Source organism: Dicentrarchus labrax, unplaced genomic scaffold, assembly GCF_905237075.1.
Source record: "Dicentrarchus labrax unplaced genomic scaffold, dlabrax2021, whole genome shotgun sequence".
Classification (NCBI taxonomy): Eukaryota; Metazoa; Chordata; class Actinopteri; family Moronidae; genus Dicentrarchus; species Dicentrarchus labrax.
The window spans coordinates 11274348-11402047 of record NW_026136702.1 but is presented as its reverse complement, the minus strand read 5'-3'; the positions used below and the strand labels follow the sequence as shown (position 1 = coordinate 11402047).

The 127700-nt window shown below is 41.5% G+C and overlaps 6 protein-coding genes and 1 long non-coding RNA gene across 13 annotated transcripts in view; 3 read left to right on the top strand and 4 right to left on the bottom strand.

Moving 5' to 3' along the window:
- efemp1 (EGF containing fibulin extracellular matrix protein 1) overlaps positions 1 to 2652 on the bottom strand; it is an 18756-nt gene extending 16104 nt beyond the window's left edge. The window contains exons 1-4 of the mRNA XM_051418780.1: positions 2431 to 2652; positions 1710 to 1815; positions 1462 to 1507; positions 1005 to 1271 (exon numbers count right to left, since the gene is read on the bottom strand). Of these exons, the coding sequence (XP_051274740.1) occupies positions 1005 to 1271; positions 1462 to 1507; positions 1710 to 1790 (394 nt within the window). The 5' untranslated portion in view covers positions 1791 to 1815; positions 2431 to 2652. The remainder of the gene's footprint in view (positions 1 to 1004; positions 1272 to 1461; positions 1508 to 1709; positions 1816 to 2430) is intronic.
- Positions 2653 to 6265: 3613 nt separating this feature from the next.
- On the bottom strand, positions 6266 to 15345 carry LOC127373901 (uncharacterized). Its single transcript, XR_007886948.1, has 3 exons — positions 15239 to 15345; positions 12124 to 12202; positions 6266 to 6425 (listed from the first exon to the last, which is right to left on the bottom strand). It is a non-coding gene; the product is annotated as an uncharacterized LOC127373901 (long non-coding RNA).
- A 3681-nt stretch (positions 15346 to 19026) lies between these two features.
- Positions 19027 to 23425, bottom strand: LOC127351320 (cystatin-like). Of its 4 annotated transcripts, XR_007880857.1 has the most exons (5): positions 23361 to 23425; positions 23145 to 23216; positions 19515 to 21511; positions 19326 to 19433; positions 19027 to 19175 (listed from the first exon to the last, which is right to left on the bottom strand). XR_007880857.1 is itself a non-coding variant. In XM_051378767.1 (4 exons), the coding sequence occupies exons 2-4, from the start codon at positions 19722 to 19724 to the stop codon at positions 19083 to 19085; spliced, it is 411 nt and encodes a 136-aa protein (XP_051234727.1). In that variant the 5' UTR covers positions 19725 to 21511; positions 23361 to 23422; the 3' UTR covers positions 19027 to 19082. The 4 variants fall into 4 exon arrangements, 3 of the variants coding, with proteins under 3 accessions (XP_051234727.1, XP_051234718.1, XP_051234708.1); XM_051378767.1 differs by lacking the exon at positions 23145 to 23216 and having other exon boundaries at positions 23361 to 23422; XM_051378758.1 differs by lacking the exon at positions 23361 to 23425 and having other exon boundaries at positions 19515 to 21548; positions 23145 to 23353.
- A 754-nt stretch (positions 23426 to 24179) lies between these two features.
- On the bottom strand, positions 24180 to 38242 carry LOC127379431 (exportin-5). The gene is made up of 33 exons (XM_051428990.1): positions 38017 to 38242; positions 37277 to 37398; positions 37109 to 37181; positions 36828 to 36965; positions 36276 to 36458; positions 36114 to 36140; positions 35818 to 36003; positions 34806 to 34882; positions 34665 to 34709; positions 34369 to 34459; positions 34150 to 34233; positions 33908 to 34033; positions 33732 to 33822; positions 33513 to 33641; positions 33077 to 33192; positions 32815 to 32970; positions 32649 to 32690; positions 32455 to 32544; positions 32101 to 32300; positions 31906 to 32008; positions 31397 to 31578; positions 31064 to 31164; positions 30881 to 30977; positions 30629 to 30764; positions 30348 to 30446; positions 30179 to 30225; positions 29693 to 29796; positions 28616 to 28675; positions 28432 to 28526; positions 28245 to 28352; positions 27278 to 27415; positions 26611 to 26775; positions 24180 to 26365 (listed from the first exon to the last, which is right to left on the bottom strand). Exons 1-33 carry the CDS (start codon positions 38116 to 38118, stop codon positions 26219 to 26221), a joined length of 3660 nt encoding a protein of 1219 aa, XP_051284950.1. The 5' UTR covers positions 38119 to 38242; the 3' UTR covers positions 24180 to 26218.
- A 1712-nt stretch (positions 38243 to 39954) lies between these two features.
- Positions 39955 to 69321, top strand: tp53bp2a (tumor protein p53 binding protein, 2a). 4 transcript variants are annotated; one of them, XM_051424981.1, is made up of 21 exons: positions 39955 to 40120; positions 40412 to 40577; positions 52049 to 52196; positions 53313 to 53426; positions 54917 to 54987; positions 55516 to 55617; positions 56767 to 56941; positions 57114 to 57295; positions 57421 to 57585; positions 57767 to 57799; positions 59355 to 59402; positions 60789 to 60972; positions 63556 to 63678; positions 63878 to 63999; positions 64123 to 64531; positions 65203 to 66059; positions 66846 to 66983; positions 67107 to 67240; positions 67422 to 67588; positions 67743 to 67942; positions 68057 to 69321. In XM_051424981.1, the coding sequence occupies exons 2-21, from the start codon at positions 40551 to 40553 to the stop codon at positions 68096 to 68098; spliced, it is 3441 nt and encodes a 1146-aa protein (XP_051280941.1). In that variant the 5' UTR covers positions 39955 to 40120; positions 40412 to 40550; the 3' UTR covers positions 68099 to 69321. The 4 variants fall into 4 exon arrangements, with proteins under 4 accessions (XP_051280941.1, XP_051280933.1, XP_051280950.1 ...); XM_051424973.1 differs by having other exon boundaries at positions 57761 to 57799; XM_051424990.1 differs by lacking the exon at positions 57767 to 57799.
- Positions 69322 to 73374: 4053 nt separating this feature from the next.
- sema4ga (sema domain, immunoglobulin domain (Ig), transmembrane domain (TM) and short cytoplasmic domain, (semaphorin) 4Ga) lies at positions 73375 to 95952 on the top strand. The gene is made up of 16 exons (XM_051428091.1): positions 73375 to 73730; positions 78893 to 79242; positions 83457 to 83605; positions 84900 to 84962; positions 85090 to 85188; positions 85348 to 85441; positions 85512 to 85625; positions 86137 to 86291; positions 87150 to 87325; positions 88372 to 88516; positions 89379 to 89601; positions 89816 to 89931; positions 90015 to 90169; positions 90592 to 90650; positions 91175 to 93686; positions 94970 to 95952. Exons 2-15 carry the CDS (start codon positions 79095 to 79097, stop codon positions 92170 to 92172), a joined length of 2694 nt encoding a protein of 897 aa, XP_051284051.1. The 5' UTR covers positions 73375 to 73730; positions 78893 to 79094; the 3' UTR covers positions 92173 to 93686; positions 94970 to 95952.
- Positions 95953 to 116570: 20618 nt separating this feature from the next.
- The window catches only part of lzts2a (leucine zipper, putative tumor suppressor 2a), a 44788-nt gene continuing 33658 nt past the window's right edge, over positions 116571 to 127700 (top strand). The window contains exon 1 of the mRNA XM_051426585.1: positions 116571 to 116864. The gene's annotated coding sequence lies outside the window, so the exon portion shown is untranslated. The remainder of the gene's footprint in view (positions 116865 to 127700) is intronic.

Below are 127700 nucleotides of genomic sequence, written 5' to 3'. Positions count from 1 at the left end.
CAGGTACAGCAATGAACATCTGGCGCAAAGCAGCAACGAAGGGCGCCAGTGTGTGTGTGAGTGTGGTGTGTGTGTGTGTGTGTGTGTTTCTGTGTGTGTTAGTGAGACAAAGAATGAATCTTGAAACCACTCCCCATTTGTAAAGATCAAAGAGTCTCGCTCAAACACAGGATCACACCCACACAGTCTTGCGCAGCTACCAAAATCACATGCTAGTCAAGGCCCAGGGAATATCTGTATGTGAGCACAGACGTTGCCACAATAGAATATAAAATCTCTTCAATGTGCCCCTGAAGCGGAGGACCTCAACACTGAAAAACAAGAACACTATTTTATATTATAGGAAGAAGCTGAACGCTGGCCAAAAACATCATGCTGTGAGCGACCAAAAGAGTTTAGAAAACATGTCATCACAGTGAGAAAAAAAAACGAGAAGCTTGCAACACATCTGGCAGCTACGCATGGTTTAGCTGTTGATGACTGTCAGACAGATGGACGGATGGATGAACAGTTCACCTTTCGAGCTCTGCTTATTGAGGCTCTAAAGTCGTTAGCAAGTAATTATCAAATACCGACATAGCTCTACTAGGGAGTCACATTCTTCTGCATCTGAACAACAACTGCACACTACTGATATTTAGGAGATAATAAACACTTTTAAATACTGATGTTTAATTCTACCAGTATACTGCAGTACACAGCCGTCAGTGCATTTGGATACACACATTTTTAGGGTGTAATCTGTCTCATGATGGACAAAAGTCAAATCTTTAATATTCTGTAAGATTTCATTGAGAGAGAGTGGCAGCAGTCCCTCTTGCATTTCTAGACCATATTTTGTGGTTACACCTCTGCTCATGCTGACAGAGTTCAATTTCTCTCCTCAGGACCTTGTCAACACCACTTGCTGAGATAAGAGGAACCATCTCCGTGTGTTGGTTTAAAGCGGTAAAAACATGAACGTTTTTCAAGGTACTTTGGGGTGGGGGTGAAGCTGATCTTACCTCTGCAGAGGTTCTGCTCATCTGCAGTGAATCCAGTTGCACAGCGGGTGGTCAACCTCTGGCTGTTTGAAAACAGACGTGGGACCTCAGGCTGGCTTGGTGGGACAGCAGGGACTGGAGCGACAGGGTCCGGCACTGGTACCTGCTCGCCCTCCTTACTGATATAGATGACAGCGCTCTTGGGGAGGCAGAGGTATCCACCAAAGTGGTTGATACACTGCATCCCTCCTTTGCAGGCATCGTCTAACAAGGCACATTCGTCGATGTCTGACACAGGGTAAACAGAGTGATAGAAAAAGAGACAGAAATAGTGAAAGACAGTGGATATGACATATTCTGTACTGGGTCATTTTAATTGGTTAAAAGGAGCTTAGATATATAAAAAAACAGATTTAAACTCATTAAGCATGAATAACTGCACAAATGTTTAACAACCAAGCAATTTGTAATTTCTCACCTCTGCATTGCTCTCTGACTCTGTCAAACTCATACCCCTCTGTGCACTGTAAAGGACAAACAATGATTACCATGAAATGATACATATCTTAGTGCCAATTCATGTAACATCATACAATAAACAAAATCATGGCGTTGTTCGTCTCCAAATGAAGGTATACACAGCACCTCAAACAGGCCAGCTTGTATCCACCCACGGACAAAACAATTATCTGGTTAAAAAAATGAAATAAAAAATCTCTCACTTACTGTGTAGAAGATGGGCTCCTCAACCTCCTGAGAGAGGACATGTGTGAAAACCGCACAGAGACACACGCAGATCCCCAGCATATCGACCAAACGTCGGAGCAGCTCACTGTAACGAGATGCAGTGCGACCAAATGGATAGAGCGTGCAAGATCATTTTTCGCTTGACAAGCCCTACATGTTTTAATACCAGTTATTACATCATTGATGGCATTGCTTAACGAGTCCCAACATCTCCCGCTGCTGGCGTGATGTTTATGTTGGCACCACTCCAGCTAAATCTGCGACTTCAACTAAGTGAAGTGTTTTTCTGCTGTTTTTTCTCCAAAAGGATTAGTGCGTAATACGCGTAAAGATCGTGCGTAAACATGCCCTTGTGTGTCAGTCAAGTGTCAAGGAAAATGAACTTGTTAATCAGCCGTGCAGAGCTCGTGTTGATTAAAATTCTGCATTTGCGCAAAAACATGTCCAACTTAACCAATCAAATAGTATCTACGTTTCCTTGTCTTCTTTAAAGATACTGACACTTGTTACCGGGCATTTCCCTGAAACAAGCGACCTACATCTGAAACAAGTGCTACGGCAGATTCTTTCTTTTTTTTTGTCTCACTTGTTTCAACATTCAGACTCCGTGAACAGCTCCTCGGTTTGTTGCTTTTATTGTTATCTGATCAGAGCGCTGTGTGCAATAGCTTTGTCATCCTGTGGCGCCTTGGGGACGTACCTGCAATTAACCTGCGGATCTCCAACTCTCCTGGCGTGCAGAATGAAACTCCCCCGGTTCGTGTTTTGTTGCAAAATCCCGAGCGTGTGCGCAGTAGCAGGCTGGTCTTTATTCTGCAAACGGTGCGGTGGATGTTAAATGCTTGTCTGAGTGCAGGCAGCACTTGTAATGAACATGCGGCTCGTACAGTATGACATGCTGGGGGCGGTGTACCGGGCAGGTTGAGCTCCGGGTTTGTCTCTCACCGGGGTGCAGTAAACTGTCAGCAGGCTACAGTGGCTCCCTCTATAGACTGATGAGTAGTGATAAAAAAGGTAATCACCAGAAGGAACGGCTATCAATTGAAAAAGCTTAGAAATAATATATTATTATAATACTTACTGATTATATTGCTGCACAAATAAACACCAAATTTCCATCAGGCTAATAAACCGAGTTAAGTTTCCATTGTATCGCTGCTTTGGGAAACATGCAGTTAAGCCTAGAATTTATTGATGTCATTACACAAATTATAGATTGATCAGTTAAGCTTCCATAAAATCTGTGTCCCCCTTTTTGTAGCACTGTTCTTTTAACACTCCCATAGAGAGTTTGAAGGGATATTGTCCTTATTTTTTTATAAATAAGATTTCAATTGTTGTGTTGGAGAAAGTCTGGAGCCATTTCATTTTTATAGGCCTGCACCATTTCTGTATGTTATTTTAAGGACGAGCCTCCATCATACAGACCCTGTCATGCTGTGAGGGACTTCAGAGTCTGTACATGTATGTACACTGTGTGTGTGTGTGTGTGTGTGTGTGTGTGTGTGCGCGCGCGCGCAGCAGGTGGTAAAATCAAATCACGTGTTGAAGACCTCTGTCAGCAAGCACTACATTAGCCTCTAATACATTTCATGGTGTTTACAAGATGCCTGCGCTTCAGGAACATCTGCTGAAATTGGCATAGCTTCCTGGATTTCCCATGGGTGAGGAGACAGCAAGTGATTGTGTGTTTTTGTGTTCATAAGCATGTGTGTGTGCCAACAGCTTGCTGATATGAGTGGATAGAGATGGACTTGGCACCAGCTCCTTTAATGCTGACCTTCTGACCTTTCACAGGATGAGAGGATTGCAGATAGATTCTGCATGGTGCCATATCCTGTAGGTGCAAAGTCAAACGCAAACTTTTCCTGGCAAGAGCAGATTATTCTCTTCCAACACACAAATCCAGCGTTTAATCTTTAATGTGAATATTTAACTTGTAATCAGTAAGAGTTTACCAGGTTAAACACATTAAAACTAGGAATTTCATAGAGTTCTGATCCTTCATTGTATTGATATTCACATCTGCTCACATAACTGAATCAACCAATACAGAATTCGGCACAGGAATAAACATTAGAAATATATGCAAATAAATAACTGTACAAACACAGATTACCTAAACAATAACTGCAGAAGGCTTGACTCTTTTCAAAAAGTTTATTTGACTTGGCAAGCTATTCAACAGATGCACAAAAAAAAGGCAGAGACGTTTAGATAAAGCGCTTGATTAATCAAAGCCGTTTTGAAACAGTTTGTAGAGATTAATAGAAGATTTTATCCAAGACTGATGAAAGAGGGGATGAGACAACATTCCCCCTGGTCTTATTCCTCGCTGGAACCAAATGAGACAGTCTGCTTGCAAATCACAGAGGCGAGGCAGAGGTGGGTGTGTCCCCCGGGGAGCACCTCTAGGTGTGAGAAAGTCTCTGCAGAAATTTTACCCTAGTCAAAGCAGATAATCCTTTTCAAACTGATGTTACAAGAGCCCTGGTCTGACTGATGCAGTACATTTGGATATCTGTGCAAAAATGCATTAGAATGCATTTAAACAGAAAAGCTGGCCTGCAAGAAAAACGCACTAATATATGACCTGAAAAGACCCAGGTGTCCCATTTGGACTTAAGTGAACAAGTGGGGAACATAATACACCAGATAGCATGGACATACATTTAAATGTAAAAGTGATAGATTGAGTCTTAGCTTAACTTAAGTACCGCTTTGAGTTTCACAACATCTCTGTGATCATTATTACCTAATCCCCCGGCCAACAATGCACGTGTACACAGTCACACATTCTAGGGTAACCACGTGGCAAATGTGTAAAGTATATTGCTGAGAATCTGGCCATTATCACTGTTTAACAATACAAATCCATAATGTATGCACAAAGGGCAAATAGACTAATAAAGCACATTTTTCTGAGCATTAAAAAAAAGAGCCAGCACTTTGTGACGTTTCTTTCGATGCTGAAGGCAATGCATCAGGTACTGTTGGCTATTGAGCATCAGCCAATCAGTTCCTGATGCAGTATCATCCACATCAGAAAGCTCTTCCTTCACCCCAATATCAGTGCAGGGGCAACCAAAGCTGAGTACTTTACAACACATTTGGTTCTTCTGCAATATGCCCTAATGGTGAGAGAAGTGATATAAAAATAACCAAAACAAGCCATTATTATTCTTTTCATCCTATGATAATACAATAGCCAATACTGTACAGTACACATCATTGTAAGTCAAGATGGCAGCAGAAGCATCTGGAAAGTGAATTCATGCTAATTCAAAATGGGCATGCATTATGAAAGAGCTGCAAGAGATGAGGCTGCACTTCAAAAGACTGTCGAAAAGAAATTTTTTAAAAGTGGGGAAGGGGGATGTGAGAGAAGGAAGAGCAGACAGAGAGGGTGTCTGTGAAACGCGTTTGTGTAATTGCAGTGACATCTTCATTGAGAGCCCTCCATCTCTTTCCTGTGTGCTCCAAAGGGCGTCGCTGACGCCGGTCGATGGGGAGAACAGCCGAGGCGCTGTGTTTAGCATAATCCCAGAGGCCATTGTGAGAGCAGCTAGTGAACGACTCACAGTTGCCAGCTGAGATTTCACCAAAACACAGCAGAACGCAAGGAGAAGGGGATGAGATAGGAAAATCAGAAGTGGAGGAGGGGTAAGAGTGGGGAAGGAGCTCAGGCGACAGGAGGACTGGTAGTAGTAATGAAGAAAAAAAATGCAGATGTGTCAGATATTATATTACAGGGAGTAATATATATATATATATATATATATATATATATATATATATATATATATATACATACATATACACACACAGTAGGCCTTGAGTTGTGGGGTGGGGGCTGACAGGAGGGTTGTAGGATCTCGGTGGTATTGGTTATCTGTGGCGAGTGAGCAGCTTGCACGGCATCAAAGAGGCAGAGTATAAAGTGTGAAACACGTTTTCTTCCAGGTGGACTGCACCTGTTGGCCCTTATTCAGGGCTGTAATTCAATAATCTCCCCCTTTTTCTTCTTTTAAACAGTCACTAACTGTTTTGACTTGTAACAGTGAGGCATAAAAAGATTAAGCAAAAGTGTCCCATGGCAACATTACCTCTATTGTGCAACGATCATTACCTTAAGCTAGAGTGTGAAATCCTCTTTGATCACCATTCCATATAGACTGACGTTTTTTGAGCCAACCTTTAGTAAACAATTTGGTCTCCTCCTAACATGTTGCAGAAAATGATGAATGATGATTTCTGTGGTTTTACGATACCGAGAACGGAGATTAAATAAAGACACAGTTTAGGGAGTTTTTTTTAAAGGCATATTAGACAAACTGCAGAATCTCTCCAGGTGATTGTGAGAATATAAAACACCATCACAGTTGCCTGCAGAGATTACCCAGTCAGCCCAACACACACACACAAACACACACACACGCATGCTGTTCTGTGGTGGGTATGTGTAATATCCGTAAGAGTCAATTGGCAGCAGACGGTTAACACTGATCGGGATAAAGACCCAGCTTTGACCCCCCCCCCAACCTTTCCAAAAAGGTCCTGTGTTACCATGGTGACAAGGCCAAGGCACGTGCCTCCCATTGTTGAGCTGTATCCTCCAGGGTCAGCCGCACACCCAGTCAGAGGTCAAATGTCACCCAGGCCTCTCACTTAGGTCACCACTCGCCAGCCTTCAGCCTTTGACCCCAACAAACAGAGAGATAGGGGGAGAGAGGGGAGGACAAGATGGCCGAATTAAACATATTTACTCAACAATTCTCCATGATAACAAGACTGTTTAGGATATTCTGATAAATGTGTGTATTTGTTGTGCTTCAGGCCTTTTGAGTGCAGAGTAGCAGTGCAGTCCTGTGTGGGCAATGTACAGTGTGGTGGAGAGAATCACTCTGCATGTTACAGTATGTCTCCCTCTTGTGGTGAAATATGATGCTTTGAAAATGTCACATTTTATGTGGAATTCAAAGTGGCGCACAAAAATGAAGAATATGGGACATCCTGGTGGCCCTGTGGTTAAGACTTATAATACATACAACCACAACAAGTCCGGTTTGATTCAAGTCCTTCAACTTTCTTAATCTTTCTTGTCTACATCTGAACTGTAATTTATAATAAAAAAGGACCAAATAACAAAACATAGGCCACATTTATACTGAGATTTGTTGCACTGATGGTCTAAAAGTAGTTTTCTCATGTTTTTGACATGTAACTTAATGCTGGATTTACACAAAAAACATACTTTTACATATAATAGGTCCACATATTCATCGTGCTCATGCGTACATCCAGCTGAAAAGACCTCTTAACCCAACCTGATTATACTTAATTAACAAAACAATATCAGCTATTGGAGTTTAACTGACCAAATCAGACATATGTCCACACATTTTGGAAAGTCTTTTGCCAGAGGTGCCATCTTTTCCATTGAGCCTCAATGCATTTCGGGATATTCAGGTCATCGAGTTGCAAAGTGTTGCTCAGGCGTTGACAAAAGAAAAATCTTAAGTTTATTAAACGGAACAGGCTGACAGTCCACACTTTGTTAGGCAGTGAATGAACAGAGTGGTTTTGACAGGCCTAACCTCTTAAGCTTCGGGTCCCACTGAGCTCGGCACAGCTAGAGCTAAATGCCATCTGTCCCAACATCATGAGGCCCCCCCAACCTGTCCCCCAACAGTTTAGCATAAAAATCATGCAATACTGCTATTAATGAAGAATAGAAGATAATTCTACTCATCTGATAGCAAGTCCCTAAACTAAAAATAATACTTCGTCTTCAGTAAAGGCTTACTTTCGAGTAAGATATTTTAAAGCTGACCAGATTAAATGCTATGCAAACAATAGCTGTGCTTGTAATCCACATCATTTGGTTTTCAAAAGGAAACATGCAAGGTGTGTGCACTATGGGTAATCAGAAAATCGCATTCTTTGAAGACTTTAATTGAAGTTGCTGTGAATGTTTATTTATTTTAGGTTTAATTACCTAAAAAAAAAAATAATTCTTATGTTGTACCTCTCTTTCTGCCTACACCTGTAACCTGGGTCTTGGGCGTTTACGGGCCCTGATGTATGGTTACACTTGAAAATAAAGAACAGTCAAAGCACTGAAAACGAAGTGAGAAAAAGCTGAGAAGGAAGAAAGATAATCTAAGCTGGTGACCCTTTAATAGAGTTATTTTTTTAATAATAATGCTAGTCAAACTCTTTTACCAATAGTGGCTTTAATAAAAAGGAGCTAGCACAGAGTTTCAGCCTTACGTTGGGAAAGTCAAGCTCCTGCTGCACACTAGTCTGACACTGACAACCTATTCAAACTACAAACATTGTTTTCTTCAGTTAGTCTCTCACTGTGACTCGTCAATGGCCATTTCAAATTCGTTTTTCAACCAATTCGTTTTTTACGCTTTACTGACTTCCACATACAGCACTGAACAATAAAATAATGATATCACCATATGAACTTTGGTCTCCATCTTTTCACAATGTTGTCTGCTCCGTTAGCTGTCATCTAATGTTAAGAGCAAAGAACGACCTCTGTGCCCAGTAGCCAATGTGTGTTCTTCAGCACTTAATTAAAGCTCTGGACCTTCAATGTACAAGCAATTGTCTTTCTCTAACAAAAAGACTGACGCATTGCATCAGTTGGAGGTAAATCTATCAAAGGCGGCCGATACAATGGCCAGAGCAGCCCAAATTATGAAACAGGTCTGTAAGGGGCCTCCTGGTGAGCCATATTGTATTGTTTGTTGATGGTCCAGTTTGGAGTGAATGACATGTGGTGAGATTCAGATAGCACAGTACAGAAATGCAGATGTACATGTTCAATGCATGACTCCATAATTGTGAGTGCATGTGCAGCATGGTGTGCAAGAGTTGTATGAAATGATGTGGGGTTACAGTAAACGAGGCCATGCTGAGAAACACAGGCAACCCCGTAGACCTCTCAGAGGTGCACACTGGCTAAAAACAATTGAGATCTCCATGAACTGATGTGACATGTGTATGTGTCCCAGCCTTTCCGTTAGGAGCCCTACTACAGAGGTGGAGGAAAAAAAACTGTACGAAGAAAGGGAGGGAAAGTAGGATGAGGAGGGGGCAACAAGGTCTGAGCACAGAATCTGAGCGTGGTTTCATCTAATGTGCAGCCTTTTAGGCCAAATATAAGGACGACAAGATGCACATAAAAACAGGTTGAATATTTTCAGTCTTTTTCTCAATGATTTTTGTCGGTGGTCGGGTGGATTTATACAGCAGGATTACCAATCTTTATAGCTGCAATGATTGGTTGATTAACTGATTAAAGATAACAGTCATTTTTTAAGTATAAACAAAAACATTCTCTGGTTCCAGCGTCTCCAATACACATATTTGCCGGTTTAACATATAAACTGTAAATCTTGCACTACTGGTCGAAAAAAAAACCCAAAGATATTTAAAGAGATCACCTCTGATGGACATTTCAGTATTTTCTAACATTTTATAGACCAAGCGATTAATCGAGAAAATAATCAGCAGATATAAAATAATTAGTTGCAGTCCTACTAATCTTACCTATACAAAACAATCTGCTTGCTAACACCCCTTTTATACTCGACACTTCTCTATGGTACTGTGGACACCAGTTTTAATTTGCCTTTTGTTCGGTGTGGGACTGGCTGCCATTTAGCTCCTGCACTGCAGTGTCAGATGAAATGGTCCGATGGCACATCAGACTACTGACTGTCCTGACCATATTTACATCCCATCTCAGTTATTGGACGCATAATTCCTCCACGCATCTCTTCAATCTTATATTACCCACACACACATGCGGCCGACTACAATTATAATTTCATATGCCCCAGTGTATCAGCCACCCGAGCAATTTTCTGCCATTTAAACGTGAATTTATGTCTCATGTAAATGAGTGGGGAGTCGATTTAGACCCATTGAAGGACTGGCCTTTTCCCAGGGAGCATTTCTGTTATAGGCCTCTGGTCATTTCAAGGTCCCCGTTCATCACTTTGATTTAACAGACAGCACCCAGCACTGAATGAGGCCTCCCCATCTTATCCACTTCTCTCCTAACCTTAATACAACATCGCCAAATCTTACAGAAAGTAGTAACTCATTTTTTACAAAGCTTACTAGAGGAACAATTGAATGGTGTATCCTTAAAATAATATCGCCCCTCTGCTTACAGTTTATAAAATAGTTTCTTGAATTAAACTTGAATGTCATCAGTTCCTGTGATGGGATTATTTTTGACTCATAAAAATACACAGAACAAAAGTCATAATGTAATATTACATTTCAGCTATCTTTATAATAAACTGGCACATTTCACTGTATAGAAAAGGTATCACCTCTGCTCCTCTCTGAGATTAAGGAAAGCCCGTAATAGTGTGGTAACCTGCATGTACCATTGTGTGGGTTAACTCCCGTCTGTCTATGAAGGTGTTGGCAATGTTAGCACATGGCTCACCTCGAGCTGCGGGGATATATACTTTTAAACCCAACATAAGCAGAAGGAACTTAATTTATATCTAGTTGTTTAATAACTACTCAATTATGGGTTTCTAGTTCAGTCTTCACTTAATAATAACTTTATTTATATAGGACCTTTCGACAGGCAAAGCAAAATGATAGTCGTGATACTCAAAATACTTAAGTTCGTATTTTCAGTTGCGAACGAGGTTGAAGGAGTATTTTATATTTCTTTAAATGGCATGTTTTCAATGCAGAGGATAACACCCTTGACAAAACATTCTAATTAGTGCATCTTTCACAGGGTCAGTTATTGGCTGTTTTATTGGCCACATCACAACATAGTGAGCAGTAATATGTGACCTTTACAAAGAGCATTTCTTGACAACCCGGACACCCCCTTCAGTACAACCCCATCAGAAGGGCACGTTTCTTTTCACATTCATCCGGGTAAAAAAACATCTGTAGGTGTCTTTATGGATACTGCCTGCACAATGCAGTCAAACATTTAATTCCTTTAATAAACTTTTCTCTATTTCCTTTATATTGCTCTGCACACTTGAGTGGCAGAAATAGAATTAAAAAATATTGTTTTCACACATGACAGGGAACGAATATATTGAACTTTTATGAATCACTTTAGGGTGGCAGGACAGTTTTTACCTTCTTTAAGCACTTGTGTGTGGTGGGCTTTTTTCACAATATGTTAGCCACCGTTACAGATCAGTAGATAAATTTGAAGTGAACCCTTCAGCTGATCAAACTATGTCTGAAAGACAAGACCTTGAACACATGATCGATCACCTGCTCTTATCACAACAATAACCAGTCCACCTGCTGCTTATCACACGCACTCTCCAAAACCGTCGGCAGTATTGCAAAATACACAGAGCCTGCGGCATACTCTACCTCGTGTCTTATCCAAAACCCAAGGTCTTTACAGTCATCCATCAAATACAGCTGGTCTTTGCCCATACCATAGAGCTATAGTTAATTTGGTGGTGTCCTGGCTTGGTTTAATAAAATAAGTTGTTAAATTTTATGTTTAAAATAATTGAGCATATGAAAGACGACCAAATAAAATAACAAACTGGATATATAACCGGGAAAGGGGAAAATACAGAAAGAATGTGCCTTTGGATGATATTGGTCAAATCCGAAGTTCATATGGTGGTGAGGCACACACAGAGCTCTTTAACAAGTGACATCAGGTACATGCAGGGAAACAAGATGTCAAGCGGGCATTGTTTTGAGGCTACTTAAGGGGTATAGTTGCAGGGAGGGAAGGGCCTTCAATAACACGTCGCACTCATACTGCTTACAGTATTTACAAAGGGGTGATGTTACCTTGCAATCTTAGGAAGCAGCCTCCTCATCCTTTTTATTTAGTATATTTTTATTTTTATGCATTACAGACTTCACCTTGTGTACGTTCTAATGCAACTAGAGAACCACGCCTGATAGAAACGGTGTTTCTAAATCAAACACACAGTGACTGTGTACTTTAAGTCATACCATAAAATTTCACCTCTCGTCATAGTTAAAAAAGACATGGCACCGCACAAATGTGTTGCTTGAGTTACGGTGCAGGGTTAAGACAAAGTCCAGAGAAATGCAGTGTTGCAGGTAAAGTGCTGTGTAATTCCAGCCCTGAGAAGGGACTTAAGGGACCCAGGAAAAGAGCAATGCGGCTCACCGTGCATTTGTGATTGATGGTCTCTGTCTGTGCAATAGCTGACTGAGCAACATGTACATCTCTCTTATTCACACACTTAATGGCATGCACACATCCTATAGCGTGCACAGTCTAACATAATATGAACCACAACCCATATATGTAATGTGCATGTGGAGCCTCCCTTAAATACACATCGGGCCCGTCATGGTGGCTCATTTGGTTGAAGGAACATACCATTTGGAGTCCAACCTGGGATCTTCGTCATGTGTCTTCTTTCATCCTCTCCAATTGGTTCTTTCTGACGTCACGCACACTGTTGAATCAAAAAGGAAAAAAAACACGGGAACAAAATCTTTAAAATCCTTCAGAAATGTGCATAATATACATATCATTGTACTTTGTTGATAATATGGATCAACAAACTGCACACTGTATGAGCATATCCCCCCCCCACCCCAATGCTTGATCCTGTCACGTCTCTGTTGTCTGGTGCCAAGACATGTCTGGTCTGGCTTATGGCCAAGCTGGGCTGGTCGCCACCACAGCCCCAACAGCCTAGCAGGCAGGCCTAGCTTAATGCTGACACATCGCTAACATCAGCCAGGGAGAAGAGACCTCTGGGGGATGCTGAAACATCAGCAAAGCACCATTTCAGATTTACAAGGAGGGATACACTTGCTCATCTGCAGTAGAATTTAAGAAAATGTCACACGATCATTGTGGCCCTTAAAGGCTTAATGATTACATACATTAAAAGATACCCGTGAGGCCGAGACGATGTATGCTGGGAGAAAATAGTGGAAATGCTCTAAAAAAAAGCCACGCCCCCCACAAATAAAGCTATTATTCACATAAAGCGATCATAAAACAACTTTTACCATTTTCCTCTAAAAAGAAAAACATACAATATTGATATTGTCCTCATTTGCAGCAGTTCACATTCAGTGCAGCGTGGTGTTAAGGGTGTAGCATGCAAGAGCTACAGACACATATAACCTGTCTACATATTGGATAAATTGGTATTTTAGTGGTTTAAATGGGTTACATTTCGATCAAATATTTTTTTGTATAAACAAACATAAGGCAGTAATAAAAAGAGAACAGAATACCTGATTCCTGCAAAGAGAATATATTTTGTTTACAGGGATTTTGGGGGTAAATTGACCGAGCAGCGTTACCATTTATAAGAGTGGATGACATTTGCAAACAATCAGGATGTCATTTAAATGCCTGCATGATGAAGTGAGTTAAAATTACACCAAGTAAAAGAAATAAATAAATATGACTCTATAAAATAGAACTAAAAACTGACAGTACAGCTTCTTCACAATCCAGATCTTATATTTGTTCAGATGTATATGATTATAATGGTTGCCCTTTGTGCTTAGCAAGCCATGCAAATGAGATTGGCAGAAACGTGTCATCGATATGCGCAGATCTAACCAGGAGTGCCACTGATTGATGATGCAAACCTTCTCCCTATAGCCTTTTTTGTGACCTCTGACTTCTCACCCCTCAAGGGGTTAAACTTATTACCCTTTGACTCGCTCGACCTCTACTGTGAAAGGAGGTAGATTGAAGGATGACCACAGCTTAGGTCCTATTGGCCGCTCTCTGACCAAACTGTGGCCAGAGGGCTGACCATCCAAACCCTACAGGGATGTGACCCTGGCCCTGCCACACGCTCTGTGGATAATACTATTAACAGGTCAATACAAGCCTTAAAAAAAAGAAGAAAAAAAAGGGGGGCGGGAGCGAGAACACTGCTTTTACCAAAAAGGATGAGCAGAAGAAAGGGACGAGGGGGAGATATTGTGGAAGGAACAGATTTGCAGGATGGACTTGGAGGTTATTTGTCAGGTCTGTTTGAACAAATGGCCAACAATTTCTCTTCCAAACAGGGTTGTAATGACCTGGAGAAATTCTGAATGCCACAGAGAGACAATAAGAGAAGGACTGTCCCGACAACTTCAACATTGTTAAAAAAAAAAATATGGTAATTTACAGAGTGTATGACCATTATTGTGCCCTGAGCAAACACGCAAAAAGCTAGGAAAGTGAGCCAAGTGCAAATTCAAGACATTCTCGGGGTAGACTAAACCCCACCAACATAATGCGATCATTTTAGCCTAGTCATCCCTGTAAAATCATGTTAAAGCTCAGTATGTCACATAAAATGAAGATGTTAAATGTAGAATTGAAAAGAAATGTAGAACTTACGATTCTGTTGCATATAGAAATAAAATGTCCATAATAAATATTCTTTTAAATATATTAGAGCAGTGTTGCTTTACACTGTACCTCCCATCTCTAGTATGAGCAGAAGAGGGGTGTACTGGGTGTTTGCCAATACAGCACATTACATGCATGCAAGACATGTGCTCGCTCTCACACACACACACACACACACACACACACACACACACACACACACACACACACACACACACACACACACACACACACACACACACACACACACACACACACACGATTATTAGCCATTTTTGCTGCTATTTCCCTTATTTCTCTCTAATAAATCACAATCTGATTCGGCCTCTGAATAATGAAGTTTTTAATAGGACGGATAAACCTACTTTTTTAAAGATGAAACGGCAAACAATATGCAGCATGGCCACAACTCAACTGACTAATCGTTTTTTTTTTTATTGTGTTACTGTTACTGTAACAAATGCTGGGCAATGTGACAATGATGAACCACCCAAAAAACTCCCAAAATTCACTCTGATCAGCTCCAACTCTTTCACATCCACCATCACTACTATCACACCCAAAAAACCAACAATACTCTTGCTGTTACTGTAAAAATGTTGCAATGTATTTCTACTAGAATTGATTTGACTGCACGCCTCTACCCAAACATCATGAATACGCATATAGAGGGTGTACACAGGGCATACATAATGCGCTTTGTCTCACTCCACCCTTAAGAGTTCAGCCCCAATAAAAATAATAATATGCAAGACTAAATAATGCAACAAGCAGCCAAAGCTAGGACTCCTACAAAATTAGTTTAGAAAAAGGCATTAAGGGATGATAAAATCGAGCTGTGACACATGTAGCCGATAGAATCCACTCTACTAAAGTTGTCAGACCTGCGGCTACAGTAGGGCTTGTAAACAACCCTGCAAGCATGCATTCAGTGTCACAGAAACGCACATGCAATCTCACACAAACGCATACACATTAGTGGCAAAGGTTCACAGATTACTCTGAACAATGAAGAGAGGAAATCTTCGAGTGAAGAAGGAAAACCAAAACCAAAAGAAAACTAAAGAAGATTTGGGTTAAATGGCAAAAAGGAGAAAGAAACAGATTGAAACAGTACCTTCTAAAGCATCCATGTGATGAGAGAAGGGTGGGACACCTGCAGAACCTTGCATGGTCTATCCAGAGCTCTTCAGCGACTGCTTCCTCACAGAGCACTGTGTGTGTATGAGCCAGAGAGAGAGTATGTGTGTGTGTGTGTGTATGTGTGTGTGTCGGTGGCTGAGGGAGGGGATCCTACCCCTCCTCCTTAGGACTGTGCCTCCTTAACAGGATGGAGGGGTAGGTGGGGCCACTGCAATAAAGCAAACACACACACACACACACACATTTTCTATGGTTGTTATGTCCTCGCTGCTCTCGCTCTTTCCCGCCTCCACACTTCCATCTTTCTGCCTCTTTCCAAGACTTGCTCTCAACCTCCTTCCCTCGCAGACTTGCTCTCATTCCTCTTGCCTCGTGCTTCCCTCTGAATCTCAGTCTGTCTGCAAGGCTCTTACACTCTCCCTCTACCTTTCATCTCCCACCCCTCCCTACCCCTTGCCCCAATCCCTTCCTCTCTGACTGTATGGTAATATTAACATGCTCCCATTAATCTGAAGAGGAGAGGGACATATGCTGTTTCTGGCTGGTGGTCCACAACCTGCTAAACTCCTGGGGTGTGTGTGCTGTGTGTGTGCGTCCCGTCGGTCTTTAGTCTCGTAATACTACAGCACTGAGATTAAGCGGGACAGTCAGAGAGCATGGTGTGGTTGAGATGAAAAGAGAGGAGAGAGACAGCGGAGAGAGGAGTGGTGCCACGATCAACAGCAGTGAAGCACACTTTTTTTTTAACCTTTTATAGTTCTTCTTGCTCTGGGTCGCTGTGCCGCCACCCCTCCTCCCCTGCACTCATCCGGCCACCGAACACATATCCCATCTGATTCGGGGAGTAGCCATCCCTACATAAATCATTCCCTTATTCCATTGGCCACACGTTACATTGAAAGTATTGATTTTTCTCCCCCCCGCCGCAGCACTGATTGCAAGGAAACCCTTCACAACGGTCACAAACAGGAAGTGGAAAAACAAACCACGGGTGTGTTTCGATTGACCACAATGGCGGATTTCAATGGCTTTGGTCACAACACTGAAGAAGGGAGATCTATGCTTTGCTGCACACGGCACACATGGTGGAAATCTAAAGACGGCATGTAAAATACAAAGAAAACCAAACAGGTACAACACAAAGAATGAATCAGTAAAATGTAACAAGCAGTTCAAAACGACACTTTCATAGCCATGCTCAAAACAACCCAGGAAGCATCAATACTACAATAGGAACTATTACATCTGTATTTCAGTATTTCCTAATCTAACATCAGTCCACAAAGATTAGGCTAATATTTTAAGCTTGGCTGTAGCAACATTAAAAACAGGCGTAGTTGTGGAGTAAACACCAAACCTTTCAAAAGGTGAGACAAAATAACAGCAGATGAAACTCTATGGTTTCAAATGAGCCACTGACCATCAGAAGAGCAAACGCTGCCGTTTCCATGACAGCACAGCTGAGGATACTTTGAACTCTGACCTTATACTCCTGCCTGTGCTCTGAAGCGGTGACCAAACCCAGGGTCAATCAAAAATTAGGTCAGCAGGGGTCAAATGGTAATCACCCCTCTCTGGTTACGCAACCACACCATATCAACCTCCTCCCAGGAGCATCTTAAGCATCGTTCATCCTAATCAGAGGAGTGCACCTTCCAGGAGTACAGGGTGATGCTGCCTGTGCATAATGAGATAGGTAAAAGTCTGTCATTATGCATGACAGAGGGAGAGGAAAATACAGAAAACTGAAATAAGACAGATTTCAGTCCATTCTTACCATACACTGATGCGTTAATACCTCAGTTTAAATGGTAGACATTTTGTATTGACTAAACACTTGAGGTATTCCTTTATAACTGGCCTACATTACTCCACAATGATCTACCATAACTTGGGATAGACAAAGAGGGCAGTGAGCAGCAAAATGCAATAATAGTTGGAGTTATCCATCTCAACACAAGGTACGCGGTGAAAAGCCTGCCTAGGTACTATAGATGAGTTAAGTTATAGAGAAGTTAGAGAGAAGAATGGTGAAATATTCAGGAGCAACATTTTTCCTGGAAGGTGCATTTGCAGGTTTACTGGAGGCCAGTGGTGACTCAGCACAAAATAGAGGATGGTTTAATAAGTGATAATAAATAAAATAAGTCACACTCATCAACAATGATGTAGGACAACTGCCGAAACTACTGGATTTGTCCAGTAAAGAATGTAGTTCAAAGACATCCAGAGAGGAAGAGGGGATGATCTTTAAGAAAGGATGACACTGTCTTGGGGTAGAGAAACTGGGTTGGAAGAGAAGGGGGAAGACAGATGAAGGGGTGGAGGGACTGATCAGAGGGGTGCCAGACACAAAGAGGCCAGGCCATGGCCGGTGGCACGCGATGGGCAGATTAACCAGCGTTTCCTCCCCTAACTGAAGCATTAGGACACCTGACTGAGTCCCGCCAATGGCAGCCAGCCAAGGATTTGGTGGGGGGGAGACAAGCTGGGGCTCGCCTTTCAACACTCAGGCTCTTCAACAACACAAAGAGGGGTGGGGTGGTGTTCGTAGGGGGAAAAAAAAAAAAAAATAGGGGGTGATGGGCTGGTGGCTTGGAGTGGGGAGGGGGGGCTACAAGCCTTACCCCTCACCATCTGCTGCCCAGGCTAAGTGAGGACAGGGGTAGGGCCAGAGTGCAGGGTGGAGTATGTGAGCGTGTGCACAGAAAACACACGTGTATCTGCGTGCACGCACCTGTTAGTGTGTCAGTGGGTGGCTGGGTGAGTGGAATGGCAGATGGACAGGGCATACTCCTGGCACCAGAGCTTCGATGTTAGTCATCCAACATTAAGGAGTATCCCCCCCTTCCCCCACATTCCTAACCCCTGCTACCTAATCCACAGTGCCAGCCAATTCTTTATGTTTTGCTCAGTTTGATTAAGACATCCATGATTAGAGACATTATGGGCTGGGTTAGAGGGTGTGTGTGCGCGCGCGTGTTTGTGTGAACCGCTTATCCATGTGGTTGTTTACTGTAACCAAAGCCAAACAGATGCAGCCCCTTTTGGCCCAATGCCACTTAGCATTATCTCCTTTTTAACAACTACTGTAAGGCGCAATTAATCCTAGTTCTCATTTCCTTCTCTTGGAAGTGTGTTGCAATATGTGGTTGAGAGAAGGAAAACCCCAAAAACCGTAGCGGACCAAATACCTATATATTACACCACTACTGTCCCAAACAAACTACACACACCCTCATATAGTAATTGACTGTTATTTCCCCCCACTCCCCCCACTCTGTGTGTTTATCCGCACATTATCAGTGAGCTGTATATTTCCCCCTGCATTTTAAAAAAAAAAAAAAAAAAAAAAGGGGGTCAGAGTAGCAGACAGTTCAGTCTTGCTGAGCAGTAATCTGAAAATGCCTGTAATCCTCCATACAGAGCCCTTCTGGAGACCGTGATTGTAGTGTGGAGAGGTGTAGCCTCGTCTCCGTTTAGCAGCCATGTGTCTGACCGAGCTTGACACGCAACCAGAGCCTTACAGCTGCCAGGACACACACTGAGAGATGAGGCACAGTAAAGCTGCCCCGGTCACTCACTGGAATAATTATGCCATTTTTCGCCCTATACAATGCACAGTGAGTGCAGGTCACTGAACTTATTCAACTCAGTGTTGGAACAAGTGGCATATCTGGGAGCCAATGAAAATCACTGGTTTATGAAGACTTCTGAAATTTGAGATGAACACAAACACACACGCGTACATACACACACCAATAATGCTCACAGATAAAAAGTTTACTTGGCAACACCAGCAGCAATCAGAGAATCAGTCAATTAGACCCATGATGGTGACATTTATTTTGAGTAAGTACACGTGAATCTTCCCAAGGAATTTCTGTAACGACGAAGTGGCACTTTAGTTCCTGAAATATATGGAAAATCAGAGCATTATTTGAACAATCTCCTTACAAATATGCATTGGAGCAGGGAAGGTGCACATTTACACTGTCCACTGTATTAATTGCCTCCTCCCCAGCAGGTGTGTTATGCACCAACTAAAACTGTGAACTTACTTTGGGTTCAGAGTGGTAGAGACATGGCTCAGTGTCAATAGTGTCGCTGGTCTTGCACATTGTACGACCAAGCTTCACTTCCAGGATGTAGTTTATTCCCGCGACCACCTAAATGAGACAGCATGAGTCATTAAAGGCATGTTTGTAGTTTAAAATCACGTGTAACGTGACTCCAGAATTAAGTTTTACCTGGATTTTGGCCGAGGTTATGTTGACAATTTTGTAGGCAAACAAGTCCTCCGCGTTGTCTCTGTTGAATTCAACCATAGCGAACCGTGCTGCCCGCAGAACCTTGGCGCTGTTTACGGGGACTTCGAGGGGCTGACCGGGCATCGTGTACTCGGCGGCTACAAGGCAACCAGCCGAGGCACAGACGAAAATACAAAACCAGGCGAACATCTTAAACCCGACAAGTTGCTCTGAAGTAACGGAGGGAGAGTCCCAACGTTGGCGTTCAAAACCAGGGTTATAATATAGCAGCTAGAAACGCTCACCTGTTTCCTATCTGCTGATTAAACTATGAAAGTCCGAACTGAAAATCACCACTAACCAGAAACTTCTGGGTTGCGCGGCAACCGCGTTGCTAAGCTGCCGTGAAGCTGGTGTTGCTGGTGGAAAACAGGCTAATTTATGTGAATATACAAAATAAAAGTATCGGAATAACATTTATTTATTAGGAGGAATACAGTAATGTTTCGGTCTTTTCTCAGGCTACATATATAACTCTACATGTTAAGCACATGTGCCATTTGATCATTAATTAAGACAGCATTATTGGCAGAGTCAACCTCTCAGGCCTCACACAGGCCTACATTTCATGGCTCATAATTCATAAAATTATTGAAAGATTTAAAGAAAATATCACATTAGGAACAGTATGGTCAAGTGTTATTGTTTTTTGACAGTGGAATATTTTTCCACATTATTCAACATAAAAAACCCTACTTTAAAATCAAAATATAAGAAGAAACAGAATTCACAGGTGTCCACTGTCTTTAAACAATCGGCAGTTGTTTTAGAAGTCATAATTAAGCTGAATGGAAGTCAGCTGTGTGTAACTAGTGTGTGACAGGTGATTATACTTTAATACTACCCTATATGGACTGTCCAAATGCTGGTTTAGTAAATATCCTGGCAAGAACTACATCATGCAATCAAAGGAATATTCTAAACCATTGCATGACAAGACCACTGGAAAGTAGCAGTCAAGGGAATTACATAACAAAATGCCCTTAAATAACTTGAAATAGGGATATCAAATAGCACTGCATTAAATCCTCAGAACATTTTGAGTCCGTGTCTGTGTGGTGGGCTGCCACTATACTGCAACTTTAAAGCTTATCACACTGAATGCAATATTTGGTGTAACACACCATCCCCTCCAGGTCCTGCAGAAAGACCTGCTTCAGCCTGTAAAACTTTTTTTTTTTTTTTTTTTAAGAAGACAGCTACCTCAAACCTCAAGTGATGAGAGTCCAGACAATCTATTTGAAAATGTGTGGCATGACTTGAGAATGGTTATTGACTCCCCATGCAACTTGATAGAGCTTGTGCAGTTTTCTGAACACGCACGGGGGAAACCACAGATCCATTTATATGCACTCAAGTCTGTAACTGCAGCCAAATGTGCCTCCACTTGTACATTTACTTTGTTTTGAACTATTTGTAAATATTTTCCTTGATCATTGCAAATAGATTGCGATTTAATATTACTGTAAACATTCAATAGGCAGTGAATGTTTAATTTCTTTCTTCTTTTTTTTTATATGATGTACAATCTGAATTTTACATCCTGAGCAGGGAATTTCTTACCAGTCACAGTAACACAAATAATAAATGTCCTTGCCTCACAAATTCATTATCTTTTATTCTGGATAAGCATCACAAAACATTAACAACTAAGACGTACTTGTTGTTTAGTGTTTGAATGTTTAGTGTTGAATTAAAATACTTATTGTATGTACGTATGATCAAGAAAAAGGCTCTGTTTTCATCCTCTCTTCTATTGTATCTTTGTAAATCTCATCATCTAATATACTGCGGGGTTGTGCGCTTGTTGCAGACAAATGTCAAGGAATGTCTTGAGCTCAGGTTTGCAGAGTCACACTGATGAGAGGATCTTGCAGCCAGGGAGCAGTGATGGCCAAAGCAGGAGGAGCATGGTGCTGCTGGATGGGCAGTGGGCCCTAGAAGACATGGGGCGGGTGGGGGGTATTGGGATTACTGGAAAGGAAGCAATTACAAGCTTTGTTCTTTGGATTTGAATTTAGAGATGCTGTAGTAAAAATGACATAACACAAAAGACATCCCTTTGTTGTACATTAAAGCATTATCCAGAATCCTGAGACACTGTGTAGTGTGGGTGGGAGACAGCATACTGAAGGTGGGTGCAGGGTTTTGTTTTGTTCTGTTTTGTGCGCTAGGAAAGGATATCTTTATAGCCAGTATGAACAGTAGGAAAAATTACAGTAGGGCTGCCACTAATCATAGTCTTCATTATGGATTCATCTAGAAATTATTTTCTCAATTAATCGATTAATAGTTAAAACAAATAGTTAAAGATTGTCGTTATAGCCCAGAGCCCAAGGTGGTATATTACAATGTTTTCCTTTATTTGTCCAAATCCAAAAGATATTCAGTTTACTGTCATATAAGGCAAAGAAAAACAGCAATTCCTCACATTTGAGCTGAAACCAGATGATGTTTGGCATTTTACTAAATAAATGATTCAAACAATTAATCGTCAAAGTGGAATAATTATCTGTCAAATGACTAATGGATTAATGGACCCATTGTTTCAGTTCCAGATTACAGCAGCTAATAACTCTTTCGATGTACATATGGGCATATAAATGTTGCAATAGGACAGACTTGAATATCTTAACTCATCCTTTAATAAACCTATTCTGTCTTGCAGAACCAACCATTACAAACATGTTATGCAGCTGAGATTTGTTAAAGCTTCTAAAACTTAGAAATTCTTAGAACTTAGAAAGTACAGTTTCCAGAGATACCAAACATGTCCTTTTGAGTCACAGCCAAACTAAAACTGATACACACTACAGTAGGCTACTGTGAGGTTAAGAATAAATACTCTGGGTTTTACTGTTTTACTAACCATGAGTCAGCATTAGTTAATTGCAGGAACAAGCAGGAACAAAATATACTGAATATCTATGTGATATTTGTGGACAAAGGTTTTTATATAACTTTGAAGCCAACTAAATTTAAGGTGGAATATCAGCCTTCTTAACAGTAAACAGCAATGACACTTTATTACGTAAGAGCAGTGGTTAAGAAAGAATTCATATAATTTATATAAGTAAAAGCAACAATACCACACACATTAAAAAAACAACTACATAACAAGTAAAGGTCTCTTAAAATGACAAAGTAAATCAGAGTCATCAGCGAAATGTATTTAAGGTATCAAAAGTACTAGAACCATGTCAGAGTTAAATTGGATCATTATTTTAATTTAATTTGAATTCATTTGAGTGTTGCATCTGGTGAAAGTGGAGCTTTTAAGTTTAAGTTTTTAGAACAATACATCATATTTTATAAACTGATTAAAGTCAGCAAATCTTAATTATTGAAGTAACTACAGCTGTGAAATAACGCAGCTGAGTAAAAAGTAGCAATACAGAAAGAACAATATTTGTCTCTGAATAAATAAATGAAATAATAATAATAGAATAATATAAAATAGGAGGGAAAGTGCCTCAAAAATGGTACAAAATAACGACAGTAGTAATAAATGAACTTTCAAAAGGCACAAACACCTGCAGAACTTTACAGTAACTTATAAATAAAGGTTACCTCTTTATTCGACGCCTCAGTCGTTATGAGGGTGTCTGCTTGCTCACAGAGTTACAGCTGACTTCTGTTTTCCTACCGACATTTAAACTTTTTAGGAGATTGGCTTCGTGACGCTTCGAGGCAACAACGACTTCCTGTTTGCCATTAATATGAAACCTTCATGCATTAGTTTATTCATTCTCAATATATTTAATAATAACAATATAAACAACATACAACCGGAATCCGGTAAGCAGCCATGGGAGAAACCCTGTTTGTCTTCATTGCGCTTATTTACAGCTCATTACAGCTATTTACAAATAGCGATATGATGCACTACCGCCCCCTACCGACTCGGAGTATGAACTGATTTTCAGAAAAAATGCTTTTATGGACATGCTTCAGAAAAAGGTCTCCCTCGTTCAGTAATTCAGTATTCCTTCATGATATAAGCACCAAAAGGCACTCTAATGATCAGTGATTGAGGTTAGTAATCATCACAAAACAATGGCTGAAACCAAATGAGCATAAATGCAGAAAAAAGCAATATGATCCAGGAACACAAAACTGTATTAACTGGCAGTGTTGTGTAGCCTCACTTGGAGAAAACTGAGATAAAGTAAAACAAGGGAGATAGATAGACATTTGTATTTAAGTGTGGACATTAAATAAGGGGGATCTTTAAACTCTGAAATCCTTATAGAGATTAAATATTATGTCATATGTTGTAAAGATTCGCTGACATATTATATACAGTAGGTACCAGAATGGAAAATGGTTCCAGGAGGAAAAGGCTTATGCTGCTCTGAAGGCATAATTGATAAAATATAAAATTATTTCCCACTTTGTAGTTTATTTCACCCAAATTTATATTTGCAACTACAGTATGTCCCCATGTCATTAAGCACGTGCATATGCAAAAGACAAGAAAATAATTATAAGAAAAAAAGACCCATATATGTCCATAAGAAGCAATTAAATAAGTATCTTTTTTTTTAAAATGTAAACTCCTTTTCTCTTTATTCTAAATAGTTAAAAGATGAATTATAGACAAACTGAAATTAAGTTTTTATTTTATTTAAAAACAACAAAATATAAACCACACTACACTTTTAAAAAGCCTATTTTCTTCATTGTACAGAATATTTTAGTGTTGAACAAGCATTGTTAAAAATGGCCACATGTGAACAATCATCACAAAGACAGGGAAAATGAATTCATTGGAAAACAAAGTTTCATAAATGTTCTATTCCTGGGAAAGTATGATGTGAACCTGTTTACAGTGGAACAGCATCTGAAATGCCGTCCTGTCTAATTGCATTTAAAAGTGGGGGGCACACTCCAGAATCATTTATTTTGGTCTGAATCTACACAACACATAATTTAAAAAACACATAACTCTCTACCACGATAGCTCCATAAGAGCTAAATACATCCAAACAAATTATGCTTAAAAACAATTCCTTGGACAATGAAGGAATGTAGTGCTGGTTCATCTTTTTTTCTCGTGGCTGGAAATACCAGTACAAACACAAAACAGAACATGTGAAAAAACAGAACAGCATTACTGACTGAACAGCTAGAAAACAACAGAAAGACTTGGATTAAGCTACACATTAGTTGGGGTTGAGTCCACCCTTAAATAATCTTTATGAAAGTTGTACAATGTTAGGTTTTGCTTCTCAGACACAATTATCTGGTCCCCAATATTTTATCATAGTTTTTCCCACATTATTTTACATGAATTATGGCATTCCTATCCCTGTTTTTATGTTCATGATGTCTTTTTTCATGTGAAGCACTCGGAGCATGTCATTTCTTTGTTGTAAAGCACTTTGAGCTGCATTTCTAGCATGAAAGATGCTATACAAATAAAGTTATCATTTACCAGTGTTTTGGCACAAAATGTGGCTGCATTATCTTAAGTATGATATGTGCTCTGAATTAAATACACAATTCAAAAACGTTCTGAATTGTCGTGCAGATATGAAAAACTGGCAAAATGCAAACAGTCATTACTTCATCCAACTACCGTCTAATATCTGCAAAATAGGAAACTGTTGTTCATACTTAAATTTACAATATTCATTTCATGAAAACACAATCCAGCTGCTTTTTTTTTTTTTTTTCCTTTGGGTATATTTCCATAAAATATCTTCACCCGATCATAGGGAACGTCACACCTGAGGTACCATTAGCACATGCTTCAGAATCAGAAACTGCATTGAAATTTGTCCCAACAAAATGAAGGTGAATAGAGAAATATGCACCAGGATTTGTCCTAGATTTTCCTTCCTTCCTTCCTTCCTTCCTTTTTGACCCAAGATAAAACAGCAGCGTGGTCACACAACATATCTGCCAACACTAACCTCTGAAATTAATAAAAAAAAAAAAAAAAAATGTTAAGTACAAAAGGTCTCTGCAAGTCACACACACACACACTCCTTCCTAACAAGCTACTCCTGCAGCTATCAGCAATACTGGCTTTGCTTGTTTGGACATCATTAGATGCCCGTTTCTATGTTGAATAACAAACCGCAGCTGGGCTCCCGGTTGGATTTCCTAGTTCCACAGAGCTACGACATGCTTAGTGTACATTATGCTGTGTGATGGGCAAATATTGCCCCTTAAAAATGAAAAAGGCCCAAGATAAAATGACAGAATGGTCCTATTTTAAGGTATTTTTTGTGGCTCAATAAAGCTCCTGCTGCAGAGCAAACAATAATGGTTAGTCTGCCATTTTAAGATTGTCTCTAAACACAATCTGACACAGGAGCCGACCATTCTTCTTCTGTCTGAAACATTTCCTACAAATTTTCATAGCGATTATACCTCCTTTATTGGTGTGACTGAAGGAATGGAGAAGAAGTGTGCAATGGGATTTAATGGGAACCCACTGAGTGATAATGACTAGTGTAGAGATATTAATAATGAATGTGAGTAGTGCTGTGGAGGTTCAAATAAAGGACTGATAAACAGGCGTTGACAGTTATGTTAGGTAGCGTCGCACTGCCCCTGCTGGAGGATGGTGAGGGGAAACCCTGGTTTGTACACACGACTCCATCTTCAGTTAGCATTGGAACCACTATGTGTTCCTACAGGGTGTTATTCTCTGGGGAGAAGAGAGCTGCCAGGCCCAATGCCTCACTGTTCTGTACATCCTTGTCTGGCTTCGGCTTTTTAAAGAGCGATGGAAGATTCCGGATATGAACCTCCTTCCTGAACTGCTGGCACAGAGCTTTCTGTTGGCAGGGGACAGAGAGGGGAGAGGTTAAACAGAGCTATCCAAAGATCTACCAGAAAGAATTTCATTAGATTGTACAGCCCCGCTGAGCTCCTGAAACATTTTTTTGATTTACAACACAGCCGGAATCACACTGCTGAGTAATGACTTGCACTATTAGGTCAGTGTCTCTGGTCACTTCTAACGCCTACAGTGAGCATGAATAGAGAAGCACTGCTCTCTAGTGGCTAAATGTGGCATTACCCCAACTGTTCCTGCAATGAGCTTCTTGAACTGGTCTTTCCTCTTCTTGTCTCCAACCTTCTGGGCATTGGGGTCCAAGAGCCTGTGATTATACTGGTCCAAGGCGTCCACACTAATGTTTGGGATCTGGGTCATCACTGCGCTCAGTTCCATGTAGCGAGGCAGCTAAAACAGATGGACAGACAGGTGTATGCACAAGTAAGGAGATTAAACGCGAGGCATTCTCAGGATGCATCTCCACGGGAATGGAAAATTTGCTTTTTGCTTTACCCCTATATGACTGTAGAGCTGAAATAATTAGTCAATCAACAGCAAGTAAATGAGAAACTACTACTGATAACCGATCAATTATTTGGAGTCACTTTCTCCGCCTTCACAAATGTGAGGATTTGCTGCTTTACTTTGTCATAGATGATAGTAAACTGAACATCTTTGGGTTTTGGACTAAGTTTGGGTAAAACACGCAATTTGAAGCAATTCATTTTTGGAATTTTTCACAGTTTCCTGACATTTTATTGACAAAAAAAAAAAAAAAAGAGATCTAGAAAATAAAGGGCAGATTAATCCATAATAAAAATAACCATGAGTTGGCTAGGTGACTTCTTGGACCAAACAAAGGGAAAAAAAAAAAAGCAGACATGGCAGACATTACTGCCATTAGCCTCACCAAGTTTTCATAGATGAGCATGGCCAGCTGAGAGAGGGTGGAGTTGCAGACCTCATGCTGCCCATGAACCTGAAGGCCTCGAAGAACACTGGTATATAACCATGTGACCGCCTCAGGAAGAAGATTACCCCCTATGACCTGAAGAGACATAGAGTGGACATGGGAAGAAAACTTTAGAAATATGCAGAAATTTAAGATGCTTTTTAAACACTCCATGAACTTCCAAGATGCTTTGAGTCACTCAAAACCGTTCAATAAAATTATTATACATCCACAAAAAGTCAGGTGATTATTAGGGGTGTTTGAAAATATCGTAAAACATTGTGTTGCAATATTTTGTTTTGTGATATTCTCAATTCTCAGATTCTCAAAAACACAGTATACATTTTATGTTTAAACCCCCCCCAACTGCTATATAGCAGTGTTGTAATCGTGATCCGGGGGCTATGCTGCTAGATGTTACAGTGACTCTGATAAATACCAAATGCAGATCACATTGTTCTGGTTATATACACAGATTCTATGCATATGGTGGTGGGTTCTTTATACTATAAATTGCAATATATCACAATATACTGAATCGTAACCCCTGTATTCTGATACGTATCATCTTGCCAAATTCTTGCCAATACATCAAACCACGTTACATGTATTTTCTGTGTATTTGAAACACATCAATGTTCCTTCGTTAGTGTTGTTTATTTCCCACATACATGTCCTCCGGCTGAGACTGAAATAATGCTAACAAATGCACCATTTACTCTTTGCTACAGCTATTTCGGGAAATTATTATTATTATTTTTTTTTTAAATGAAAGTACATATTTGTATATTTGAATGGGATTGGTACTGAGAGCCACAGACAGGATATGGAAGTAAGAGTTTTGAGAGACAGCCTTATCCTTTACAAAGGAAAAAGGATAAAGATACAGGCTTAAACTAAAGGTTTGTTGCATTGAGCATGCTACCTGTCGCAGAAGGGTCCAGCAGACCATGGAAGCAGTGCGGTGACAGTTAGTGGTGTCCTTCCATGACAGCGAGGTGAAGGAGAGGGTCAGTAAGGTCATATAGATGTTCTGGACAAAAGGAGAAACAAGTTTTAGTTTATATACAGCATTTAAAGAGTGAATGTTACGTGACGTGTTTTCGGCTGACCTCATGTTTCATCAGGCATTTTCCCAGCTCAGTCAGCTCCTCTGTGGGCTGGCCAGGAGACGTCGTCTGCACTGACTCCATCATCATGTCTTCCTCTAAGAGAGCACATTTCAAGCAAAAAGATGAGACTGTCAGAATAAAAAACAAACAGAATCTACCCATTGATTAAAAAAATAATAATTACCCTCTATTTCCTCTTTATTTGCTGCTGGTTCAGGCACTTTTCTGGAAATACAGCTCACAGCTAGAAGAAAAGAAAGAAGAGAAGTATGAAAGCCACACAATAATTTGACTCTGCAGTTTCAGACTTCGAGTAAAAAGCTGATCAGGCAGTTGTAGTGCTATATCCTAAAAATCCCACACACAAATTATGGCATACCTTCTCAACATGCAACATTAAAACTTTAGTTTGGGAATGCACAGTGAAAATAAATAAAGTTAAACGTGACAAGCAGAAACAATCCTTCAGCTGTTTACCAACACAGCAAGGGAAGCATAATGAACAGACGTCAAGACTCAAAGTCTACCAGCTGTTGAGTTGTGAGACACCTCTAACCTCAATCAGTAAGGTATTATATGTATATGCCAGACACAGAATGCAGCTGTGTGTTGGTGTTAGACTGCAGTGCAATATAATTAATTTAATGGTACTTAACAAAAACACTTTTCAACAATCAAATGAGTTATTGATATCAGTTTCAGAACTCCCCCAACCCTTTTTTAGGATAAAACTAGGCAAGAGGTTGTTAGTCACCCAACATAAACCCTACTGGAAGCAACACAATCTTATCAATATGTGAAGTCTCAGCTCTATCTAGGAATTATGGCTGATATTTGCACTTTCCTAAAGCGTACTCAAACCATTTTTAGCTCGTGTAGCTGGCAGAAACACAACCTTAGCACGTGACTAAAGTGCATTAGCAGTATTAAGGAATAAGCCCTGAGCTCCCCTTCACACTTTGCTTTACAGTTATTTTAGACAGGGACATTATATTGCCATCATAAAACAACTATAACATCAATGTAAAACCAATAACTCACTTTTGCAATAAATATTTTATTTTTATTCAATGCTTATGCCAACAAATGCAAAGTGGCTGGCACGTAGTACTCAGTGCAATGATAGTTAACACACTTATTTTACCTTCAAACACCTTCATGTGTTCTATAAGTCACTTTTATGTCTTTGTAACACAACAACTGTTCGCTATACTTGTATAGAACTGGGACCATTTAGATGTGTTGAGATGCTGAAACTTACAGAGGAGATCCAGCACCTCCCTGGTGAGCAGGCGCACCAGCTGCTCCTCCAACATCTCCTGCGTCACCTGGCTCTCTTGACACACCACCTCCTCCTCCTCGCCACTAAAAGCACCAACAGGTAACCAATAAGTCCACATATCCAATTTATAGCTTAGACACAGTGAGCTATCAAATAATTAAACATACAGTCTACTCAGTAGAGGCTTTAGAGCTCTTAGTTGCTTTTTCAAACTGCATTCAGGTCCAAAAGATCTTTTCTTTTACATTAAAATTATCTCTTGTTCTTCAGCCAGCTTAACCACATACTGTACTTATAGTGTTAATTGTGATTTGTATTTGCAGCATTCATGTTAAACTTAAGTGATCAATTAAGGCTTTACATCAGCCTCCGCCTGAGGGAACCACTTGCTTTTTTATAGAGTACATCATTTTCAGTTTCCTCTGCTTCACTGGTGTAATTTATAAGGAAATATGCACAACTTACTTGACAGAGGTCCTCTGGTTGATCACCTGCCACTTGATGTTTAGTCTCTGCAGAATGAACCGGGATCAAAGTCGTGAGAATAAGCAACAAAAGCAGCTATGACTGAGCAAATTAGTATCTAATGTGAGAATAATGTTATATACAGAATGGGGAGTATGCAGATACTGACCTGCTGCATGTAGGCGAACAGAGGGCCCAGCAGGGGGCAGAGTAGACTGTCGTAGTACTCCTGAGGACATGACAGCACCAGCTGCCTCAGAAACACCCGTAACACTTGTTAAGAAAAATGAATGTAAAATAACGCAATAGCTCAGCTTTGTGTTAATCTAGTAGTAGTAGAGTAGTAGTATCCACCAAAATAAGATAAGAAAAATATCTCTCTACAGATGTATATCTCCAAACCACCGACCGAATCATGGCAACAGGAAAAATGGTATATCAAAGGATATGAATCATTGGACGAAGCCTGTGATCAGGTACGTGGTCGAGGGACACAAAAGCAGAGCCTGCTATTTCTTCTGCCAACTTCTCTATGGTGTAGAATTCCTGCTGCAGGGACAGACCTGCATTTCCCAGGACATGGAAGCTAAAAAGGGTAAAGAGAGAAGAGAGATTATACTTTAATCAAACAGCATGTGAGGCATAAACAATACAAAAACAACATTTGCGGGGTAAGTGCAACTGCTACAACAGAAAGCTCACCAGTTGTCATACAACATGGTAAAAAATCCCTGCATGCGCTCCAGGCTGGATCTATACACAGGAGCATCATAGATATCCAAAAGATGCTGAGAGAGACCTGGAGAAAGCACATATAGAGAAGGTTTAACCACAGTATTTTTAGATGATGGCTCTCAAAAAGCATGCACAGAAAGCTCCTCTTACCAAGAACCACATTTTTCTCTGCATCCATCACCTCATGGGCCCTGGAGAAGGTCTCACTCAGACGAGCCATGTTCTCTGGCATGAACAGACTATTGTGAGTCCTGCAGTGAGAGATAAAGAAAAAGAGACTGGTCACATAATCAGTATAATAGAAGGCATTATTGTTGAGACACTGTTAGACACACTGATTAATCCCTTTTACACCACACATCTAAAAATCAAGGTCAGACTCATGTCTAGATCATGTGTAAATTGCTTAATATCCCACGAGTTCTCCACATGGGAAATAAAAGGATTAAAAAGGAGTAATGCAAAGTACAGTGTCCACCATACCTGATTAGAGCCAGCAGATTGGGCAGCAAGACTTGAAATTGAGTGGTGAAGGGGTTTCTGTAGATGGGAGCTCCAGCTGGGGTGTAGCCCACGACAAAGCCACCAGACTTGGCTTCTGCCAAGTCTGAAGGCCAGCGTGACCGCTTCACCACCCCCAACATGGCATACAAACAGAAACTCAACTAGAGGAAGAAACAGGAAACGAGAAACGATTAAATAAGTTTTGCACTGTTATAGTCGACCACAAGCAATTTTTGCACCGCTGCACCTAAATACAGCTGCTGGGATGGCTGTGGACTCCTAGTATCATCTATTAATAAAATATAGACTCCAAGGAAAAAGCAAAATAATTTCAAATGTAAGCTTTTGGGGTTAATGCAAAAGTGACTGACATCTGTATCTTGCGGTGTTGAAAACAGGTTTGTGATTTATTTACAGTAGTGTCTTGGCCATTAGTGAGAATGTTTTGCAGTCTTACTTGGAACCCTCAGTTACACCTATAGACTTACCCGCCCCCTATTAAGTCCTGCTGTGTCTGTATCTTTACTTTGCTCAGTGACCACCTGATCAGCTCCAACAAAGGACAAGAACACAGCAGGGTCCCCCAGCGCACTGAAACACAAAGAATAGAAAACAATTATCGGTCATGACATCAAAATACATCATGTACAATCTGAGGGTAAAAAGAAGGAATTCAAACGCACTGCCTCATCTCATCCGAAGTCCATTCTGCGACAACAGAAGCCATCAGTTCATCTAGAAAAGCCTTCTGCTTTGTAAAGTCTTTGAACTGGTTACTGATGAGCACCAGAGATTCCATCAGTGAACATTTCTCCATGTGAGTCAGCGTGGCGTCGCTTGAGAACAACTTCTTAACGTGATTGTAGAACATGTCAAAACAAGGCTGGAGAGGAAAAAAAAACAAATTATCCAAAAGTCACAAACATTTATGGCTATTCATTAGCAGTTAAATGTTTTGAGCATAACATTAATCAGCTGAACGCAAGTACAATCTATGTCATGCTATTCTACTTTTACTGGGATAGAGGAACATTTACCAAGATGAACTGTGGGTAATCTCGGCAAATTTTGATGATGGAAGAACAGGCGTGCCTCCTCACATTCTTTACAGCTCGGGTTCGAGGTCCCTGGAGTTGAAGAACATGACATCAGTTAGGGAATAGATTTTATGGCATTAGACATAAAGGATGAGGGAAAAGTGCTGATATTTGGTTCTGTGAAAGCAACTCACCTTATTTTCCTGACCAACCTCAAATGTGATGGCTTTAAACAGCTGCAGGGACACAAACATACAACACCGTAAAGTAATCGTAATGATAAATAGTTCACAGAAACACATTTTAAAAAACTGCTGGCGCACTAGCTGAAAACTATACAATGTAGTAACCTTAGCTGACCTTATAGAGGATCTGTGGCAGGAAGTGCGGTCTTCGTGTGGCAAAAGGGAAGAGGGCAGAGACGTTGGTGAGCACACAGGACAAGATGAGTGGGTCTTTGGTGTCGTAGTTCAGCACAGCCTGCAGCAACTCCATGCTCTGATCTATGGGCAACCTCTACAAAGTAAGAAGCAGAAGGAGGGGGCAAACCTTCACATCATTACAATCAACATTGTTTTTCCCCCAACAGTTTTGTTCTGTTACTTGAAATTGCTCCTGTTACCTCCTCATCCAGATTTTTGAAGATCTGTGCGACCATACACTCCATGAAGACAGTCATTGCATCCCACTGGACCACTGATGGAGACAGGAGGGAGCACAGGCCCTCAGCAGTCTTAGCTAATGAGGCGCAGAAAGAGAAGATAAGTTAATTTGTTACATTGATGACCACCACATGTGAATGTAACACAAATTACACATTTTGCTCATGCATACATGTTCCTATGTATGAGACTGTTGCACCTGAGTGGACTGTGGGGCTTGTTAGTTAAGTTAATTCCATACTGCTGCGTATTTTACATGTTAAATTACCCACATACACCACAAATGTACAAAAAAAATCTTCCCCAGCAGAGAACCAAAACCCATCTATGAGGAGTAATCAATCCCCCTTTCTTTGGTGCTGTGTCAGTGTGTTAAGAATGAGGACAAACACTTACATGTGGTATCTCCAGTATCAATAGGGCTGGCGATTTGATACTGTAACCACTCTGCTGCTATCTGGAAAGCCTCCAGAGGAACAATGCGACATGCACTCCTCACCACCTCTCCCTGCTGCGCTCGAAAAGCTGTTAAGCATGAACATACACCATATAAAAACAGCAACAGATACGATAGAGAGAACAGATCTTACGTGAAGTAAAGCTGAATCCACTTACAATTAAAGAACGAATTGAAGTCCTCGTCGCTGTCAAAGTCCACACGGGAGTACTCGCAACTGGGGTTATCGTCTCTCGATGGGAATCCGGTCTGGAGGAAAAGACAGAACCTTTAGTAAAACCCTGTTTGGCTTCAAAGTGCGCAAGGAATGGTAGCACTGATATCACTGTCTCACCTTGACTAGGTTGATCATAGACGCTCTGAGGTATTTTATAGTCATCTCCACAACAACCGGGTCCTTTGACAGAGTCTCATGTCTGAACAAAGATCCCCAAGTGGCCAAAGTGGACGACTTCAGAAACTGTAGAGGAAAAAAAATAAAAATCACAGGAGATCAAACACAGATGAAGGATTCATATTCATATACTACTCGTTCAAATGCAGTTTCAAACAAGATCTTTTGAGCGGTCTTCTCACCTGACTGGAATGTGTAGTGAAGGCTAAAAAGGCCTCCATGTACTTGCTGAGATTTGCAGGTACCTCGACCTCTACATCTGAACCCTGTGGAGAGAACATGACATTAGAAAGTGTAAACTGCTACAACATGCTTCTGTCATTTTACATAACGTGCGTGTGTGGACCAAGACAAAAGACTATGTGAACAAATGATGTGTGGCCAAATTAGGATAAACCCACCACTAATGAGCAGAGCTGGCTTCCCAGAGCACACAGGACCTGACACAGCCTCTTCAGGAAGATGTAACGCCGCTCCACCACCTCCACTGCTCTAAAAGAAAAAGAGAAAAAAAAAAAGGTACCACACACACACACACACACACACACACACACACACACACACACACACACACACACACACACACACACACACACACACACGGAAGGACTATAAGTCCTAGCCAGATGTACAGAACAAATGTGTTTTTATGACTGTCTATGTGCTCCACAGTGGGCAGGTATGTCACTTTACTTACTGTGATTCAGAAGATTTCTTACATATTGCCAGTCCATCTGCTGACCTGTAACCAGACCAACACAAACCATTCAATCACAGTGTGACAATGATTGGTTGAGGCCCGTAAACAGGGGTGATGGAGAGAAGCAGTTATACTTACTGGGCTGCAGAAAGGATGTAGTGGATGGCCACATCATCAAACAGCAGCATGAATGGCTTCCTATCCTCCAGCTTGCCCTGTGGCAGAGTAACAATGGATTACACAGGGATTATTATTGTTCATTTAATGTCAATATCCACTAACTGTCTAGGTTGTAACTGAGCATACTGTAGCATGATCTGATCTGCAGTTTCTACAACTCATGATAAGTCAGGTTCATATTCCAACTAGAAAGCACTCAGAGAGCACATACTACCACCAAGGTTATTTTATATTTTTAAAGATCTGCAATCCGTATCAGCATCTCATACACACAGTGAAAGACAGTTATGCTGATAATGATGGACATAATTTTTAGAGAATACCTAATTCCTTTTCCTGGAAATATTAGGGATTGTACAGGGATGATCAGCAACATTTTACAGTCAGACTCATGACTTATAGCCATTTAAATTATGACGAAGCAATCAATGAGTTTCTGTCAGACTTTGCAAGAACTCTCAGAGTTAATGTGGGCACACTTCATCTAAATGTGCTTACAACAGCACAATGCATTCAAGAGTCAAGCCAATTGATGTCAAATAAGCGAAGTACACACACACACACACATCTAAAACCATACAATATATCAGTACATTCAATATGCTGACTTTGTTGATGAATTGATGAAGTTTATAAGAGTAGTCGTGAAAAGAAAAAATGCTAAATTGATAGGTTTGTCTAGGAATTTACAGAAAAAGACTCTACACTCTTCTACTACTCTTCTACACCTCTCAGTTCGGGACTTAAGAGCCAAGATAAGTGTATTATAAATAGCCACATGGTAGCGCTATTGCTACAGCTCTGCACCACTTCTTTCCACGACCATGGCCTAGCTTTTCAACAAATTCCATTAAAGTCTGGTATGGTGTTTTGAAGTTATAATACATTAGTAACTATTGAACAAAAAAAATTAGACTGAAAGAATAATCTCTTTACAGCTACTGGGCTGTGTGTTTTCCCTCTGATTCACCTTTCGGCTGATAGCGATGAGGAGACACTCGGCTGCCTCCAGCTGCAGCTCCGGTTCACTTAGCAACAAACACAACATCTCCAGCAAGTGACAGTTTCCAGAGGTAATGTGCACGAGAGACACCCAGTCTATGTAGCCTGCAAGTGTATTCAAGGTAGCCACAGCGACTCGACAGTGAGCTTTGGCCTGTGGGTGGAAAAATGAAGGACAGAAAGGGGAAAAGGGAGGGAAGAGAATGATAAAGTAATCAAAGTAATTCAGTTCATAAGAGGTTCATTGCAGTGATGTTTTCTCACCTGTAGTTCATGTCCGGGTGACGCTTTCTGGATTAAAAAAAACAAATCAGACAAAGATTATAGTACCTTGACTGTCCAATAAATAAAATAACCATGATAATACTGAGAAATTAATATAAAAGCTTCTCATTTCTATAAAATAAAAGTTAAGACCCCACTGACCACTTTACGGTAGTCCTCGACATTAACGTGCAGAATGGCCATCATGAAGCTGAAGATGCTTTCCATGTTTTGAGTTAGGGTCTGCTGGATGTCTCTGCGTCGCTGGGTGGGCAGCGTCTGGAACGTGATCACATCCTCCGCCAGCCTCAACAGGATCAACATCACCAGCTCTGTCTGTGCTTCCTTTGAAAAGGCACAAGTGAATTTAGGTTAGATTTAATTTGTTTAAAAAGTTTATGACAACTGGATTAAAAGGGGCTGCATCTTTTGTTTGCTCAGAACGGTCAAGAATATAGTTTGCACCGATTAAAATAAACAAGTGGAAAAGATGTTGTCTAGGTTCACAGATGCTGACAAATGACGATATCTACCAGGAGCCAAGTTTACATGATGACGCCTTATGAAAATTAATATGACTCATCCTCGAATGGTACTCATTTGCATGCAAGTTATTACATAATCCTATTCAAATTGCATGCAAGCTATGGGAGGCGATGGAAACCACTGATATGCAGCAACAGACCCGTTTTCTGTACATTAAAAGTTACTCACCCCTTGGCTAGTGAGAGCCTCCATCTCTTTGAGCATATCTGGCCAATGTTGAGGCCATTCTCTCTTTATCATTTCCACTATGATTCGTGACAGGACATCTTTGATGTGGCTCTCCTCCTCCAGGATAGAATGAGTACCCTGACGAGACCCAAAAACAGGTATCAGATAAGTGTTTACAGCTATAACAGCAAGACAGACTTTAAAGTTTCATTTGAAGCGTAACACAGTCACTATGTTGTTAACAGCCTTTTTTTTTTTTTTTTTTTTACGATCACACTTACATTTGATAACAACTGCATGGCACACTCCTTCAACTGGACCTTCTCTTGTTGTTGCATATTGTTCCATCTGAACCTGCAAGAAAGAAACAAGTGTTCTTTCAAATATGCAGCTTTTTATGATGTAATTATTTCTTATGCTTGATTTATATGTAGTTATGTTGCACTCACTTGACGACCTGCTCCAGAATTTGCAACCCAAAGTGTCTCACTACAGCTGGCTGGGCTTTATCAGCCAACTGCAAGCCACATGGTACACAGAAGGAGCTGGTCTCTTTAAACTCCTCACAAAACTGAAAAGAAATTAAAAAATAGAGCTTGTTATATTAAAAGGCACACTACTACATAAACTCACATTTTAAAAAGGTTTAAAAACGCTACCTAAATTAACTTAACATTGCCGTATACATGTACTGTATCAGCTTCAGCAACAGCTGCTTCAGCAACATCACAAAACACACTCACATAGCACAAAGCTAACCTACCAACTAGCCCTTCAAGGTAGGTGCAACGCTTCAAACAGCAACAGCCCGAAATAAAGTCGAGCTCTGCCTCACACAGACACTCACAGCACCATCAGTACCAAACCAGAGGTTACCATTTCTATGAATGAATGAATGAATGACGCGTGAGTCGGCAGTGGATGTGGTGCTGAGGTGTGATCCATCATGCCATACCGGCTAGCTCGCAAGAGCATCTGGCTATCATCACTTTAGCTAACGTTAGCTAACGTAAACAAACGCTGCGAGGAGTGATGTCACTGCCAGCCCCAAACGCAGACAAACATAAACAATAAAAACTGACATTTTATTTCGCCACAACAGACAACTTGATTTCCACTTTCACAACAGCCCCAATAGATGACAAGCTCGGCTAACTAGCAGCTAGCTAGCAGCCCATAACGGTGCTACCTTCAGGGCCTCCAGTCGGTAAATCTGGTTTGTTTCTGCGTCCATCATCACGTTCACAGCTTTGATGAGCTGCTCACACATGGCAGCCACCTGGTCGGCCATGACTTCAGGTAGCGTCTGGCACACTGTGAAGGAGAAAGCGAGGGGCTCCCTTATGCAAAACACCTGCACCACAGTGAGCTGCGTATGCTTAGGGAGGCACCAACGTGCACAAAATGTGCTGCCTGCGCGTTTCAGCCTTCGGCTCGCCGTTGAATGGGAATTCTGGGAGTTGTAGTCGAGGCGCCATTTTTTTTTTTTTTTTAATGATCGTCTATGTGCTGAAAGAGAGATCACTTTTGAGATAAAAACATGTGTGACTTTTTTATTTTATGTCTTCTTTTATTATTATTGTTGTAGTCTCTGGGGTTTGGGGGGCTGTTTGTTTGTTTGTTTGTTTGTTTGTTTGTTTGTTTGTTGTTGTTTTTGGTTCATTAGTAATATGCATATTTAAGTTGTATTATTATTATTATTATTATTATTATTATTATTATTAAGTTCTGTATATTGAAACTGAATTGTAAAGTGAGCATCTGTCAATAAAAACAAATTTGAAACATGTCTGACTTAATTTTATTTATTTAATATTGAATGCTTTGGGTTTTTTTCCTAATTGTAGTCACTCCAGCCTGGATAAAGGTAAAACTAGTAACATTACTATCCATCTGCTGTGGCTCATCACAGAATGATGATTTTTTTTTGTCCTCTATCATTTGCTCTGAAATTACTTTAGAAAGGAATCTCTTCATGGCCAGTAAGATAAGATAAGATAAGATGTACCTTTATTGATCCCCCTTGGGAGAAATTCGAAGTGCAAGAAAGAGTACAGATGTGGAGGTACAACAAGATATCACAAAATAAAATAGTACAAAATATAATTGAAAATATAAATAAATGAAAGTATATACACTATGCAATATTGAAGTAAGAATGGTGTGCAAATATTTGAGCACCTTGACTAAAACTAAACTGTTAAAATTCAATATAAATAGTTATTAATAGTTGTGCAAAAAGTTTGTGCGAGTTGTGGAGTCTGATGGAAGATGGTACAAATGAGCCTCCATCATCTGTGATACAGTCGACAAAGGAAGAGTCATCAGAGAACTTTTGTAGGTGGCACGATCCAGAGTTAAAACAGAAATCTGAGGTGTAGAGGAGAGATATGGATGCTCTGCACCATTAAACTGAGCCATTAGGATATAATAGACATATATATATATATATATATATATATTACATATTTTATAATGGCTCTGCTTGTACAGAAACCCCTTCAAAATAATAACGGATGACATGTAATCAGGAAACAAACAAGGCAACTGTAATCCATTACAGGTAAAAAATGAGATTATTTAGCAGTATTACAATTTTAAAATATATATATGTATATTAAATATACTGAGCAGATGACCCACATTTGAATCTTTCCATTTTCCATTTTATTTGCAAAAGTTCAATTTATGTCTGCTATCTTATAAGAATATTTTGGTTTTACATATTTGGTATTGAGGTAATCCAAAAGTAACAGAACGTATGTCACTTGGATTAGGTTACGAGCTATATTTTCTTAACAAGTAATTAGTAAATGTATCGGATTACATTGTTAAAGTAACCCTCCCCAACCCTGGTTAATTGTTTGACAACTCATAATGAATGAATCCGTAACGTGAACCCTATCGAGCTGCTGCTCCCCATAACTCCGCCCACTTCAACTTTAGCTTTCAACTTGTCAAAAACGAGCGGAGTGAGACCTCTTACTTTTCTCCGCTTCACCTCACGGTTGGTCTCTATACTTTTAATGTGAGTTTAATTTGCTGCTTGTTGTCCAACTGAACAACCTGGCCGTAGATTTATTATTTTTTTTAATTACTTCTATTTCCTACAAGTTAGCGAAAAGGGTACGTTTGATTTTGGGGGTGTTTTCTGTTCCCAAAACGAGGCGGAGCTTAAATTCCAAAGTGGACTGTGAGTTTCCTCCCGATACGTCACTCTGGGATAGGCTGCGAGCTGTCGAGCAACACTGTCAGTCAGCGGGGTTTCGGGCTGGTTATCAACGCGTCCTCGGGTAAGAAAAACCTGGAAAATATCAGACAAAATGTCGTCCGTAGGTTTATAATTAATGTTAACGGTAGTTTGCTCAGGGAACGGTTAGAATTCATCCGTAGTTCCTAACCGTTACAAAGTTCTACGCGATGCTCACACAACTACAACGGAAACTTTTTGTCGTGAAGGCCTTGTTATTTGTTGCAACAGGTCCACGACACGGGATGAATAAACATTACTGTGTTTTAATTCTTGGTGGGAAAATGTTTATGTTTTATGAAACTACGACATGCTGTGTGTGTTTTTAATGCAGAACGGGACCCGCCAGGCAGGAGGAGAAAGTAGCCGTACCCAACCGCGGGTTGAGGCTCTGGGATTAAAGTGATCGCCAGTCCCGCAGCTTTTTTTCGTCGAAACTGCCTGTGGGGATTCATGCTGTGTTGGTTAGCTAAATGCGGTACGAAGCTAAAATGATGCCGGTGAGTTCGTTGTTTTTACTCATTTACCTAACAAGTTTCAACGCTGTCCTGTAGTTTTAATATATCTGTTTCCTGTTATTTTTAAAAGACATGTATCGTCGGCGCTAAGCCCTGCAATGTGTTACCTGGGCATTTAAATTGACGTGGCAAGTTGATGCGGTTGTTACTTTGTGCCATTACTATGGCAGCACAGGTTTTCTGTTGTGAAGTTTAATATCTGGGATAGCTATATATATATATATATGTGTGTGTGTGTGTGTGTGTGTGTGTGTGTGGTTATAAGTCACGTCATTTATTTGCTTTCTGGGATATTGTCCTCCCTGCACACACGGTTACATGGCGTGTAAACCAGTCAAGGTCCCCTGCGTCAAAATGCCTAGTTACATCTCTATGTTCAGTTATGAGTAAGCTGACATTTACCTGCCAAGATAGTCTTTTAACTTTTAACTGTAACTGCATGTATTTATTTATTAATTCTATACAATTGTTAGTATATGCACATCCATCCTGCAGAAGGCACATGCCAAGTCTGGCTGTCAAACTCCCTGCTTTGGACTCATGCCATATCAAAACCATCATTATCATCACCATCCTCATCATCATTATCATCATCAAAGGTCCATAGCTTCTGCTGCAGTGCAAGGCTCTATGTCTCAGCACTTCTTTGATATGTTGGTGAGGGCAGCAGCTCACTGTATATAAATAACCACCCAAACAAATAGAGATTAAGATGCTTTTAATTAAGTGATTTTTTTTTTTAAAATGATGCAGTGTTACTTCTCTGCACTAAAGGATCAAAGTTCGAAGAAGTGATGGCTGGATTTGTAGCTAGTAAGCCTTTAACCCAGCTAAAATCTGTGTCTAGAATTTATTTACCAGAGATTATCATGGCAAATGGGGGCAGCAATTAACAAATGTTTTCATTTGTGAGTCATCGTTATTTCAAGAAAATGTTACTTCAGTGCCTACAATTTCTCAGAGCTCAAGGTGACCTGGTAAAACTGCTCATTTTGTTGAACCATCATAAAGATATATTCATTTTAGAATATGAAATGGGGAAAAAAACTGCAAATCATCACATTTTAGAAGCTGGAACCTCATATTTTTACCACTCTGCATGGTAATTGACTTAAATTATGAATCCGTTATCAAAATAGTCGCAGCTTAATTATCTGTTGATCCTTGTTTAATAAACTAATCATTTGGGAATGAAGCCATTTCAGCACTAGTTGCCAGGACGTTTAGTTGTTGAGGAAAGCACAGTCACCATCGCAACATTAATACAGTAATATTCAGTGTTTTGCCTCAGCTTCTCAGGTTAAACTCTGGCCCCCGTTTGTCTTTGTTAAACAAAAATGTAAAATCACACAGTTACACTTTGTTTACAGCAACGTTAACAGCTAATGAATAATTTAGAGTAATCCTCTGCGGAAGTATGCTCATGTTCTGCTGCTTCCAGTAAATCAGCTTGATCAGTGAATTAATCATCTTAGCTGTGGAGACCGAGTCGTATTTGGACGACTCCTGTCTGGCGCATGACCTCAGTCTGCTACTGACATACTGTCATTTGTTATCACCAAGCCCCGTTCTTGTGGACACAGATATAAATTGTCACCCGTACATGTTTTCATACAAGATCTGTTTCTTCATAGGCCACGTGAGACCTTGGTAACTGCCCCCCTTACCTCGATTCTGTCACCCGAGAATATATATGTGTGTGTGTTTTGGTGTGTTTGAATGAGATACAGCTTCTGGCATTCGCCTGATAAACACAAAATGGCCTCTATATAGCCCGTCTGATGCAAGTTATTGTCTTAGGAATTACACCCGTAGCCCATGACCCTGCTTGTACAGGCCAGGGGCTCGGGGGTGGTGAGAATGTAGTGTCGTAATTGCTGGCTGGGATGGTAAATAGGGGGTCACTGTTTCCTGAACACAATGAGCTGTAGGGACTCTTTAACAGCGTGTTGTGGAGAGCACATTGTGTGTGTGCCTGTGCTGTGGCAGCACCCTGATAAGGGATGCTTACCCTTTTATTGAACCATAGCATGGTATAACTCATTTACCCCTGATTTATTGCTATCTCCACTTAAACCAGTCTTAATGCCACATGAATTCTCTGCTGTTTGTTTTAGCCCATATCTCGTTTTGGTGCTTTTTGCGAAGATAAATCATAGTCAATAAATAAGTAAAAAGGTGTTAACTGCTCTCGGGATGGGGGCGTAAAAGTTTTCGCATTGTTTTGGATTTTCAGTGTTGCAGGCTCAAATACCACATCACTTCCTCATTCCTCTCCCATGACACAAGCTGCTTGCTGTGTAGATTTTCAAGCAGATAAACTTTTATTTTTTGTGCCGGGTCTGCATTATTTAGCTTTTCATTCTCTGACCACACACATTTGTAGCAGGTCTCTGTTACACCGCAACAAATCTCACTGTTGCTAGACTTTGTGGCAGTGTTATGATGGTGGGAAAATGAGGTGATGCTCTGGGAAGCCTGATTTCGCTGTGTGTGTCAACAGAAACCTGAGTAGGCTTTCTCTGTGGCCACTACAGGCTTTGTGTTTTTACTCTGTGGGAGAGTGTGTGGTGGTTGCGTAAGCAGACAGTCACATCAGTGATAGACAAGGACATTCAAGGGTAATGTTTAGACTTTTATGTGAAGAAGAGTCAGCCGGATGACTGACTGTATTAACTAAAAAGAGTGGTGTGAAAAATGGAGCAGGCTTGTAATGACAAGCAAGCTGGCTGTCATTTATGTCTGTCTTCATAACACTGAAGAGTACTGTAATACTTTGTACACAAGGCGGAACAAAGAATTGAGACAATTGGTGATCGTTTAAAGAAGCTAAATAATTGTCTTATATGCATACAGTTAGATTGTTCGCCACAATACAAGCATCACATTAGCCTGCTTTCTGGGAGGAAGCACAACAGAATCACCTGAGCAGGTACTGATGCTAGGTAGCCAGATGAAAAGCAGAATCAGATTGAAATTTATTTAAACTCCAGAAAGGCCCCTTTCCAAGCAGCGAGGGCATTGTGACAGCACTGTCTTAAGGTTGAGGTCTATCTACAGCTGTGTCTATCAATAAAGCCAACAAAAGCCCCAAAAATAACTTAAAAAAATAAAAAAAACTATTGCCCAGGAACTAAATTTAGACCCTGCTTCCTCGGGTTAAAACGTGGCTAATGTTCCCCGGGTTCCTGCAAAAGGGCTTTGGTGCTCTGCCTCCTTCAATCACCCACTCTGCTGCTTCATCAAGGTCTCTTTTGGATATGACAGATTAAACATCACAAAGACTTTCTTTCAGTGTTCATATTTTTTGGGAAGCCAATTAGTGTGTCTGTCACATTTTGAATCGCTGCCACTTGGGTTTTTACTTTCTCTCAAGAGATAAGTGTTGATTAACGATAGATAGTAAAAGACAGTAAATTCCGATCCAACAGACTGTCAGCTGTCAGTTTTCAGTCATTTATTTATATTGCACTTTTTTAGGTAATTGAAGTCTGTATATTATCTGTTATAGCCTCCGGTTAGCTGTGGCCCTTTTGTAACTCTGAATGACTTCATCCAACTTAAAAAGAGCTTGGGAAAAAAAAAATACACATCCTCTCCCCTCTGCTTCATTTTGACTCCCATTTCCCATATCTCCCAGATAAGCAGAAAGTAGGAACTGTCATCACGTAGACCAGGAATGGAGGAGCATTGCGAGAGTGCAGATTATAATGTGATAGTCTAAGTACTGCAGTGCAGACGGAGAGAAGAGGTTGTACTGATCGAAGAGTCACAGCTCGCTGCAGCATCAGTGTGTTGTAAAAGCTGCTTGTTTTGTTTTTTTTCTAAATGTTGCAGCTGAATGAGGCTACTGTGCGTTCTGATTTCCCCCTCCCCTACGTTCTCCTACGTTTGTTACCCCTGACCTTTTCTCCCTCGCCCCCTCATCCCCCCCTAATGCAGCATAAAGAAAGCGAGAGAGAGTGAAAGAGAGACGAAGAGGAATAATGCATAAATCCATTAGGGAATTTTCTGCTGCCTCGCCTTTTTGAAGGACTGCTGGAACTGTGTCAACTCCTGAAGCTGTGGCAGGGAGAACCGAGACTCACACGCAGGAAGATGATGCTGCAGTGTCTTACAAACTTGCTGTAATCAGATTCAGAGGTGACTCCCTCCACGAGACCTAGTTGATTCATTCGCTTACCACAGCAATATCTGTAATTGAAAGTGTGTACGGACAGAAGGGCCTGCAGCCCTAAGGTGAGAGAGCCCTCAGGCATGGTCAAAGATATGGCCCCTGTTATCTTCTGCAGCTGTCACCCTGCCTCATATGGTTTACTTTCCCAGTTGTCCCACTTCTCCCGTAGGCATTTATCACATATTGTGTATACGTGGTAGTCAATCCCAGTGTATTATATCAAGCCTGTCCGACACTGTGCCTTATTTGATCTGACTGCATCCATCCTCCTCCAAGGCAGGGATATAGTCAGAACTTGCTTTGCTACTTAAAAAGCGTAGATACATAAAACTACTAACTTCATTGGTGTGTTTTTACTTAGTATTCATTAACACACACTCAGATATTGTGCTCTGTCATCTTTCAAGCATACTGCAGGTTTCCCAAATTGGTCTTAATATGAAGTTGTTGTGGAATCCAATACACACTACAGTGATTTAGCTTGTTTATAATATACTGCACTGTGACCTTCACTTCAACAAAGTTTTACCTAGTAAAGACTTAACATAATTCATTCCTATTTATGATTTTAATATTCCCTCTTTTATCAGCAGGAGGTTGTAATCAGGTCTACCTGGTACCATAGCAACACAGTATAATATATATGGTTTCTGTTTGAGATTAAACAGACTCTTGCAACACTATGACAATCTGAAAATAAGTTTTCTGCTACTTACTACAGAGGAGTAACCTGTTTTGGTTTCCCTTACACCCGAGAGTAAAGTATGAAGGGCCAACTGCTGACAACAGCAGGTATTTGAATAATGTTGGGCTCCTACAATTTGCAAGGTTACTTTATTTGTCATTTAACAGCTCAGAGTTGTATAATGGTGTGAACTTTTCACATCATTCATTAGTTTTTTGGTTAAATGTTTATAAATCAGTTAAAACATATTTTATAATCAAACATTATGGGCTAAAACATATTAGCATTGTAAGAACAAATTTGAATCAAAAATAATTACTTGAAGGAACTTGACGGATCTCTAATTCAACACCAAACTTAAGATAATGAATTTTCTCCGATGTTGCTGTGGGTGTTTTTAGTTGTATTGATGTGCATTTCCAGTGACAGGATGAGCTTTCATTTGCTAGTTATCCTGATATTGCAGAGTAATTCCATTACAGTACAATCCCTTGTGATTTGTTTATTCCTGGAAACTGGAAACTGCAGTGGCAGACAGTTTTGATCACTCTTAACTTAATATGCGACCAATTGCATTTGGACAATGATCTGGAGAGACTAATGCAGTAGAATTGACCCTGACAAGGAGAGAGTGGATTGTCAAGGTGGGACATAGAGATTGATATGCTACTAGGTCTGTTTTTGAAGTAACATCATCAGGATCATTCTTCTCACTTATTTTGAATTTTCCTTTAACAATTTCCTTCCAACGGCTCTGTTTGTGTGCACCACTCTATTGCTGCAGTGCACACTTTTATTATCTGAGCGATCAGTGGGAGTGACACGCACCAACACAGCGTTCCTTCTTATAATTGGCTACGGCGAGAGTGTTGATCTTTAAACTCAAGTCATCTCAAAGTCCTCTGCCGGAACTGGAGAGGCTTGAAAAGCCTGTTCCCCTCAGGCTTACAATCAATGCATCTGCTTCAGGACCCCTCTGGCTTTAATGGGAGAAGAAATTTCACGGTAAACGGCCAAATCAGCATCTTGTTGCTGTGGGCTTTATAACTAATATCTTCAGTATACTGTATATTGCAGAATAGCCCAGCACCTCCCTACTGGGACTGCAGCTTATTTAACTTAATACAGAACAGAATCATTGACAAAGAAGCCTGTTTCCTAGAACAACTATCGCAGCATATGTCTTTATTTTTTCACGTTTTTCTTTCTCAACCTCTCAGCCCTTTTCAACAGGACAGGTCAAGTACATACTTCCAGCTGCAGTCACTCTTTTTCTCTTAGCTGTGTTCTTATTACAGTGATCTTTTGTCTGAGGGTTTGATGTTACAGTCTTTCATCTCTGAGAGAGAGACACACACTCTCCTATCTGTTATTGTGTCTAGAGCAGATGTTCTCAAGCATGTGCCATTGACGCTCCAGACTGTGTAGTTTTTTGTTCTACCCAAGTCACTACAGTAGCTAATTTTAAGGATTTAAACACCTTAAACCAGGTACTGAACAGTGAAATTGCTTTGAGAACGAACACCTGCTCACTCCTGGGCCTTCTTTACCCAGAAGGATATGCTCTCTTAAACTTAAGGCATAGTGCCTAACTGCGGGCTATTGAATTTAAGCTTACTATTGTAATACCGAGGCAGTAGCCTGTTGAAAGGCTATATTTTTATATAGCGGATTAACTTAATCCCCGAGATATAGCCCCAATGACCTAGCCTTATAGCTGCTTTGCTTTGAGAATATCTACAGTGCAGGCTGCAGTGTTAACAGCCACATTTCTCTGCACTGGCTATAATTGTCAGTTTGCAATTCTGAGCTGTCATAGCAGCCCCAAACCCTGGGAGACAGCTTTGACTTAGCGGATGCTGTGATGGAATTAGAAATCTATTGCTATAATAGTGAAGCACAGCAGCAGAGGCAGCTCGTCCCCTCCTCCTTCCCCTGGGCGATCTTTGTGCCCCGTCTCAGGTAGGAAGGAAGTGCAATTCAGCAGTTGCTCCTGTCATCCACTCTGATAGACAGAAGGCAAGTGGAGCACATTTTTATCAAATGTTGTCATATACAATCCTAATAGGTACCCCTCAGTTACCTGGTTTTGTAAGGCGACTTAATGTAATGCTTTCTGGTAAGCTGTTGTGCTGCTGTTTTGTGTATTTTGAAATCAGCCTGTTTGTTATTGAGCTGTTTAATTCTAGTTGCTGTTGTATCTAGGAATATTTAATGAACTGTCAAGTTGTCTGGCTGAGTCTAAAGGCCCGGACACACCAACCCGATTATCGGCTGTCGGACGTCATCGGACATCAGTCAGACGAGGTCGGTGACTCGAGTCGGTTCGGTGTGGCCCTTGCCGTCGTCCGTCGGCGTCGGCGTTCATTTTGGCCGATTCGACATGTAGAATCGGCCAGAACGCGCAGAACGTACGCTCCAGTCGGCGTCGGTTTGGTGTGTTCGGAGTAGGGGTGGGCGATATGGGCAAAAAATAATATCTCAATATTTTTTGGGATTTTGGCGATAACGATGATCAGTCGATATCCTTTAAAATGTGATTAGAATTGTCTGAGCTGTACTTGTGTCCACCAAACGCGTTTACAGCGCTGAGAGAGCTCAAAAACTCATTTTCCGAGCGCCCAGCGGTGTTAAAAGTTGAACAGATTTCAACTTGAAGCGCTCTGAGCGCTGCGCTAAAAAAAAACCGTCTCCGCTGACATCTTTTTACTGCTGAAGGCGCTTAGCGCTCTGAACGCTGAAGCCCATAGGACCCACGTCTCGGCACTAAATCATCTGAAGTACCGGTAGCTTCAGGGACTGGAGGTATTTGCATTTTCTCTCTACCATCACAACGCGCTGCTAAACTGTTGCAAGGAGGATGCTAGCGAGAGGTCACGTGATCACGTCATGTGATCACGTAGGCCCACTAGTTGTGTGACTGAATCCTGCCATGCTGTAGAGAGCGCTGCTGCACCGTGTATTAATGGATATGAGGAGTTTCCGTGGGCGTTTCATTGTTTTTGTCGAAGTAATTTAAATACTCGATAATGGAAATTTGCACATCGTCAAAACAACAATGACGATATTATCGCAAACGATATATATCGCCCACCTCTAGTTCGGAGGCACTTTTTTGACCGACTCGGGGAGACGGGAGCCGACTGACCAGTCCGACTGCTTTTCTGCCGACGGTCGGCCATCGGGTTGGTGTGTCCTGGCCTTAAAGGGAGTCAGGGCACTCTTCTCACCTGTCGGTTTAGGTAGACCACTTAAAGCTGTCTTTTTTCCCCGTTAATAAAGCTAGCAGAGGCTCTGCAGTAGTGCTGGGCATTATGGGGTGAAACAAATATTATAATCACCCTTTTCTCATACTTATATACTGTATTTTATTTGTTTTTGCTTGAACACTTCTATGTGAAGTTGTCTAGTTTACACACACTGCTAATAATGAAGTCAAACTGGACCTGTCATTTTCAGACATCCTTCTGCTGTTTTAATTCAGGCAGCGATGTTGTGTATCATGATACAAACAGTGTTCCCAAAGTAATATGAATATGCAAACATGGATTCAAATTGGCTGGATTAGTTTAATTAATTATGTACATGTAGCATGTGTGCAGTATCCTAGCCCATAAGCAGTGACCGCATGCATTAGGTGGATGAAGGTCAGCAGCAAAGTGCTAACTCATCTAGATCGGGGCTAGGATTGGGTAGTGGAGCCCCTGGATCATTAACTTTAGTGCTGAAGAGAATTGGCTGTCACTGTAGGCTTTGCCACCCCCAAGACTCCCCTCCCCTCCCGTCAGTGTTTCTGTCTTCTCAATCTCTTTCAGTCCTGCGCTCTCCCACCCTCCACCCCTCCTCCCTCCACCCCTCCTCCCTCTGTTGTCTCTCTTACACTCTCCAAATATTAGCAGGGTCATTTGAATATCCTACATTGCTGGGAAGTTGTGATGATGTCAGCTGCCCTACGCTCATCTCTGAATGGCTTTTTTGTATAAGGCAGACTGATGGAATTGATACCAGTTAAAGGTTTCTTTTTAAATATCGGCTCGTACAGTGTAATTTATTATTTTATTATGTGAACCAGTTTAGTTCTCAACAACATACCACAAACAGTAAAGGTATTCTCATTAGTAAACAGGAAAGGAGAAGTCTTGGGTTTTGGCTTTGCTCTCCAAGGTGGTCTTCACCACAGAGCTATTAGGTCTTCTATGGCCAGTGGCAAACACAGGGGCAATGTCTGTTTACAGCTTTCTGTACTGTAGTTTACTGACAAGGGTGACTCACTGCTGCTCCATTGATGGGATCTTTCATTTACATCCCTGTGGAACAAACCTGTTGAATCAGGTCCTCTGAGTCAGCCTTCCACCATCAGCTCATCACTGGGGAAAAAAGCAAACCTTGTCTGATTGTGTGTGTTGCTAAGGAGATTTTCAGAGGAAATGTGTCACCTGCCCACTCACCCAGTAAGCTTCATTTGAAGAAGAAGGGGAATAAAGCCACTTATCTTGAGGCTGTTGTCCTTTTTGCTTGGTGCACCCCTCAGTTCAAAAGCAACCCAAATACTTTTGTTCCTGCACCACAGTTGCAGCTGCTCCGCATGGTTGCCCCCCGAACCCTTTGTGCTTGTGACCCAGCTGACCTGATGTTCCCACCATTGCCCCTGTAGACACGGCTGCTCACGGCTGCGTGCTGAGAATAGAAAAACCTGACCTAACCTGCAGGTTTAGGGCACAAACAACAATACTATCGTAACAATTATACACTTTTCAGGATGTTCTAGCTCTTGCGGTGCTCCTTTTGTATTGCACCACCATTGAAGTCACTTTGACGACAATGCTCTGTCAAGGCAAGACAAAGCTAAAACCGAAAGGTAAAATAGGTTCAAGTCGTGGCACGCCTCAGGACACCTATGTTATAATGTTGGTTTTATTACAACTTTATGAAAGCTCTTACTCCTGATGTGTGATCAGATTACAAATGGGAGCATATTCCAGCACGGCCCTAAAAGCCTCTTTAGCATGTATCTGTACATGATCACCTTTTTCACTTTCATACATTCTGTCATTGTTTGATTTTAGAGTACCACTCTACACTCTAAATTGACTGTCAAGGCTTTAGTTTGACAAAGGCTTACTTTATTTGATTAAATTGGGCTCCCAATGCCTATAATGCAGGTTATTATTTATCTATATAGTTATAAGTATTGATTTGAGAATTGTTTGTAAACATTTCAGTAGCTGTCATAGTTTCAGTCTGAAGTGCGGCAGGAATGCCGACATTTGGGACGCTTACTGTTAGACAGCTCAATTTTCTGCTCAGTTTCAATGTGTTTATTTTTTTGTTCTGCAGTCGCTGAAGGCTTTCATATTCCACTTCTATCTGTGACAGCTTCATTGAGACTGTCCATTTCTTTTTTTAGTCCTAAACCAGTCTCTACCATCTGTCAGTCACACACTGACATACAAGTCCAGCGTCTCCAGAGTCCTCAGTGGTCTACCCCTTCAGAGTGCCTGGCAGTGGTATTTAGTGTGTGTGTTGGTATAGAGGGATCTCTCACAGTGGTGACAGCAGTAGTTAGCAGTTAGATGGCGCGGGGTGAAATGGAATTCTGGGAGCTGGCCTCTGATTTCTCTGTTGACACAGATGAATGAGGGCTGGGAAAAAGATACTGCTGCCTGTAGCCCCTTTCAGACATGCACTCCTTTGTGTTAATCTGATTTAACATGATGGTCTCATGTCTGAATAAGCACCCTGGTTACTTTTATATAAAAGTCACGACGGCAATCACGCTAGGTCCGACTTGGTACCATTTCTGTATCACATTCTGAATGTCTGAGTGAATTAAATGCTTAATGTAAAGGCTGCAGCAGTACATGATGAAGCGTGCAGGGATATTGCCTTCTAACATCACTGTTATAACTGTCTCAATCATCGTCTCTTGTTCAGGAGATTTTCCCCTTACGGTCCGACCTGAGCAGAAGAGGTTGTAAAGCCTTGTTCATATATTTCCAATGTTCATTCATGCCAAGTAGTTGGATGAATAATTGAATACCCAGTAAAGTGTTTTACATACAGTACAGTATATGAGCAAATGGTAATTAAATGTCCCAACTCAACGGTCTGTCATTCAGTGCTTATACTTGTGCACTGTCAGATATTATATAAATCAACAGTTTTCTCTCTAATAACATCAAACGATTAAACTGAAAATGTATCTAGTTGTTTCAGTGCTAAAAGTACTGACAAGTGTCCCTTGGACCTCACAATGTTTTTCCAGACTTCAATGGCAACATACATTTTAATATCCATCAGTGATGCAGCCTGTGAAAGAGCAAAAAACACTCCTTGCAATCATAACATTATGAACTCAGGGCTGTTTTGTCTCTCTCTACCTCTCTCCCCGCTCTCTCTTGCACACCAGGTTCCAAACATCTCTCTCACACACACACACACACACTGAACCATAGGGAAATAAGACACCAATTATGGAGAATTATGATGTTCACTCTGCTTCCACCAAGGCCACCAGGATGCTCTATCTTACATTGTTATTTAACTTCTCTATCTAATCTGCCTCTCTCCCTCCCTCCCCGCTGTCCTCAGATGTTCCTGACAGTATACCTCAGTAACAATGACCAGCATTTTACTGAGGTTCCCGTTACCCCGGAGACGCTGTGCCGGGATGTGGTGGAGTTGTGCAAGGAGCCAGGGGAGACAGACTGCCACCTGTCCGAGATGTGGCGTGGATCTGGTGAGTGACGGGTGCCAGTTCTCCAAGTGTTATCTTTCTCCATATACACACAGTGAAGAGCATGAGAGTTTTAGCCACATGCTGTTTTCTTTATGGAATATGGCTGTAACCCAAGGGACAGGAGTCACTGTGCAGACACTTGTTTGTCTTCCTCCTTTTAATTGGAGGGAAATTGCTTTTCTGAAGTTGACCATATATGGAGATTAGCTGTGTGGTCAACTGCTTGGTGATCTCTCTTTGAAGGGTTTATCTCTTTTGGGTCTGCAATGCAAATGAAGCAGAGCCCATAATCCCTGTAACAAACACAAGTACCCAGACATCTCCCTCATCTCTCAGGTGGTGGTGGTGGTGGGGAGGAGGGGAGGGGAGGGGAGGAGGTTGAGATTTCATGCTTTCCCCATTTTCCCCATCTCTGAGAGTCATGGGGTATTCAGAATCAGAACTCAAGGAGCCAGGCTTCGTAGCTGTTTCCATGGTGATGCTGCCATAAGAGTGAAGAAAGTGCCAATTATTGTGTTTGAGTACTTCCACAAGTAGTCTGAAAAGAGACTGCTAACTGCTGAAAAGATTGTCTCATTTTGCAGCCATTTCTCACTACAGACTGACGGCCGACTCTCTGTGAAAACACAACAGTGGCATTTTGTATCAAATTTAGGTGTAAAGCTATTAATAACGTGGATGTTACAGTTGTTACTGATTTGTTTTGCAGTCATGCCACTGTAATAAATCCGTTTCATTGACCTCTACTTGACTGTAATGCGTCAGTCCATTTATGTAATGAAATGCTTGAAGTAAATGTCTGAGGAATGGATGATGAGCCCTTTGGCTCAGTACCAGCCAGAATAATTGACAACACATCAGAGTTGTTTTCCCTGAGGTCATTGCTCAGAAAGATCAACTAGATGCAGATTCAGCACTGATGAAATGAACATGGTTGGACAGGATTCACAAAGCTGCTAAGCAAACATCACATGCACACTTGACCTCTATTGGTATTGTCACATGTTTTTAACCTCGTCAAGCTTGATATAATCAAACCTTTTCAGTATTGACTTTATGGGTGTGTTTTTGCCTCACACCTCAGGACTGACGTCTTTTTATGTATTCCATCTGCAGAGCGAGCTGTAGGTGACGGGGAGAGGATGTTGGATGTGCTCCAACGATGGGGACAGCACAGGGCAGAGGTGCGCTTCTTTCTGCGCCACAATCGAGCTCCTAGCAGGGAATCGGGTAAGTGTCCAACTCCCAGCACACACCCCAACCACACATACAACAGACAATGAAGCAGAAGCAAGGGTTTCTATTGTCACTTTCCCTCACATAAGGGCCATGCTTTGGAAAATGGCTCTCCTCAGAGAAAAGACATTTGACACCAACTTAGTAAACTCCAGAGATGCCTGCACCCTCTAAACATATACATGTCTCCTCTGGCGTTAAGCATTCATGAGGGGAAGTTTACATTAACAGCCTGTTTGTGCAGCGGTTTGGAAATCGCACTTTTAAGATTGCCTTTATCCAGGAAAGGGTTTTATGTTAGCAGCCGTCAAATCCTTGAAGGAGCCTTATTTAGCCATACTGTTAGAGGCCAGGGTGAATGCAGGGTGTCCCAGTCACATCGTCATAAGCCTGTTACTTTTCAGTTTTCTTAGGAACACAGAAAACTCTAGTATTTTGGTCGTGCACTATCCTCTCCGCCCCCAGTTGCGTAACTAAGCCCTTTTACCCCTCACAGCTTGAGTCTGGCCCAGGGATTAGACGGCTGTTTTCCCTTCCTGTTATCTTAGCCTGCTCTTGTTTTCCCACACTGTTAGCTCAGCTCTGCTCAGTGTTTGCAACACGGTTTGGTATTACCTTTTTCTGTTGCTGCATTTTTTTATCAAGGAAGGGTACATTTTACCTCCTGTTTCTGTGGTGTTCTGTGGTATTTTTTAGGGAAATACTGTTGTACTCAGTCCTACCTTTTAGTATTGACTTAGTTAAATATTCGCGCTTCTTAATGCTGGGCCGGCATGTTCTTTCTCATCGGGTCAGAGGACGAAATGTGTTCTCTGCTGAATTGAGCTAACTAAGTAATCTCTCACTAGATGTCATAATGTCACTCATTGAGCCTTAGCATGGTGTTCTGTTCGCACTAACACTTAACCAATGCATGTATTTAACATGGATACTGTATGTCAGGGGTCATCTAAAACCATTATGCAAGCTAAAGGGCTTTGGTCATGGGCCAAGGCTTTAAGGGTGGAATCTGGATCGCCAGACCCCGACCCCACCCCACCCCCAGCTGTCAAATGCCAGTTGCATGATTGGATATAAGTGCATTCATGTACACAGACAAGCACATACACACACACAGTTGTTGGACCTACCACCAGACGGTTATGCATTAGGTTAAATCCTGAGATTACTGCAAGTCACAAAGAGCACTGATCCCAGTTGTTTCCCAGAGGAGCTAAGATCATTCAGCACTAGCCAGTCTGTTTTGCCTAGCTTTCCACTGATCTACACCCTGCTCTGCAGCCAGTCCAGAGAAAGCGGTACACTTGTTTGTCAGAGACAGTGACAAGCAAAAAGGCAAGAGGAAGTTTTAGTCATTTTTTCACAGCTGTCTGTAAAGGCCAGTAGTTTGCTCAGTTTGCTGTTTCTTGGTTTGGACTAAATGGATGCAGTTGCTTTAGATGAAGGTCTGCAGTAGATCGTGATGTCTTCCATTGCGTTCTCAGGTGGACCGAGAGGCTCCGAGCCGAAGAGAAATGGAGTAAAGGGTCCTCCAGATAGAAGAATGGAGAATGGGGTGAGTTCTTATGTCTTAATTTGAAATGTGTTCAGCAGGATGCTTTATTTGTAAGAAAAAAGAGTTTGTTGGGCAGTAAAAGATGGATATATCTTCATTAGATATTTTACTTGAACAAATTTGCACTGACAACACATTATGCATACCATTGCACACTCAATTATTTTATTTGAGAAGAAGACCAAAAGCCCTGGAACTATTCTCACTTACATGCGCTTTTTACTGCACCTAAGTGAATAAAATTAGAATTGCAGTTATAGTTTCTATGGTGTTCTCAATCATAACATGGATGTGACTGTTTATTTATTAAGCTGAGAATGTCACCTGGAAAATAAATGTTTCCTGAATCTAGAAATCACAACAAAGCCTACTTCAGCCCTCTTTTGGGCCTTTGACTAGGAAAGTAAAGAGTCGTTGATGCCCCACTAATTTCTCTACATGTATTTGGCTTGGAAAAAAAAGTCTGTTGCTGCTTTTGCTTCTCTGAATGTGTTTTCTTTTGTCCTTTGTCTATTTATCCCTACCCAGGTGGCGACACCCCGCATGGACATGACGCTGGCCGAACTGCAAGAGATGGCTGCCAGACAGCAGCAACAGATAGATGCTCAACAACAGCTCCTCGCTTCCAAGGTGCATAAAGAAGAAGTGGAAGATGAAAGGGGAGATGGAGACTGGTAGAGAGAGATGGGTGGATACAGAAGATGAAGAGGTTAAGGGGTGTAGATGAAAGTAAAAGCCAGAAGAGGAGAGGCAAAATAATGGAGCAAGATTAAAGAGGGGGTTATTGGGTGGAAGTGGGGAGATGGTACACAAAACAATGGTACTATAGCAAGTCTAGTGCACTCATGGAAATATAGATTGCATGTGGTGGTTGTGATAGACAGGGGAGATGAATTGTGGATAGCTGCAGGTGTAGTGTTAATAATTTGAAAAGCCTGAGAGAGCTTCCTGCCTTGGATTCTCACTGAGCAGGACTCTTTTGGTATTTGAAGATCACTTTTCTCTTGCTCAGTACTTGTTTCTCACTTAGTTCAAGATTTATGGGTGATTGCAAGAAAGGCATTTGACACAAAACAGGCGTCATATAATTCAATTCTTGGCCGACCATATTTCCTCATTCTCGCTGAGGCACCTGAAAACTAACTTGACTTGTGTCTTTCTCTTTGTGTCCCTGCTCAAATATACCATTGACCCACTTTAGCATTTAAATTCAAGCAAGTCTTAGTGTATATGCCTGAGGATAACACAGCAAGCCAAGGAATGTAACTTTAAGCATTCGTGTACACTTGCACGTAAGTCAGGTAAACAAAGTGTGTGTGTGTGTGTGTGTGTGTGTGTGTGTGTGTGTGTGTGTGTGTGTGTGTGTGTGTGTGTGTGTGTGTGTGTGTGTGTGTGTGTGTGTGTGTGTGTGTGTGTGTGTGTGTGTGTGTGTGTGTGTGTGTGTGTGTGTCTCTCAGGCTGAGAGAGGCACACATCACCTGGAACAGTTCTAGATAAAAATTGTGCTGTGCTCATCCTAGATCCTGTTTGGGAGAACTCTGTCACGTGTATAGCCCAATGCGTCATGGTTCAAGATCAACTATTGATTTTGAAATATTGTTTTGTTCCACAGAATGTTTTCCTAACCCTTATTTAACCAGACAAGTTGATATAAAATGCGTGGAAGGCAAACTCAGCCATGGATTGCTCATAAATGAAACTTAACAGGGATCTGTTTTTTTTTTACTGTGTTTCTGACCATTGCTCCACGCTCCTTTCTCCTCCCTTTTGTCTCTCCAGGAGCAGCGGCTGCGCTACTTGAAGCAGCAGGAGCAGCGTCAGCAGCAGCAGGCCTCTGAGCAGGAGAAGCTGCAGCGCCTCAGAGAGAACATTGAGAACCAGGAAACTCGGCTCAAGAAAGTCCGGGCCCTCAAGGGCCAGGTGGAGCAGAAGCGCCTCAGCAATGGCAAACTGGGTAGGCTCACGGACTTAGTGACTTCATGAATGGAGGCCTGCTCAGGATATTGTATGACTGGAAGCATGGAATATTTGGGTTTAATAGATTACCTTCTTGTCTCCATCATCTTCACCTTCTTCTCTACACCTGTTCCCTCTCTCCACCTCTCACTCTGCCTCGTCCCTCCCAGTGGAGGAGATAGAGCAGATGAACAACCTGTTCCAGCAGAAGCAGAGAGAACTAGTGATGGCTGCGTCCAAGGTGGAGGAGCTCAACCGACAGCTGGAGTTGCTCAAAAATGGAAAAATGGACAACTTCAATGACAACCAGACCTCTGTGGCTGAACTGGACCGACTCTACAAGGAGCTACAGGTGTGCAGAAATAAAATGGACAACACCAAAACAGAATTGTGCTCAAACGACAATAATTGTATTTAATTACCACAAATGTTTAACGATCTCTTTTTATTTGTCTTTATGTCTTTCTCGGTTGTCAGCTGAGGAACAAGCTCAACCAGGATCAAAACTCTAAGTTGCAACAGCAGAGAGAGAGCCTAAACAAGCGTAACCTGGAGGTGGTTTCCATGGACAAACGGATCAGTGAGCTCCGAGATAGGCTGTGGAAGAAGAAAGCAGCGCTGCAGCAGAAAGAGAACTTGCCTGTGAGTATGTTGGGATAGATGTTTTCATAGCTTTATTGTTTTTGTGACTTTCTCACAATTTGTCAGGACACTGTTATTCATACATGCAAATAAATGATGGAAATTGGTTTTGATCAGAGCTCCCCCTAGTGGCGTCATAATAAAGGTTGTTTGTATCTCCCTCTACCTCCGGAAGCCTCAGATGCCCTGGTATTCAGAGGTCACCCATGCCAATGTAAGGCTCCTTAACCTCGCCATCTTCTGTTTGGGAAAACCTAGTGACCCTCTCACTCGAAGGAGTCAACTCCTATCTTTTTTTCCGTTCTTTGATCTCTCTGTCTGAGATAGCTGGTGGGGATTGATTATTGATTTGATCATGTCAGAGTTGCATCAGAGTTCACACTCACACGTCTTCACTCAACTGTGTTTTCAGTCCCATCTGGCAGAAACAACTCCTGAAGATGAGAGAGGAGTAAAAAGCTCAGCCTGACAGGCAGGAATGTCAGGGGAGATGCTATCTTTTCTAGCTGCACTCTTGACAGAAACAGGAAAAGGCAAATAACCCGTTTACACAAGGCAAACAAACATACGGAAAAACATTGGCCTTTCAAAACACATATAGAAACTAGCAGGCTGAATAATCCAGTCTTTGTACAAGCTCTTATGGGTGTTAAGATTTTGGCTCTGAGCGTGCTGCCTGGTGTCTCCCTGCTCCTCGCTCCTGTTTCCAGGAGTTGTTTTGAACACAAGTTGCCATGGGACTGTAAATAAGAGTCAACACACTCGTCTACGAAACTGTGAGGAAGTAAAATGAACATATTCACTGCTTGAGGTCGAATGCTTGTGTAGGGAGAGCAAGGACGTAAGGGTGGCCAAAAAGAAAACATAATCATTCTGATTAAATGATTTTCTATTTTAGCCCTCTTAAATAACACGAGTCATTTTACTCTGTCCTCTACACGGTCATTTCTTTAATCATATTTTCCTGATCAGGTCGACTTCCTCTCATCCATAATTAGGGTGTTTCATTGGCCTTCATCATTAACTTTCTTTCTTTCAACCAAATTAACATTAAACCAATTAACCGCAAAGATTGTTTTCCATTATTTAATGCTGATCCATAACTTTGTAATGCAAAGGACAAAGCTCTTTGTATTCAATGCCATCAGAATGTTTTTTTCTGTCTTGTATATCAAAACAATAGCCTCCTTTAGTATGCAGCATGCAATGATTACTAAGCAAATGCAAATAGGAGTACAAGATCTGAAGTGGAAGTCTAACATAAGTTAGAACATAAATAATACATGTTAAAATGGAGATTTAACATAATCCTTCTGATGCTCTGCTGGAATATAATAAAGTAGGAACAGAACAGAGAGGTGTGTGTGTGTGTGTGTGTGTGTGTGTGTGTGTGTGTGTGTGTGTGTGTGTGTGTGTGTGTGTGTGTGATGAAGGCCTGAATAGGCCCTAGTGAGGAGGTGATTTACCCACACCCTGCCTGGAATCATAATGAGTAGGCTTTTTCACATCAGCACAAAGACACACTCCATCCAAGCTGCTCTCTCCTCCAACCAAACAGCAAGTGTCTGGCTGACATCACCCGACAAGCACGTATAACCATACTGACTGGAGAGAGGTTGTCTGAGAGCTGCCAGCCTAGAGTCATCCCGCACCGTCTAAGTCACATAGTTGAGAAAACACTTAGAAAAGGCCGATACTAGATTAGAAAAAAAGGGATTATTTGGTATTTTGAACTGCTGTTGCATGTTTGTGCTTTTGTTTTTTTCAAGAATGGCTATCCTGGTAAAGAGAGAGCTTCAAAAGACACTCATCTTCAGGTAACTAAACTAGTATTGGAGCTGAACACGTGTCTCTTTTCTTTCTGATCTGATCTCTTGAGTATGACTTGGCACATCAGATTCTTAGTTCGTTTTTGCTACAGACCCCTGATGGGCAATGTGTTAAAAATAGACAGCTTGTCATACTGTCAACAGTTGCAGGGAATGTTTTTGTCCAGGGGTTGAGCTATATTTTGAAAGATTTGTGGTGAACTGAAGTTTCTTGGGTTTGGAAAGCATAAAGGGATTTCAGTTCTTCTGTAAGATGTTTTATGTTGTATCTATGGCAGAGGTAATGATGTCTAACTTTGACTTTTCTATAATGAAGTCTCAAATTGAGCTATAGGATTTAAGAGGTTGTACTGTCTGTGCGGATTTTACTTCACCAGTCCAAAGTGCATCTATCCTAGCTGCTTTAAAATCACTGTAAATTAAAACTGCATAATGTCCCATTGCAACATGTTATATAAAGAGCACCATGCTAGTAAAATGAGAGGGCTTTAATAATTTATGAATTTTAAATCAGTAACTCTAGTCTGAGTTTTATTGAAGCAGTCTTGTTATTCAGTAGCAACTAAACAGAGTGAATGTTACTACTAACTAACTAAATGCCAGTGTGAGTGGTTCAAAGCAGGGCTCAGAGGATGCCGATGTTTGTCCGTCATTCCAATATTTTGTTCCAGAGTAAAATATCTTTACTTACTCTTTGGTGCATTGCCAGTTTGTTGCATTTGTATACATTCATGGTCCTCAGAAAATGAATCCTTATGACTCTCCCTGACCTGCCATGAAGCCCCACAGCAATTTTCACTTCATGACAGTGCACCTCAGTGTCCCACTGTTCTAACCATTCCGCTAGCACCACCCACAGATCAGAAAAGACTGCCTAACAACTCTTTGAACCGTTTGAACACTTCCAGTCTAACCAGACTAAATCATGTTGATTTAATAAACAACTTGACCTGCTCTGCCGCCACCCTCAGGCCAAAGTTGACTTTTTTGCCTCTCCTGTGGCAAGGGTTTTAGAATATTTATCTCGTCATTGTTCATCCATCACACTGTTTGGTTTTCATTATGTAATGAACACTACAGCCTCAGAGAGCTGCTATAGACTTGTGTTCTCTTGTTGTTTTAGTGTTTCACTATTAACAATAATTTCAGCATGCTTTTTGTGATACGTCAGTCTTAAAATTTTTGTTGTATCATTACCAAAACACCAAATAAACTTTTGGTTACCATTTTGTCGTCTATATGTTTTTGTGTCTTAATAGCGTATCACTCTCTCCGTCTACTGTAAAACAAGATTTTAAATTACTCTATCTGACATTTGCCGCTCTAACAGCCTCCTCATTTTCTCCCCCTATCTCCCACCCTTTAACTGTACAGCTGCCCTCTGATGGCCAAGCCGGACAGCAGTCAGGCCCGTCTCGCGTGGCAGCGGTCGGCCCATACATCCAGTCGTCCACCATGCCCCGGGGCCCAGTGAGGCACGACCTGCTTGTAAAACCAGCCTACCCAGACGGCACTGCTACCCTTCCAGTCCACGACCCGCAGAGCAAGGCCGGCACAGGTGAGCAACCAGAGACGACACACCGTCTGCAGCCTTTCACCTCTTAACTCAAGCATCTTCCTTTCTTACCATGACTCAGATCTCTGCTGGGACCAACTTGGCAACAGGCCTTCACTTTGTCCCCTCTGTCATTTTACTTTACAATTTAGTCAGCTAAATTTGCCAATTGCTGACTCTGCAACAGCTCACTTAGCAGCAGCATTCAAAACTGAAGCTTAAATGGTCAGATCACAAATATATAAGGCAACCATTAGTCAAGAGTCCTAGTCCTAAACTTAAACCTAACTACTACGAGTTCTTAACCATGGTTCCATGTGTTTCTTTGTGTATGTGTATATTTCATCATGGATGACCAGCAGGAGCAAAGGAGTCTGGGATACCTGCTAGTTGCGATGTCATTCTAAGCTCAGAAGGTAGCTAGTTACCTCCTGGATGGTGTGGTGTGACCTAGTATTGCTGAGCCTGAACTCCATGATTGTTTTGATTGTTTTGATTGTTTTACCTCACTTGATATTTTCAGAAAAACATTTGAATCTTTTGCAGTGAGTGAACAAGTGTTTTTCTTGCCATGTTATGCCATTCTTCATATCATATCTCACATTACACGAGTCTTAGGTGTGTGTGTGTGTGTGTGTGTGTGTGTGTGTGTGTGTGTGTGTGTGTGTGGTATTTATACACAGGCAAATAAGCAGATGTTTCAAATGAATGTTCACTGTAACCAGACTGTAAAGATACATGAACATAGTCTTCATATTCATACTCGGCATCATGGGCCTTGTAATAAAAAAATCCACTGGTAAGTGATTTACATTAGACGGTAGATTAGCTGGAATCTGAGTGTGATTGCATATTTCAGTCAGACTGTCTTGACTTTTTTATGAAAACTACTGATACAAAATCCTGATTTAGACCCAAGTCAGGTGTGCACACACAGCATGCCTGATTTAAAAGTTAGTTTTACAGAATTCTTTGCACTACAAAATTATATTTTTTCTTTTAAAGTCAAGTTTGTGGGATATAGAGTAAGACACAGAGTGAGCTGTTGTTAGTACCAGCACCCTCTCCCCACGGACTGCAGTAGCATGTGTGCTGTGTAATGGAGGAGAACAAAGTCTGGCCAAACCACTGACGGGCCAGAGCAGCATATCCCATTTAAAGATGTTCTTTATGCCATCCTCTACACAATATTTCTTCCTCACGTGCTCTATCTCTAGACTCGCTATCTTAGCCCTAAATCAGTCCCCCAGTGGATAGTGGGCTAGCAGTGTGCTTCATGTTATTAAAAATGAATGATCCAATGCCAAAATTAGTCATTACAAAACACCAGCAGAAGGGATCCCCCTCCCTCATTCCCTCTCTCACCTCATCTCCTCATCAACTAATGTTTTTCCAGTTTAAAGCAATTCCACACACAGGAAGTAAAAGTAACAGGCTTTTCTCAGTCTGTCACGATGTTGCACGCAATTATTTCTGCATGCTGAGTTGATTTGCAGTATGGGAAGAAGAGAGATAGAGATGGGCGGGGATGCAGAGAATCTGCTCTTAGTATACACCCATTCCCAGTTCCTCTCTTACAGGGACGATCTGCATAGTGTCAGGCAGGCTCCTGGGGGTTGTGCCGGTCTCTGTGTGGCCCCTCAGGGGGGCCCCTGCCTGGGCCCAGCCAACAGTATGTCTAGTGCAAAGGGAGATCTGGAGCTCTAAGGCTACTTTGTTTTTCTTGTCTTTCGAATGCATCTTCCTCAGAAGCCATGTTCTTGCTTAAGCCTCTGAAAGAGCTGCGGGCTAAGAGAAAAGGTACACACTTGTGTTTGTGTTGCTGCGTGTGTGCTTCTGAACAGCTTTGTTTCATTGTGTTTATTTTTCATGAGAACGATACTCACTGAAAAAGATGAAAAGATATTTTCATCATTTCTTAGCTGGATCTTCGGTCCTGTTTGCTTGTTTTGCTGCTGTTTTGTTAAAGCGTGTTTGTTGAGCTTTCTCCTCAGTTCGTTTTCTGCCGCTCTAAATGGGTCAGTTGGAACAAACGCATAACCTTCAGTTGAACTGACATTCTGTGTGGATTCTGACCAATCCAATCAGGTCTTGTTCACAAAATCTTTTTGTGTGTGTGTGTTTGTTGGTGTATTTGTACAACACCTCTTGAGAGGGAGCATTTATCTACAGTCTTTAGGCACTGCGGTGGAAATCATGTTTTACCGTTTTTGATGTGATGCAAATCTTGCTAGTTGCTAGAGCCCCATGATTTTGTGGCTCATCTGACTGTGGCTGTCTGCGGACATGCATGGCCACTGGCTGGGTCTTGGTCAGTCAACCTAAAGTACAAATGATGAGAAACGAGGAAGGGAAAATGCAACAAAATCCATTGTTTGTCTTTTAAAAGAAAATCTATTATAGTTTGCTCTGTGTGACTTTAACACACATAACATTCAAGCAGCTCGTTGAACTTTGTGTTATCTGGATAAACGATAGTAGAAACTTAAATTTACACTATAAAATGCTATGGTACATGCTAACATTAACACACTCCCTGCCTCTCTTTTTCTTCCTTCTCTCCCTCCTCTCTTGCGGCTCCCCCAGGCCTTCAGCCTTCCAAGCTGGCAGACTGGGGCTCTTCAACTCCAGAGTTCAACACCAATGGTCATGGTCCAGCTTCAACACTGCCACGAATGACCTCTCACTCCAGCTCTAACACAGAACAAGGTAAGAGACATACATGCAAACACCACACATGCATGCACTATTTTCACAGAAACTGCACTGCAATCCCTTCCTGTAACTCTGAAAGCAGTAAATGTTCCAGGGGTTTCAAAGGGGCTTTTGTTCTGTCTATTTCTGAACTACACTGTGTCTGAACATGAGACAAAACTAATTACTTCCTCTACATGTGGTCTGTGAATAGATGACACGGAACTGAAGAGGGACAGGAAGGTGCGTCCATTATCCATGTTTGAGCCAACGGAGGCTCCCACCACATCCCTCCGCAAAAACCAGAGCAGTGATGACCTGGTCAGGGACGCTCAGGTGAGAGAACGAAAACGCGCTCCTTACATCCTGCAGGAAACAAAACACTTGTCTGATTTGTTTATTACCAGCAGGAATATACCGTGGCATCTAATTTGTTATCTCTCTCTCTCATCTCTCCAGTCTGCTTCCAAGGCTCCAGTTAAGGTGCCTCCTCCTGTCCCCACTAAACCAAAAGGCCCTGGTGTCGTGCCCTACGGCAAACCAGGCCTCAACACAGGCACCTTCCCTAAAACTAAGCCCAACAACCAGCAACCCCAGGCTGCCCAGGGCCGCAGCCCTCTCCCACCGTCACAGAGCCAGACACTCCCCCTACCTTCCAAGCAAGACACTCCACCTGCAGCTACGGTACGGCCATTCACCCCGGAGCTGCCCTCCTCTAAAGACTCCAGCCTGACTAAGCCCCAGACCTTAGCGGCCAGCTCCATTTACTCCATGTACACGCAGCAGCCTGGCTCAGGGAAGCCCTTCCAGCCTGGTGTGCAAGGCGCTCTCAACCGATCTCAGAGCCGCACCAATGGATTTGTCAGTGGTAAGTCTACCTTATACAGTTGCAACTTTTTACGTTTTCTGTCAGAACAGCGTTGTTGAGGTGATGCAGATGAACACACTTTGAATTAAACAATAATCCATCGTAACACACAAGATCAGTATCTGTACACATGCCAATCTTCATATTTATACATCAGCTTCTGAAGTAAAGACCCTTTTGAGTGCAGCAACAATTAAATCTGAAGACTAATGCTTGAGTAATAAAATTTGATATGACAAGTCTAAATGTAAGATTAAAGGTGTCAACAGAGGCAAAAAAAGGTAGTATCTTATCACTGTAAAGCATATCTGCCCTGCTGCCGTTCTCTTCAGCATACTCAACAAGAAAGTATTCACACGCCACTGACCAGAGGCTGGAGAGGCTAAGCCATCTGTTACATGTTCCCTTTATAAACACAGTCACAGGCAACCATACCTGCTGCTTCTGACTGGAACAAAATGGAACAAATTCCAGCTCTGAGTATGTTCTGAGAGTTTTCATGTAATCCATGCTAGCTTTATAAGATCAATAGAATATTATTTTGTAAATACATTTAAGGGAAATTGGGGGGAAAAAACAGGTAATTAAGAGAGAGAGACCCTTTCCATTTCAGTAGTTAGTTATATCTAGATATTACAGTCTAAACGCTTGTTTCCCATCTTTGTTTGTAGTGTACGGTAAACCAGTAATCCCCGGTGGAGGCTCCCTACATCCAGAGAACCCTTACCAGGACCGTCGCTCCCCTGCACTAGAATTTGAGGTAGACCACAATGGAGCCAACAACATGGGTCCCAGCCCGTCTGAGGGCCCCCAACCAGAAACTGAGCGGATCCCCCGGCCCCTCAGCCCCACCAAGCTGCTTCCCTTCATTTCCAATCCCTACAGGCATCAGAGTGATGGTGACCTGGAAGCCCTGAGAAAGAAGCTCTACAATGCCCCGAGGCCCTTAAAGAAACGCAGCTCCATCACTGAACCTGAGGGTCCTGCAGGGCCCAACATTCAGAAACTCCTCTACCAGAAGACCACACTGGCAGCTATGGAGACCACTGTGACAGCACCAACCACTCCCACCTATGCTGGTGAAGCAGAGAAGGCGGCGGAGGGATCTGTGGGTCCACATGTTCCAACTCCTCTAAGTGGTGTAGAAAACCACCCATCGGAGACAGGACAGACTCTGGAGGGAGGAAAGCTCCCATCTCACATCTCCGGTTCTAACGTCCCCGTTCCAGCCCCCGCCGAACAGACCAAACCACCTTCAGCCATCGCAGAGAGCGAGCGCATTATCCCCCCTCCTCCCCCATCCCACCCAGCCCCTAAGCCAGATGATGCTCTTTTCCCACCGCCACCCCCTGCTGGCTTGGAGGATGTAATGCCCAACCTGCCCCCTCCGCCTCCAGAAGGCTTCCTGGAAGAGTTCCCCCCCTACCCACCACCCCCATACCCCAGTGGAGGAGAGCAGGACAGCTTGGGAGAGGACACCTTTAACATGAAGGCACCTGAGGTCACCGGCCAGGTCCCTCTGCCACCGGTATGAATCATCATTTTAAACTGCAGAATCACAATTCATATGTGGCTCTTAGTTTGTGGATTTTTTTTTTACAGTATAGATTCCTGTGTTCGCGTTTGTGTTACGTTTGTTTATAAACCCCCTCACATGTTTGTTTGTTAGTTCCCCAGGGGCAGGTCATGAGTTACAGTTCAGTGCACATTTCTACTTTTTCATGACCTGCTGGTTAACAGCAGTGGCCTGGTCTGATGTTATATAATTAGATAATCCCTATGAAGTACTTCTATTGTTTCTGGAGAAAATAGGCCTCATTCTGCTTCCACTAAGCGGATACCCACCCCACTTTCCCCCATTGACTGTGTTGAAAATAAACACCAGTTTACATGTTCTTGTTGTTAAGCTCTTAGTGAAACCCTTTAAGTGGGTTTTATGGAGGTTTACCCCAAAAGGGCAAACCAATGAGAAATCACTGTTATGACCCATTTTTCCCCCCCTGATTCCCTCCTTTTGTCACGTCCATTTAAGAGCCATTTGGTTGCATAATCATGGTTTTAGAGAAATGAATTTGTTTCTTAAAGCTTGTGCTGTTAAACTGGATTAGCAATGCACTTAGAGCTGGAAAACAAGTCCCTCCTCTGCTCTCAGTCCAGATTGAACACAACCGAGAGTGAACGTTTAAACCTCAGCAGGACAAACTTTAGGATGACACTTACCGTCTCACATCTTTGATTTACATTGCTCTTCTCTGTGCTGTAATGGCTGCTGAAGATAATTCGTGTGACACACAATCATGATTGTGCCTTTTAGGGGAAGAGGACCAACTTGCGCAAACTTGGCTCTGAACGCATCGATCACAGCATGAGAGTGAAGTTCAATCCACTGGCTCTGCTGCTGGACTCGTCTCTGGAGGGAGAGTTTGACCTGGTCCAGAGAATCATCTATGAAGTAAGAAACATTTTCTATTTTTGTAACATTTGCAAAATATTTTTTAGTTAGCTACCATTGCAAAAAATTTATAAAAGTACTATTTGCTGATGTTAAAATGTCTCCCTGATTTCTCAATCACAGGTGGAGGATCCCAGTCAGCCCAACGATGAAGGCATCACTGCTCTACATAATGCTGTCTGTGCTGGACATACAGAGATTGTCAAGTTTCTGGTTCAATTTGGTGTCAATGTCAATGCTGCCGACAGTGACGGCTGGTAAGTTCAAGTTCGCAGCTGACATGTTTGATACGGGATTTTTGCATCTGAGCCTCCAAACAAGCCTCTATTTGTTGTTTTACACGGTCTTACACTGCGGTAGCTAGAGTTTCTTCTCACACTTCTCCTCACCCTCTCTCTTCTTGCTTCCTTTTCCTTTTTCACCCACCCTCTAACATAGGACACCTCTTCACTGTGCTGCATCCTGCAACAATGTGCAAGTGTGCAAGTTCCTGGTGGAGTCTGGTGCCGCAGTGTTTGCTATGACTTACAGCGACATGCAAACAGCAGCTGATAAATGTGAAGAGATGGAGGAGGGCTATACCCAGTGCTCTCAGTTCCTCTATGGTCAGTGAAAGCTATTTTATTATATTAGTTTTTTGCTATATTTTATGCATACTATGTGTCCTGTGTCAAGTATTACTAATTTTGTCTCATTACACTTAAAATCTATTTTGTGCTGATCATTTTTCTGTGTTATTTTAAATCTGTCTACCCTCAGGTGTGCAAGAGAAGATGGGCATCATGAACAGGGGTGTGGTCTACGGTCTGTGGGACTACGGTGGAGAAAACTCAGATGAGCTGGCATTCCGCGAGGGAGACTGCATGAACATCATCCGCAGAGAAGACGAGGACGAGATTGAATGGTGGTGGGCGCGCATGGGTGACACCGAGGGTTACATTCCCCGCAACCTCCTTGGGGTGAGTCATGGGTCACTGAAAACAGTAGTGATGATACGAGTGTTAAGTTTATGTAGATGAAGCATTTATGTACAAATGTCCTTTCCTGACGTGTGTTCTTGTTTTCTCTAACAGCTCTACCCCAGAATAAAGCCAAGACAGAGAACCCTGGCTTAAAAACACAAAGATCAGTGCACATTCCAGTCAGCCAGAACTCTCAAACACACACACACACACACACACACACACACACACACACACACACACACACACACACACACACACAAATACACACACACAGGCTTTAACAGATTGGGGAAGACAAGGACACTGCTGAAATGAAGAGACAAGAGACCAAACAATATGAAGGATCAGCAATGAACTCTTTCTGGCACTTTTTTTCTGAATCTACAACAGAGGGATTATCTCTCACTTATTTTTCCAGGCCACACTGTGTACTGTGTACTTAAGACACTATTGGCATTGTTTTTCCTTTGTTCCACTGTTTTTGTTGTTTTTGTAATTAGTGTCTCAAACTATTTCTAAATGTGACAGAAACTCAAATGTTGGGATGTAAATGGAACAAGCAGTATTTTTATTGCTAGAAAGTGATTTTTACACTTTTGAAAAGTCTTTTAAAACTTCTGGTTATTTTCTAACACACTTGGAGCTCTACATCACCTGAGGTGAATGAGTGGATGGTGATGATTCTTTTGAAATGCTCTATTACCATGACAATCTTCATAGGCTTATTTTTCATCATCTGTGTTGAGTGACCGTGCCTCTGTATAACTGCACTGGAGGTATAACGTTTCAGATGTGACCACCACTGTTCTGGCTAAACAAATAGAAAATGAAAAATTATTGGTGGGGAAAAAAGGTGATTAAGCTTTTTGATTGAACTATTGCTGTTTATTCTGTGGTCTATGATACCCAGAAAGCCAGTCTGCTGTATTCTGCATTGGCACATGGTTGAGATGCCATAGATACTGTGTATACATGTTTTTCTGTCACAAAACCTAGTGAAATGTTACTGTAGGAATGATATTGTTATGAAAATTGACTTTTCAAACTCTTTGACAAAGGAGATATCATGCAGTATGAATTTTAATATTTTATTCCATGACAATACAGTAATGTAAGAAGACAAGCCTAATACCAGAAACCTTGATTTTTTTGTAGTAAAGTCAGTAACGATTTCTAAGTCAAATTTAAAATATCTAAATAAAAAAAGATGGAACTTGTACGTTATAAGTTCCCAAAGCTCAACTCATCACATATCTGTCAATGCAGATGTATTTATTTTTGTTACCTTTTTTTCTTTAGCCCTTTTGTCAGAACTATAACCACAAATGTACTGTAGTATTTCAAACATTTACAATAAAATACTTTGTACTCAGTTTATAGAATCTTCTTGTTACTGACCACCAATTCATACCTGTATTACATTTTCTTATTGTTATGAAGGTGAGTATACACCAGATTCACTTAAAATTAAATCTAGTAAATGTGTGGGTCTTCCATGCACAGTTTTTATACACGTTTGCTGCCCTCTGCTGGAAACAAGGTGATGCTTTCACCTCCCTGAGCATTAATTCAGCTGTGGAAAAGCCTGGTAAGATCAGGTTATAAAATACATTAATCTTGTTGTATATCTGATAGAGTCCATAAAACTTGATTTAGGCAGGCATGAAAAACTACATCTGCCCATCTTGTTTTAGCACCACTGTGCTGTAGACCTGAGTAGACTGAGCTTCCTGTTTGTGTAATAACTTAATATTGTTCAAGTATATTGTGAGCAATACTTGTAAGATGATAGCTTGGTGTATTAGATCACTGTTAAGTATGTGTCATTTGTGAAAGAGGTTTTCTCTCCCAGTCTCTTCAGAATAGGAAAATAAGCTGTGAGAATGTGTGAAAGAAGAGTGTGAGAAAGTACTGAAACTGTCAAGTAAATATGTTTATTTTTACTTGTGACTCATCAAGACATAAATACAAACAAAATCTTGAGCCATGATTTATTTTTTTGGGTATTTTTGCATACTAGTAGGCGTGTGTCATTTGCTGCATTCAGTATTAGGACAAACAAGAGGCAGGGGTTTGTATTAAACAGGTGTTCCATATTGCATTAATTATGCCTCTGCGAAATAGCAAACACAAACTAACATTAATAACATTGCAGATTGTTTCCTGTCCTTGATGAAAAAGCAGGCGAGACATTAAAGACTGTTCCCATTTGTATTTAAATCCACTGCCCCAAGACTAAATAAAACAGAATATTGCTGAATAGTAACTTCATTTCCGTTTAATCACTACTCAAAATGAGAACAAACAGCATGGTCCCAACAGAGTGTGGCAAGAAATGAACAATCTAAACAGCATCCACATGAATTACAGGTGAAAGATGGCAGATCTCAGAAGGAAATAACAGTAACAGTAATTGATGTACCAACTACTGTATGTGTGTTTGTCTTTTTCCATCATGATGACAGTTTGGGGCACTCAATCTTCTGCAGGGTAAACAAATTACAGGGCTGAAGTGACTGCTGCTGTGTTCAGACCAGATTCACTCCAAACACTCCCTGGGTTAGGAGCTGAGCTGACACTGCTGTCCACATTAGTTGAAATAATGGTGTTTATGAGGTATTGTTTCACACAGACCCCATATAGTAGTTTGGTAATCCAAACAATGCTTCAGGAACTGGTGAGATGTTGCTTGAACAATACTCAAAGTCTATACAGCTAGCAGCTCGGTGGGGTTGAGTTTAATGCTTTCTTTGGTATGCTAATATGCTCACAGTAACATTATACCTGCATGTTTAGCAGGTGTAATGTTTACTATGTTCAACATCTTTGTTTAGAGTACAACTGAGGCTGATGGGAATGTCATTGGTTTTGTTGTTTGGATTTTGAGGATCACCAATGTTCCCTACAACGTCATTGTATTCGATCTTGAGATATTTCACTGGATGAGTGATAAAAACTTTGACCTGCTGGTGGCGCTCAATGAAACTCAGAGATTTACCAAAGTCATCTTGAATGTCTGTAGCAGATTGCATGTAAATGAATCCAATCGTTAAAATAGATTAGAAATAGATTTTTCATTCTGGACCACTCTGGTGGACAGACAGGCAGACAGGCAGGCATCGCAATCCGTAGTCGTATACTGTTTTCTGTGTTCACCATCTTAGGTTGCGTTATATCATCTTCCTCGAATAACACCACCTATTTTTAGATCTAGGTACCTGTTGTACAAAAATAGATAAACAATCCATGACTAGAATTTCAACTGACAAGTTTAAAGTCCTGCTGTACGCTCTGTTTTGTGTGCAGGTCTCTGTAGATCTCTGGCAGGCAGAGTGAACCACTTCAATCCATTTTTGTATTGTTATCATTAGCAAGGACACACATATATTGTGAAGTAACATCCATCCATACAACCTACTGTATATATGAGCTAACCACTCCACCACTTCCTCAGGTACCACTGTTGCCATGGTAACCCGCGCCAGAGACACCCCTCCCTGTATAAGCTCCTGTGAAGTTCTTCTGTTGTGTCCCTTTGTGAGTTTTATGGGGTTAATACAGCTGATGTCTGAGACGCAACCCCTACGCCGCACACATGCCCTGCTCATTTGCAATAAGGAGCTGAGATAAAAGGCAGAATTCAACATTGACGCTGCCCACTGAACATGACTAACTGCATTCATAATTGATACATACATTCATAATGGATTAAAAGTTCTGTATAAATGAGAGAAGAAAGTGATACGTGGAATGACAGATAGCTGCTGTTTTTTTCCCTTCTTAATCAGAGCGCTCATTGATCTCTGCAGCACACTAGCATGAGCCCTTTGTGTTTTTATGAGCAGTGTGCAAGATCTGCAGGGTATATGCATATAGATAAAGGTCTGATCTATGTTGTACTGTTGCCTGGTGCAATATAATGACTTAAGTCCCATGTATGTATCCCCTCTGGGCATGTTATTTCATTGGGTTTGTGTATCTCTGGGGATAGGAACAGGGGAGAGTGATGGAGCCAGCTTTCCTCCCAGGCACCTTCATTAAGTGTTGAGCTCTTGTGTACATAACATCCACATTTACTGGGATATGAGATCTGCCGCACCATGAAACTCACCCAATCTAGAAATGCAAAATATAATATTTCAACCCAAGGGTCTGGAGGAAAGGAAGAGGGAGGCGAGGCAACAGATTAAGAGCAGCAGGTGGAATTATGTCTGCATGCCTGAGTGTGAGTAATGTGAGTCGTCCAGGAGCAACAAGCACTGTCTTCTTTAAACCTGCTGTAAGGATATATTCATCAATGATGACCTTTAAACAAGCCATAACTGATGCTTATTTACAGAGAGCAACATTTTTATTCTGAGCTGTGTTTGTCTCCACCTGATGAATTTAAGCCCAATATTTAATTCTCTCTTATCTCTGTTTTTGATTTCTACCAACTCCTGAGGGATATATCTGGCTCTTCAGATGCTATAGCTCTATATGTCCAGCAGCTATATACTGTGTCTGTCTGCCATTCGGTGTTGAGCAGGTCTTTCTGCTCCTGCTGCTAGAAGAACAGGGTGAAACCAGTGCTACTTTGATCTCTCCTGAGTCCTGACAAAAGAGGAAGAAAAGATTAAATCAAACAAAGGTGAAGCCCCTATTCACTCTCTAAAAGAGAGAGCTGCCAAATAGGGCAGATCCAAATAAATACTAATTTTGCCTAAGATCTAGATGTCAAAATAGACAAAAGTCAGCTAAGTTTGCCATATAAACTAGAAGCTGATAATATCTGTTCTATGTGTCTTGATATGATTTTAAACCAAGTTGTCAGGGGCTTTACTTTTATTTTATTTTATTTTTTTCCTCTTAATTCAATTCAATTCAATTCAAATGGGGTTTATTATCATGGTGAACAGCTGTTTACATTGCCAAAGCAAGTAATTAATTGAAATGTGGGATTTTAGAGTAGGAGGAAGTGCATCTCTGTCTCAACCTCACCTGTTGGACAGTAACAACATATTTTTCTTTTGGTTTCCATGATTTTTTTGTGTCTTCCTTTTTGAATTTTCAGTTTGTAGTGACTGAGCCTGTACTTGTTTAGGATCTGTCTCTGCTTTCTATCTCTGACAGAAGACCCTCTTTTTAGGGTCAGATAACATTGTCTCATTGTCAGGACTCAGGACAGATCGAAGCTAACACTGTTTTCTGCCATAAGAGAGGTTAAATAAATACAGGTAGTACTCACAGGTGAAATGTACGGCATGGTAAAGTCCCTTTCACTGATAGAAAATCATTCAATTGTGTATTTGACATTTTACACCCAGCGCATGTAATTCCCTCTGTGGCCGCTAGATGTCAGTGCGGCGCCACCCTGCAGCACTGAATGGGACAGGTTAAATCCCGCACCTTTTTCCACTTTCTTCTCTGTACCGTAACTGACGGCTGGAGCTCGTGATACACCCCGAAAAATACCCCCAAAAAAGTGACACAAAGAAACGGGACTCTTATCATCAAACACCAAAGAGCTGGTGCACAAAGAAAAACCCGGACTACCTGACTGAAAGGTTGGTGGAAGAAGAGGAGGAAAAAAAAGTGAGCGTCGTGGGAGGGAGGGCCACCTGTGACGGCAAATGAGTGAAGAGGAGGCTCCGAGTCAGTCCACTGTCAGTGCTGTGTGTCATTCAGTGGGTGTTTGTGTGTTTGAGAGTGTGCATTGGCGTTTAAAGTCCAGTTGGATTATCTTGAGCTGAAGGAAAAACGTACATTTCCTTCTCTTCGAGGAATTTGGACGTGATTTCAGGTAAGACACGCTGAACATTAACACGACCTTAGATACAGAAATAATGCCGTTAGTTGCTGTAGGAGTGAGTTTATCTTTATATTTTTTATAATGTGGTACCTGAATAGTATTTCTACATTGGTCCTACGGTGATAGCTGGTGTGGTAAAAATGATTATTAATCTCCCAAATGACAATTGTGCAATGGTCCTGTGAAGATTGAACAGTTTTTCCTGTCATATTTGTACAATATGACCTTAAGATATGGCAATAATTTGCGTTTTATTGTGGGATATGGCAGCCCAATCCAGACAGGTGTAATGTATCACCAGCTGAGGCAAGAACTGACACCATGAATGTGTGGGGAAAATTGGCTAATTGTTGTATTTAAAACACCCACTGACCCATTATGTGCCTGCCTGCTTAATTTTTACTGCATTACTGCGTTGTAACTCATCTTGAGGGGGGGCTGCATTGGTGTGTGAGTAAGCCTTAATCTTTCAATCCGTCAAATATCAACAGGGATTGTGGACGAAGTGGGCAACATGCAAAGTGAAACTGCAGCCTGTGATTTAAATGGAAAACACATGGCAGGATGCCAGCTGTACAGCTCTGATTAGAGTAAAGATCAGCTGTAAAAAAATAAAATAAAAACACTGATGATGTTGAAGGTGCTTAAAGGGAGCATGATTGATCTGTTTATGAGTAATCAACCGTCTCCTATCCAAGCTGATGGTCTTTGCAACTGTGATCTAATTATTAGGCACATAGAGAAACCCAGTGAGCCCACTTATCTACCTGTGCAGCCTTTAAATATTCATGATGTGGTGGTATGTTAAGAGGAAGGAAACACTTGTAAGATATGCAAAGATGTGGTCATTTAACACAAAGTATGATGTTGTTATGGAGATAGTGTCTTTGATGTTCTCCTGCTATTGTGTTTTTCCCCATTCTTCAAAGGGTAGGTTAACCGGTTTTTGACTCAAACCTTGATCAAATGTTGGTTTTGACCATTTATAATCAGGCTTTTATAATGACCTCACCAGTGCTTTCAGTTTTTTTTTCAGTAACTCAATATTCTGCTGCAGCCTCTCGTGGGATTTAGTCCAAAGGGGGGCAACCATGATAAATCTTTATGAAAACAGGGAGCTCAGAGTAAAGTCAGTATACTATAGACCATGATCTCTATCAGGATTTATTCTCCTGGCTACACTGCAAACATACTGTATGTCTGTGCAGAGTAACAAAAGTTTGTCCACATTCTTCGTGTAGTCTTCGTATATTTGCACTCTACTTACGTCATAATGTAGTTTTGTTTCTCTGCAGTGTATTTTTATCGTTTCTTCTGCAACATCTGTGTGTCTGTCTGTCCATGGAGTGGGATTCTTTCTTTCCTGCCCTTTCTGATATTTTTTCCATTTTTTCTTCACCAAATTCTCCAAACCAAATTCAGGATTTCAGGTTATATACTGTAAAAAGACTATTTAAAGACATGCCTGAAGTGACTGTAAGCCTCCTGTGTTCTTATATTATATTCGATTATTGGTTTTCAGGGTCTAAAACTTCTCTCTAGACTGTCAGAAACCATTAATTCTAGACTTTAGACTTTAGACTATTGCCACATTTGGACTAAACCCAGAGTTGCGGTAGAAGTGGAAAGATTCTCACAAACTAATACAAATAAGCTAAACAACATTCATACCAATAAAACACAGTTTTTGTCTGCATTGTCGGAGGAAGTCCAGCGTGAAAGGTCAGTTTATAGAGCACTGTGTAACATTCACAAAGTGACTGTGCACAGTATAAAGCTACAGAACAAATAGTTCTGTTCAGATGGCTTCCTTTTGTCTGTCTGTGAAACAAGAGTGTTTTAAAGCAGTCTGTCTCTCAGTTGAAGCAAAGCTCAATGGCTTTGACTGTAATCTTTTCTACCATTTGTCTCTCTCTCTCTCTCTCTCTCACACACACACACACACACACACACACACACACACACAGCCAACTCCAAAACAGAGAGAGTTTGGAGTCTTTTGGGACAATTGTTGTCTGTTGATGGAGCTGTCACCGCAGTGCTCCGATCTCTTCCATTCAGGCAGGTTTATAGACACTTTATAATTGCCTGATAAAATCCATTTCTGTGAATGAATGTCGTGGGACCGAGAGCTGGCAGCGAGATCAGGAGGAGGACAGATTACAAAGGTTAGGTCGCGAATGGTTGAGTCGCTGTGATTTCCTCTGGGTCAGCCTCATCTGATTTTCAACATGTCTCATTCTACATTTTCTCAAAGTTTTGACTGGTGTGCTCAGTGGCCAATTAACAATTTAAAGCTTCTGCATTCAAGGGGGTCCGGGGGTACTCAGAGCAAGTCAGGAGTAATGGATTTTAGATGACAGAGAATTGGGAATGTCATAATTACTGGCTCTTTTCTCTGCACTGCTGGACTCTCTGACAGTATTTTACCTCGTTGCTCGTTGCTCTCTCTCTCTCTCTCTCTCTCTCTCTCTCTCTCTCTCTCTCTCTCTCTCCCCTCTTTCATATTTGCTTTCTCTCTCTGTCATTTTCCTGCGAACATTTCAATCCGAATAGACTCCCCTTCCTCTTGGGATTATAAGACCACATCAGGACCACTGTGGCAGACTGACAGACTGACTGATTGAAAGGATTTAGACCCTGACAGTCCATTTGAGTGATTTGGCGTGCACGAGTCAGATAAATGACTTATAAAGAGCCCCTCAGTGCACCTCCTCTGCCGCCTTTTAAGAGGACTTTAGACATGGCCGGGAGGGTAATTGATACACCTTCACAGTGTTTGACAGGCCTCAGGAGAGGCGGCACATCCTGAGAGAGAATGTACGACCGAAATAATTGGTGTCCTCAAAGTATATTTGCTGTACTGGGAACAAAATATAGCAGTAAAAGTTGTTAATACTAGTGGAAAAAGTAGTATTTCCCAAACGACTACATTTCAGGAACTCATAAAAGTGGCCTTGCTTTCGCTGTGTTTTTAGGTTATTTCTCCACCTCCGGAAGACCATGAGGTGGTATAAGGTGGCATTTTGAAAGCATTTAGATTGATTTCCAACCTTCCAACCCACTGATTTAATTTCACTGCTGTAGAGTAGAAATATCCCTTTGCAGAGACCTGAAATCCACATCACTATGAAGATTTAGTTGACTTCACTTTCATCTCAAACTTCTTTTCTGTCAAAGTGATGAATTAGCCATTAGGGACGTTTTTTAAAACTCTTCCTTGCCGCTGTATTCTGAGAAAGTCTGATATTCGAGATTTAAGAGGGAGCTGCTGAAAAGTCATGTTTTTAATGCAAGAAACTAACAAATAATGATGATTTTTGTATCATATTGCAATTATTTGATTTATCCGTTAGCGTTGTGCACACATATCACATGTTTAGGACTATAATCATGTAACTTTCTGTAGTACTAGCAGTTCATGAAAGTCTTGTGGATACAGTGGGTAGTAAAATGTTATAATATTACAGTACTGTGATTCCATGTCTCACTGTTTCTGCCTGCTGTTAAAATCACAGTGAGTAGGGTGTCTCTCATATCCAGACCTGCATGCTGCTGTGTTTGTCCATTACATTATGCAGCGCTCAAGCAAGCCGTTGTCATGGTGTCAGCCCCGAGGGACTGCTGGGACTTTCTGTAAGAGTGCAGTCAAAAACACTTGTGCTAATGGCTTCACTTTTCTGCTCTTTTTTTGTTGCATCCACAATTACTCAAAATATTATCAGAATCACAATGTGGCCAAGTGCAATATGCAAATCACAGAAGCTACAAATAAAAGGTCAAATGTCTGACAAAACATAAAAACATGTGTTCTGCAGAGATGCCATGGCCTATAACTTGTGTTCTCCAAATTTAAGAAAACCTGTTTAATTGGTACAGACCCTCCCCTAAAAAAATGACATCATATAGTTTGATACCTTTATAGTTTTTTCTGTGAAAATTAAACTTGTGATGCAAGTTCCCACACTAATCCTAAATCATATCGCAATATCCGTCAAAATAATCGCAATATGATGTCTTTACCATATCGTGTATTTCTAATCCACACATGCAGTGAGTTTGAATAAATGTGTGTTTGTACATCTGTGTGTGTGTGTGTGTGTGTGTTTGCTCGTAATAGAAGGAACAAGCAAGCGCCCCGGACCTTAACATTCAGCTCTTTAGGGTGCTAGTGGCTCACTTAACAGAAAGAGCTAAAGAGTGTGACTGTTTACATTTGGAGTATTTAGAGAGAGAGAGAGAGAGAGAGAGAGTGTGTGTGTGTCTGTGTGTGTGTCTGTGTGTGTGTGTGTGTGTTTGAAAGAGACAAAGAAAGAGAGTAAGAGAAAGAGAGATGTCACCATTCCTCCAAATAAAGCTGGATAAGGTCGGTGATGCTACACAGTTAGTCTATTCTCAGTGTTGGTGTGTGCACTGGTGCATGTGATAGTGACACACACATACAAACACACACACACACACCATCTTTTCCCTCCCCTCTCACCATTTCTCCCTTCACTCTAGAAGAGGAGTCTTGTTCTGCCGGAACAACATTGGCATTCACCACACACACACACACACACACACACACACACACACGCACACACACACACCTTAGAGATGATCATGTTTCACAATCTTTCCCTATCTTGGATTTGGCCCCTTTCAGGTGCTTCTGCTGTTTAAACTGGTTTTACACCTTATCGTCCGGATTGCTCCACATTGCGTTTAATCCCCAAGTGTTTGCCCGTGATATCGGCACGTAGCTCTGTTTGACAGTCGTTGTTTGGTTAATGATATTTTTCAGTCATTGAGTTTAGACTTGGCAGCTGCTGCTCACACACTCTACAGACTGCAAGACTTTGCAACATGCAGAGCCAGCCCGGTTTCACTGAGCGTCAATGATCTACAAAAGCCTCCAATATTTTATTGAGCGAATGCACTTCGTGTCTCTTTCATATCTCTGATGTCATCCTTGTGAAACCCTCCACATATACTTGTTTAACGTGTTTGAACTGTGACTCTCAACCAGCTTTGTTCAACTTCTCCTCTGACTTTTTTAAGGTGGCATTTTCAGTCGCACTACCCACATTTTACCCAATTTTATGCTTCTTCGAGTGCAGACATGACTACTAACGCTATCTTTTGTGTATGTGTGTGTTTTATTTTCCCAGGTTTCTTGAGTCCTCTCTACAGCACGGTGAAAGAGGCTGCCTGCTTGCCTGCCTGCCAGTGTACGTGGGTGTGTGTGTGTGTGTGTGTGTGTGTGTGTGTGTGTGTGTGTGTGTGCAGGAGTGTATGTGAGTCGTAGGGGTGAATATGTTTGTGTGAGCGCCTCTGCATGCGTATACACCCTGGTCGAAGAGTGCGTGCCCCATGAGACGCTCGGCAGAGATGCAGGGAGCTCGAACCTCTGCGGTGCCGCTCCTGCTGCTGAGCTGCTGTGTGTGTGCAGCAGCCGGCTATCCGTTCAGAACGCCCCTGGACCTGGATGTGACTCCTCGCATCACGGTGTTGAGCAGCGGTAAGCATGGACACGAGCACACAGCGGATTTTGTTCTAAAATCAGTATGTTTTTAAAAAGTGTTTTGTGCATCAAAATCATCTGACCCTCAATCATAGAACTTAAATACCTTAGGAGGACTTATTTATTAATGCACTTCGGACCAACAGGTTTCTTTAAATGGAGAATATCTCCATTTGGAAAGAAACTTTCTATTTGCTCAGTCCGTTTTTTTTGTGGTGTTGCAGGTGACGCCTTGTTTCTCTTCATCTTGTTTTCAGTTTTCTTTATGTTCCTTCTCTCTGCTCTCTCCTAACACAGTTCTTTTCTCTTCTCAATCTTAACTCGCACACACACACACACACACACACACACACACACACACACACCTTGCCACTGGTAATCCTTACAGCTGCCTCTTCTGTAAACCATTTTTTCCCCCTCCCCTATCAAACTGTGATTATTTTTCATTTACCATGCGTGAGTGATGGTATGCAGCCTGAGGTGTTACAGAGACAGTGGCAGATGAATGAAGTGCTTACACTTGGATCCCTGCGGAGCATCCAGGGAGACTGACACCACTGTAGGTAGTTGAGAAGCACCGTAACCATGACAACTGTTGTAGTATGGCGCAAGACTGCCGTATACAGTATCTGGCTTGTGTGCATGTGTGGGCAAATGTGTGTGTGTCTCTTAAAAGATCTCCGTAAAGCTGTTATCTGATCCAGGACTTTATTTGTTGATACACAGACGTGTGAAAGAAATTTTCTCACGTCTCCGCTTTGACTTGCGGCCAAATTCGCTTTATAAGATCCCCTTGTTGAACAATATCCCTCCCCTCCCCTCCACTTTTTCTAAACAGTTGTCTTTCTCACAATACATCACCTACTTACACTCATTATCCATCTCTTTTTCCCCGTTACTCCTCTTGCTATGAACCTCTCTTGATACCTTTATCTCAGTTTCTGTAAATCATCTGTTGGCACTCAAGCCAGCCCACAGGTCCTCCTACACGACTCATCTCCTTGTCTGCTGCCCCGTCACTCTCTCATCCACCCACCCTCCTCTCCCATCCATCTTTTCTACCTTTGCACATAAGCTCTGTCTCTTTTGCTCAATTTTTTCTCCATTAGTTTGTACTTTTCATGGTTGCACTACCCTCTTTTAATTCCTCTACCTTGCCCTTACCTCTGGTCTTTGTTTCTTTAGCTTCCCTCCTTCTGATGAGAAGACTTCGATATGCAAACTTACTACTAATCCCTTTAATCTCTGTGTTTCTTAGCAACCTAAAGGCACCTGTGTGGGGTAGTTAAATCACACATGCATGCACCCAAGCTCAGTCAGCACACACACACACACACACACACACACACACACACACACACACACACCTGTCTTCTCTCTTCATTGCAACGTCACTTGTTTTCCCATAAAGAAGGCGGAAAAACATTTGCGGGAGGGAGGTCGTTGAAGGTTATTAATTTGACGAATTCCGGTGCGCAGTTTTGAGGAGCTGAAGGGCTAAAGGCTGGCAAAACGAGAGGAGAGAGAGAGAGAGAGAGAGAGAGAGAGAGAGAGTTTGTTCAAAAGAATGAAAACTGGAGCTGCATCTAAATACCTTTTCATCGCACACACTGATTTCAACCTGTCAAGTGGAGAATTGGCAACACTTTGACATCGGTTACAGTCGGTGAATTTAACTTTGTTTGTTCAGTACTGCCTGTCGGGCCCATTTGCATGTCAGAATACTCTGAACCGTAAACAGGCCTCACTCGGGTTTGTATGTACGGCTGTCACGTCACAGTCCAATGCCTAGAGGTTCAGCGAGTGTGCGTTGCGTTTGTGTGTATGTGTGTGTTCCTGAACACTGTGTTCTGTGCTGATCAGCTGAGGTCCCTGAGTGTTTGCTCAGTAAATAATATCATCTGGGCTTCTCCCGCTCCCTCTCTGACTCTTTTTCCTTCCCTATAGAATGAATCAAACATGCCTTTTCTCGCATAATCTTGTAAGCCGAGGCTAAAATGTGCTGTCATGTAGTCAATAAATCTCCCCTCTGCTGCGTCACACTCTCAGCCAGGTTGTTTTTAGTTACCTGTCTCCAGCTGTCAGGCATTGTGTGTCCTAACGCTCGGATTACACTGAGGAAACTTTGGCATTGTCTCTGACATAATGCATTGTCTTCACTCACAATGAGACTCTCATATCGCGTAGGAAAAGTTATTGTTCCAAAAATCCCATACAGGTAATAATCCTCTTCCTCCTGCTGAGAATGAGGGAGGAAAAGTAGACACCCGATCACCCAGGAGCAGTCTGGGCTGGGAATTGACTGCTGCTGCTGCTGCTGCTGCTGAAGTGAGCAGAGTGGATTGTGTTTTGCAGCATCTGATAGGAATCTTAATGACAGCGGACTTGATAACCATGCAGTCTTCAGGGGGAAGTGGATTGGCTGAGCATGCAGGAAGGCTGACACTTTTCTGTTTGGCCGTGCTACTTTACTCCTCAATGGGCACGAAAGGTGGCTTAAATGCTGCCAAAACAGCTGATGGTAAAATCTGCTCAGCATTAGTCACATCAGATATTTTAATTAGACATTACATTTTAACTTTGCGGTCATTTTATAGGACAACTGTTTGCCCATGTCAGTTGTCTTGTGAAGATATTGTGTGAGTTATAACATGCCTAGAGGTCCTCTGTGTCTGTGACTGTGTGTGTGTGTGTGTGTGTGTGTGTGTGTGTGTGTGTGTGTGTGTGTGTGTGTGTGTGTGTGTGTGTGTTGACAGTGGTGTCATGTTTACCCAAACTAAGTGGAGTCCTGAAAGATCATATGTTTAGAACTTACATAGCTCTCCCAAATCACATGACTGCGACGATTGACTTCATGACATTTCGACAAGAGTGTGTGTGTGTGTGTGTGTTTCTTTGCTGAGTGTTTGTATAAGTGAACCTCATTAGTATCTTGTCCTGTCAAACAGATGCATCCCAATATAGCCTGGAAAACTGGACGGAGGACAAAGCAAAGAAACTTCGAACCACAAAAAAAAAAAAAACACATTAAGTAGAAAGGGATCTTTGAAATCTGATGTTGTGTTGGGCCTCTTTTCATTATCTTCTTCTTCCTCATCAGAGCTGTGTAGGATAAGCATAATCCCATGGCTTTTACTGTCCATAGTGGAGTTGTAATTTCATTTCTGGTCAGTGCTATTATAGCATGCTATATATAACTGTGTATTAAACAGAGAAAAGCACAAAATCATCAATTATGTTTGTGATTCTGAAATTTCTGTTCTGTTTCTGTGAAGTCACACAAACAGATTTTCTGTGCAGCTCCAGTATAATGGAGTTTAACAGAAGACATTTTCTCTATCAGGCAAAAAAAATAATCTCAGATTCTAAAGCGAGTCCCTCAGAATCAAAGAGCAAGGCCCTCTTAGCACTTTCCACAGACGTTCGAAAATCATACAGCGAGAAATCTATCACAGAAGATGAAAAGATTTTTTATTTCTCTCTTTATTCTTACAATGTCAGGATTGATTGAAAAAGCTCTCACTCTTTTAACACGCCCCACCTTGATGGTAAAAACTTAATGCACATTTGTGGGCTTTCTAAAAGCATTCAAGGAGATGAGTTTGTGTACGACTATCCAACAGTGTGGATGTTTTCATTATATTTGTCTCCAATTATCACATAAAATCCACAGTAGAGTCTGTATGTGTGTGGATGTACACAATGCAATGATCAGATACTACAGAGGATCAGAAGTCAATTCATGGAGTAGTTGAGAAAATATGATTGAGAACAGAGGATGCTTTGCCCCTGAAAATTGTTGTTTGTTAACCCACATTTGTTCCCATAGAAACAGAGCTATAATCAATAGCAGCAGCATAATGAGTGTAGCCATACAAACGAATCAGGCTGTTTCTGAGGAAGTACAACAATAAAAGAAGGTTAGACTGGGTTGTCGTCATTGTTTTTGCCTCTACTTATGTTGAGTCATTTCTAAAATTTCACCAGTCCTCCATTGAAGTGCCAATTACTGCTGGATATCATATCGCTAATTCATCCACTAAAGGGCATGTGTGGCGTGTTGATGCCTGCGATTTATTTTTTTAAAGAACATTAGGAGCTGGTTTGCTAAATAGGTGTAGCAGAGGTAGTTAGGTTAGAAAAGGTCACCTTCATTAACAGCCAATCCTTCTCTCTCCTCTCCTCTCTTCTCCTCTCCTCTCCTACCTCAGGTCTCCAGGGCTGCAGGCGTTTCCAGTCCTCTGCAGTCAACTACAGCACCATGTTACTGGAGGCTGACAGTGAACGTCTCTACGTCGGGGCCCGGGGGGCTGCATACGCTCTCAATGCCTCCGACATCTCAGCCAGCTCTGCTCTCTCTGTGAGTTTTGTTTGTTTCGGTGTTGCTGCATGTTGTGTGCCTCAGCTGCCATATCTTTAACTCTGCCACGGCTTCATTTGCATTCCACAACGCAGGAACTTTTTTGAGGCAACAGTATTTCATTTTGAGGGAAAAGTATTTATTCCCCTGTCACCCCTTGTGTGCTTGTGTGTGTGTACTCACAATAACTCAGAGTTAAACCACAGGAGCATCTTGCTGCATAAACTTACATATTAATGAGAAAAAACGAAGTACTGTATCTTCTCACTGTAACTCTAAATAGATACAGAATTCATATTAATATCATCCACATATTGGAGCATGTTGACACAGAAATTGTTTCTAATTAATGCATTAATTAGCATACTATCTACCTTAACCCAGTGTTGCCAGTACTATTGAAGTTAAAACTTACAAGTTCTGCCAAATGCAGAATGTATAAATGTCTCATTTGTCATTTTGTACTCTTTTCTCTGTGTTTCAACCTGACATCTGTGGTATTTTTGGAAACCCTGGGATCTTTTGTATTAAGAATAAAGACTGTGGGTATGACAGTCCTTTCTGTTAGAGTTTGGGATGATTGTCCCAACTACGGGTCAGAATCTAATTAATATCGTAGATTAATAAACCTTGGTTGGTGATTATGTCAAATGCAATTTTTGATACTATTTACTATTCTGCTATTGCCATTAAATACATCTACACTTATTAGTTACTGCTCTAAATTGCTTATCTTTTCATTCAATCCATACATACATGTGCATTATGTCAAATTACATAATCCAGAAGAGCAGAACAGTCAGTATTTCGAAGACACAAATTTTCTTCAGTAAAAGTATAGTGAAGACATCTAATTTTTATAATAAGCACTGTTGTTGTGATTGAGTCTAGTCCTCAAACGACATAATAATGTCTTTGAAGTTAGAAGCTAAAACCCCTCTTTCATCTGTCACGCTACTGTGTTTGTTACTTAGTGACAACCTGATAAGCTGTTATGCTAATTATGTGTTATGTGTGTGACACTCCCTCGCAACCACTCCCTTGTCTCCTGCTGTAAATACAAATGTTTCAGTGTCAACTTTCTTTGCTACAGAAGAGTTTAAAAGAACAAGCAACACAGTAAATTCAGATGATGTGATGGCAAAATCCATAATATATGAATCATTAAAGCAAAAAAGAAATGACTCCATTTATCTCATGTCAGATCTGTGGTATTTTAAAATGTATGAAAGTCAGCGATATGAAATCATCCAACCTTCTCTCTCTGCCTTACTGTATGTTATGTGTGTATTAGATTGAGTGGGAGGCCTCCCCCGATCAAAAACGTCAGTGCCTGCTCAAGGGAAAAGACAATAAGGTAGGCATTTAGTTATTCTTTCTCCCTCAATCCTTTCTTTTCATCTTTTTGTATTTAGTTCTCGCCTATGTATTGATATTTGTTCCCTCACTGTAATATCTTTTCCTGCTTTCTCCTCCCCTCCCAGACGGAGTGTTTCAATCACATCCGCTTCCTCCAGAGGTTCAATTCGACTCATTTCTACATGTGTGGGACTCATGCTTTCAGACCGCTCTGTGCATATATAGTATGTAAATGCAAAACAGATCTTCCAGTTCTGTTAAATACATTTTATTCTGTGCATGTTGCATTTACTGAATAAATGTAGATACGAACATGCATTATGTATTATGTACAACTCTCTCTGTCTCTTATCTTCCTCTCTTTACCTAAATGTCCTGTATAGGAGGAGGAGAGGTTTGTGATGTCATCTCAGCCTGAAGAGGGCAGAGACAAATGTCCCTACGGGCCGACAACGGGCTACACTGCCCTCATCATCGGTAAGCTCTTCAACTAATTTCCAGAGTTTTGCTAAAAGACGGAAGAAGCTAATAATTTGTTTTCCTCCAGACCAGCAGATGTATACAGCTACCCAGTATGAGTTTAGGAGCTTTCCAGATATCCGCCGCAACTCTCCGTCTCCCACACTGAAGACAGAAGATGCCCCCACACGCTGGCTGAATGGTGAGTTAATCTCCGGGAATGAGAAAAGCCCTTTAGCATGTAAGGTTGGCCAAGTCTTAGCTCAACCTGCGAATATCAAGTTTTAGCCTCCATGTCACCGAACATCTACTCTCCTGAAGTAGCCACAGCAACTGAAACACTGACTCTTCATCACGCCAGTGGATCAATAATGCATTATTTTACTTTCCTTACATCAGCTACTGATTGCTCCACTAATTCTCAGAGCTTTATATCTTAGTTTTACATGCACGGACAATTCTGTTTTTAGTCCCAGTCTGTCAGTCCAACGCTTTGGTCCAGACTAAAATGCATGCATTATCATAAAATTTGGTACACACACTTACGTTCCCGTCATAGATGAATTGCAATAATTTCACCAAATAGAGACTCCATGGATGTAAGAATTGTCAATAGTTAATACTTCATAAGGCGGAGAGAGATTTTGTTGATTTATTTATCAAGAAGAAAAAAACGCAGTATGAGTCAGTACATCTTTTTCTCCCTCATACAGAGGCAGACTTCGTGGGCTCTGCGCTGGTGAGGGACAGTTTGGGCAGCAGCACCGGCGATGATGACAAGATCTATTTCTTCTTCACTGAGAAGAGCCAGGAGCAGACGACAACCTACAGCCATAGCAGGGTGGCACGAGTGGCTCGGGTTTGTAAGGTGAGTTTAAAAAAATGCGGGATAAGATTTGCAACTGGGAGTGAAGCTTTGCATCAGACTCATTGAGTGAAGTCTTGGTTGATGATAAAAGAAGGTAATATAATAGATGAGGGGCTGGATGGGGAATGTATTTGTAATAAGGTCCCAGTGTGATTAGAGGAGCAGCTGATGAATGGGTTGCAGAGTCAGTGTGGATCAGTGTGAGAGGGATGGATGACTGCCGTGGAGAGACAGACCGTTTAGCATCCTCTGCTGCCTAAAATGTGAATGATTTACTTTACTTGTTCCTGTTAGTCCCAGGAAGGGGTTAAGAATAGTGAGAGCCGAATGTACAGTGTAATATCCTTCTTGTTCTCTCCGGTGGCACCTTAAAATGAAGTCAGCTCAAAAGTTCTCTCCTTGAAAGCTTTGCAGCATATTTGTTTTTCATCTTAATAGAAATGCCTTGCAGCGGCATGTGTGACATTTGCAATTTGCCACTGGCTGAATACATTTAAAAGCTAAAATGAAAGAGCAAGATGATGCCAGTTGCTGCATTTCCAAAAGAATCGTGGCCTTGAATCAAACCTGTCAAGACATATTCAACTTTTAGGAGGGCTGCAGTCTGCTGAGGGATAAAAACACACACACTCAAACACAAACCTGTACAATGGGGACCTATGGGAAGCCATAACCTTATTCAATGCATTGTTATTGCTTTCCCTTGCCATCTGTTGCGCTCTTTAGGAGGTTCACTTCCCCTTGTGTGCCACCTTGAGCCAAGTGTTTTGCAATTTATCCAGGCCTTACCTCATATGAGCCTCTCTACTCCCTCCTCCTGCTCTGCTTCTCCTTTTTCCTCCATCTTTCTCACCTCAGGGGGACAGGGGAGGCCGGTTAACTCTTCAGAAACGCTGGACGTCCTTCCTCAAGGCCAGGCTGACATGTTCTCTGCACGAGTACGACTTCCACTTCAACATGCTGCGCAGTGTGTTCCTCATGCCTGGGCGCACGCCGCAGGACACACTCTTCTACGGCATCTTTGGCCTGGAGTGGTGAGTGTCTGTCAAGGTTTCTGGCTGATGGGGACTTTGAGGATGCAAATGCAAATGAGTGAGGCAAAGATGAAAGGCAAGAATCGATAGACTGAGACAAAATGACGAGATGAAACATAGGGGTGAGACAAAGGGATGTGAAAAAAATAATTTTGCAGCAGTCTGCCGAGATAATATTAATTAAAAATGGAGATTTAGATGGACTTAAAAGAAGTTCAAGTTGTAATCGTTAAGATTTCAGTCCTGGTTGATTTGGCGACACCTGCCATTAATGTCGCAACAGGAAGTGCGGTTTAATAATAGAGCAAACACTCACTGAGCAGGTAGTTTGTCAGAAATACAACAGAGGGGCAACTGGTGAATCTGTTTACAGTGCAGTCAAACAAACTCATGTTGTTTAAGTAAAGACGTAGGTCAAAAATTATTGCTACCGTGATCTGATTTCAAGGTGCACTTGAGTAGTGTCCCCACAGTAGTTTCCCCACACATCAGCAAGGCTGCACAAACAAATTCCAGCTATTAATAGTATAAAAAATGGGGTTTGGTTTCAGCTATAAAGGCCCTTTGTAGAAACTAGTTTCCACTTTTCTGTGTGGCTCATTCACTGCCAGGATTTATCGGCTGAAAAGTGGATTTTAAGCCAAAGCAAAATGTTTTGTGGTGAGGAAAGCATTGACAAAAAATGATCTTCAGCATTTTTGTTGTTTTGGGATGTGACTGTCTCCTCTTTAGCTCCACCTTCCCTGTCTCTTAACTCAACTCCTGATATACCTTTCTGAAACCATTTTGTAGTTTTTTCCTCTTTCTCTCCTACTCTTCTCAGTATGACTTCTAATCAGCTTCATAGTGTCTCAGACAGTGCTCATTCCCTGCGCTTTCCTCCCATTTGTCTCTCTTTGTCTTCTCAGCTAGGAGAGTCACTGATCTACTGTACTTCTACTGCTGTCCCTATGGCAACACTGGGTTTACTGCTGTTATTGTTCGCAGCCTGTGCTCTGGTCTTTTTCTCACTCTGTGTGTGTGTGTGTGCGTGTTTCTGTCTTTAGGAAAAACGTGAAGGCGTCTGCGGTGTGTCGGTTTTCTCTGTCTGACATCCAAGAGGCATTTCAAGGACCCTACATGGAGAACCAGGACTCCGGCTCTAAGTGGAAGGAATACACTGGAAAGATCCCTGAACCACGACCTGGAACGGTAAACACATATGCACACATACATGCACTGCTGCCCTCTGAGGTCTCTTAAACATAAGATGAAGCACAGAAGAAGGAAAAAATGTCTCCCTCCTTTTTGGCCTCCAAGGATTCACAACATGAAACCCCAACAGAGATCAGATAAAACTGATCCAAAGTAAAAGTGTGTTAAGAGAGGAAGCAGTGGAGAAGATGTAGGGAAAACGATAGAGAGCTTGAGACGCAGCCTCCAGGATGAGGCTCAAAACACAACTAGCTCATGTCACTGAAACCCATTTCCGTGGCGATTAACTCCAGCCTGGCGACAATGGCTTAGTTTGGCAGCCAGGGCCGTGCCATCATTAGCGGGAGCAGACATTATCCACTGTAGTGTCACTTCAACACTTTGTAGGACTTAATTTTAACGTTGCTATTAAACGGGAGGGAGAAACGGTCAAGGGTTCTAACTTGGGTGCGTGAAAGCCTCTTAGAGGAGTTGGATGCAGTCATTTGAAAAGGACAAAGAGAGAAGGGAAGTTGTTCCCTTAGTCAGGTGCAGAGAGAGCTGAGTCGCCGGCATATCAGCACAAGCCGGCTGCTGAACTCACACAGATTAATTGTTGTCCAAGTGGAAAGTTGCATTTTCCGCAGACACAATCTTTCACACACTCGCGTTTTCTTTTTGATCCCTTCATTTTCCCTGCAGACCATTGCGCTAAGCCTCGTGAAATCCTCTCTGCCTTACACCATCCGTCTGTATTTACAGAGAACTATTACAAATGAGCCAAAAATGTCTCTCCTATCTCTGCAGCCCACATCGTACCTTTACCGTTTCTTGCTCATCATCGCTCCTCTCATTGCTCTCTTTGGCTTCTTTCCTGCAGTGTATAACTGATGCTCTGAGGGCCAGGGGCATAAACGTCTCCACCTCCCTGCCTGATGATGTGCTGGACTTTGTCAGGCGGCATCCTCTGATGTCCCAGCAGGTTCAACCTTCAGACAGACGCCCCCTTTTGTTCAGGAGGACCACGGATTACACACACATGGCTGTACAGATGATCCAAGGCTTAGATGGACAAAAATACCATGTGTTATACATGGGCACAGGTATGTATGAATGATGCCATGTATTAACTGTGCAATCTGTTACAGGAATAGTCAACATTTTGGAAGATGTGCTTATGTACTTTCTTGCAAAAAGTTGTTACATTAAATACTGAAAGAAATAAAATTAAATGGCTGCCTAAAAAGGAGGAAACAATCTAAAGCACAGAAATGCAGGTCCTTTCATTTAAATGTTTCTCCTCTTTGTATGTGGCAGATGAAGGCTGGTTGCACAAAGCTGTAGAAGTCGAGGGTCAGCTGCACATTATCGAGGAGCTTCAAATCTTTGAGGAACCACAGCCTGTTAACAATCTACTGATATCTGCAAAACAGGTAGCGGGTCCAACCGTCACATTTACCACATTTAAGGAGTAACCTTTGTCCTACAGCATTTAAATCCTCTTTCCCCCCTCCAGATGAGTGTGTATGTGGGCTCTCCATCAGGCGTGGTGCAGCTTCCACTCTCTAACTGTCGCAGATACGCTTCCTGCTACGACTGCATCTTTGCCAGGGACCCTCACTGCGCCTGGAATGGAGCCCAGTGCGTGGACGTAATGACACATGTAGACAGGTGGGTGCTGTAAGGCGTATGCGATTGGATCAGGTGATTAAAGTGCTGCAGGTGGCCTTTTGTGTGTTTGATTTGACCAGCTTCAAGTATCACAGTGCCCTGTCACAGTGTCAGCTCCTTGCACTGTTGCGTAATCACAACGCTGGCAGAAACTTGATGCTGGCTGTGATAGTAAACATGGCATGCAGCTGTGTACTTACTGTTTACTTATTAATCTGGACGGATTAACTTACTCAGTAAAATGTTGTTATTGAGGTAATAACTGATACGAGATATATTAATAGAGCAGAATAGAGCAGGAAATAGAAACATAAAGAAATATAACTCTCAGTAGATGTACCAACTATATTCTTTTTTAATGTTACAGCAAGTAAGTGTTTATTCCTTGCACTAATATGCTTATGGTTTCTTCTTCTTCACAGATCCGCTTTAATCCAGGACATCCAGCATGGCAGGAAGGGATGTGAGAACACACAAGAAGGTATGCAGAAATCTCATCTGCTGCTAGGTTCTTCTGCTGCTTAAAAAGAAAGAAAGTTGCAACGAATGATGAAAGGGAGATTGAAAATAGAGAATGTTAGGAAGGACTTAAAAGATGCATAGTTGTCATCAGATGGCATGAAGGCCTCTTTGAAAGTTGATTATGCACACTGCGTTGGCAAAATCCTCTCCTCCCTTCTTTAATCACATTTTTGCCATCTCTGGAGAGAAATCTGTTTGATATTCAAGGCAGGCAAATGCCTTCTCTCACTTCACTATTTCAATCTGATAAAATGTAGCATCTTCTGCTCTCCCGTTGTTCTCTCTCTGTACAAGGTAATATGATGGCGGGAATTAAAAGATATGTAGTTGGAGTTCATGCCTCAGTAACTTTGGACAACCTTTGATAAATTTAGTAGCTGTTAAACAATTAATATTCAGAATAAGTCAGTGGCTAAGTTGGAAGTTTTTCCTGTAAACTAAATGTGAAAGTAGACTTTCTGACTGTGTTAACGTGTGTTTCAGACATTGTTGTGCGGAGCCGCGCTGTGCGGGTGGGGGATGATGTGCTGCTGCAGTGTGAGCTCAGCTCCAATCTGGCGACACCTCTTTGGACTCAAGATGGCAGCGAGCTGCAGGGTTACGGCCTCAACTCTGGCTTCAGAACCGGCACTGATGGCCTACTGATTATCGAGGCCCGGCAGGACCAGAGCGGGCTGTACACCTGCTACGCGGTTGAGAACAGTATCAAGGTCGCCATCATTACCTACAACATCACCATCCGTATGGACCTGCCTCCTCCCCCACCTGTTGAGCCAACTGAAGACTTTTACACCCTGCCGACACCCACTGAGCATCCCTCCTCCGAGAGGCCTCTGCCGCCACCCCCAGCCCCTGTCCTCCCCCACTCAGAGCTGCTCTCCACCAGGAACATGGAGGCCATGTACCTGTCCCTCATCACCATCCTCGGAGGCCTGTGTGTGGTCCTCACCGTGGTCCTCGTCTATGTGGGCTTCTGCCTGCGAGTAGGCCACAGAGGGAAGTACTCGCTACGCGCCGCAGCTGCTGCCTACCCGAACAGTAAGAGGCACAATAAGAACAGAAAACAGCACAGAAACTCCTCCCAGATGGAGCTGAAGACAATCTCCAGCCACTGTAACGGCAACGGCGTTTGTAATGGAGTTTCAAAGCAGCGTAACGGCGGCATCCAGGACGGGGGCTTCCTCCAGATCGTCCCCGGTGAGGCTTACCCATCACCTAATAAGGAGCCTCCTCCCCCAGCCCCTCCTCTCCCACCAACTCCCCAACTTCCCTCCCCTGAGTGTGACTTCCCCAACGGGCTCTCGGCCACGCTGCCCAGCGTCCTGAGGAGGATGAATGGCAACAGCTACGTGCTGCTGAGGCAGAGCGACTCTGAAAACACTTCATCGAGTTGCTACTCCTTCGCCGAGGAGCTCAACAGAATCTTAGAGAAGAGGAAACACACTCAGCTGCTGCCCAGGCCGGACGAGAGCTCTGTTTAGAAAGATGTAGATGCTCCCCCTATGGTGGGAGGACTGCTGTGTTCATACCTGGTGCTGAAGTGCCTGTCATTTGACTCATTATTGTTGAGGACTAAAGCAATGAAAGAGTCTTATCTACATTATTTACTTTGGATTTTATTTACAAGTCCGGCCTGAAACATTCCTGCTCTTTGAACCTTTGATTAATTCCCAAATTTCCCAAACAAATAACAAGTGAGAATGAGAAATGCCAGTGAAGGAGTGACCGTGTAATCTACCTCACCTCAATACTGCCCAGAAGGACGTGTGCAGTCAGTCTGCAGTCTGATCCGAGTATCAGGGCTGAGATCTCAGCCGCAGAAAGACCTTTGATCCACAAAGCACAAAGCGGGACACGCAGACTGCAATGAGGAGCCGAGCCCCATGGGAATATAAATACATGTGAAGACTTCTGCTGTGTGGCGGCCATATTTGGCTTGATTTCAACTGGAGGGCAGCTAGCCAAAGTTTGTTTGCACTGATAAGTGCACAGATGGCCTATGCATTTTTAAAACATGACATTCACACATTATAAATATTGAGGGAGGTGGATGTGAGCGAGGGAATTTGGTGTGCAGTGTTTTCACTTTTAATTCTGACTTAACCAATTGCAATAACCAATACAAAATAATATACATTAACTCATGACAGCACATAACACTTAACACTAGCCATCATTAAGAAATGGTGAACTAATCATTATTTAATATTACTGTTAACCATAATTTGGAGTAATTGAAGATTTTATATGATTCATTAATAACTTAATGAATGACAATATTAAAAAGTGAAACTATCATGTATATGTGGTGTTAAAATAACAAAAAAATCAAATCATTAACCCCAACAATTAACAATTTGTTTGTAACTACATAATATAGAGGTAAACTTTTAATTATTATTAAAATATTTGCAAAAACAAATAAGCATCACTGTACTTAGAGACCTAATTTACAGTTGCAGCTGAGGCTCACAATCATAAATGATTAAAACTTGCCTTGTTATGTGAAGCCTTATGTTGGCCATTAAACAGAAATGGGTCCACATTAAATATATATATATATATAACATTCACAAGATACTGAAGAATAAACAATAAAATAGTGTTATTTAACCTTTACATGATGGATGAAATATTAAATAGTGGTTATTTCACCAAGTGTTATAGACAATTATATGACAGTATTATTGAATTGAATGCACTTTAAATTACAAGTTTTAAAGCGCCTCTGGAAAGTTAAAGGACGTTTTTGTGGAATTTGACTCTGCAACCTGTCACGGCGCAGCGGGCCAGAGGACATTTTTGATTGGCCGTTTCTCAGTTTGAAGAGCTGCAGCAGTGGAGGCTGCATCTGTGTCTGCTGGACCTTGTTTGACACAAGTGGATTAGAAGGAAAACATTGACTGTGTCTCAGCTGAGCCTGAATCCACCCTGCATGAGACTATAACACAGAATGACAGACTGTGGGGCACAGCGTTCGCCGAAAGCATCTGAGGTAAATCATTTTTGTATCTTACCAACACATCTCCTGCACAGGCACTCTGCCAAACAAGCACTTAAAGGAATAAATCATGGAATTAGATTGCATGGTCAGTGCACCCGTGTTTTAAAGACTGGATACATACGGAACGCTGAGAGCACAATGTTATCTTACAGTTTACTGAATTTAAATCCATTTGCATGATAACAGTTTGTTGATCAGATCTGCTGGGCTCTTTATAATTTGTGTAATAGTTTCGGTTCAGAGATGCCCAAATGAAAACATCTGCCTTAGACTGATTCACCCAAGTGTATCATTTCAAACAAAGTTACAGTTACATTTGTGAGAGGAGCCTAGCCATGAAAGACATTAATATCAACACAATCATTTCTAGAAAGCAGGGTGACAGGAGCATCATGCTTGACATTCTTGAGCCCTTATTTCTTTAGCAGTTTTATATGTACAAAGAAAACCAAGATAAAATTTTATCACAGCTTTATCTAGTTTGGTCATTATCATTCAGTATCACGCTGTTTATTTTCCTCATCAGTGTCCTCTTGCTGTATCTCACTGTCAGAGGGCAGTGTTAATTAAACACACGTCTTATGACAAGTCTGACCTTACTGCAGAATGAGGGAGAGAAGAGTCAGAGATCTCCCCAGAGATATACAGTATGAAGCACTCTGAAGCTTCCCAATTATTTTCTCATACCCACAGGCTCAGACTGTGGATTTGTATTTTATTACTGTATGTGAAAATAGAACCTGTCAAGTATACACCATATGCTTATGTGCACATAAAGCCGAGCAAATTCACACACCTCCGTAGATGATCCTGTGGCGCAACGGCACATTCGATCGATTCTAACAAGTCTGCCATGTCGGGGCGTGAGATGCCGCACGTACCGCTGTGGCTCGTTTGAAGAGCTAAGCTTTCCAGTCAGTGTCACTGATCAAAGGCATGAAAGGAGAAGGACGTAGCTGCACACTTTGCACATTAAAATACTTCATTAAAGCCTTTTGACCTCATTTTAAAGACAACGTGAGCACATGGGGTTGTATTAGTCAAGATTTCATTCCATACGCCTGCAGAAACTCTTAAAATCTGTGTTGCTAATATGTAAATACCTTGAGCTGTGTTTAAAAAGCCCAGGCCACATATAGTCAGGTCTGACGCTGTAATTGCCTATAAAAAAAAAACACCCAGAAGTGAAGCTACAATGGAGACACATTGCTGGCACCTACTGTACGCCTGAATATTTCTTCCCCTCTGTCTCTCTGTCTCTCTCATTTTTGCAGGTCTGATGAGCACAGGTCAGTTTGAATTTCTCTTAATTTAATTCCCGGGATACTATCTCCCAACCAGAATCAGATGGCAGGAGATGGCACCGGCTGCAAAGACGTTCTTTTAATGAGCAGTGAAATGAAACTCGCCATCATTAGTGGACGGCAGAGCCAGAAGAGAAAGAGAGGCTGGTTAAGGGCTAACAGCGAGAGAGTGTCTGCACCTACAGCTCTGCTTCCCCACAACTGGAATGAAAATTGTTGTCTGCACTGTCTCACAGAGCAATGTTTGTTCTTCAGACTGTGACTCTTTGTGTGCAGAGAGCGTCCTTGTCCTCTGTTTGATGCAAACTTGTTAGACCAAACTCAATGTATAATGACCTTTTTCTCACACTTGCTGCATGAATTATTTTTCAACACTGCTGTGTTTTTTTTTTTCTTTAAGTCAAGGAAACAACAACATCCCATTTTAATGAAAAGTGCCACGGTTGATGTTTAAAAAAAATGCTTTGTGAGCCTATTTTACTGTAAAACCAGAAGAAAAATATTTAAAAAAAAGGAGCATATTTATTTTGTAATTTTGTACATTGTGTTTTGGAAGTTATTGTTAATGTTGCTGTTCAAGTGCCACTTGTGAAACACCATCCTGACAAATAGGAGGGTCACAAGTTGCCTGTGTTGCACAAAGTGTGATAAATAGGTGCATGGTAGCCAAAAGCATGCAGAGGCTATACCAGCACCACACACTTTAATATTATTAGCCTACTAATGGGAGGGGAATTACGCTAATTACCATTCCCTAAAATCTATTTATTAGGAATCATTCAGCTTTTCTGTCACTGTAATTTCCACATATTAGTTTTGATCTCTTTTTGCATGTTACACCATGCTTGTGCACACAGCAAATCAAATTATTTTATCAAACTAACACAATAACAGGGCAGTGGGTTCCTTCACATTTCAGTCATAATGAGTTCAAATAAAACTTTGTACTTCAACCTCTTCCTCTCCTCATCATTGCTTGTGTTTATTTACAGTTTGCCTCTCACATTTCATAAAGACAGGTAGAAGAAACTGGTGTGTTGTATCTAATAGGAGGCAGAGCGGAGGAGGTGTCAGGAGGCGTCTGCATTGTTCCTGGAAGCAGGCCTGAGTTCCTACAGCACAGCCTGGGGTTGTAAAACAGCACAGCACACAGTGGTACGGAAAATGTTCCTGGGAGGTTGACGGATAGGAGTGTCTAGGGACAGAGATGTTGACAAAACCCACACATACAGTACATGTCCTGTGTCCTGTGAAGGTATTTTAAGAGAAAGCTTTACCTCAACTGATGCAGCTTTTAGGAAAGAGCAGCCGTTCTTACTTTCAATCTGAGTCACTTGAACTGATCTTTCATAAATGCCACAGAGAATATACAACACTCATGTTTTTTTACATCATCCATATGACCTTTTCTCATGTTCCTGGGTGAGAGGGCAACACCCAGCTTTCAGACAAAAACTCTGTTGTTATAGTATATTACTGGCAGCACAACAACACAGCCATAAATAGGACAGCCGTGTCATTCGCACAGAGACGAACGCAGCCAAAGGGCGATTTGATTTGAGGTGCCAGGTACCTGCAGTGCGTGCAGCTTGACATGTGATTAACAAACTGTCATGGTTGCTGTGTTATTTACGTAATGCTGCCTCGGTTTAATCAGGGTCAACTCGAAGAGCTCGCTCTGCTGCTTGAGTGGCAGTTTGGGATATTTTTGTTTCAGGCACTGAGATTAAATAAGATGCTGCTGCTTTGATGAGATGTGTGCCAATATCTGCACCATCTAAATCAACCACATTACACAACATTACCGCCTTAATTTGCATGATTTGATGATGATTGTGACAGTGTAGGTGCGGTGTAGGTGTTGATGATTTATGTTTCCCAGAGGATGAGTCATGATGGTGACTTTTCTTCTAGTTCCACCACAAGGTTCACATTTGTTATTTTATGTGAGATATCTCAGCAACTATTGGATTTATCTCCTTAAAATTTAGGCTACTTAATTATTATCACTTTGGTGATACCTTAACTTTTTCCATCTAGTGCCATCATCATGTCAAAATGGATGGAACTTGGAAAACAGATGTTAACAGCTGTAGCCTACTTTATAGTGCTAATTACCAATTATTAGCATGCTGACATGCTCAACTAAGATGGTGATGATGGTTAACCATCCACTTGATTAGCACCCGCAATTTGGCATTGTCATTGTCTTGTTTTGTGGATGAATATATCTAAAAGTAGTAGACAACCCGTGACAAGAGGATTTTGTTCTGCACGAGCCAAAATAGTTAGGAACTACTGTTATAGAATTGGGAAATTTTGGTGGAAAAGGGATTTAGGCTAGTTTATTTTATTTTTGTCCTTGGTTGGGATAAGGTGAAGGAAGTGAGATAGCTGTAAAGGTCTGCATGAGACGTTAAACTTTGGGCAAAAACTCCCATGAGCTCATTTTGGTTCAATTTATTTCAGTTCAATACAAATGTATCATTATAACCTACTTGCATACAATAAAACATAGCCTTGTCACTCCAAGATACTGCAACCATCTAAAAAATAATGTAGGCTACTACACTATATAAAGTATAGACTACAAAAATAACAGTAAAAGTTCAGTGTAAAAGGATTTAAGAGGAAATTAATTAAAGTCAACACTGCTGTATACGCTGGAAACATACTGTACAACAGACATAGTGACTTTGTAAAGAAAAACTTAACTTAGTACTGGACACTATAACTTGAATCCCTGTATGTCAGGGACCAAGCTGGCAGGCATGAGGAGTCAAAGGTAAATTTTCACAAAAAGTCCTTTTATTCACAAAAAAAGTGAAAATAATCAATTTACAAAATATACAAAATGTTCTGGGCCCATAAAAGAGGTCAACTAAACAGAACTTAACTCAGGCTACATTAACTGAACGAACAAAACATACTGAATGAACACACCAAACCAACCCAACTAAACTGAGACATTGGGGGAACTTAAATAGTGGCTGATCAGGCCACTCTGACACACAGGGGGAATAGACTAAAACATAACATTTAAACAAACCATAATACCCTCCAATAATATCCAGATAATGCAGCCAATTATTAACTAAGGAAAATACTGAAATACTAAACATCAAAAAGCATAATAATCAGAAATAACTAAACTCAAACAAAGAGAAATCACTTCCTCTCCCCATGATTCCAGCCAACATGGTGTAGCCCAATTATCGGCCCAACCCCTTTTAAGTGTCTCTGAATCTGCCGGCACTTCCTTTGTCAGCCATGCAACATCGTCAGCAGCAGCACCCAGGAACTGGTAACTCAAAGAAAAATGAATTAATGCAATGAAAAATAACCTGAGTGAATCTAATACTACAGAAAATTGACAACAAAAGTTAACTAATTGTGTGCACCCAAAAAGATAACTACTGTCAAAACCGGATAATAAAACTATGTGTTATGAATCCAAAATCTGTGTCCAGTTATTTATTGTCAATCGTGTCTAATGTTCTAAGCCTAAATATAATCAAACAAAGAAAGAGTTACCACCATGCGCTTTGTGCCTCAATGTGTGGCTGCTAGGGCGGCCATCACACTGTATATTATTCACTATATAACTGTATCTTGGTTGGAGTTGTGCTCTTTTATTGTCGTTCAGACACTGACTGCGATTGATCTGCCTGTGCTATTTATACTCCATCTCACAGAAATAAACTTTCAGGTGACTTAATCTGAGATTAAAACAAGTGTTCTTTTCCTGGACTAGATTTAAATTTTTTTCTTCCTTGTGAAGCCAAGCATAGATAAATATCATCCCAGGAGAGACAGATGAAAGAGCTCTCGGTGACAGACGATAATAAAAAATAGATTTTTTTCTTGCAGACATCAATCATATATCAAGGTTACCTTCAATGAGACAGAGTAGAAAGTGAAGCAATGTGTAGGATTCAAAGTGGTGTTGCTGATAGTTCCCACTCTTGTTCTCCCTTTTTGTTCCTGCTGGCTCTTATTATCCTTGCTTTTCTGTTTATTCATTGTTCCAAATTCTCATTTAGACGCGTGTAGCAGTGCTTTTGTGTTTGTCATAGAGGCTTTGATAAGCAAGAATATGAAGCCACACCCTTAACAGTGTGAGTCCAAATACGTAAATCACAATCACCACAAGTGGAAATTGTCATATGGAAGAAATCAGAAAGCAAAGTCAGTGTGACTCATTAAAACTTCGGAAAGGACAAATAGCTTTTACATGACTATCCAACTATTGTGTAACACTCACTGCTTTGTAAACAAAATACCATAGAAATGAGAAACACTTTTTTGATGTCTCATGTTTGAGGTCTAAAGGTTCCCTTTTTTCACCTCTTCACCCATCAAGCCTCCACCTGACACTGTCTGACTCTCCATCCACTGCCTGAATCTTTGCAGCCCTTGTGATGTTGGACATGTCACAAAGACAGATGTGGTATAAGAGTTTTAACAGCTAGGATGTATTAAGAGGATCTTGTGGACAGTACAGTTGATTCTGCCGGGACAAGCGTGACACAGAGTCATCGCCAAGTGTGGTCTCACCCCCCCCCCCAAAAAAAATTTGATAAACAAGTAAAAGTAAACCAAATGTTGCATCCATTCAGTCTGCAGATTTAATGGAAACACTGCTGACGTTCAGAGTACACTGTTATTTCTGTGTGCAACCATTGCACAGCTAACAAACAATCCTTGAGCAGGCTCATAATGTTGTTTCCACTCTGAGATACTTTTGTGGATGTCACCATTATGGAAAGCCTGTCAATTGAACTGACAAAGGGATGTGTGTCACTCTGCACTTTTCTTCCCCAAAACAAACAGACACTGTTGCTGGTTCACGCAAACAAGCAGCTCCTCTTGCCTCCTCCCAGACCGGTTTGACGCCAGAAAAGCCACGCGCCTCTGCTGTCACACACACACACACACGCCACACTCATATATCAATCAGCCCTTTTATCTGCTTCCTCCAGTCAGTCGTACTGTCTGCCTGTCACAGTTTCTTCAGACATGACACACTGTCAGACAGATAAACCAGATTAACCTGCGAAGAATTTCAAGTTTTGTCCTAGAAACCAATGGCACGACAATCTGGGTTAATTACAAGGTATTAAAATGATTCCTGAATCAACAAACTGGCATTTAACGCTCATTGGTCATATTGTGATGTAAGCTCAGCTGAATAAACCACTCAAGGCTTTTGTTGTAGATGTCTAAACAGCAGCCAATTTTATCTGAGATTTTTCCTGACAGCAATGAAAACAGCTAACAAAATCAATAGAAAGGCAGCTTTTTCAAAAACAACAGCATTAAAAGATGCCCTGTGGTTTTCTGTGCGCGCAGTAGGAGTGAAGGAAGTAACAGGAGAAGGAAATTAGAGTTGCAGCCACCAGCAAGGGCACAGACACACCCAGGTAATTGTGGTCTAGTGACACGTCACCTGGATGATCAGCTTGACAAGCACAGTCACACTGCATTCTCACCCACACACACACACACACACACACACACACACAAACACATACACACACATCAGTGTCACAAGTTTTACTGATATTTCATTTCCACTCCAGAAAGTTGTTTTGATTGCAGCTCACCGTAGTTTCACTTGAAACTTTGTGACTAATGATGCAGAAACTGGCTCTTTACGTGTGATTTTGTTGCTCTCCTTCTTGATATATAACAATTAAACAGATTTAGACAATCACAGACGGCTGCTCAGGTGTTATGTACCTATACATATGAGGACTCACACAGACCGGCGGGCTGTTGACACAGACATCCTGGAGAAGCAGAGACAAAACGTCTGATCTTTGACCTTTGGACTTTTGAAATATTGACAGTGTGTAAACCTCCTCCAGCCCAGCGCATGTATCTCTTTTGTCTTTGATGTTTGAAACTGGTCTAAAAGAAGAGAGTACTGGTTTCAAACTGGGCCCCAGAGAGCTGTGCTGCATGTGGTATGTTGGTGGTATGTTGGTATGTTCATCACATGTGCTGCTTCATTAATTAGAGTGCGTTTCTGTGTGTGTAGGTATGTGTGTATTCCCCTATGGACTATGAGCTCACACCCTGACACATTTCATTCTCACACCTGTGGCGCCACCTAGTGATTCTTTCTTGTCAATAATGTAGTTCTACTGTTTACCACTGGAGGTCACAGACAGTCTGGTTATGGAAAATCCTCAAAATACACTTATTCCACCTCTCCCAGTAAAGCTTTCCCAGCACTGCCTGACTGGCTGACATCTGGGCTGAAGCAGCAGGTTTATGTCTGTGTTTGATGTTTGTTTGGTGGATTGTGACACAGACCCGGGTCAAGTGGCCTCAGTAAGTTATGGAAGTCTTTGTTTAAACCTGAATGGATGGCTAAATGTTTGTGTTTTTCTGCATGAGGACAATTCAGATTTTGGCAGATAAGCCTGAGTTGATTTCCTTTGATTGTCTGACTCTCTCATTGTACTGCCCTACAAGGCAAACACAACCCAATCTGGCAAAGTAAAACAAGCCTGCAGGTTGGCATATAGTGAGTTGGAGACTGAGCTTCACAGAAAACCTGGCATCAGTCCATCAGGTCAGCAAGCATCCAACCTGATGAATGTGTCGCTGAACAACAGTGAGGCTGAACTCCTGCCAGCTCCAGAGGCCAAGTTCCATAGCTGACCGTGACCTCTGACCTTCCTGTGCCAAAAGAAAATCCCCCAGAGGGAATGCAAATGTTAAACACTACATTAAAATAAAACATCACATCACTGTCACTGGGTGGAAACTTTGTATCTCTAAAACTTTTAACTGAGACAAGAAGTTTTGCATTTGGGTTTTGTGCTATTTTAGTAAAACCAGTGGTGGAAGAAGTATTCAAATTCTTTACCTAAGATAGAAATACCACATTGTAAAAATACTGCAATCAACCAGCCTACTAAGTGTTTTGAACTGAGCAAGAGTGTGTTTTTTTGGCCATAAATTCAACTTTTAGTTTGTAAGATGAAGTGTGTGTTATTACATAATGTTTCTTTAACTATGTGTGTGGTGGCTACTAAAAACCCAGTCAGTGTAGACAGACAACAATCAAGAGAGAAGACTGAGCGAAGAGGAGACTGTTAGTAAGGAAACAGTGCTTCAGATAAATTAATTTGCAATAAAGTTTAACCTCTTTTGCAGCGTTGCACAGCAACAGGACCCAGTGCAGTCCCACCTTGCTAACTAGAGGAGAAGTTAGATTGGTGGCTGGTTAACTGACCGGAAAGCTCTCTTGTTGAACAGTGCGTACCCTCCATGCATAAATTCAATATCGCAAGCAGAATATCAAATCTCTTTCAAATTGGTGTGAGCTTAGTGCAAATGAATAAGACTAGATACACACACACATACACACACACACACACACACACACACACACACACACACACACTCATTGAATCTGTCATGGGGTCCCAGCTCTTGTTTCACTGAGTGTGAAACACAATCAACAGCAGGAAGGAAAGGCAATTTCAGGCTTCATCGACGACAACACTTGTCTGTATTTCAGTGTCATTCTTGTTTAGGTTGGATGGAGAAGTCAGACATTGTGTGTGTGTGTGTGTGTGTGTGTGTGTGTGTGTGCCTGTGTGCGTGCTCATGCATGTGGGCGCATGCATGTGTGTCTCATTTCTGCTGACTTACACCATTTCCTACGTCTTTCCATCATTTTGCCCTGCCATTTATTGGAGGCACATGTTGCTGGCGCGTTCTCCGTGTCAATACACTGTCAAATTATTTCACTGGGAAAATCTTTGCTGCTGACACTTACCGCTTCTTTTGCATAACACTGATGGTGGGTGAAGGACACAGTGGCCTAATAGAGCGTCCGTTCTTCCGCCACATTTAAATTTAAATAAAATTAAATTATAAAGAGTTGATTTATTTAATTTAGGACAAAATTTAGCTACCAACTAAATTGTTTGTGGTAACTTTGAGTAGAATACTTCCCCAGTGGCCTAACATATACTAAAATAATAGTTTTTCATGGGGCGCCTCAAGAATAGATAATTCTGCGGTTGCTTTATGAGGCCTTTATCATTTAAGTGCTCTCTGGTGCATTTAAAGAAAATTAAAGACATTTTCAATTTTATTAAATAACCACAAGCTGCAGTTTGCACACAGTAAATTATTCTTTCTGTTTATTACAGTGAGTCAAAGCCTCTGTGCCCCAGTGGCACCTGTGCATATTTATCCCTGATGCAGTATAATACATCACATTCCTGGAAAATCATCCAGAGCTGTATTTATGTCACTGTTTGGTGCAACTTATAAATAAATAAAGGAAATAAATTATAAAACCTACCTTTTCAGAAAGTGTAAGTTGTCATCCATCTTGTTTTTGGATCACTAGAAGCAGAAGGAGAGGAGGAGAGCACCCCTACTAGGGTCGGTTTTCATGGCTGTCTGTCAAAATAACAACATCACTGTTTTCAGTGAGCAGGAGGGTAGTAACTGATACAGCAAATCAACAAGTAACCTGCTGACTAGTCTGGTTGGCAAGTATCTTGTCACTGTAGAAGTACCAGACACTTTACCCAAGTAAAAGTAACAATACAACAGTGTAAAAATGCTCCTCTACTATTAAAAGTCCTGCATTCAAACCCCATAAAGGAACATTTACTATAATCCCTCAGTTTATCAGAAACACAACATTCAAAATCACCTCATTTGGTCATATAAGGTTTTCACTGGACAATATTTGAAATGTCAATGTGCTTAGTTACATTTCATTTTATTTTATATATTTGAATACTCTATATTACCTGAATTTGTGAATACTTTTTGAAACCACACAAGTTGAGATTGACTGAAATTTCAGTGAGAGGAATAAATTAAGATAGATGAATATTTAGGTAAAATGCAGTGCTATAAATTCTGTGGTGTTTAAATTCAAACATTAAGTATTCAGTCAAAAAGCATATTGAAAGTTACGACATCTGCAGGTCCACAAGAACGGAGAGAACTCAATCTGCTGATCAAGACTGTGTATTATCGTCGGAAACTCTCGAAGAAGCAAGTTAGTGGACCTTGAGTTGAGATGATTCTGTCAAATTAAAAAATCACACACACTTTGGTCCATGTACAAAACAACCTGTGACATACTGGTGTTACATCACACACCAGACACCAGAATGAAGGCAGTAGGGCACATATGACAAGGAGATATTAGATTTAATACTCTGACTGACTCTGTGTGTGTGTGTGTGTGTGTGTGTGTGTGTGTGTGTGTGAGAGAGAGAGAGAGAGAGAGAGAGAGAGAGAGAGAGAGAAAGAGAGAGAGACAGAGACAGAGACCATACATGAGTCTCTAAGGTGATGATAGGGTTAGAGTTAGTTTTAGGGTTAGGTTTATCGTTAGGAGATTTGATGAGTGTGTGTGTTTAACTGAGTTAGAGGATCCAGCTCCAATCCCGGATTAAAGCTCATCTCTCTGTGTTTATCTCCCACTGGACTATCTGAGAGGCAACAGAGGGGTTTGACCCAGTTAGACACACGCACACACACACGCACACACACACTCACACACACACACACACACACACACACACACACACACACACACACACACGCATAGACGTGAACACAGCAGCATAGCAGCAGCACAAAATGACACACTGACAAAAGTGCACAAAACTGCAGCATAAAGTAATGAAGAAATCTGGGTGGGTATTACTGCTCTGGTGATTGATTAATAGAAACAACAGTACCAGGTGTCCAGTCAGCAGGGAACAATTAATGACTTTGTGTGACTTTGTGTGTGTGTGTGTGAGTGTGTGTGCATCTATGTACGTGCATGTGTGTGTGTGCGTGCGTGCGCGTGTGTGTGTGTGTGTGTGTGTGTGTGTGTGTGTGTGTGTGTGTGAGTGTGTGTACCAGAGTGAGTGAGTTTGTGAATCCACTTGTTACCTTCACCTCAAGCTCAGTGATGCATGTTCCTGTGAGATCTGCATTGCAGCAGTTGAGTACACACACACACAGACACACACACACACAGACATGCACCCCTTCCCATTATCATCATCAATACCTAGTCGAATAACCGATGATGCAGTTAGTGAACTTGCTAATGGGCACTAGCATCATACTGTACTTTGAGATACATCTATTTTTACGAGGGAGTAAAAAGCTATCAACTTTAATCACCAGGATCTGTTGGGACTTACATTACCGCAGCTAAACATTAGAGGAGGGATTGAAGAGAAATGTGCCAACAAGCAGAGCAGCTGTATGTGCCAAAAATGTCAAGATCTTCCTCCAAAAGTTACATTTCTGAGATGTGATTCTGCTTGTTACTGCTGGTTGTGTTTTTTTCTTCGTGCTGAAAGTGAAGGTCAAAACAGTCTCCAGGGTTGATATTAGTGCAGTTGTGGACTTTATGGCACCGGAGAGACCTTTTCTTCTCTCTCCTTCCTTCCTGATCATGGCTGATGTAAGTTTTAATGGTGTTGTAGTTTAGTGTTTGTTATGAGCCCCGAGTCGACCCAGGGGCCTCGGTAACATTAGTATGTTCTTTTTCACACTCCCGGAGCTTTCTCTCGCCCTCACTGAGTGAAATATGAAGTATTATGAAGATGAAATGATGTAGTCATCCAGAGAGGCCACTTGGAGCCTTCAAGTCCTGGGCAAACAAGAGGAAAATAGTTGTGGAGTTCAGTGGAGGACATGGGAGGGGCATGACAAGCATGTTTTCAGCTATTTCTCCTCCTTTGTACTGGAGAATTAGAGGAAACATGAACATTTATTTTACAAAGAGCAGAGTTCAAGTGGCTGAATTCCAGCAGTCATGAAATAATCCCTAAATCACTGAATGCCTGTTGTATGATTGAGGTTAATTGACATCAAATCATCTCCAGATTTCCTCCCTTTTGAACCGCAAAGAGAAATAAACGAGAAGACTAAAACCTCCCCTCATTTCTTTGCAATCCTTGTTTCTGCATCCAGCTCTGCACATGCTAATCTCTTATGTAATAATGGTCCACGCACACATACGCGCACACATGCTTTGAATTATTTCTCAGGCTCCCCACTGTAATAACACTTCAATATTTTTATAGCCTTGTGCTATCAAATTGAGCAGCCCTGACTGACCCTGGGCTGTCGAAAAATAACTGCAGCCTTGCTGTCTCCGCTCACCGTTATCCAGGTCCCCTGGGAGAAGCTCCTGGTTTTGGCTTTCTGATGGTAAAACACGGGCTGTTTAGTGCACACCGTGTACACAAAAAACATAGAATAAAAGAAAGATTCGGAGAGAGAGTTGCAGTGGTAAAAAAAACAAAAAACAGGAGGGGTCAGAAGGAAGAGGATGGATGGAGAGCGGGGTTTAGAGACTCTAAAAACAGATGCTCCCTAGACTGGCCCTGTCTCCCTGCATTAGTGCAGTGTACCTGCTTTCCTCTCCTCCTCTGGCCTTTTTTCTACCTCTCACATGTACCTCCTCTCAGCCCCTCCTCACCTCTCTGGTGCTGCTAAAACTCTTATCCAGTAGTCCTGCTTTGAACCCTGATGATGACCTACAAAAGATGATGTCAGTTGGTCTTTGTAATTGTGTAACAAAATAAGTTCAGAGAGCAGATTACAGATTTTTCTGAGCTTTCAAATGCATGTCATAGTATTCTTCAGTTCTTGGATGAATGTGAATGGCCTCACCTCTTGGATCTTTCTCTAGCTGTCCACTTACTGCTGACTTCTTTACTGTCTTGTAAATAAGCATTGTAATTAATTTTTATCACAATGTCTCAGGACCTCAATTTAGCTTTTTTTAGCCATGTTTATGCTGTGGCTAGTGATGGAGTTACTGGTCCACTTTTGTTCCTGACTGAAACAACTCAACAACTGTTGGTTATCGTGAAACTTTGCTCAAACATTTTTGGTCTCCAGAGGATAAATCTTACTGACTTTGGTGATCCTCTGACCCATCTAGCCACCAGTAGGTTGACAATTACCTAATTGTTTTGGTGATCCCTTGACCACTCCTTGAGAAATATCTCAGTATCTACTATGGATGGATTGGCACAAAAGTTTGTACAGACGTTCATGGTTTTCCATGCAGATTCATCATCTGCATGGAATGATTTTGGAGATCCCCTGACTTTTCCTCCTGAACAACCATGAGGTTCACATTTATGTTTTTTAATGAAGTGTCTAAACAACTTGGATTGTTATGAAATTTGATTCAGACATTCGTGTTTCCCTCAGGGTCATTTGTCATCACTTGTGGTGATTCCTTGACTTTTTATTACACGGCATCATTGGGTCAAAATTGAAATCTGACAAACATGGTTTATGAAGAAATACTTTTTATTTTAATCATTTTATTTTTTGTTTTACCATATTTTACTTGATAAAGTCAATTGAGAACCAATTCTCATTTACAATGACATCCTGGTGAAGATGCAGTGACAGGAGGCAAGTCGAGCAATAAAAAGTTAAAACAGCACAATATGTACACAACAAAGATCTAAGTACCTAGTTCCAGAGAGGCAAATTCAAGTAAGTCACTAAGAGCTGAACTTTAGGAGTATCCAAAGGACCTAGTAGTAGAAATACCTGCAAAACTAATGATATTCCCATCAGCCTCTGCTGTACTTTGTAACTTTGTGCTAATAAACATCCGCATTTTACCATGGTCATTGTAATCATGTTAGCAAGCTGATGTTAGCATTTAGCCAAAAGCCCTACTCTGCCTAATTATATGGTATGTATGTCAAACACATTTTCACTCCCAGCTTGTCATATAGGGTACAGCAATGGATGGTAACCATGTTTAAACATTTTGACATAGCAAAGATGAGAATGGGATCAAAACAGTGTGTGTGTCTTCTGGTAATAATGATCTCATGCTCATCGTCCAGATAGTTTGTTTTACTTTGCTGATACTGTTAAAAAACTAACCTTTTGTACCTGCGCTGGGTCACAGATCAGGGTCAGTTATAGAACATATATTATACTTACATTTCTTGCTCAGGAGACTCCTCCATTTGAAATACTGTCTCCCTAAACTGTCATTACAACCCACCACACACACACACACACACACACACACACACACACACACACACACACACTTGCTGCACATCCTTTTACTGTGACAAACAAAGAAGCTGTGCATGACTCAAATTCAAGGAACCTGCAATGACAACATTTATGGCTTACTGGCATACTGTAGCATTAGCTGGATGGACACTATAAGTAAATGTCTGTGTGTGTGTGTGTGTGTGTGTGTGTGTGTGTGTGTGTGTGTGTGTGTGTGTGTGTGTGTGTGTGTGCGTGTGTGTTCACGCACATCTGCTGAGTGTCTGGAGTCACGCTGTTTGCATCACCTCAGCCAACCCAAACATTTCCACAGCTGTTGTTTTAAACTAAGACCCCTCATTCTGTTTTCCACACAGCCACACATTTATCTAGGTGTCTGCTCCATTTATGTTTTTATAAAGATATTTATTTTCCTGCATGTGGTGTGAATGCTTAGGGGGTACAAACGCTTAACACAAACTCCTTTTTAAGGCGCCTTGAACTTCACACACATGTTGGTGTGAAAAGGTGTGGAGATGATTTAAGAGTTGTGCTGTCCTGGCGCCACAGCCTTGACCTGTTTCGATATTAAAAACATGCTGGTAGCTTGAGCAGTAAGTTACCCATCATCAACCGTCACTGTCCAACCTTCAACACAACTAATAGTGTGAACATAGACATTCATACATACCGTGACTGTATTCGCCATCATGTACAAACATTTGAAAATGGATATTATGAATTTCTAATCGGAGTCAGGTGAAAAGGGGAGTCTAAAGACTAGAAAGGTCTAAAGACAGATGCATTTGGTCCTGATTCAGACATTTTAAAGGTCAGTAAACTCTGAATCCACCAAGGTCACTGAGGCACAAAATGTTATTATTCATGCAGTGCTGATGGCAATGAACAGAAAGTTATTATAAGGGTTGCAGAATGTAAAATGAATGAATGTTACATAATTGTAGCTTTTTTCTACAGTGTTCTCATTCATCATTTCTCCAAAGTGCAGTAATCTCATCATTAACCTGCAGGGAAGGACCGTTTTCCAACAGCACAGATTTACACAACATGACAGCGAGCTGCCTGCAGCCTTTGCCTGACTAAAATAACTATCTGCATGGAGTTCTCTGGTACACGTGCGGCATAATTCACTGCCACTTACTACAAACTACAAACACAGACACACACATGCTCTAATCTGGGTCAGTACACTTACTATAAGATATAAGAGGGCAAAATGGTTTCATTTCACAAAAAATACAAACTAACAAATGATTGTGTTTATTAGTGTGAGCTGGTTTCATCATCTAGTATTGACAAATACAAAGAATTAGAAGGAATACATGATCCAAGAGCATGAATAGGCCCAAATATCTATGTATTCTTAAATATCAGGTTGTAAGTGTCTCTTGTGTCTGTTACTGTACTGTTGTGTATTTGAACAGGGCGTAGGATTAATTCTACTCAACCTACCTCCTTACATAAAGAAATTAAACCTAAAAGCATGTATCCTGCGCTCACATTTTGCATCACCAAATACGTCTGTGGCAGTTTCCTTTATAGTTACTCTGACATTTACTCACTAGTTCTTTTCCCATATCAATAATGTAGGATTATAATTGCTCCCCTTTGAAGTGACGGCTTAAATAATCCAGGGAGGATTGCTCTTGGCATCCCATTTTCGGCTCAGAGAGAAAAATGAGCTGCAAAAAAAAAGAAAATCCCGAATCTAGAGGCTGAGGCTGAGAAGCAGCGTTGGCTACTGGAGGTGGTTAGCTTTAATCTGGTCGGCCAAGAAATCTGCTCCGCTGTGTGAAGTGCTTAGAGTGTGTTCACATCACAAGGAGATGCAGAATAGCATTACCTAAATGAAATCAGTGATACTCTGGGAGATTAACAGCGGGCTGATACTAGTGTTAAAACAGGAGAGGGATGCAATCTTTTTGAAGCTGCATTGCATCGAAATGTGAATGTAGAAAGAAATCTTTGATTCTAACTGACAACACTGAAAATAAAACCTGATATTGATGTTTTTGGACTGCCATGTTTTTCCTGCTATCAGACTACATTGTACTCTAGCTGCATTTGAAATGTCAACATTAGGTCACATCATTTATGTTCAGCCAACCAGAAAAATGCAGCAGAAAACTACAAAACAGATCTTGAAATGCAAGGTACATCACCAATGGCTGTTTTTAAAAATAAATGAGATCTTTGGACTTTGATATGGAGAGATACCACACCCGGCACTCTGTTTTAAGTTTAACTTTTCAGGAACACATATAATTTATCAGCTATTTGGTCTCATACTGCAGTTTGCAACTAAATACTATTAAATATGAACACATTTAGATTTAGTAACCTGTACATTGCAGCTAAAATTTGACTACAAGGTTGTTTTTGGCTCAGCACATAAAGTTTTGTTTAAAAGGACACAGACAAAGACATCAAAACAAAACATACATTCATATATTTATAGTACACAAAACAGATTACATAACTCTTTTCTGAAAAGCACAGCAGTTCCTTACTGATGAGGAGAAAATGTCGGATATTCAAGTTCTTGGAGCAATTTCACGACTTCATACTGTCATTCCTAAAGCATGTTATGGTTGTGTTTGTATATTTTATTAGTATTAATGATATCTTTCCTGTGTGCAGGGGTTTTGGTTAGGTCAGGGTTCAGCTACAGTGCCAGAGAAGCAGGGGAGATAGATGAGCATATGGGACGGTAATTAAAATGTATGAAAGTGCATCAGGACGAGGGAATATAAAAGGAAGATCAAAGTGGTAGTTGGCGACTGAATAAATTATTTGTGTGGTTATTTTTGTTTCACAGACGTACTCCTAATGAGCATGTGTAGAATAGTGGTATTAAATAATCATCTTCAGTGCGTGGATTGAGTGAGTTTGTGCTGCTACGGCCCAGACTGCAGCAATATTTCACTGAATTAGACAGAAACTGAGCCGTCATATTGTTTTACAAGACCAACCTTGACAGCAAAGAGATGAGAGGCTCTGAACAGACAGCGGTATCAAAACAGAGATGAAGCTGTTTTCTGCCCCAGTTATTCTGCTTCCCAGCCACACTGATTCGGCTTGTAGACAAAGAATTCAATATTGGATGAGCTCACGGGCTCAGACTAGAGCTGGAATCTGAGGTGTTTCATGCTACAGTGCACTCTCCTGATTTGACCATTATGGAAATATGTAAATAACCCTCCACAGGCCGTGCAGCTCTGGGATTGGAGAGCTCTAATTGGGAACATGACAGAGATGTCAGAGTATTGAATACATTTTTAAGGGGGTGAAACAAAGATAATGGCATTATTCGAAATCCCACTTGGTTGTTTTGTTTGGCGTATTCATTGTGGATGCACTTTGAGCTTCATTGTTTATTGAACAGCTAAAATTCAGCCACTTGGCAAACGAGGCATAAACAATTCATGAGTCATTAAACACAAAGGTTGGACAAGTAAAGGGTGCTACATGTTAGAAACAGAAGAAAACCACAAAAAAAAAAAAGACGCAATAATGCACTAGAGGAATGTTGTCAAGTTCCTGTGAATAACTTTAGAAGTGCTGCTGGAAGCGCTTTGATATTTCTGAATCACGTTGAGGCTGGGTCGGCTCTGGTCAGGTATCTGGCGGTGGATGAAGACCCTGAGGGGACAGAGCATGTGTGAGTCATATGATCCAGGCTTTCGGCCTTCACACAGACAGACCAAAGCGGATTGGAAACAAAGGCTCGCAGTGTATTATTTCTGCTGAGGCATGAGCGTGAGGAATTCTCCATTAATCTGTTTCATCTTGTTTTACGAAGCTGTTACACCAAACAGTGATGCGTCAGTTGAGTTGCTTCTCAGAGTCCCCCCTCTGGGAGCCCCGTGCCTGTTCTCACGGTATCAGTACTGCTGCAGAGGCATATGTGTACTTGACGAACACACATACGTGACTAATTATATATATATGTTTATGCATACATGCTAACATTTGCTAATTAGAGCTAAACACAAAGCGCAGTTGAGGCTGATGGGAATGATATTAGTTTTCAAAGTATTTGGTCATAAACCAAAGTATTAATGATGGCGACAGAGGAAACGTAAAAAAAAATCACCAGTGTTATAACAACTCATCCTCTGGGGAACATGAATGTGTTTCACAGCAATCCATTTAATAGTTGCTGAGATATTTCACTCAAAACTACAAATGTTAATCTAAAGAGGAAAAGTCACAAGATCACCATACTTCATCCTCTGGGGACTGTGGATATATGTACCAAATTTCATGGCAATGCATCCAACAGTTCTCAAGAAGCTAGGAAAAGCCAGAGGATCACCAATCAAGTTGTTACATCCTCTTGTAGAAACCATGAATATCTCTACAAAAATGCCAATCCATCAGCTAGTATTTAAATCTGGACCAAAGCGGTGGAGCGACGGATTGCTACAGCGCTCGCATTGATAATAACGCACCATTTTAGCAAAAACATGAAGAAAATGAGCAAGACTTTTCTCTGCTTTACACGGGCATCATCACCCTCTCTGTGATTATGAAATTGTCTTGTCTTGTACAACCTCACGGGCTGCCGAGGGCAAGGACTTTTTTTAGAATGCACACTTAAGCACAAGGAGCCCTACGCAAAGCACACAACTGCAACAGTACTCACATACTTTGCATATTGTGTAAGAAGACAATAACCTAACTGGGCTTTTGTTATGCTGGAAAAAATAAGTGACGCTCTACCCACAAACATGAAGCCCAGAAAATGTTCAACTTTAATCTCTTGCAGTTCCACCCACCCCAGCCTAATGAAGTCGACTCCAATGGGGAACCCACTGGGGATAAGGAGAGGCTGCAGCACATTTGCACGTTTCATTTCAGCTGGAAATCATATTAGCGTTGCGGGCTGCCGAAGCCTGAAGTTGAAATGAACCATGGAGACGATTTAAAGGAGAAAGGGATTGAGAAAGGAAGGACTGTGGTGGTGAATTGGGAGGGTGGAGGCTGAATATGGCACAGTGGGAAGAGATGGAGCTCATATTCAGGGGCTGAAACAACAGGAGATGAAGATCTCTGGACAGAGATTAGGGAGAAGAAATGAAGCAGAGGTGGTTGACAATCTGCAGGGAGAGATGAGCAGGAGGAGAAACGGGGCACGGGATGACGAGGAGGAGGAATGGAGGTGGGGGTTACGTACTTGGCATTGGCGCAGGAAATAAATTGGCATGTTGTACGCAGAGGAAGAGAGGTCAGGTGGAGTTCAGCAGCGACAGGACTCCTGAATATGCTTCTCCTCAGGCAGGAGGGCCGGCTGAACATCAGAGACATGAGGTGTGCCGCGGAGGCCGCCGTGTCAGATCATTTGATTAAAACTGCAATTAGTTGAAAAATTATGATAAAATGAATGTTTTACCTTCATGTTCGAGCTGCTGTATATAGTGTAGATGATTGATGTCACATATATGATTCAAAATGTATTAATCCAAATGTAAGAATCCACTTTAATGAGCTCTTTAATGTTACACTGAGTCATGAACTATATCTTGAAAAGAGCAAAAGAAATCAGTGAGAATCAACCTGATGCTGCCATAAAATTTATCCGCTAGGATCTGAGAACGGCAAACTCACTTTTTTTTCTTTAACTTGGCTTTTCATTTGGGTTGATTTTACATCATTGTTATGTTTTATTGTACTTTAATCATTGTGTCTGTTTGTTTTTCTATTGCTATTGTTATAGTTGTTATCATTTTTATAAATTTTTTATTATTAACATTACATAACATTATTCTTTTTTGTGAAGCACTTTAGGCTTCATCTTTGAATGGCATGTGCTACACAAAATGTATGCCTTTACAAGTGAGTCAACAATAGAGAGATGACAGGAAATGAGGCTAGAGATAGAGACATTGAAATCTATTGTCATTGAATTTAAATTATTCTGACATGTTTCAAGATAATGTTCTTGATTTTAGAAAAACAAAAAGTCCTAAAGCAAGTGAAACAGCACTTTTATCTTTGCTTCCTCTTACTGTTTTATGCTTTGGACCACATTCCCAAACTAAAGAAAACTTATTTATTGAACACACTTATGCATAGATGCATCAGGTGTGGCCGGCAGGTGATCAGGATGCTAAGGTAACTCCATCTGGATCAACATTACCGCGGCAGCTGCTTATTTTGAGTGGCAGGGACCTTTGCACCTTAAGATGTTGTGGAAATCAATCCATACATTCTTCTAACAAATTATGTTATTCAGTCATTCATTCAGCTCCTCTTTCATGGATGAATCAGACAGGTGGCAGTCTATTGTGGCTGGAAGAGAAGACCCCATATTGTGTTTCCAGAGTGGAGGCAGTGGGCGGGAATACCTCATCCTGAGAGTTCAAAGCAGGATAGAGCCGATAAGGAACTCACCTGCAACCAGCTGGCTCCTGTGTTTAAGATGTTAATGCATTATATGAAACAGACATTTATATAGGGTGTATATTCGGGGGGCTCAAATTCTGCCTAGGAGTGCTTTGTGGAAACATACTGAAAAGCAGTGGTGTCTCACTGGTTGGTTACTCCTCACAACAAATAGGACCTGGTTTCAAATCTAACTAACTTCTATGTGGAGTAACTTCTGAACAATAACATGCACATCTGGTGGTTTGGACAATTCAAATTGGAATTTAAAGGATGCATTGCAGTACAAAGGGATCATGACAAACAAATCATCCACAATATTTCTTTGATGAGGCTAATTTACTTTTCCAATGGTCCAACAAACATCTAAGACTTTCAACTTAGTGGTCTCGACCCCCCCAAGTGATCCTAAGATGAACCTGAGTATAAAAAAAAAATTTAACACTGAAAGTCAGTCAATTTCTGTGCACGGTAAGGTCATATTTGTGACAAGGTAATTGATTTGTTTTAATGGATCACAAGCCAAATAGGTTGTGAACTACTGGTTTAAGACACGAAGGTAAAAACCTTAGACGGAATAGTAACTTACTATTATGAATTGATTTTAAATTATTCTGAAAAAATGACATTAATACTGAAACAAAACAAGAAACCAGCATCTGAGGAACCGAAGCAACTTCATCTATTTTCCATCCAACAAAATTATATTATAATTATAAACAATTGCTAACTACATGCAAAAAAAAAAACCATTTACAGAAATTTAATATAATATATAGAAGGTATGTTTTGTATGAGTGTATGATCACCAGAAAATAAGAATTGTTGTGTTTTTGTTACCTTATGAGACATTTTTTTTATCTAAAAAGGGCACAGGTCTTCTTCTTCTGAGTCTACCATGTTGAACTGCCATGTTCCAACAGTAGCCCAGAATGGACAAACCAAACACTCACGACTTTCACATATCCTATTTATTGAATTCTTCTCCAACCATAATTTCTCCTAAAAACTTAGAAAGGACGTCTTTGCTAGATGTCACTAAATCCCACACACTGGTCCTTTAATTTATGACAAGAAGTGGACAGTGAATCCCCAAAACACCCTGTGTGTGCCTGATTGAATGGGGCCCAAAGGAGACACTTGGCATCAGAGGCAAAGCCAGATGCTGTAAACATTCAGGGCTTAGTCTAAACCTAGGGGGGCCGGGGCAATGCTCCCCTGGGAGATGTTTTTCCTATTTACGACAGCTATGTGCACTATAATCCAAGCCAGTTAGAGATAATAGAGTTCTGAAAAATCTATACATCACTTGGGAAAAACATGATAGTTGCCCAGAAAAAACTAATCCTGTAGCTCGTCTATATCCTACTGTATGTATTGAATTATTCTCCAGCTGGCTCATCATTCAGAAACCATAACACAACAAATGTTGAGGATGACTTTCACTCCTGCCACATAAAAAGATCCAAAAATGTCCTGGTGTTTTAATTAACAGAAGATAAGTAGGGTAGAAATGTGGTATTAACAGCATTAATCATTAATCTTAAAACCTTGTTTAACTACGCTGGAGTTCACAGAATGAACTGTTTAGCTGACAAATCTGCTACATGTGAATCCATATGCCATAATACTGTAACAGATGGTCATATAAGGTTTTCTCTGGTCCAATCAGAGAGACCGAGGGGGAAATTACACAAAGTTATTTAAAAAGATCTTGAGAAAACATTTGGAGCCGGAGCTTCATCTTCTGATTGTGCTCTCCTGTTAAGAGCTGAAAGATTCAGTAAAGCAGCCTACTTTATTCACCTTAAGTTTACCTCTGTTGAATATTTAATGAACAGTCCATCAAATGGTACTGTCAGTCATTTACCCTGTCTACAAAACCGCAGATGGTGGCTTAATGGAATATATCAGAATATGAGACCAGATATAAAACCAATATGCAGATAAAAGAGTTCAAGGAATACTTTATCTATATAAAGTCAAACATTTGCTGCTCCACCGGTAGTCGCAACCCCCCCTTGCGGACCCTTCCCTCCCCGGTCCAAAACCTCACTGTAGTAGTGGATAGTCGAGCCCCTGCTGGAGCAGAGAGTCAGCCCGCCCCGCAGAGCAGCAGACCGGGCTCTGCCGGTGACAGTACCAAACACACTCATCCTGGGCAGCAGCAGCAGCAGCAGCAGCGGTGGAGCAGCAGCGGGTCTACCGAGCTGCTGTGGACATGGACGGGTCTGGGAGAGAACGAGCAGACCGTAACTACTGAAAGAAAAGAGGAGGAGATTTCTTTTCTCTTTTTTTTGGTACTGGTTGCTGTTTGCTGTTTTCAAACAAAGTTGTATCTCGGATACACGCACAAGACAATCACTGCTGCAGGACATATTGCTGTACGGGGCTGCTAAAGAACATCTTGTTAAAGGTGAGTAGATAACGCAACGTGCAACAGTGATTCAGGAGGAAAGTCTGTGTGTTTGTGCTGTGTTCTGCTGAAAGAGGCTCAGTAAAGTTACTGGCTTTGTTTGAAAAGCTTTCTTATCATGTAGTTATGGAAGTGAGCAACTTATTTCATGATTGTATTGCTAATTTGCGCAAAATTATCCACAAACATGCGCGGTTTGTAGTCAAATATGACAAACTGTGGGTTGATTGTTGTTGGCTCCGTGCCTCAGGGTGCATGGATTAGTCTCCATGATTAATTGGTTATTGATAGTTTGACTTGTCAGAGTGATTAAAGTACTTGAGTATAATCTGTAGTTGATCCAGCTGAATGCAGTGGCTTAGTTTACCCACCAGTTTTCCTTCAGTTTCTTGCACTGAATTCAGCTGTTTTTCCTCAAGAACTGGTGCTTCTGTGTGTCTGTGTGTCTGTCTCTCTGTGTGTGTGTGTGTGTGTGTGTGAGTGAGAGAGAGTGAGAGAGAGAGAGAGAGAGAGAGAGAGAGAGAGAGAGAGGATATGAGGGAGAGAAACCAGGGAATAGGCATTTCTCTGTTATCTCCATCCAGCTGTTTCAGTGATTGGGGTTTGGGCTGCCCCTTGCAACTGATACTCACACTCACACACACACACACACACACACACACACACACACACACACACAAACACACACTCACATGCTCTTGCACACCACTTTTCTTGTTTTGGCAGTTCTCTCTCTTGACATCCGTGGCTGCTTTTCCCAGAGCGGATGAAGGGGCTGTGATAAAAAGCAAAGGTCACACAAAGAGAAAGAGACCATAGCCATTTGTTTTATGCTCTCAAGGCCTATTTTAATATATGGATTAGTTAGTAGTTGAACTAGAAACGCCCAGGGTCTTATTAGACCATAAATAATCCCCACAGGAGTAGCTATATGAATGTTGAAGGAGCATGCCTGAGATCCTCTCCATCTCCTTCTCATCTGTGGTGAACTCCCTCCCTGCAGTTGATTGATGGGTTGGACCTCATGTTGTCACAGCTATGAGACTTTGGCTGAATGCAAACATGAAGACAAGCACAAACGAGTGCACGCACACTGCAAATGTGGATTCTTATAAATGTTTTGCACACACATGCTCCCTCCTCTCCTGCATAGATGTTAACTTAGTGTTCTGGCATCACGCCACAGCACTGGGAGACCCTACATCATCCTGCCCTGTCACCACAGCACAGCACAACACAGAGAAGTGGAGAGGAGGATTTGGTGGTGGTGGGAAGTGATAACCAAGCTGTCGGGCAATCAGGATTGGAGAAACTAAGGAGGTAGCAGGTAGGGGGAGGAGGGTGTGATGCTGAAGGATCATTTTTATCACATGGCTCCTTCACAGGACGAGAAGCCCTGAGAGGGCGACCAAAGTCATGGTCAATGTGCTTTTCATAGCATGCAACACTCTCTTTTTTTCTTGTCTATTTCTCTGCTCCTGCGCTGCATTTTTTCCAGCTTCTTGCTTCTACTGTCGAATAAACCGACCTCCCATCATCTCCATTCATGTCTACATTGAGTTGACAAATATGTGTGAGTGGAAACTAGAACACAGCTAGAGGCACAATCACAGCTGATGCACATCTGCCAGCTCTTGCTCTGAAGACGGTGAAACATTAAAGACTTGCCTACTGTTCAAAAATGCTTTTTTTGCAGCTTCATTTGCTCATTAGATAATCTCAGCTGAAAATAGCACATAAATGTGCACATACAGCGGCACATCTGTGCACTCGGGAGCACTCATAACAAATTAAAGGAAAATCCCACATGCATAGCATACAGAATATTCCATATAGTGAGAGAGTGGTCTGATCCACACCTGTGATGCTCAATTAGCAAAATGCCTCTCCAGCCATCTGGGATTGAAATGATGATGGACTGCCATTTCATTTCGCTGCAGCGATGATGATGACGTTGAGTGGTGGACGTGATTAAAAGCATGCAAGTAGCATGTCGGCATATTTAATTCATCGTCATCCATCATGATGTAACATGGCCTCCCAAAGCCTTACACAACAGAAACTCCACCTCACACTGCTCTTATTAAACGCCACTGTAGGCACGTTTGGGACACACCTGGAAGTGTCTTTCTAATGTAATGCTGAGCTTTCATGTAGTGGAAGTGTGTGGAAGCACCATGTAGGAGCTTTAAATTCCTTTGAGGGAATCGTAGACTCAGAGGAGCTCAACAGATTTCTTAGTTTTGTCTTTCGTCTCCCTCTGTAACCCCTTTCAAGTCTAAAAAGTGTCAGACAAGCAGGTCTGTTTTGCAGTTCAGTTTTTCTAGATACAGTTTGTGAGACTAATGTTGATTCTGAGATCCAGTTTTCCTTCTGATTCCACTCAGCTGTGATGTGATGTGTCTAACAGCGGGTGTGCGTCATTGAGATTTCCGTCACAGTTTCTCGCTGTCAGCCCATTAAAACAGGACAAGAGCAAGAGCACAGCAGGGGAGAGACGAGCTGTCAGTCAGACTAAACAAACACACACACACACATACACACACACACACACACACACACACACACACACACACACACACACACACACACACACACACACACACACACACAAAGGCTACCCCTGTATGTGAAACTGTAATTAGTAGCTGCCTGGGTTTGCAGTGACCTTTCTTTTTCCTGCTTTTAAAGTTCTGGACTGAAACTGTAGCAACAACATCACTAATGGCTTTGCTTGCTTGTTCATGCACTTTTCATTTTTAAAGTCACTGACCAAGATATTTTACAACAGATTAATTATTTGCCATATAGGCGAGATTAAAAAAGACAATATTTTGAATTAGTGCTGGGCAGTATGACCACAAATTTCTCTTTCTTTCTTTCTTTCTTTCTTTCTTTCTGTATATCACTGCATTGTTTTGCATGACTGGACCTTTATATAGGTTTATAATAACTTAATCTACTGTCAGTAGTACATTGAATATAAAAACATTTTAATGATATCATGTATACTGAAGGCTTTTGCTGATTATAGGGTTTCCTTGGCCCCACCAAATGATAGAATATGAAGGATTATTAAAAAAAAATCAGTCACTGTCAACATTTACATAAAATAAGGATTTAAGTATTAAGAGATATTTCTCAAATGTAAGTAAGAAACAGCTAGTCACAAATTGTGTGCCATGGTGTTTTACCCAGTCAAGGTAAGGTAGGGTTATTCATTTTAGTATTATAAAGTTATTTATTTATGTATTTTTATTTATTCAGGGAAGTTTCTATCTTTTTCACAGGAACACACTGATCAGATTCGCACAATTGCACACATTCACACCTGGAAGCTTCCCAGTACAACCACAGTCTGATCTGCCACTGAGCAGCTCCGCTGGAGCTGTTGAGGTTCAGGGCATTGCTCAAGGAAACCTCAGTGGTGGTAATGAGGGAGGGGCAAGCCCTGCTTTTTCACTCTCCTCACTATCCTGTTAGTAAGAAGGGTGCACATCTTAATTAATCCCATGACAAACAAAATTGCTGCCTATCGAGGGTTTACAGCAGTTGTTTCAGCTATGCACCGGTGTGGTGGTATATGAAAAATTCATATCATACTGGTAATTACAAACGGTGTACTGCTTCATCCGGTATATCGCCCAGCAGTACTGTGAAGCTGTTTACAATTTAAGATACACCAGCAGATTGATCTCTCAGCTTTCATGCAGGTCAGAGTGGACGCACAACAAGTTAGCAAACTCCTGAGTTCTCAAGTGTTAATTCAGTTAATCATACATACACCGATCAGCCATAACACTATGACATGTTTTCAGTTTAGCATTCAGAATTTCTTTGTTTAAAATTGGTGTTAACACTGTTAAAGGAGAGACACACTGTTACCATAAACACCTTCAAAGCAGATTTGCAAAGCTTAAGCAGTGAGCCTACTAGAGCAGGTTTCGTGTTTACATTAGACATCATTTGGAAAAATCCGTCCTTGTTTACAGTGGTGTGCATGCATTCACATGCTTGTCCATCTTCATACAGAGATATTTATCTCATTGCTTTATTTCAGATTCCAGAAGAAATTGTTTATTAAGCCACATGATATTTTATTAATTTGATCTTTGACAGTACAGTCTGTTATGAAACATCAAAGATTAAGAAATATGTCTTGATTTCTATCAGTTCATCTTTGTCTTAGAACTTTTTGAGAGGCCCAACTGCTGCAAATCAATGATTTTCATCTGAGGAGTTAACAAGTTTAATTAGATTTCCTGAGCTCTTGAGTCATTGATAGGGCCACTCCACGTAAAATGTATGAATTTTTACAGTAGCAGTGTACTAGGAAATGCTGTAGTTAGTGTGTGAAAGTCCAAAAAACAAGAGACGTGTTGATTGTTTCCTGCAGTCACAAGGATCCATAAACAGTGCAGCACAACATCCCACCATCGTTTGCAATTCCTCTCTATTAAATTAATCTGTTTGTCAATTGAAACCATTGCAAAAAGGAATACAGCCTTAAAAGAGGTAAAATGAGGATCTTTTGCATTTCTGAGCCTGTATGCCTGACATGAAAGCCAGGTGAGCTATCTCAGGTTTACTATGCGCTCAAAAAGAATGAATGAAGTGTTTACACTCTGAAATTTCGAGGTTATTCAGACTCTAACATTATCCAGGCAGTCCAATTACTAATAGACAAACATTTAATTTGTTGAGTGGTTGCAGTAGAGACCATCACTTGTGTGTGTTACTGATGATAATGACCAGGGTTGAGCAGTGCAATCAAAGTCAAATACAGTCATCTTCGCCATGAATAGAAAAGGAAAGAAGGAAATGTGAACAGGGGAGGCTTTTTGAGTTGTGTTCAAAATGAAGTCAGAATTGGCAATTATGCTTATGAAGCTCTCATAACTGCAACACTTCAATTAAACGTAATTCATGAATATGTGCTTGCGGCTTTTCCATCAAGCCACAGGAGTTCAGCTCAGGTCTGCAGTGGGAAAAGAGTATGCTGCTTCTATCTGCAGTGATTTCAAGTTTGGCAAGTTTTGTACTTTTTTTCGAAAGGCTGTAGCATTGCTCTGTGGAAGGAGTTCTTAGTTTGTTGGTCCATGATTTTTGTCCAGATTGAAATGTCTCAAAATGTGGTACAGATATTCATGGAGCCAAGAGGGTGAATCCTAATAACTTTGGTGATCCCCTGACTATTCCTTTAGTGCCAGCATGAGGTTGATATTCTTTTGCAGATATTCATGTCAAACCTTGTGAGGCAGCTAACAAGCTTAACTAAGAGGGTGAACATGGTGAACATTATACTTGCAAAACATCAGCATGTTAGCATTACCATTTAGCTCAAAGCACTGCAGGAACCTCACAGAGTGGCTTGCATGACCTAACTAGTCAAAAGGAATATGGAGCTACAGATGCTCTCCAAGATCTCTGGCCTGCCTGCCCCAAGGTGTGGTTGTACAGACTCGGGTGGACCACTTCGGTCACTGGCCTGTCATCACCATGCTGTCCTCAGGCTCAGTCTGTCATTACCCTCTTTGACTTTTACAGACTTAAAAACACCCAAAAGCAGCCATAAAATGCCCCATGAACTTGCAGACTGCCTGTCTATTATCATGCTTGCAGAACCCTTTTCGTCACGACTGGAGATTCACAATGTGTGGGGCTTTTGTTGCGTAAGTTGATTGCATGTCAATTAAATTGCTGTTGGAATCTGATAGCTGAGATAGCAGGCAGAGGTGGGCTCTGAAAGCCCTTACAGTCTGTAAGAAGAGACAGAATCAATGCAGAGTGGAGTAAGTCTGTGTATAATGGACATTAGTGGGCAGAGCTCTGGCACAGATCACATTAGAACCAGGAGTGCTGAAGTCTGCCAACTGCTCCAAACGTCCATTAGTAGACCAATCAAACTGTGTTTGCTCAACACTCATTCATTTGTTCACTGCACCCCAAAGGTACTGTACTGAAACTTCTATTACTCGCTGAAATTGCAGTTTGGAGTCCTCATTATGTTACAACATGTAGATATCAACGTTGGCAGTGTTCAAATGCAGCAGCTGTCCTGTGTGCATAGTATGGGCACCATCACATTGTTTGTTCAATACACATGAAAACAGTTTTTATCCATTTGAGCACAGCATTCCCTTTCCTCCTTTCTCTCTCTCTCCTTCCAAGGAGAAGGTAAAGTGGCCTCATATGTCACAAAGCGTCACTTCACTGCTGTCAGGAGGTTGATGTATGAGGACCGAAATGGCCAGTGCTGAAACAGCAGACCACACACGCACACACTCACAGATACACACAAACACAAGATTGATGGATGACACAAGTATTAGGTCCAGAATTGGGGCTCATTGCCCGGTAGCAGATGAACGGTTTTAGGAGGTCAAGGAGGCGACTGACTGGAGACAACCTGCAGCTGCAACAATTAGATGTTTTTATTGGTAGCAATCTTGTCTCTAAGAGAAAACCAATTCGGGTCTCTAGGAATTGTTTAGTCAGGAGACATTTTTCTTCTTTTAGCCTGAAAATCAGGAAATAAATGTTCTGTCAGAAAGGAGCTCTTTATGTGACTAACAACGCCATTGATTAAGCTGTTTGTTGATTTGTCTCCATTGGAAACCTGATTTGTGCCAGCAAGGGAAGCAAAACATGAAATATTGATCAGGTTTAAAAGCTCTTCAGCCCCTGCTGGTTTGTTTTGGTGATTTCCCCAGGATTTTTTAAAGGAGCCTCCCTGATATGATTTTGTCTTTTCAAACACTACAAATCTTTTTCTCAGCACTGTCTAAAACAACTATCTCAGCAGAATTGAATCAGTGCAGCCTGTGCAGAGGGGCACCTCTGAGCTAATAACATAAGCAAAGATCTGTTGACACCCAGTTGTTTGGACATGTGTCTGATTTATAGATTAGATTTCCTCCACCCTCTTGGCCAGCTACTTTCCCATTATGTGTGTGTGTTTTGCTCGGAGGAGTGAAGCCAGCTCGGAGGATGCGTCTGCCAGATGACCCCTCAGCAGAATGCGTACCACACGGTGCCCCTCCCCCTTCCTGCGTCAGCTGACTAGCTTGGGCTAACTGTGGTCGGCTTGTCTCGTGGAGGCAGAGAGGAGAAGAAGATGGGGGGGGGTTGGCTGGGAAGTTAGAGTATTTACATCATGACCCAGCGTATCGCTGCACACCGTACGCTCAATGGTAAAACTATGGGATAGATCCCTCCTTTTTAATTGCTGACAGATGTTTTCCCCCCTCGTCATCCATGCCTTCATCTCTTTCTTTCTCATACACACATGTTGGGCCCTGATGTTCCCAGAAGTCTTCCGGGAACCTCTGGGATGCCTTCCCAGCCGTGGTCTTGGTAACATAACTCCCACCACCCTCTCGTCCGAGCCAGCCCTCATCCCTCAGTGGCCCTGTCGCACGTGGATTTCCAGGACTCAGCTGGCCTGGAATCTGTCCTGCACTTATGAAACATTTGGCAGATTTTAAACAGAGCTGCAGTTTATGAAGTGATGCTGTCACTGGTTTCAGCTGAGTTTCAGTGGGATTCGGACTCAGACTGACAGAGCTGAATGTTGTAGGTGTTGTATGCACTGTGTCTTTGTCTGCTCTGCATTATCCTGCAGAGAATTAGTTATGGAGGATTGTGTCCATCTGCTGAGTGAGATTTCTTGGAAATGAGAGACACAGTACGGATAAAAAAAAGAAGAACGGGGATTGTCTTGTGGCTGATCAGCAGAAAAGTGAAATCAAGTCCTCAGCATACTGTGTGTGTGTGTGTGTGTGTGTGTGTGTGTGTGTGTGTGTGTGTGTGTGTGTGTGTGTGTGTGCTTGCGTGTGCGCGTACCCGCCCAGCTGAATTTTAAATGTACTAGACAATGAGTCCAGTGTGATTCTTTCACATACACGCGTCCTCAAGCCTCCCTCTGCATCCCTCTGCATCCCTCTGCGTATGACATTCAAAAGAGTTATTGTCCAAATAAGCCTTTGATATTCATATTATTATTAACAGGCTGGATCAGCGTGAAGCTCGCTGTGTTTGGGGTCTTGGCGTTTTTTTCCCCCCCTCCCTCGGCCCAGACTAAGGGCAGCCAGAAGTAGGTCAAAGTTTAGTGGAGCGTCCTGTCTGAGCAGGATGATTGGAGAGGTGGAGGGGGGTTAATTTACTCAGAAATTTGTTTTGTCAGGATAAACCCCTTGAAGATGTATCATCTTGTTTTCAAGGGGGTTTAAAACACTTGAATGAAAAACAGAACAGTACAAGACACAATAATATATAACACACACAAAAATGATTTAAACTATTTAATGATGCAGTAATTAATCATTAAATAAAAGTTAGGGTTGTCAAGTTGTGAATCCTCAATGTAGCTTGCTCATATAGATGGTTTAACCCTCTGCCCTCTAGAAAAACATTATCCAGTTACCTTTTATTAATGTTTAATTTTAACTGAAGGATTGATGGCCAATTGTAGAGTAGAAAAACTAATAAAATCTCATTAATGAAGGTAATAGAGACCAGACTGATGGCAGAGCCAAAGTGTTTATGTTTATGATAGTTTAGAAAGAGTGATTATTTTTAGAATGTTTTATCATTATAGGATTTTTTAAGAGTAACTCAAAACCCCCTGAAACTTCTCACCTTGCTGCAGTGATGTAGAAGTGTACTCCACAGTGTGTCAGTACACCGTGCACACTTCTAATCACACATATCAGTGTTGTTGGATTCAGGGTAAAACAAACTTTCAACCAGAGAGGGCAGCAAAATCCTGCTTTTCAGCCTGATGTTAAGTAACTCTTTAAACTCTCAAATATTTAAACTTAGTATCAGTCGGGCTCTCAAAGGTTAAATATACCAAACAAAGCAATCCTTTGCTAAAATGTCCTCACAGCTTGGAAACTCGAAACATCCTTTTTATCCATACAGCATATCACTCATCAACAAAGGCTAAATAAATCTTTTACTTTCAATGAATTAAACTTACTTTACTGAATAACCCTGATTGTTTCATGATAGCCTACCCTTGAAACCACTAACACATTTTAATAGTACAAGAGTCTATACTGCCATGCTAGCAGCTCTGTGAGGCTGTACTGCTTTGAGCTAAATGCTAATGTGAGCCTGCTAACATGCTGATACCAAGCAGGTGTAATGTTTACCATGTTTATTTGAATAGTGTAGCATGTTAGCAGGCTCACATTTGCTAATTAGCACTAAACACAAAGTATGGAAGAAGTCACTGGAACCATTCACATGCAATGTGATATGTTATGTTCGCTTTTGAGAATTCAGTCACTCTGTTGGCCTTGTTGACCCTTCTGAGCAAAACGTACCTCTACAGATTAGGATGTCTGGGTGTCTGGGTGTCGTGCGAGAGGGGACTGGGTTGAGGAGAGGTCAGACTCTCGGGTTAGAGTTGAGAAGAGCGGGGCTGGAGGGGTGAGGGTCATGTGGTGGGAGCTAGGCATTTCAGTCCAAATCAGTCTTGTATCATAAAGTTTAAACACATGTCGTTACAATAGCTCCACTTTTAGAACCCAAATGTCTGGCATCCGTTACTATAAAGGATCTGGAATATTTATAGTTATCAGCAGAGTTTGTTGAAAGGGATTATGCCCTTTTCCTTTTGGTTCTTTTCTCACTGTCCTGGTTGGCTTGTGTTACGTAAGAGAGCTTTCAAAAATCTGATTTTGTCATTGACATGAGGGAAAGTAAAGCGGGAGGAATGGACGGCATCTTCATGATTAAACCATGAATTATAGCTCATCTGCCGTATCTCACCCTTCCGTTCATTGTCAGCAGACGAGGATTTGCTGGTGTGCTGAGTTCGAAAAAACGTAGCTCCTGTCTGCTGTCAAAGATCAAACGGATAGATTAAGGTGGAGATGGAGCGGAGGTTTGGAGGGGTAGCAGCGGCGGATGCAGAAATGAACGGATGAAATGAGGCCAGTGTCATCCTGTCTCATTTACTATGCAGGCTTGGGAGGGGATTAGCCTCGCTTACATAACTCTGTCTCCCCCGTCTCCCCCCTGTAACTAGCCCAACTCCTCCCTTTTCCCCATCCCCTACGCTCTCCCCCTCTCTTCTGAGATTGGTGTTGGCCTATTTGTTCTTCCATTTTTTTTTCTTTCGTTGTTTTTGTAGCCCATCTTCTTTTCGGGAACAAAAGTCCTGAGAGGCAGAAGACAGAAGGAGACTGATTCAGAGATGATGATGAAGGTGAGGGGCAAAAATTAGGAAGGGGATGTAGGGAAGGGGCATTGGTTGGAGGTGGTGGAAACAAAGCAAAAGCTGTTGAGAAAGAGAGTGAATCTAATGAAAGGTCTGCAGATAAAGCAAAAGGAAAAGAGGAAACAGGAGAAAAAAGGGGGATGGGGGGGAGTGTTGAGATAGTCTATTTATAGTTTATCCCTGCTGTTGGGTTAGACCGCCTGGCCCAGCACAGCACAGCTCAGCATCCATGTCAGTCTTCATGTCAGTCTCCATTAGCTCCATAAACACACTAACACACACATATACGGTATGTACGCTGAGCGCGTAAATCCAGGCTGTCACGAAAACATGGCTATGCTGACCTTTTTCCACTGAAGTACAAGTAAAGGAGTATTACACACTGACAGATCTGATGGTGTGTGTGTGTGTGTGTGTGTGTGTGTGTGTGTGTGTGTGTGTGTGTGTGTGTGTAAGGCGCTGAGGTGCTAGAGTTAACAGTCAAACAGTGTCTGACATAAATATGCTGTGAAAAGTGGGTGAAATTGCGTGCCACTCAGCTCAGTGGATGAAAAGATTATCTTTTGAGGCAAACGGCATAATGGAGTACACGTCAAAGTACATCT

Coding starts and splice junctions, on each gene's coding strand:
- LOC127351320 (XM_051378767.1), bottom strand. CDS start 19,724: ATGTTCGCCTGGTTTTGTATTTTCGTCTGTGCCTCGGCTGGTTGCCTT. Junction 19,434..19,514: donor TAACCTCGGCCAAAATCCAG/GTAAAACTTAAT, acceptor TGTCTCATTTAG/GTGGTCGCGGGAATAAACTA. Junction 19,176..19,325: donor TCTACCACTCTGAACCCAAA/GTAAGTTCACAG, acceptor CATATATTTCAG/GAACTAAAGTGCCACTTCGT.
- LOC127379431 (XM_051428990.1), bottom strand. CDS start 38,118: ATGGCCGACCAGGTGGCTGCCATGTGTGAGCAGCTCATCAAAGCTGTG. Junction 32,971..33,076: donor TCAAAAATCTGGATGAGGAG/GTAACAGGAGCA, acceptor CTTACTTTGTAG/AGGTTGCCCATAGATCAGAG. Junction 32,545..32,648: donor AGGTTGGTCAGGAAAATAAG/GTGAGTTGCTTT, acceptor CTTCAACTCCAG/GGACCTCGAACCCGAGCTGT.
- tp53bp2a (XM_051424973.1), top strand. CDS start 40,551: ATGCGGTACGAAGCTAAAATGATGCCG. Junction 40,578..52,048: donor ACGAAGCTAAAATGATGCCG/GTGAGTTCGTTG, acceptor CGCTGTCCTCAG/ATGTTCCTGACAGTATACCT. Junction 64,000..64,122: donor ACCTGGTCAGGGACGCTCAG/GTGAGAGAACGA, acceptor TCATCTCTCCAG/TCTGCTTCCAAGGCTCCAGT.
- sema4ga (XM_051428091.1), top strand. CDS start 79,095: ATGAGACGCTCGGCAGAGATGCAGGGAGCTCGAACCTCTGCGGTGCCG. Junction 86,292..87,149: donor GAGTGGCTCGGGTTTGTAAG/GTGAGTTTAAAA, acceptor TTCTCACCTCAG/GGGGACAGGGGAGGCCGGTT. Junction 89,932..90,014: donor TACTGATATCTGCAAAACAG/GTAGCGGGTCCA, acceptor TCCCCCCTCCAG/ATGAGTGTGTATGTGGGCTC.